Source organism: Pinus tabuliformis, chromosome J (genome assembly GCF_031772625.1).
Source record: "Pinus tabuliformis cultivar Carrire ecotype Pingquan chromosome J, CPIR1, whole genome shotgun sequence".
NCBI lineage: Eukaryota > Viridiplantae > Streptophyta > Pinopsida > Pinales > Pinaceae > Pinus > Pinus tabuliformis.
In genome coordinates, this window is record NC_142295.1 from 1340221582 (window position 1) to 1340365760 (window position 144179).

The 144179-nt window shown below is 35.3% G+C and overlaps 3 protein-coding genes and 3 pseudogenes across 4 annotated transcripts; 4 read left to right on the forward strand and 2 right to left on the reverse strand.

Annotated features, from left to right (window-relative positions):
* Positions 1–33291: 33291 nt before the first annotated feature.
* Positions 33292–35726, reverse strand: LOC149232320 (uncharacterized). Its single transcript, XM_089381880.1, has 4 exons — positions 34346–35726; positions 33953–34135; positions 33476–33799; positions 33292–33332 (listed from the first exon to the last, which is right to left on the reverse strand). The coding sequence occupies exons 1-4, from the start codon at positions 35724–35726 to the stop codon at positions 33292–33294; spliced, it is 1929 nt and encodes a 642-aa protein (XP_089238006.1).
* Positions 35727–35995: 269 nt separating this feature from the next.
* Positions 35996–36675, forward strand: LOC149232321 (uncharacterized). 2 transcript variants are annotated; one of them, XM_089376463.1, is made up of 4 exons: positions 35996–36196; positions 36275–36326; positions 36401–36446; positions 36540–36675. In XM_089376463.1, the coding sequence occupies exons 1-4, from the start codon at positions 36026–36028 to the stop codon at positions 36652–36654; spliced, it is 384 nt and encodes a 127-aa protein (XP_089232589.1). In that variant the 5' UTR covers positions 35996–36025; the 3' UTR covers positions 36655–36675. The 2 variants fall into 2 exon arrangements, with proteins under 2 accessions (XP_089232589.1, XP_089232588.1); XM_089376462.1 differs by having other exon boundaries at positions 36275–36446.
* Positions 36676–60226: 23551 nt separating this feature from the next.
* Positions 60227–61139, forward strand: LOC149232322 (receptor protein kinase TMK1 pseudogene; annotated as a pseudogene).
* Positions 61140–61384: 245 nt separating this feature from the next.
* LOC149232323 (DEAD-box ATP-dependent RNA helicase 15 pseudogene) lies at positions 61385–63355 on the forward strand (annotated as a pseudogene).
* A 31129-nt stretch (positions 63356–94484) lies between these two features.
* LOC149232324 (uncharacterized) lies at positions 94485–98873 on the forward strand. Its single transcript, XM_089381881.1, has 4 exons — positions 94485–94567; positions 95293–95367; positions 98176–98445; positions 98540–98873. Exons 1-4 carry the CDS (start codon positions 94485–94487, stop codon positions 98871–98873), a joined length of 762 nt encoding a protein of 253 aa, XP_089238007.1.
* Positions 98874–108330: 9457 nt separating this feature from the next.
* On the reverse strand, positions 108331–108999 carry LOC149232325 (uncharacterized; annotated as a pseudogene).
* Positions 109000–144179: the final 35180 nt, after the last annotated feature.

Sequence of the window (144179 nt, forward strand, 5' to 3'; positions counted from 1 at the left end):
GATCTAAATCAAATTGGTGGTTATTGGATGTAAACCCATGGAAAATTTTAGATCATAAGTGTAATACATTTCATTTTTTTAATATGTGTTTTTAGTTTGAGTGTAATACATTTCAATTTTTTTAATGTGTTTTTAGTTTGTGTTTGTTGATTAAACATGAACTCACATTCGTTAGGTTAAATTTCTTAACTAATAAATAAATTTAAAAATTTACATTCAAAAAGAATAATTCATTAATTAGTGAACTTAATAAATTGTTTATAAAAAAATTATAATGAATTCTGTTACATGTTAAATTGTACCTTTCTGGATAGCCTACAAGCATCACTGTTGATAATCTTTACATTAATTAGTAAACTAAAAGGAGCGCTATTGTCCTTACTCGCCGATGTTGGACACACACCACATCACATTTTCTGAACCCCACACAAACACCGCTCCTTACTCGCCGATGTTGGACACACACCACATCACATTTTCTGAACCCCACACAAACACCTGCACAAAAATAATTTAATTTGCAATATAAAACAAAATAAATCTACAACGGTTTCGACCAGAAAAGACTTTTATTTCCACATATTCCACTCGAAATCTGAAGCCCTACTTGAGCTTGGCAATGCGTTTTAGAAGTGGTGTTGTATAAGAGCTGCGTGAGACCAAACTCTACCAAAAGTGTTCCCAACTGTTGTATTGGGCTTCTTCTCCCATTGCTATCCTAGACATCTTCTCCTACCTACTTGGAAGATTTCATGAGGAGGGGACATTTAGGAGTGGCCAGAATGAAAATTTGGAGAAGGCACGAAGGCAATTCGAGAATGAAAATTTGGAGAAGGCACGAAAGCAATTCGAGAATGAAAATTGCTTTCCTGGACATCTATTAACTTGGCCTGAAAATAGATGTTTAACATTTCACTAACGGTTCTGTAATATTTTTAAATAATCAGTTGGCAAACCAAAATTTCATTTAAAAATTAAAATATTTTTTCCTATATTAATTAAACAAATTAAAATTGAATTAAAATGTTTATTTAATCCTAGTTTTTTCCAAAAACAAAATTTTAGATATATCACGTTCAATTCATCTCTATGCACAATAAAAATTAAATATAATCTAAATTGAAATGGCAGCTTTATAATTACAATTTAAAATTTACTTTTCATTTAGTTGTAACTAAATCATAAGTAGTTTTACATCTGGAGCTTTAGATAAAAAATATTTTTTATTATAAAAACTTTTCCATCCAAACATTTGAGAAATCAAGTTTATTTTAATATAATAACATTGTATTATGTTTCTCAAAATTAGGGATAACATTATATAATCTCATCCGAATGTGTAGGAAGTTTGACATCCCAAATTGTGTAGATAGGCTGTAAAAGAAAAAGAAAGCATAGCATACCAATACTTTATGCGTTATTGATGATGATGATGATGGTTAACGTCTGCTGAGACCAAATAATGGTGTATCGGACCTATATAAACAAATTATTTAGCAAGACACAATAAGATTTAACTGTTATCCAAAGAATGAATCATTGTCAAAAAAAATTGAACTCCGTGTTGGAATTGGATATACAGTTATTTATCGGTGAGTCTCTCAAATAGATAACCGTTGACTTGAAGTACCGTCCATCCTCATTTCATTTCAAATAGTAACCGTTGAGCCGAAGAATTGTGCATCCTCTATTTATTATAATTGCTTTCTCTTTTTTTTGCCCCATTTTTAAGCATATTTTGCGACGTGTTTCAAAGTTGTGAAGAATTGGGCGGTTATTGGATCGAAATCCATGGTCATTTTTATCCCCCGGCGGCATTAGATTAATATTTTTTAGTTGGTCATTTTTATCCTCCGGCGGCATTAGATTAATATTTTTTTAGTTTGTATTTTTAATTTGTATTTGTTCATTAAATTAAACCGAGTGAGGCTTTCGTATAAATATTGAAATTATTTTCTGATGTATTTTTTCTCAAAAAATGTGATCCATTCTCAATGTGAACCCTAATCCTAAATGGGGTATCTATTTGTCAATAGATCCATTTAGTAGTGCTCAAATAGAATGAATCTTAAAAATAGATTAATATATATTTCTAAAGATCAAATCATTATATCATTTAATTCTAATTTTTCTATATATTTATAATTTACAAATGGTAAATATTTATTAATTTTTAATAATAATTAATATTATAATATTAAAAATTAATATTATAATTTTTTTATAATATTTATTAATTTTTAATAATAATTAATATTATAAATTTTTTATAATTTAATCTTTTTATAATTTATTGCTCAATTTTTGAAATTGAATCTAATAAAATACAAATTGTTTATGAGAACTTTAATATTTATATGTTTTTTTTATAATATCTATCTGGTAAATGTTGGAATTTCTTATAATTCTAAACAAAACTGAAAAAACAGAACAATACTCTGTTTTAACACAGCAGAAATGAAAATTGTTTGCGGAATACGGTGTAACAACAACGCGGTTTTGTCAGTTGTTGTTTGCAGTGTATCAGCAACGCTGAAACTCGTGTATCAGCAACACTCTGTTTTGACGTCAAGACTATTTTCTGGTTACGGTGTAACAACAACGCGCAAATATTCTGGTTACAGTGTAACAACAACGTGCAAATAAAACTTATATTTATAAACAGTAAACCAACTGATACAAAAACATCTTCCTCTTAACAGAGGGATTCACCAATGACTATGCTGAAAAACATCTTCCTCTTGACAGAGGGATTCACCAGTCTATGTTGAAAAGCATCTTCCTCTTGACAGAGGGATTCACCAGTCTATGCTGAAAAGCATCTTCCTCTTGACAAAGGGATTCACCAGTCTATGCTGAAAAGCATCTTCCTCTTGACAGAGGGATTACATCAGGAACGCTTCAGTTCCACAAACCAATTTCTGCTATCTCAGAAAATTACAGTTTCAGCACTGCTGTGCGTTACAAGAAGACTCTCTATCATTCTTCTCTGACCTGAAATAGAACTGTTGTTCATTACATTTATATGTTAAAACATATCCGACTTTAAACAATAAAATAATACAAATATCTTCTAAAGCTTATCTGCGTATTGAATGTAGCAAGCGGTGATGCCTTTTGAAGAAATGAAGTCGGCTGTTGTAGGGGAATTTAATGCTGAAAATTTAATTCACATTAATGTGTAAAATATCAAACACGACTTTGAGGCATCCAACAGTCTGGAATATCTACAGCAAATCAGATTTCTGTCCAGCTGTTTATGTTGCAGTTGGAATTAAATTCCAACACTCCCCCTTAATTTCAACTGCAGGGTTTTTCTGCATACCCAGGGATTTCCTGAAATGATCAAAACTTTTCTTTCCCAATGGTTTTGTTAATATGTCAACGAACTGATCCTCTGTTCTGCAGTGCTGCAAAACAATCACACCATTGTTAACCAATTCACGTATGAAGTGAAATTTGGTGTCTATGTGCTTTGTCTTTTTATGAAAAACAGAGTTTTTAGACAATGTTATTACAAAACATCTTCCTCTTAATAGAGGGATTCACCAAGGAACGCTTCAGTTCCACACAAATAGCATCCTCCTTCTAACAGAGGGATTCTCCAACATGCCTTCTTCAGAGGCACTTCAATCTGTGTCTTACATTCATTTAGCACATACGCGCTGCAGCGTATTGCCTTTTGTTTTCTCAACAGAACAACTGCAAATATTTCATGCTGTTGTGTTTTCTACCCTCTCTCACAGCAAACAATCACAAAACAAATTACATTCAAATCTGCACTGCTGTGCGGTTCACTATTCTGGAAGCATTTTTCTTCACGCTGCTGCGTGCTCTCCTCTGCTCTCTATCTCTATTTTCTACACTGCTGTATCTACACATATATAGTGCAATAGGGGTCATAACGGTCCATCAACTGCTTCAACTCTCTGACAGAGTTTCTGCTGCTCATAATGAACGAAATCTGATCTTTCTGACATTCTGTTGTGCTTCTTGAATCGGTTGTGTGGAAACCCATAGCTGATAAATGCTGCGGCCGACTCGAGGCTGGTTCTTTTCACTTTTGGCCATTCTGCTCATTAATGCGGTTGTTTAGAAGTAATGGCATAGCGGTGGATTTGATCTTCCTCCTTCAGTAACACAAAAACAATTAAAGGGTGAAAAGACGGTAATGGCAGTGGCTTTTTTTTTTAAGTAAATTAGCTGCTGTTGTTCAACTGTTCACTGCAGTTGAAATTATAATTTCAACACTCCCATTTAATTTCAACTGCTGGATTATCAGTCATACCCAGACACTTCATTAAAAATTCGAAACTTTTCGTATCCAATGGTTTGGTCAGAATATCTGCTACCTGCTGTTGACAAAGACACAACTAGTTGCTTCTTGGAAGCCCATGAGATGGCTCCCGAACCCATATGAAACACATATCCCGATGTGCTTTTCCTATCATCAACACTTCCAGCCCAATCACTGTCAGTGTAACCTGTCAACATGAAACTTTCAGAAGAGGAGTATAAAATACCAAACCCCTTCGTTCCATTTACATACCTTAGAATCCTCTTGGCTTCTTGCCAATGAGTCTCTTTTGTTTTTTCCATAAATCTGGAGATTAAACTCACAGCATGCATAATGTCCAGCCTAGTTGCAGTCAAGTACATAAGGCTGCCAACTATGCTCTTGTACAATTTTGGATCAAAATCCTTGCTGCTGTCTTCTTTGGTCAATTTCAACCCCATTACAGTTGGAGTCACAGCTGCCTTGTTGTTCTGCATGTTAAATCTCTTCAACACTGCTTCTACATATTTAACTTGAGAAATGAAAACACCATTTTCACTTTGGTCTACTTCAATTCCAAGAAAATATCTTAAGAAGCCCAAGTCAGTCATTTCAAATTCACTTTTCATGACTGCTTTAAAATCAGCAATGAGAGAAGCATCATTGCTAGTAAAAATCAAATCATCTACATATAAAACAACAATAAGAATCTTACCGTCATTCTCTTTTATGTAGACTGTGGGTTCACCATCACACTTATCAAACCCATTCTCAATCAGATAAGCATCTATTCTGTTGTACCATGCTCTTGGAGCTTGCTTCAGCCCATAAAGAGCTTTCTTCAGTTTGCAGACTTTATGCTCTTGGCCTTCAACTTCATAGCCTGGAGGTTGTTCAACATAAACCTCTTCTTTTAACACTCCATTCAGGAATGCATATTTAACATCCATCTAATAAATCTTCCATTTGTGTTGTCCTGCAATATACAACACTGTTCTGATTGTTTCCATCCTTGCTATTGGTGTAAAGGTTTCATCATAGTCTTTGCCTTGTTGCTGCTTGTAGCCTTTCACAACAAGTCTTGCTTTGTCCCTATCAATCTTGCCTTCATCATTGCTTTTGGTCTTATAGACCCACTTAACTCTAATGGCATCTTTGCCTTCAGGGAGGTCCACTAACTCCCATGTTTTACTCTTCTCAATTGCACCAATTTCTTCATTCATTGCTTCAATCCATTTATCTTCATTTACAGCATCTTCAAAATGAACTGAGTCATCAACATGACAATACAAAGCGAATGATGAATTCAGACCCATATTGTTACTTACCTCTCCTTGTTCATAAATCTCATTCAGATTTCTGAATCTTGGTCTTCTTGGTGTGCTTGGAGTTCCATCTGAACTTGAGGGTATTTCTGATCCCTGTGGTGTCCTTGGAGAAGCACTTCCTTGACTTCTCAAGGCTGTTCGAATTCCAGCTTGTGGTGTGGTTTATTGTACTTGCTGTGGTGGAGGAGGAGCCACCAAGGAAGGATTATTTGCTGCTGTCCCTTCCTCTTCTTCTTCATGAGACACAATTGTCTTCACATTCTCCATGCCTTGATAGGTTGTCTTGAGAGTTTTCCATGCTTCTCTGGATGTCTTGGCTGCTGCTATCCTTGGAAACACACTCTCATCCACTGCTCGATACAAGAAGTAGAGGGCCTTAGCATCCTCCTTCTTATAGTTCTTCAACAACTCTTTCTCTGCCTGAGTTAAGCCATTAAACTCATTTTCATTCGCTGGTTCTTCAAATCCATATTCAACAAGTTCCCATAAATCTTCTGAGAAAAGCAAAGCTCTCATAACTATTGCCCAATAGTCATAATTTTTCCCATTAAGTAGTGGGAGCTGAGTATTAAAAATACCCATGCTAGTGCTGGTGCTGGCCATTCTTGCACTCTTCAAAAATACTTGACTGTGTATTAAAATAACTGACTGTCTTCAATAGTAACACAGAAAACTAGCTTGAGAAATACCTGGATCCTTTTGACTGAGTCTTCACTCTGCTGGAGAAGCTGCTGCAGCAAGAAACCTTCCTTCAGCTTCTTTGATGTCTTCAAAGAGCCTGGACTAGCTCTGATACCATGTTGGAATTTCTGATAATTCTAAACAAAACTGAAAAAACAGAACAATACTCTGTTTTAACACAGTGGAAATAAAAATCGTTTGCGGAATACGGTGTAACAACAACGCGGTTTCGTCAGTTACTGTTTGCAGTGTATCAGCAACACTTTGTTTTGACGTCAAGACTATTTTTTGGTTACGGTGTAACAACAACGCGCAAATATTCTGGTTACGGTGTAACAACAACGTGCAAATAAAACTTATATTTATAAACAGTAAACCAACTGATACAAAAACATCTTCCTCTTGACAGAGGGATTCACCAGTCTATGCTGAAAAGCATCTTCCTCTTGACAGAGGGATTCACCAATCTATGCTGAAAAGCATCTTCCTCTTAACAGAAGGATTCACCAGACTATGCTGAAAAACATCTTCCTCTTGACAAAGGGATTACATCAGGAACGCTTCAGTTCCACAAACCAATTTCTGCTATCTCATAAAATTATAGTTTCAGCACTGTTGTGCGTTATAAGAAGACTCTCTATCATTCTTCTCTGACCTAAAACAGAACTGTTGTTCATTACATTTATATGTTAAAACATATCTGACTTTAAACAATAAAATAATACAAATATCTTCTAAAGCTTATCTGCGTATTGAATGTAGCAAGCGGTGATGCCTTTTGAAGAAATGAAGTCGGCTATTCCAGGGGAATTTAATGCTGAAAATTTAATGCACATTAATGTGCAAAATATCAAGCACGACTTTGAGGCATCCAACAGTCTGGAATATCTACAGCAAATCAGATTTCTGTCCAGCTGTTTATGTTGCAGTTGGAATTAAATTCCAACACTCCCCCTTAATTTCAACTGCTGGGTTTTTCTGCATACCCAGGCATTTCCTGAAATGATCAAAACTTTTCTTTCCCAATGGTTCTGTCAAGATGTCAACGAACTGATCCTTGGTTCTGCAGTGCTGCAAAACAATCTCACCATTGTTAACCAATTCACGTATGAAGTGAAATTTGGTGTCTATGTGCTTTGTCCTTTTATGAAAAACAGAGTTTTTAGACAATTTTATTGCAAAACATCTTCCTCTTAATAGAGGGATTCACCAAAGAATGCTTCAGTTCCACACAAATAGCATCCTCCTTCTAACAGAGGGATTCTCCAACATGCCTTCTTCAGAGGCACTTCAATCTGTGTCTTACATTCATTTAGCACATACGCGCTGCAGCGTATTGCCTTTTGTTTTCTCAACAGAACAACTGCAAATATTTCATGCTGCTGCATTTTCTACCCTCTCTCACAGCAAACAATCACAAAACAAATTACATTCAAATCTGCACTGCTGTGCGGTTCACTATTCTGGAAGCATTTTTCTTCACGCTGCTGCGTGCTTCGTCTGCTCTCTATCTCTATTTTCTACACTGCTGTATCTACACATATATAGTGCAATAGGGGTCATAACAGTCCATCAACTACTTCAACTCTCTAACAGAGTCTCTACTGCAATCTGCTGCTCATAATGAACGAAATCTGATCTTTCTGACATTCTGTTGTGCTTCTTGAATCAGTAGTGTGGAAACCCATAGCTGATAAATGTTGCGGCCGGCTCGAGGCTGGTTCTTTTCACTTTCGGACATTCTGCTCTTTAATGCGGTTGTTTAGAAGTAATGGCATAGCGGTGGATCTGATCTTCCTCCTTCGGGAACACAAAAACAATTAAAGGGTGAAAAGACGGTAATGGCAGTGGCTTTTTTTTTTTTTTTTTAAGTAAAGTAGCTGTTGCTGTTCAACTGTTCACTGCAGTTGAAATTATAATTTCAACAGTAAAATTTTTTTTATCTTCATAGAATGACTATTTACAAAATTAGTTGTTAACTAATCCTTTTGGATATTGTACATTATTAGTTTAGATATTTTTCCTTGTAGTTAGCAAAACCATTAGACGGTTGTGATATTTGTATAAATTCTAAAAGATTTCACTTAATGAAACAATTATTTTGTTGAGGAGTTTAATGGTCCTGTACAATGGTATCAGAGCAGCGAGGTTTGGAAAGCACCGAAGTACTCATCCATTATGTCTGGTTTGAACTTCATTGATGTCGATGTGTTCCTAATGTGGTCAAGGTGGACGATGTATGGTGCTTTGCGAAGTTGGCGCATGGTGACCTAGCGTTGTTGACAGTGCCCAGGACAAGTGTTTTGGAAACCATTTGGACACGAGACGCCGTGGTATTTAAAACCAGCATGGGTGGCCCCGTAATTAATCAGAGCTGTTAATTTACATGGCCACAAAAAAAGAGTAGGAGAAATAATAATGGTGCATGGAAGAATAATCAATCACATCCTTGATAAAGGAAGTATAATTACACAACTACGAATGTTTCGAAAGGAATTGATCTATGGGTGATCCTCTCAAAGTGAAGAAGTTAGCATAGTATTCACGGAGTACATTGCAGTCATAATATTGGTAGTAATATTATGTTGGAATATCACTCTTTGTTGAAATTTCAAACGGGGGAATGAAGCCAACAAGTAAGAACACATCTTTTGCATTGATTTAAAAGAGGGAGGGAGAGAATACATTGCATATTCAGAGTTATAGGAGAGTAAAGAACTTGATAGGGAAATTTTAGTCCACAGATTCCATCAATGAAAAAGGATGTGTGAAAGTTTTGTCGTGAATGAGAAAGGAGGAGATTGTTTGTAATTTTTTATTGCCATTATTTTCAAGTAGTCATAGATGTCAAGAATGTCAAAATTAGGAGAAGCCTATTGGGGATATATTCTTGTGTTTTCATGATGATAATAATTTCATTGTTGCTCAAGGTATATAATATCATGGATTTTTTTTGGGTTGTACATTTATTGAGTTGAACTCATAAAAGTAGACCAACTAGATAGTCTAGTTAGCAAGGACTTACCATACATGTGACTTTATCAAAATGACAAATACTTTTTCTAGTTAAATCACCCTCTTGATAATATTTCCAATGATATATGGAAATTGACGAATCCCCCAAGGAATGGAAAGGAAACTAAGTTTCGAATTCTACAATTCAAGGAACGTTCCATCTGATCATTGTTTTAGCATGGATTCCCCTTTAAATTGACGACAAAGTTAGAAGAAGATCAGTAGGAAGTGTGAAGTCCAACAAGTGGTGGAATAGTAAGCTATTAATTGTATCCTCCGATCATAGGGAGTTGGGAAAATTTTCTTAGGAGCCTATCATACCACCCAATCCATTTGATGCACAAATAATAGCAACACACCTTTAGCGATACACAATGAGGCAACATGGTCCTTAGTCACAACCCTTGGTTGCAAGGTTCTTGACTTGGGCACCAATTTACTTACCAAACTACTAGAAACTAATGATGTTCAAACAAAAACTACATCAATGAGGTGGTAGAAGATGAGCCTTGGCACATTTTTCAAGGTGCAATGTGACAGGGACACTTAGCATGCTAATAACATGTACTAGTGATATAATGAAATGTGATGATGACATGTATGGTGATGACATCACATCCTAAGGTTACAACACGTGGCAAGTGGATTTGGCCTTTTTTGGTGGCCATGTGGCGCCATTCTGACTAATATGTGGTAGTGATGTGGCATGATAGGTGGTAGCCATGATGATGTGGCAGCATGTGAGAGTGACACATGAAAGTGATGTGGCACGATAGATGGTAGAGAGATTATGTGGCAACATGTGAGAGAGATATGTGGTGGGTGGATTTGGTTTTTTTGCATGGCCAAATGAATTATTGGTAAGTGAGATGTGGTAGTACACATTTGCAAAGGTAAATTATGATGTGGGTTACACATGATAAGTGGCATAGATGACATGTGGAAAATGGTTGTTGGGACACATAGACTCAATATGATGGTTTGGGATGCCTTAGGATCTATGCTAGGGTTTGGTTTTTACAAGGTTTTATAAGTGTTATATGATTTTGGGGAATTTCATGTTTTTAAAAAGGTGGGGCCATTGACCACCATGCACCACTGGTTGGAAAGGGAACAAGCTTTGTGTATGTTTCTCCAGTGACATAACATAGGTAAATGAGGAACCAGATAGAGTTTGGTCCATTATATGTAGTATTATCTTGTGATGGTTTCCTCTATTAGACCATCAGTAGAGGGAAGGCAAGACTCAATGTCTATGAATAAAGTGGTTAGGAATAAGGCAATGGTCTCATGCCTCAGTCATGCAAGCTGACATATAAGCAACCATAGGTGCATCAACATATCAACCATCAGATGTTATAGCGACAAATTTTGTAGATAAACACTCACGAGCAACAAGTGGTGGGGCCCATAGAGGACTACCCCTTGGTCACTTTGGGCAAAGGAATGAACACCAAGGGATCTATCGACCTATCGACTATTAGGTTGGAGTGTTGTGGTAATACCAAGGATTACACGAAGATATCGAGATCTAATATCTTGTATTCAAAGTCACGAGTATTTCTCACATGGAGATATGAGGTATGTACATGCTGAAGAAGCGTTGTGAAGAGGTTTGGGAATAAACACTTACTTCCAACCCCATGGTAACATATAGTTTGGTTGAGTTAAGCCTCCTAGTTCAGGGCCCACAAAATTAGGGGTTTAAATGTAGGATGTGCACACTATTAGAGTTGTGAACCCTATGAGGTGTTAAGAAAATGTGTGAACAATGTTTTGTTGTTGAAAAGGCACCCATCCATAGTATTTATTGAGAAACAAATGACAAGAGAATTTGAATCATTTTGTATGTCCATGGTTCTGACTGATTAATACAACTAAGTGAGGATTTTCATATGTTAATACCATGGATTTATATCCATGGATATTGAAGGGCCGAATCTATAAAAATAAGAGAATAAAAACAATGTTAGCCATCCAAAATATAAAGTAACACATTACTAATAAAGTGTTTGGGATGTAAGACTAGAGGAATGTGGCATATGAATAATAGATTTGAAGCCAGTATGTGAAATGCTACAGATAGAGAACCAATGTTTGGGAGTTGCGTGAGCATAGTAATGTAGGTCAATCCATATGAGAGAAGAATTTGGTGAATAACATGGACAGGATGAATATAATCAAAGGCAAACCTGAGTTGTGGTCTAATCGTGCTCGTATTAGATGTGAACATTTAACTTAGTGAGATTTAAAGGAATGAGAATAGTGGAAGTTTACAATTTAAAATGAATAGATTGTTCATGTGGGTCTCATTTTGAAAATGTATGGAAGAGGGATTTTCTAGGTAAAGCAAGTTGGTTCCTACATACAAGGGAGTGGGTGGTTCCCTTAGGTTGGTGCCTATAAACATTATGGAGTTGAGTTCCACCTCCAACTTTGTATTGTAAAACATTAGGGAGATGGTGTTTCCTTAATGTTGGAGCATTTAAGGATCAAGGAGTTGGTGCCTCATTCAAATTTGTGCTTCTAAACATAGGGGATGTGTGTCTTCTATTGGTTGGAGCTAGAAAAACTAATATGACTATAAGTTGCAACCTAAACAATGTTGAGACATAAATTTTGAGATTTTATCTCATTATGGGATTCCATGTACATCTAGTGTTTATATGTGCTATTAAGATGATTGATTTATTGTTAAATAACTTGATATATTATTAATAATTGTTAATATTAACCATTATACTAATTCCACTACCCTTTAGTATAATTATATTTCCAACTATATATATAGAGCACAATAACATAAGGTTAGAATAATTTACATATCTAAAGATTTATTTTTTTAATAATTCTTAATTTCAAGATTAAAATAAAATAATTAATATATAATTTAAATTTAAAATTTTTATATACTGTAATTCACTTTTAAATCAATCAATATAATAATGTCTTATTATTTCTTCCAATCCATTTAAAATTTACCGTTAATTCAAACAAACGACCGCAAATTTGTAAATTGATTCTGATTGAACAAAAATTGTTTCCTTGAACTTTAATTTTCGTATATTCGTTTCATAAGAGTGTATTCTCATATGATTTTGAAGGAAGAAAGTGAATGAAGAAATACAAAAGAAGAAGTCGGTAAACTACCATTGCTAAATTTAATAAGTAAATCTCAAACATAGTGGGATATCCAACTCTGGTTGAGAAACTCTGGTTGAGCATCTGTATTTATATAAAATTTGAGTCAGTTACATATATTACTTTATTCTTTTCGAGAATTGATGAGGCTAGAAGGTGTTGGCACTTTGAACTTTGGTTCATTGAGGCGGTGACTATAGAGGTGGTGGACGCACTGGAGGTGAACGCACTGGAGGTGAGGCGGTGATGAAGTCAATGAGATAATTACATATATAACATTCTCCCTCTTAATTATCTCACAAAAAAAAATGGTTGAGGATTTTCTAAATATGTCTGCAAACTAATATTGTAATATTGTAGAATTCCAAAAACATTGCCTTTAGTTGTTATTATCTTCTTTTTGGGATTTATACAGAGCAGGCATTCTTCTTTTCTCTGGGATTTATACAGAGCAGGCATTCTTCTTTTCTCTGATTATTTATGTCCGGATCAAAATAAATCTATATATCAAGGTAAATGGGCACCATCCATTGTATTGGCGATTTCTTTAGGAATCCTTTTCAGCTATACAGTTCATCAATCATGTTAAACTCTTCCTAACTTGATCCCTTAAATTATGATTCTATCTCAGATTTTAACTTTCTTGATTACACATGAAGCTTAGATACGAGTACACCTACCACCCTCTTATCTACCTAGTTAATTCCACAACTTAATATCACATCCTCTCTACTGAAGAGGTATAAACAATACATTCCTTACTCAACAAATACTCATCAAGCTTAAACATAAGTACACCCTCATATCTACCTAGTGTTTAATTGCATTACTTGATATCACACTCTCTCTCTACCTAAGAGGGATAACCATTGCATGTTTGACTCAACAAGACTTACAACATACTGGGGCAAATCAAGTTTGTGGTGTCAAGTAGAACCGATCATGCATCCCTTACAACATAAAATGCATAATTAGAACAATCTCAAGGCATGTACAATAAACACAAAAGTTAATAATATTCCCATCAAAAGATTATTTTCCCAAACATATAAGCCTATTTAAACTTCATCACACCACTGAAAGTTTACGTCCTCCTATATAATTTTTGCACATTGTCGGTGCCTTCTTGAATCCTCTTTGTCTTCATTATCCTCACACCACAAGGAAATTTCTCACTGTTGTTCAACACTGACTATTCCACAAAGAATCTGTTCTACTGAAGGTTACATACATCTCCACGCCTCAACTCTCACACTATCAAAACCTTGACGTTGAATCATTCTCACACTTTCTTGGTTGTTCCAGCTTCACACAAACTTTCACATTATAAGGGCTTCGTGCTGCTTGTGAAGCTGAGACGAATACGAGCTGCTACAAAAGTTCAGCCCGCTCGCAATTTCCTTTTGCTGCCAGTAGAAATTTCCCTTGCCAGCACACTATTATGACCTTCACGGTCGTCTTTAACCTAGATGGGTCAATACTAAAACAAACATATTTCTTTAGCATTCATCTTGTAGATTCATCGAACACGAGTCTTCTTCCTCTTTAAATAAGAGGACATAATTTAATGTTTCAGAGGTATTGTCCCATTCAGTTACAGAATGAGGCACTTCAACTTAGAACGAATAGTGGAATTCAACGATTTTCACAACTGGAAAAGCCTTGGTAATAGACCAACGCACATTATCATCGGCTTTAGCAATAACACGGCTTTAGCAATAACATATTTAATTCTCACCCAATTTCTTTTTAAGAATGATCGAACTATAAAAAAATCCCCTCTCGCTAATTCTATAACATTAATGCGTCTGTTTGCCATCCTCCATATGGAGATGAACTGCAACTTCTGTTGTTTATATGATGTATTTTCAAACACCTTGATCTAAAACAATTCGTCCAGAAACCACTGCATCAACGCCTTCCTCGGACTGCGGCTCCAACTCCTTACAGAGACCAACACCCACGGTTCTTCACTGATAGTAACACTTCTCTTCTATAGCTGATTTTAAACAATTAATTAATGGGGAAGTAGCTTCTAGGACACACAGCTTAATGACCCACACAATAATCAGCCCCACTTATAGCATATCACTCTTGCTGAAAACGTTCGGCACTTGCGCTACAGTGCTTGCGCAACCACGCTCTTCATAAAATGAAGCTACAACTCTAATCGATCGACGAACAAGGAAACCACTCAAATTATCAACTTTATTCGTAGGCCCTCCCGTGAAGGAGTAGGCCCAGGGTGGGCTCTAATACCACTTGAAAGAAACAATACAAAACAAGCAGTCGGTAAACTGTCATTGCTAAATTAAATAAAAAATTCTCAAATAGACAGTGGGATATCCAACTCTGGTTGAGCATCTATATTTATAGAACATGTGAGTCCGGTTACATATATATCTTTTTTCCTTTTTGAGTATTAATGAGGCCATATGGCATTGGCCCTTCTAACTTTGGTGCGTTGACGCGGTGGATGCACTGGAGTTCGTGTGGTGGTGATGAAGTCAGTGAGATAACTATGTATTTAATCAAAGTGACTCTGTATATAAAAATTAAGCTAAAATATGATGATTTAAATTATTCGTCATTGGATCTCCGCCTTTTATGAGAATTATTGTTTATTTAATTCATTTGAAAAATAGATTTACAACATAAAATTACATAAAATAAATATGAATTCAGGTTCACAATGATAAATTTCTTAACTAATAAATTAGGAATTTACTTCATTATGAATAAGTGAATTTAATAAACCATTTATAAAAAAATTATAATTTTTTTAACTATATCTTAGACCTATTATGGGTTGCACTGTGCCATAAGAACATCATCGTTGACAATCTCTACATGTCAACTCTACATTATGTTTCTATGGGTGATATTTGCCAAAAATAAAAAGAAGCACTTACCTCACTATCATTGATATTTAGTACACAACACATCACATTTTCTCAACCATAACCCAACACCTGCAAAAAACTGTTTCACTTTGGAATGAAAAATACAAAATATCGAGAATCATTTTTACAAGATTACACCTTTATTTCCACAGATTCCACTCGAAATCTGAAGTCCGATTTAATCTCGGCAATGCGTTTTAGTCGCAGATTTTCTCAATCTGAGTATATAAAATTCACTCATTATTAATCAATCAAATTTTTGATCATTACAATAAATTTGGTGAAAGGTATTTAACTTTTTCCAACTAATTATTTGCCTGCAACAAAACACTATAATAAATTAGACTATGAATAGTCTCTAACTTTACCAACCTCTTCCTGCAAAAATAATTAAGTTGAAGTAATTCAAAAGGTAAAGCGCCAAACCAAATTCTACGAAAGGAAAAAAACAAAACGTTGACAATTGTTTTCTTGAGAAGGGAAATTTGAGGATGAACATTTCCTGCGTTCAGGGCATCTATTCACTCAGCTTGAAAATGAGTTGTTAAAATTTTACTCCTCTGTTCTGTTATATTATTAAATAATCAATTTACAAACAAGAAGTTCATTTGAAAATTATAATAATAAATTATAGTGTATTAATTTAATTAATCAAATTAACTAATTAATGGAATTAAAAAATATGTTTAATTTTAATTTAAAAATCAAAACAAAATTTTAACTATATTAAATTTTTATTATATCATTGTACATAATGTTAGCAAATATCTATTTTTACTTTAGAACTACCAAGCACAGAGAGGGATCAAATCTCAAATCTTTTTTCACTCTATGCTAGTTTTCAGATGAGGATCTTTGATCCCTCTCGTGGCTTAGTAGATCTAGAGTAAAGATGGATCTATGTGGGTTTAATTCCCCCTTTAAATAAGCTATATTCTACATGAATACCATTGGTTCTCAATACCATGGATCAATACCATGTGCCATCTTTATTTTTATTAATATGGGGTTAATAATGTTTTTTGCGTGATTTTAATAATAATTTGCTCCATCGTATTTGGCCCATATGCTTCATCCAAATAAAACCTCTTTTTTGAGTGTTCATAAATATAAAGTGAATTATGGAATAAATATAATTATTTATTTATTTATTTACCATGCCTCTCATTTATTTATATTTTTATTAATTTATCATACATCTTTTAAAAACATGGTATTTGGCCCATAGACTTTACCTAAATAATTTATTTATTTTTGTGTCTCCTTAAATATAAAGTGGTTTATGGACTAAACATAAAAAGAGCTTTTATTTATTAACTATACCTTTAGTTTACTTATATTTGTATTTATTTACCATACATTTGGAGTAAATATAAAAAAAGATTTATTTATTTACCATACTTCCAGTGTATTTATAACTCTAAATTCAAATTGAAATTCTATAATAAATATAAAATTTACTTTTTTCGCAATTAATTGAAATGTAATTTTCCATTACCATTTAAAATATATATATATATATATATATATTATCATAAAATCTTTTCCATCCAAACATATCAGAATTAGGAGAATTCGAGTTTTTTTTAATATAATATCATTGTATTTATTAAAGACTATAAACACCCATAATGCCTCTTGAAATTTTGTAATCGCAAGTTGTGTAGATAACCGTCATTGTCCTCCACTAAATGAAATGTAATTTTTCATCACCATTTTAAATAAAAAATATAATTTATCATAAAATCTTATTCATCTAAACATACGAGAATTAGGAGAGTTAAAGTTTTTTTCAATATAATATCATTGTATTTATTAAAGGCTATAAACACCCATAATGCTTCTTGAAATAGCGTTAACATTCTATAGCCTTACTACACAGTTCATTTGACAAATTTTGTAATCGCAAGTTGTGTAGATCAACCGTCATTGTCCTCGTTAAATAAAGCACTAGCCATCATTTATACGTTATAATTTAACGGTACATAAAACGGTTCTCCAAAGAATTCAAAAAATGAATTGTTAGGGAAAACGGGAAAAATTTGAAATCCTTGTTGGAATTAGATATACCGATATTTATCCGTGAGTTGGTGAAATAGATAACCGTTGAGATGAGGAGTGTAATAAATGAGAAGTGGAGGCGACCTGTTTCAAAGGTGCAGAAGAATGGGGCGGTTATTTTTATCCGACAGTGATCGTAGGAGTAATAATTTTTATTCTTCTCTTTGATATGTGTTTTTGTTTGCCTTTGTTAATTAGACTACGCAAGAAAGTGAGATTTTGGTATAGATCTTGAAATTATTTTTAGTTATATTTTTTCTTGAAATCCTAATTTGAAATAGTAACATAAGATTGGAATAATTTACACTTCTAAAGATATTTTTTTTTATATTTCTTAAATTTAAATTTAAGATTAAAATAAACTAATTAATATATAATTTAAATTCAAATTTTTATATATTTATAATTTTCAAAAGGCAGATATTTATTTACTTTTAAAGAATCTCTATTGCTGGAAATAAGCATAACCACCAAACTAAATGTCTGACAACTCAATCATACTTGAAGAGTACAAACAAATCACATTTCAGATTTTGGTTTCAAGTAAAGGACGTGAATGTAAATGAAATTCAGAACTGGCGTACAAGTCTTCCCATGCCTGCAATACTTCAAGTCAATGAAATTGCCGTAAATATCTATGTGGAGAAAATGAAGCAGTAAATGACTGAGTGTACTCGGAAACTAGAATATGTACCGTGCAATTTCTGAGGACTAGGAAATTAAATTTTTGTGTCTATGCCCCCATCCTCTATCTTACTCTTAGTCTAGTTCTAGGTTTAACACATCAATGTATGGTTGAGAAACATATCATAAAGTTTTCTCTTAGTTTTTGTTTTTGTTGATACGTTGAATGTCTTGGAGCAAGAATTGAAGAGCAAACACAGTTGGGCTCATCAGAATTTGTATTCACTGTGTAAAACAAGTGTTAAGAGGGCCTCTGTAAATCTTGTAGTTTGTTGCGTTAAATTGGAGCTGCAGCTTCGAATTTCATACACATGTAGTTTGTCCTATGAAGTTCAAATTAAAGGTCTATATTTCTCTGTAAATATGGTAGTTTGTTGCGTTTAATTGGAGCTGCAGCTTCGATTTTCATACCTATGTAGTTTGTCCTATTAAGTCCAAATCAAAGATTTATATTTTTCTTGGCGTTCACCTCAGAAATCTTCATTTTAGTTTTACGTCGCAAGATCAGTTTTATCCTATTTTGTTACTGTGCATGATTTCACGAATGTAAATTTAGACTCTATTTTTCACTGTCACGGAAAATATATCCTCATTTGCAGTGCATGGTAGTGTCATAAGCTGGGTCCTCTTCGTTTATTGGTAGTTTGCTCTGCATGGTAGTGTCATAAGCTGGGTCCCCTTCCTTTACTGGTTCTTGCATCAGAACAGGTTTTCACTGCAACGATTTATGACAGCACGTGCACAGGTTTATCAGATTTACTACCAAGAGTCATGTTTTTAACCAGTGAGAAATGGCAACTTGAAGCACCCCCTTAACAAATCATTCCTTAATCATTCCTTAATTTACTGGCAATATTTACAATTATTGGGAAATTGTAGTGAAGGCTTTATTTTCTTCTCAAGATATATGGGATTTGGTAGAAAATGGTTCTATGAAACAACTGATGCAGTGGCATATAATGCATTGACACAAGCATAAAGGCACTTGTTGACAAGCAACACGAAAAAGGACTGCAAAGCCCTCTTTTACGTTTTTAGTGCATGAAGAATATTTCTAAGGATTTCTGCAACAACAAGGTCTAAGAAAGCATGTGATATTCTCTAAACAATATATCAAGGTATGGCAGATGTGAAAATAGAAAAACTAAAAAATGTCTAGAAGAGGTTTTCAAACAATAGGAACGAAGAAGTTTGATATAGTAGACTCATTTTTCACTCAATTTATTGGATAGGTTACTCAAATAACATACCATGGTGAGATGCCGGAAGAAAGGAGAATAGTTGAAAATATTTCAGAAAGTTTAGTAATAAAGTTTGATCCTATTGTTGTGGCCATAGAAGAGACAAACGATCTCTCACAATTTTCGGTGGATGAGCTTCATCCATCACCAATTTCTTATGAACATAGATTGAATAGAACAACAAACTCTTCAGTGGAGCATGCCTTCAAGAGACAAGTCTCAACCAATCAAGTTAGAGGCAAAGGAAGATCAAATGGTAGAGGAAGAGGAAGAAGCCCACACAGAGGTGGAAGAAGCATTCCCTCAAGCTCAAGTGGAAGAATGAACACTCAAAATCTGAGACAAAACTCAAGCCAAAATCATTGACAAGGTCAGAGGTATGATAAACCTCAAGTTCAATGTCATTATTGCAAGAAATATGGGAATTGTTCAAGTGAATGTAGAAAGAACAAACATGATCTAAGTAATAAACCAAATGCAAAATTTACAAAAGAGAACCACAATGAAGACAATATGGTTTTAGCATTCCATGTAGCACAAAAAAATCGAAAAGATGTTTGGTTTTTAGATTTGGGTTGTAGCAATCTCATGATAGAAAACATAGAAATGTTTTTCAATTTGGATGAAAGTGTAAAATCTCAAGTGATATTAGGAACTCATATGAAAGTGCAAGTCATGGGAAAAGGAAGAGTGAGTTTTCTAACAAAGAAGGGGGAGAAGAGGTATATTTCATATGTTTATTTTGTTCCTTGATTAAAGCACAATTAAATAAGTATTGGACAACTGATGGAAAATGGCTACACTAAATTTTTCAAAAATGGAGAGTGCACAATATTGGATACATTTACACGAAAATATGTGATTGCAAAAGTCCAAATGACAAGCAAAAAAATGTTTCCCCTTAAGATAAAACGATATTCACATGAAGATCGCGCACAAGCACAATTGTTAATGAATTTAGAAGAAGATGAAAGAAAAGTTGCATCTGTCATACAAACAAACTTTCAAGTAGATGTCAAAGATGAAAATTCACTATGACATCTAAGGTTTGGTCATATTAACTTCACTCGTTTAATTTTGCTGCATAGGAAATGCATGATAAATGGACTTCCACTTATAGAAAAACCAGATAGATTGTGTGAAATATGCACGTTGGGGAAACAACATAGAGAATAATTTTTTTAAGAATAGTCAATAAGGGGAAGAGAACATTTCTGGACTGTTTATTCATATTTATCTGGATGAATGCAAACACCATCTATTGGTGGAAACCATTATTTCTTGACGCTGATAGATGACTACACAAGGAAGACATCGTTATACTTCCTAAAATAGAAAAGTCAAGTTTTTGAGTGATTCTGTCAATATAACGATATTGTCGAGATGCAAAGTGGAGGTTTGAGAACTTATAGAGGTGGTGAATACATCTCAAATGATCTCTTGGGTTTCTACATGGAGCATCGAATTAACAAACAATTTACAAGGTATACACCATAGTAAAATGGTGTTAGAGAAAGGAAAAATAACACCATCATGGAAATGGCAAGGAGTATGTTGAAGGAAAATAATTTTCCAAATAACTATGCTAATGTTGTCACTTATGTAGGATACATCATAAATAGGTGTTCAACCAAAATTGTGAAGAATATGGTTCCTAAATAAGCATGGAGTTGAAGAAAACATAGTTTCACTCACAAGAGAGTGTTTTGATGTGATTCATATGCACATTTCTCGAATGGATTAAGAAATAAGTTCGATAGCAAGGGGGAGAAACGCATACAATCTCTACATTCTGTTAATCAAGAAGGTCATAATTAGCAAATATGTGCATTTCATAGAGGAAGAAGCATGGGATGGAAGTTTGGAGAAGACAATTAATGTGGTAGCAAGTATACCACAACAAGAAGTAATTTATCAATGTTGACTCCCTCTATACCTATTAAAGCTCAACAAAGTAGTCATTAAGTGACACCATTAGCAATAAATATGGAATTTTCATGCAATCAAGAAAAATACTCCTCTAAGTGTGAGCATAGATCAACAAGTCCATCTTCTCCAAGTTCAACATCAAGTGACATGTCAAATCCATCTTTGGAAAGCATGAGAAGACAAAAATTCGTAAATTTAAGTGAGATTTATGAGAAAAATGAAGTTTATAACAATGCAGGTATAGATTTTTTATTTGCTCTATTTTTTCATGTAGATGATCTATTTCATTTTCAATATGAAATTAAAGAGGAAAAATGGGTAGCAGCAATGGATGAAGAGATGGAGGTAATAGAAAAGAATGACACATTGCAGTTAGTGGATCTTCTAGAAGGAGAATAAGTCATAGGTGTCAAGTGTGTCTATAAGGCCAAAAGCAATGTTGAAGGTAGGATTTAAAGGAATAAAGAAAGGTTGGTTGTCAAAGGATACAATAGTAGCACTAAAGAGATTATGCAAAGACATTCACTCCTATCACAGGCATGGAGGCAATGCAAACAATGCTCATGATAATAGCGCAACATAAATTCAAGGTATATCAAATGGACATGAAGTCAAACATTTTTAAATAAAGTGGTAAAAGAGGGATTATACGTGGCGAAACCACTTAGTTATGAAGTTTAAGGGCAAGAAGGCAATGTGTATAGATAGAACAAAGCTCCTTATTGGCTAAATCAAGCATCACACACATGGTATAGCAGAATAAACACTTACTTGATGGACAATGGCCTTAGAAAATGTGATAATGAGCATAATCTCTCAATCAAAGAGAATGAAAATAAGCTATTAATTGTGTTTTTATATGTAGATGTTTTTTATTTTATAGGGAGTGATGATCACCTCATTGCTGATTTCAAAGAAATCATAAAAAGTGAGTTTGAAATGACATATTTCTGGTTGTTAAGATAATTTCTAGGAATAGAAGTGAAGCAAACATAAAATGACATTTTTATTTCTCAAATAAATTATGCTTCATATCTCTTTAAGAGGTTTAATATGGAAAATAGGAAGCATATTCCAACTCCAAATTCCATATGTTTGAATCTAAGCAAAGAAGATTGTAGCAACAATGTCAATCTGACACTATACACAAGTATGGTTAAAAGTTTGATGTATTTGATAGCAACTATATTAGATTTAATGTATGCAGTAGGATTCATCTCGAGATTCATGGACACACCGAAGGAAACACATTGGCAAGAAGACAAAAGGATTTTAAGGTATGTTAATTGAACTAAAGGATATGATATTTTATAGACTGCAACAAGTGATTTTAATTTGGTTAGCTACAGTGACAGTGACTCGGAAGGAATCTTCAACAATATAAAAAATTAGGCTATCTTTTTCACATCAATTCAGGAGCCATTTCTTAGGCTTCCAAGAAACAACCAATAATTTCACTATCAATATCTAAAGCTCAGTATGTTGCGGTAATTTGGATAGCATGTCAAGCCATTTGGATGAGAAAAATGTTGAGATATTTATGGCATGAACAAGCAGTGAAAAGAATATATTGAGACAACAATTCTGTAATTACGTTTTCTAATAATTTTGTCTTTCAAAAAAGGAGAAAACAGATTGACTCTAAGTATTTTTTTTTGTTAAGCTTGGTTGCACCTCCTTTTTCTATTAGTTTAACAGCAAGTTACAACCAATTTTAAACATAGTTAGGTGGCCTTAACTTTCCCTATGGGAAACCAAGTCTGTTGGCCACCTAACGACATGGTATGCCATCCAAAAAGGGTATGTCTTAAGTCCTTCTAGTGACAAAATATATGATTGTATGTCTATGCTTATCCTACTAGCTACTTGCATACTCGGATAACTGTCTATACATTGAAAACTAAAAGCTATCTATATCAAAAAACTACAGAAAGAGACATCATACTTACTAATCTACTTCCTCAGATGAAGTAGATTCCACTAGTGTCAATTTTTTTGCATTGGACCCCGGGAGTTCTATCGAAGAGAGGATGCACGGTAGGTGGTTTCTATGCACTGGAGGCGCCCATCCTGCTTCTGCATTTAGAACTGGAGCTTCTCAAATTATTTCTTATAGTTTGAGAAATCCTGCACTATGGTGGCCATGTTCAAATCTATTTGTTGCAGGGCCTTGCCTAGAATCTCTTTCATAGACTAATAAAGAAATAGGGTGTGTTTAAACTAGGTTATTCGGCCTCTTATATGCCCAGGATTTGGCACCAATATCAGCCAATCCTTAGCATTGACTTCCATTGATCCAACCTCACGTTTCAGATCTCCGTCTGATTCCTCAATCAATTGCCAAATTTCTTTTGCTTTTCTTTCGTGGTAAGCTTTTGGAACTTCATTGATGATGCTCACAGAAGGGTTTTGGCCTCTCGTCTTCCCTATAGGTGCACTGGATTGGTCATCTTCTTGTTTATCTTTGTTCTTCCTGTCACGACCACAAGGGGTAGGGCTTTAGGTTTGAGGTGTTTCACAAGCCATGGTTACCGTTTTGCAGCTTGAAGAAATGTGACGCCGAGTATTCATAGGTGATATTAGCCCACGACAACCCATCTTGCCGTTTTTGTTAGAAACATGTTCACCTCTCCAGAGACCTACAAACACCCGTAAAACCAAAACATGGGTCTTACCGGCCTTCCTTTTTTCACAAAAAAAATTAACAGTGCTCCTCGAAATAAGCAGGGGTTCCACCCGCTTACACCAAGACTCATCGGATTTAAGGGTCACACTCAACACAAACCAACTCGCATGGATATGGCGAAAGGTTTTTCTCCCACAAGACTACCAGGGAGTCTCGATGACACCATAGCCCCCCTGCATCAGATTACCAAGCACCCACACGTCCTGACTCAATCTATATTCTAATAGTCATAGGCCTGAGACTTCACTAAACTACCCCAGAACCTAGCCAGGTCAACCCTGTACAGATACAAATCCATGGGTTCCATTACCACGAGGAGACAAAACATGACAGACAAAGGAGCATGCCCAATCCAATTACGATAATTTAACCCTCAAACCGACGAATACATTATCAAGACAGGATGCAGATCTAATAATCCCCACAACTTCAGACCCAACGAACCCAAGCCTTTTATGGAGAAGACACTATTCATGGAGAAAAAGGAGAGGGAGAAAACTACAATTAATCCCCTTCGAGACATCCAGATGCTGAACCCCTGAACCGATTTAGACATTATCAAGATAGGACACAGACCCTCTAATCCCCATGACTTTAGACCAAGCTGACCCAATTTTTTTTATCCAGAAGATGCTCTTCATGGAGAAAAAGGAGAGGAAACAGACTACATACCAAATAACTAGCGCTAAGGATGGATGATGACACACCAGTGCCGGTCTTTCTCCGCTGCAGTTAACTTTGTCTGCCACCTTCCTTTGAGCTAGGCCCAGCCACTCGCATCCAAACCACTGCATGCAATCAACCAGATGTCTATGCCTTGAATGGCTCCCCCTACCACCACCAGTGTTGATATTACGTCCCCTTTTGCATGAGGCAACCCTGCCAGCCTTGGCACGAGTGTGGAAGGTGGTGGGTTAGTCCTTTGATGTATGTGTCATTTAATTGAGGTGATTGCACCCAAGATCCAGTACACACCCCAATCGAGTAACATTGAATCTAGATATCAATTCAATAGACATCTTCATAACATTGGAGAAATTGTTTTGCAACATTATAGTTCGTAAGAATAGTTTGCAGATATCTTCACCAAACCATTGTTAAGAGAAATTTTTTTCCATCTAATATATATTTTGGGAATTTTCAATATCAATGATTGTGATTAAAGCAGAATGTTGGAAATAATCACAACCCCTCAATAATGCCTCACCGTGTGAACATACTCGAAAAGTACCCAAAAAAAATAAAAAATAAATAAATAATCACAATCTCATATTTTGGTTTGAGGTGAAAGACATGAATGTAAACGAAATTCACAACCAGCATACTAGTCTCCCCATGCTTACAATACTTCAATCAATAAAATTCATGTAAATATCTTCATGGACTAAATGATGTAGTAAATGTTTGAGTGTATTGCGTAGATGGAATATGTACCGCGTAATGTATGAAAGACTTGGAAATTAAATTTTTGTTTCTGTGCACCCGTCCTCTCTCCTAATGTTCATCTTACCCTAAATTTAATACATCAATGCATTCTTTTAGTTCTATTTTTGTTGACAGGTTGAATGTTTTGGAGCGGAGCAAAAAAAGGTGGGCACGTAAAAATTTGTTTTCACCATGTAAAACAATGTTAAAAGGCTCTATATAAATCTAGTAGTTTAAAACGTTTAATCGAAGTTGCGTCCTCCAATTTCAAACACATGTATTTTGTCCTATGAAGTTCAAATGAAATTTTTTATAATTTGCTTGGCGTTAGTCTCAGAAATCTCCATTTTGATTTAGTTTCCATGCATGATTTCTGGAATTTATATTTTGCGTTTTACTGTCAAGTGAAAAATATTGTCATTTTCTATTCCCGTTAATGTGATAAGCTGGGTCCTCTACGTTTATGGGAATCAATATAATAACGTATTTATAGCCTAAATTATAATTAATCGCTTTAGAATTTACTGTCAATTAAAACAAACGAGCCGAAATTTTGAAATTGATTCAGATAGAATACAAATTGTTTCCCTAAACTCTAATAATTTCTATATATTCTTCTCATGTCTTTCTCATATGATTTTGAAAGGAAGAGAGTTTCTCAATGTTCGGGAGGAAGAACCGGTAATAGGCATAAGACCATCCATTTTGGTTCTATATTTGTTCGGAGAAAATGTTTAGCCAATTTCATGCGTCCAACCAGAAAATCCTTTCTTCTTCTAATTTTTTCATCCTCCCATCTATCCACAGTAGATTCTTGGTTCTCTTCCAATCTATTCCATTTCAATTCCACCAAGTTCTTCCATTCCATATGTGAACGATCTATAATCATTTGCAGATCCAGACCCATTAGTTGTTTCCCGATAGCATCTCCCCCAGTAGCTATTTCTCTCTCTTTAAATGTTCCAGAACCCCGAGGAAAGAGGTAATAAGGACGAGCAGAGAGGTAATGAGGAATAATCTCTCTCCAGGATTGAATCTCATAATCGAATGTACCCCGTGATCTCAATAAAGTTGGTTTGTTAGCTATGGGCCTAGCAAGAAAAAGATTTGGATAGGTTATTCTAAGATTTGCCCCCCTTCAGGATCGGATGTGAAAGTTTCCTCTCATCCGGCTCAAGTAACTAAAAAAAATGCAAAAACTCTTTTTCGCTCTGAAGAGAGATCGCTACTCTCTGCTCAAAGTTCCAAGTGAAATTGAGTATTCCTTTATGTTATGATTCTACAACATAGATATGGAATTATTGAGCAGTCTCCTCCCATATGGAAATTCAGTTAAAACATCACGATTTCAAGAATTAATGATCATATCTCTGGTCTTTATGACAATGATTATTTATAGGTTTACAACGTTGAAATCAAATTATATAAACATGAACTCACGTTCATGATGTTAAATTTACTAGTATAAAGATGAACTCACGTTTATGTTGTTAAATTTCTTAACTAGTAAATTTAGAAATTTACATTCAATATGAATAATTAATTAATTAGTAAACTTATTAAACTATTTATAGAAGTATTATAATTTATTCTAGCTATATCTAACATATTTTCCAGTTGGAAAGCTATTTCTTTTATGCTTGGACATAACACAAATGTCACAATTACAGTTTGTTTTATTCATAGTAAGGAGAACAATGAAGATTGGTTGTTTCCAAAGTTGACTGAGAGCCTTGAATGGGATATGGCCATATCAAAAATACGATGGCTAAAATTCATCTATTCGTGACATATTGTGAACTAAAGACTGTGAGAAATTTCGACTTCTAAGAGTCAAAAGAAACATCCTATTCTTGGTTTTTTCAACCTTTTCTATCAGTGTTTTATTGGGAGGTTTGTTATATGTTTGTTATAGATATAACATATGTTCCCTTGAAATCTTTCACAATAACCATGTTCCATCCGTTGTCCTACACTAATGAGCTTATGCTTCAGATTTGGAACATAATAAACACGAGGAATGTATTTCTGTTCATTTTGTTTACTAAGAATAGGGACAATACCTTTTCCTTTAGATTTAATGCAAGAACTATCTCCAAGATTAATTTATGATGTTATGAAGCATCGAGATAAGAAAACATATTTTTGTTACATGACATATGATTGTTGTAGCCACTGTCGAACAACCAAATATCCTTGTTGTGAGTGTCTAGATGGCAGGAAAGAAACATTCCTTCAGAGGGTTCTCCTTCATTTTTGGAGGGATGAACATTGTTCCTTTGTTGATATGATTGTTTCTTTTTACATTCATTTTCATAATGCCCAAATTTCTTTCAGTAATAACATTAGACATTAGATTTACTCCATGGTCTGCATCTCTGAGTTTGGTTTTGTGGATCTCTCCACTTCTTTGCTGGATGATGATATTCTAATTTGCCTCTGCTTCAACCTCCGCCTCCCTTGTTTCCGCCTCTATATCCTCTGCCTCTACCACTACTAAAAGAGAGTTGTGATTTGAAAGCTTATTCCATGGAATCTTCTGCCAAGATGAGTCTTGTTTTGTGTGCCATAAGCGATCCAGTCAACTGTTCTACTGACAAAGTAGAAAAATCTTTGGATTCCAGAATGGTTGTTACAATCATATCATATTTCTTGGGAAAACTTCGAAGGACTTTTTTAACAATTTTCTGATCCAAAATGGTTTCACCAATGAACTTGATCCGATTGACTATACCGATGAACTTGATCTAACTGACCATTCTCGCGACTCTAGTCATGAACTGATCCACATTTTTTGTGTGAGTCATATGAAGGGTTTCATACTGTGATGTCAACGTCTCTAATTTCACTCATCTTAAAGGTTTCTGTGATCTCAATGTCTCTAATTTCACTTTCTTCACTCTATCATTACCTTGATAGGAAACTTTCAAGATTTTGCAAGCTTCATTTGTTGTGGATGTGCCAGTTATCTTGTCAAAAATAGAGTCATCAACTGAGTTTTGTATCCAACATTTGGCTCTGTGTTCTTTCTTTCTAAATTCAATAGTTGCATTCCTTTGATTATTGGACATGGACGTCAATGATTCTTGGATCAGCTCTACATAAGCAGTTTGAAGTGTATCCCAACACTCTTGAGCTTACAGGTATGTCTTCATTCTCAAAGACTAAAACTCTTAATTTTTTCCACGCAGAGTTATTGTGGCAAAGCATTCAAGAAAGCCGTTTATTCAAATACAAATTTAGGCACCCTTTTGTCTTTTAAAAAAAAATCAACTTAAAAATACGTAGTGCCCTCTTTTTCTATAACTAACATCACCTTCTTAAAAGTAATTCTTTTTCTTTCCAATGTTTTTTTATTTAAAAAAAAATTGAAAAACCTTTTCTTAATACACCTTTTTAAAACCTAACAAAAGAACCTCCCTTTTTAATACTCTTTTTAAATCATAACAAAGATCGTAAGTTTAAAATCATTTTAAACATGCACTTTTATAAAAGGAATGCGATGTTTCTTCAGAGACTCAACAAAAGAAATTGAGAATTCATTCAAATAAATGAAGCTTTTAGTCCGAAAGTTTTTGTTGACCGCTCCTTTCAATTGTAACGTTGACACATTTTTTGGCACGAGCCTTCGAATTCAGCGAGCGGAACGTTGAGATTTTAATTTTTGCCTTGTGCGCAGCTCCGACGCCAGTTATGGGCCGTTCTTTAAACGCAGGGGTGCAAAAATATTAACAATTCAATAAATTTGTATGTTTACGACTTTGTGCGTAGTTTCTTGGGCAGTTCTTTAAACGCATGGGGTGATAAAATATTAAGAATTCAATCAATTTTAATGTATACGACTTTGCGCGTAGTTTCTTGCACAGTTTTTTAAACGCAGGGGTGCAAAAACATTAAGAATTCAATAAATTTTCATGTTTACGACTTTGTGCGTAGCTTCTTCTTGGTTGAGCTGCGAATACTACATAATTGCATTTTTGATGGCCCAGCCCTTCGGTGACGTGGACACACAGTCACGTGGTCTCAGCTCAGGCCCCGGTGGTCACTTTGCGTGCGGACAAAACTCCCGCGGTTTTACCTGGCCCCCAATCCGAGGCTCATTAAATCACGCATCTGCCGGTTGAAAGGTTTAGCCACCGGCTTGTTCCGTTACCTCCCGCCTATGTTAAACCCTAAGGACTTACCTTTGGCTCATTTTCTCTTATCACTCTGCCGCTGCTCTCTCTGCGTTCCTGTGGCGTTGCTCCCGGTTTCGAACCCTGGTCACTGTTCTGTCCAACAGACGAACCCTGTACTCGGTCAATGGTTACAATGGTTACAGTTTCTGTTGAGGAGCTATTCCTCTGTCTTCGATGCTGTCTATCGAGGTGTGTGGACCTGTATGGCTCAGTGGTTCTGTTCTGAGGTTATGGTAAGCTGCTTTATATTTTCGTGGGTTCACTGTAAGAGTCTCTGCATTCTCTGTTACTGAGCTATAATTTTTGTACAGGTAACTGCGACCTTGAAGCTGCCGCTCTTCCAATCTCTTTCCGCCCTCGAAGGTAAGCTAGCGTGCTATGATTCACCTTGCACGGTTATCTTTTATCGACACTTACAGGTTCTGTGCCTTTTTTCAGTTTGTGGAATGGGGTTCTGTCTCAACAGCTCTCCGTCGACCTGTGGGTGAGTTTACATCTCCTTCATGCTCGCATTTGTTTGCTCCTTCGTTCTCTTATACTGATGATGATTCTAACCTCTCGCTGTTTCTATGTGCAGGTTTGAACAGAAGGCTCGCTCACGAGGGTTTCGAGTTGCGCAATCTTCGAATCTTTTCGACCCTGGTACCCTTTGCAAACGGGTAGGGTTTACTCCTGCTCCAGTATGTCTGTAGATTGTTCAATATGGCTGTAGATGTAGATATCAGCTTGTTTAGGTTGTCTAGGGTTCGGCCGTGCCCTTTGCCGGCGTTTGCAGTCTCTGTGCTTTGTTCTTTTGCATCAAACTACAATCTTATTGTAACAAGGGTTTGGTAATTTGTGCTTTACGGCGATGTCGGGGTTTATCACATGATACTGTAAGGTTTATCGATCTTTCTGTGTGCAATGACTATGAAATACTTTAATTAAGTTAATGGAAACAGAGTGGTTTGGTTTGATACCTCTTTCTTGTAAGCTTGTATATTGATTTTATGTGGCCGCGTTACTCCTCGTGCTTGGCATACTGGTTCTGCGCAATATGGACTCGTGGTCTTGATTTGATGCCCGTAACGTTCTTGAAATTCTAGTTACAGTTAAACTCTTTCCATTTCAATTCACTTTTAAAAATACAGTAGATACACAGTAAACACTTGTGTGCACAATATGGGAAAATGTCAGCAATAGATTATCTCAAACAAATTTACACTAGTTCTGTTACAGAGGGTTTCTTGATCAAGTTTCTATTTCTCTCTTGTTCACGAAGGGAAGAAGTCCCTCTACATTTGCCTATTTTGCTTTTTAACCTACATGGAAACATAACTAATTGACAAACTGCCCTACCTGAATCCTAACTGTCATTTAGTTATTCTTTAACAAAACTTAACTAAACAGTTTTCCCTTCCTGGGCTTAAACAACTTTGTAATTTAAAATGCTATGAGATAAAAGGAAATAAAACAATAATTAAGAAAACAATAACCAACTTGGTGGTCTGTCCACCCAATCCTGTAGCCTCTGACTTGTTTTTGTTCTCCCGTGAGTCCGTCAATAGTCATTCGTCTCCTCGGAGCTGGATGCTCCTGCATCAGGCTCCCGGGGTGGCAAAAAGTCATGGCTCCGTTCCATGAGGTCGTCAACAGAATAGCCCGCCTTTTGTATCTGCGTTGAGTTGAGCCACGAACTGTCCTCTATTGGACGGTTCTTCCACTTGACTAAATACCGCAGATACTCTTTCCTGCGTGTGCGTCTAGCTACCTGTGTATCCAGAATTCTTTCGATCTCAAGGGGTGGTGCCGTTGGCAACTGTCTCGTCCAAGTATCTTCTCCATGGTTGGTGTCCTGTGGCATTGTTGCTGCTGCATCATTCTCCGAACCAGCGACATAGGGAAACAGATCTGCCACGTTAAAAATGGGAGAAATCCCAATCCCAGGTGGCAACTGTATCTCGTAAGCGTTCGCAGAAAATTTTCGGACAATCTTGCAGGGACCGATCTTCTTGAATTTCAATTTATGGTACTCCCGTTTTGGAAACCTCTCCTTACGTAAGTACGCAAGTACTTCATCCCCAACATTAAATTGAACTTCCCGACGCTTTGTGTCAGCTCGTTGTTTATATTTTTGGCTGCTGTCCTGCAATTTCAGCTTTACTTGTTCATGCAAGTTGCTCATAGCTTGAGCGAATTCTTCCCCATCAGCGCTCCGTTTCTCAAGTTTCCCCAAATCTCGTAATTCATGCACTCCTCGCGGATGCATGCCGTACAAAATTTGGAATGGACTGTACCCGGTGCTGCGGTTCGGTGAATCGTTGTACGCGAACTCTGCTTGTGCAAGTACACGGTCCCACGTCTGGGAATTTTCTCCTGTTAAACTTCGAAGTAAGTTTCCTAGGCTTCTGTTTACTACCTCCGTTTGACCATCAGTCTGCGGGTGGTAAGCGGAGCTGAACTGCAATTGAGTATCTAACTTTTTCCACAGAGTTCTCCAAAAGTGACCAGTAAACTTTACATCCCTGTCAGAGACAATGGATTTCGGGAGTCCATGCAACTGAATGATTTCATTAAAGAAAAGATGTGCTATATAAGTAGCATCGCTGGTTTTCTTACAAGGTACAAAATGTGCCATTTTTGAAAATCGGTCAACTACAACCATTACTGAATCGAAACCTCGTTGTGTCTTCGGCAAACCCAGAACGAAGTCCATACTCACTGAATCCCATGGTCGGCTTGGAATCGGCAATGGCAAATAAAGACCAGTATTTTGACTGTGACCCTTTGCTAGTTGACACACTTTACATCTGCTCACGTACCTCTGCACATCCCGCTGCAATTTCGGCCAGAAATAGAAATGTCGTACCTGAGCAATCGTTTTGTCTATACCAAAGTGTCCAGCCAGTCCTCCACTGTGCTTTTCCTGTACAATATTTTCCCGCATAGAACAGTTGGGTATACACAACTGCCCTCCTTTAAACAGCAATCCTTCCTATAGATTATAGTCTAGCCACTTGCTGTCATTTCGTAACAGCGGGTTTTGGCAAGCCTCATAGGCTTCCATAAACTCAGTGTCGATTGGATACAACTCTTTTAGGTGTTCAAATCCCAAAATCAGCATCGTGCTTTCCTGGAGAAGCAACGTTCTCCTACTAAGTGCATCTGCCACCTTATTTGATTGTCCGCTAATGTGTTTCAGTACAAACGTGAAACTTTGCAAGTACTCAACCCAAGCTGCATGTTTATGATTTAATTTATGCTGCTGCATAATGTACTGTAACGCAGAATTGTCAGAGTATAAGACAAACTCGTTACCTAACAGGTAATGTCTCCAATGTTTCAAAGCCTGCACAATGGCGTAAAACTCCTTGTCGTAGGTTGAGTATTTCTGTCTGCTCTCATTTAGCTTTTCACTAAAATAGGCGACCGGTCTGTCCTCCTGGCTAAGGACTGCCCCAATGGCTGTCCCACTGGCATCACAACGAACTTGGAAAAGTTTGTTGAAATCAGGTAGCCTCAATATCGGTCTCTCCGTAATCTTCTTTTTCAGAGTTTGAAAACTACTTTCTGCTGCTTCAGTCCAGTGAAAAGGCTGATTTACCTTCTTAATTATGTCCAACATAGGTGCGCAAATCTCGCTGAAATTTCTGATAAACTTTCTGTAAAAGCTGGCTAGTCCATGGAAACTTCGGACTTCAAATAAACTTTTTGGAGAAGGCCAGCTAACTATAGCTGCCACCTTTTCTGGATCCATTTTTAATTCATTTTCTGCAATGACAAATCCCAGATATACTAATTCTCGCTGAAAAAAAGTACACTTTTTCAGGTTAATCAGCAGCTTGTTTCGCTGTAACTTCCTCAACACACTCTGCAAATGTCTGAAATGTTCCTCCTTAGTCTTACTAAAAATCAGAATATCATCCAAGTAAACTATTACAAACTTACCATTAAATTCCTTCAGCACTTCATTCATTAGACGGATGAACGTGCTGGGAGCGTTGCTTAAACCGAAAGGCATCACCAGCCACTCATATAAGCCTTTGTTCATCTTGAAAGCGGTCTTCCATTCATCTCCTTCCTGAATCCGGATCTGGTGATATCCACTCTTCAAGTCAATCTTCGAAAAATAAGCCGCCCCACTCAAGCAATCCATCATATCGTCCATCCTAGGTAAGGGAAACCTGTACCTAACAGTAATTTTGTTAATAGCCCTGGAATCTGTACACATTCTCCACTCTCCTCCTTTCTTTGGAGCCAAAACAGTTGGTACTGCACATGGGCTCATGCTTTCCCGAATCAAACCTTTCTCCAACAACTCCTAGACCTGTTTCCTAATTTCTTCATGATCTTTAGGACTCATGCGGTAAGCTGCTTTGTTTGGCAGGCTTGCTAATGGTATAAAGTCAATGCAGTGACTAATACCTCTCCTTGGTCGCAATTCATCTGGAAGATCATCTACCACAATGTCTCCAAAATCCTGCAGTAATTTCTGAACTTCTTCAGGCAAATCCGAAACCTGTGTATGAAGTACCACTGCCTTTGGTCTCCTTATGACAGCAAAATTTATCTCGCTGTCCTCAATCTGTCTTATAAACTCTTTTCCGCCTAACAGCAGTGCTTTCACTTCACTAGCTTTTGCTGTGTTTTCCTCCTTGATGGGTACAAGCGTATGCTTGATCCCATCTTTCACAAACTTATAGCAGTTGGTTTTCCCATCATGAACTGCACTTCTATCAAACTGCCAAGGTCGTCCCAACAGTAGGTGACAGACATCCATTGGCATGACATCACAAAGGATTTTATCCTTGTACTTACCAATCTGAAACTCCACCTCACACTGTTCGTCAACTAACAGTTGATGCCCTTTTTGCAGCCATGACACTTTGTAGGGAGTGGGATGTTTTAACTTCTTTAATCCCAGTTTTTCTACCATCTCCACAGCCACAAGATTGTCCGTACTCCCACTATCAATGATCAGTTTGCAGCACTTGCCCCGCGACTTGCAGACAGTGCGGAACAAAGCTTTTCGTTGATCTGGTTCTGCAACCTCCTTTGCTGGTTTCAACAGCACTTTATTCAACACCAAAGCTTCACCTGTCTCAGGTGCATTTTCCGCTTCTTGAGGTGTTGCCTCAGCATCCTCTGGCTGAGCAACATAAGCTCCTCTCCCACCTGCTGGTTCACCTTCAGGACATTCATACGACTTGTGTCCCCATTTGTGACAGCGATAGCACTGGACAGCTCCCCTGCCCCGACCATATCCTCGCCCCCGCTGAGGTGGTCGTCCTCCTCTAGTGCTATTGTCTTTTTCTGCTGCTCCAGCAGATTTAGAGCTGCTGCTTTCTTCACCTGAACCTGCACCTCGGCCTCTTCCAAACATCTTACCTTTCCCCCTGCCAGTTCCACCTCCTCTTCTGGCATTTTGCTTCCGGTTAATTTTCTCCTCTGCCTTCAACGCAAACTGATAGGCTTCATCCAATGTCCGGGGTGAAAGGATACCAATTTCATCCAAGATTTCCCCCCTTAAGCCATTCACAAATCTGGCTGTTTTCTCCGGGGTGTCTTCTACATATCCTGCCCGTAAATTTAACTTGTAGAACTCCTCTGTAAATTCTCTTACAGTCATTCCCCTCTGCTTCAGGTTCTGTACCTGCCTGTACAGCATAATCTGGTAATCCTTCGGCAGGAATTTCTCTTTCAGCTTGGCCTCCATCCTAGACCATTTCTTTATAGGCTGTTTGTTAAGCCTCCTCCGCTCCGCCTGAATGCTGTCCCACCACAAGGACGCATGTCCCTTTAGTTTGGTGGCGGCGAACTTCACCTGTTTATCCTCACTGGTTTCCTCGAATTCGAAATATTTGTTGACTTCACTCAGCCAATCCAACAACACGTCTGCGGACAGACTTCCGTCATAAGTAGGTAACTCATGCCTTGGCTTATGACTGGACAGCAAAACTGACTTCAACAATTTGAGTTCCGGTGTTACCCCTTCGAACTCATCCTCCGGTTCAACTTCTTCTTCATCACTGTCATCTGCTGGGTTTCTTCTTCCCCCAGCCTCCACCACTGCCAATCTTTCACGCAAAACTCGAATCTCCTCTCGAAGTCCATCATCTACTACCCTACGGACTACTCTTCCTCTTCCTCTTCCTCTTCCTCTTCCTCTTCCTTCACCTTCACCTTCTACCTGTTCCATTGGTTCTAACTCAAGAAACTAGCTCTGATACCACTTTTGATGGCCCAGCCCTTCGGTGACGTGGACACACAGTCACGTGGTCTCACCTCAGGCCCCGGTGGTCACTTTGCGTGCGGACAAAACTCCCGCGGTTTTACCTGGCCCCCAATCCGAGGCTCATTAAATCACGCATCTGCCGGTTGAAAGGTTTAGCCACCGGCTTGTTCCGTTACCTCCCGCCTATGTTAAACCCTAAGGACTTACCTTTGGCTCATTTTCACTTATCACTCTGCCGCTGCTCTCTCTGCGTTCCTGTGGCGATGCTCCCGGTTTCGAACCCTGGTCACTGTTCTGTCCAACAGACGAACCCTGTACTCGGTCAATGGTTACAATGGTTACAGTTTCTGTTGAGGAGCTATTCCTCTGTCTTCGATGCTGTCTATCGAGGTGCGTGGACCTGTATGGCTCAGTGGTTCTGTTCTGAGGTTATGGTAAGCTGCTTTATATTTTCGTGGGTTCACTGTAAGAGTCTTTGCATTCTCTGTTACTGAGCTATAATTTTTGTACAGGTAACTGCGACCTTGAAGCTGCCGCTCTTCCAATCTCTTTCCGCCCTCGAAGGTAAGCTAGCGTGCTATGATTCACCCTGCACGGTTATCTTTTATCGACACTTACAGGTTCTGTGCCTTTTTCAGTTTGTGGAATGGGGTTCTGTCTCAACAGCTCTCCGTCGACCTGTGGGTGAGTTTACATCTCCTTCATGCTCGCATTTGTTTGCTCCTTCGTTCTCTTATACTGATGATGATTCTAACCTCTCGCTGTTTCTATGTGCAGGCTTGAACAGAAGGCTCGCTCACGAGGGTTTCGAGTTGCGCAATCTTCGAATCCTTTCGACCCTGGTACCCTTTGCAAACGGGTAGGGTTTACTCCTGCTCCAATATGTCTGTAGATTGTTCAATATGGCTGTAGATGTAGATATCAGCTTGTTTAGGTTGTCTAGGGTTCAGTCGTGCCCTTTGCCGGCGTTTGCAGTCTCTGTGCTTTGTTCTTTTGCATCAAACTACAATCTTATTGTAACAAGGGTTTGGTAATTTGTGTTTTGCGGCGATGCCGGGGTTTATCACATGATACTGTAAGGTTTATCGATCTTTCTGTGTGCAATGACTATGAAATACTTTAATTAAGTTAATGGAAACAGAGTGGTTTGGTTTGATACCTCTTTCTTGTAAGCTTGTATATTGATTTTATGTGGCCGCGTTACTCCTCGTGCTTGGCATACTGGTTCTGCGCAATATGGACTCGTGGTCTTGATTTGATGCCCGTAACGTTCTTGAAATTCTAGTTACAGTTAAACTCTTTCCATTTCAATTCACTTTCAAAAATACAGTAGATACACAGTAAACACTTGTGTGCACAATATGGGAAAATGTCAGCAATAGATTATCTCAAACAAATTTACACTAGTTCTGTTACAGAGGGTTTCTTGATCAAGTTTCTATTTCTCTCTTGTTCACGAAGAGAAGAAGTCCCTCTACATTTGCCTATTTTGCTTTTTAACCTACCTGGAAACATAACTAATTGACAAACTGCCCTACCTGAATCCTAACTGTCATTTAGTTATTCTTTAACAAAACTTAACTAAACAGTTTTCCCTTCCTGGGCTTAAACAACTTTGTAATTTAAAATGCTATGAGATAAAAGGAAATAAAACAATAATTAAGAAAACAATAACCAACTTGGTGGTCTGTCCACCCAATCCTGTAGCCTCTGACTTGTTTCTGTTCTCCCGTGAGTTCGTCAATAGTCATTCGTCTCCTCGGCGCTGGATGCTCGTGCATCAATTTTTCTCTTCGATTTTTCACGTTTTTTCTTTTCGAGCCTAAAAAATTTGAAACATTGTTCTTTGCGCGGAGTCTTATGCGACCTAAGACCTGGTGGTTTGATACTATAAGAAAGAGTGAGAAAAAACGTGGAGCAGAGATTTCTTTTTTCTTAGTTAAATAGATTGCATAGTGAACATCAATAATAAAGGATTAAAATAAAACTCGACATTTATGTAGTGTAACTGAAATAAAACTGAATTGTCTATAACACTTAACAGACAGCAAAATAAAATAAAATAACACCTAACCAACAACAAAATTAATTTCTCAACAGTACCATATTACATTGTACCTGTACAAATTTATCAACAGTTCCATATTGCACTGTCCCTGTACGGATGTCATACAACCATAACATTAAGAATTTTTACATTTCAGCGTTATAAAAGATATATATAAAACAAACATAATTCACATTTATTCACGTGATAGCTATAAAACATTCATTATTCATCTTTACTGGCCATCTTCGATATTTTGGTACACAACACATCACATATTTTCAACCCTAAACAAACATCTATGAAAAACTAATTCAATTTCTAATACAAAATTCAAGATATCTGGAACTATTTAGGTGATTCAAGATATCTGGAACTATTTAGGTGTGGTGTTGGAATAACCCACAGTTTTTTAGTCTTCATCAATGTGAGTCCACTAAACCTTTTAGTCATATCCATATCTTCAGTTTATCCATTTATGCAATACAAGAGAAGCCTCTAGTTAGAAGCAATATGTCAAGAGCTAAATTGTCCCCCATTGTTGTCTTGGATTCTTCTCCAATTGTCAGACCGGTCATCTTGTCCTCCTTTCTCAAATGTTTTCACGTGGAGCGAACATGGCCATGAATGGAAATGTGGAGGCTGAAAGGCAATTTGAGAATGAAAATTTCTGCTACGCAATTATTCAGTTGGCCTACAAATGGATGGTTAATATTTCAGTCAATTGTGACATTTTTAAACAATCAATATAAAAATCACCATTTTATTTAGATACTAAAATAACTTATATTATATTAATTCAATTAATTAAATGAATTAAAAAATAAATTTATTTTTAAATTTTATTTATAAAAAAATTAGACATATAGAGTTCACATTATGTCATTAATTATTATGCAAAATATAAATTAAATATATCCTAAATTCAAATTATAGTTCTATAATTAGAACTTAAAGTTTACTTTTCACAGCTAAATGAAAAATAATTTTTCATTTTTAATTAAAAAAATTATTATAAAATTTTGTTCATCCAAACATGAGAATTCTATGTTTTTTTAATATAATATAATTATCGTTATTAAAAGGAATAAAAACAAACTATGTTTCTTGAAAATAAGCTATTTTTTAATGATAAAATCATGTCCATCCAAAAATGCAATAAATACCCAGTTTCTTGAAAATAGGTTTAAAATTATATAACCTTCATTATAATAATCGGCAAGTGAGAAATTTTTACATTGTGTAGATATACCGTTATTGTTTTGGTCAAAGAAAGCACTAGTGTCACATAGTCATCCTTTAGGTGTTGTTATTTAGCGAAAAAAATTAACAATTATCCAAGGAAATAAAAAATGAATCGTTGTGAAATAAATTTGAAATCCGTATTGGAATTGGGTATGCACATCCTTGAAATAAATAACCATTGACTTGAAGGAATGTCCATCCTCCATTAATTTGAAATAGTAACTATTAGAGTTGCGAGATTTCCCATCCTCATTCATTATAATTAGATTTTTTACCTTTAATTTGAAAGACACAGTAGCTAAAACTACTAAAAAACACTCTTAGAAATAAGTTTACAAAACATCATAATTCGAAAGCCAAGGACAATTATAATGGTCTTCTACTACTCCAACAAACTACACAACTACTACTGCAATAGAATATGCAGTTACAATTGCTTTACAACACTTTCTTTGCATACATCTTGTATCCATTATCATTTTAAATCATACAAAATATATTTTCGCAATTGTCCTTTAAGGTTGAAGGTGTTATGGTAGTGGCACCCCTGTGACGAAAGTAATTTCATCCGATGCTTTCCTTTAATTACGGAGGACAATATAACCAAATCAATGTAACTTAAACATGTATGCTGGTTTAAGTTTCATCTAGGGTAACAATGACTCAAATTCTTTGATATTAACTCTTGCACTATTTTTTTTTTTTGGTTCTTCTAGGTCTTGTATCATCTAATTGCTTCATATTTGTCCTTTTGTTGTAGGCTCTAACTTCCAATCTCTTCATTTGTCTTTCCATCTCTTTCATTGCTATATATTTGATTATCATGAAAACATAGAAAATCATTTTAGGTTGTTGATTTATGTCCTTTGCTTCTTAAAAAAATAGTTTTTGTGTGGATTGTTGCCACATGTCATCTTTTATAGTTTGCTTTTTATCATCAATTTTTTGATTATCAATTTTCTACAACATAAGTCCGTAATAGAATTTTATCTCTTCTTAAATCCATTACTAAAAAATTTCATTGACATTTTCATTTTTACGTTATCCTTATTGGCTTCATCATTATCCTTATTGTCTTCATCATTATCCTTGCAACTTTGATTTCAAACTTCATAGACAGATGCTATTTCAAACCACGCTTCAAAAAAACATAATTATTTTTCAAATTTTGTTGTTTTTTCTTGATTTTTGCCAACATATTCAGACCCAAAGATGTCCGATATACATAAGAATGACTATTCATGGGATTAATTAGAAAAATAAATTTGCACATTAATATTAAATTATATAAAACATATTAAATTTCTTAAATAATAAGCTTAAAATTTGCGTTCAATGTGTTAATTAATGACCTTAATAAACTATTCATTAAAAAAAAAATTATAATTCGTTCCAACTATGAGGAACAATGGTTACATGTTACACCGTAACTGTTTGGATGCCATAAAAGCATCATCATTGACAATATTTACATTTCGATACTCTGGATGATATTTACAATAAAGTAAAATAAAAGGACTTTGCCTTTACTAGCCATCCTCGATATGAAGTACAGAATACATGACATTTTTTCAAACTCTAAACAAACACCTTACCAGAAATAACTCTATTTCCAATACAAAATACAAGATATCTAATACGCTTTCTACATGAAAATACATCTTATTTCCACATATTCCACTTGAAATATGAAGTCTGACTTATGCTAGCTAATGCATGCGTTTTAGTTGTCGTGTTCGCGTAGCCCACAGTTCTCAAGCCTTGCCTATGTTACTCCATTAAAACTTTAAGTCATATCCAAACCTTAGTTTTCCCATTTATGTTGTCGAAGGGAAGCCTCGAGTTAAAAGTACTACAAGAGCTGGGCTAGACCAAAAACTATAAGACGTGTTCCCAATCGGTGTCTTGGGCGTTTTCTCTGATTTCTATCCTCGACATCATCTCCTCCTTGCTGGGAAGATTTCAGAGGGAGTGAATATGCAGGAATGAACGGAAATTTGCTAAAGGCAGAAAATCAATTTGAAGATGAAAATTCCCTACCTAGGCATCTAATCACTTAGTGTGAAAATAGATAATTAATATTTCATTGGATTGTCTTATTATATTTTTAAATAATCGATTTATAAACTACAATATCATTTAAAAACTAAAAGAACATGGAGCATATATTAAGAATGGAAGGTTTTGTACTTAAGTCTTTGGGGAGCATTCCTCAAAGTGTGAAAATAGATAATTAATATTTCATTGGATTGTCTTATTATATTTTTAAATAATCGATTTATAAACTACAATATCATTTAAAAACTAAAAGAACATGGAGCATATATTAAGAATGGAAGGTTTTGTACTTAAGTCTTTGGGGAGCATTCCTCAAAAACAAAGCACCAGATTTGTTTGGAGAGCGCCTCAATTACCACAAGAGGAACAATAACAAAGACGGAAGATTAGGGGAAGATTAGGGAGGCTCTTGAAATTATAAAACATTCACTGAATTTCAACAATAGGACAATGGTATGAAGATGAGTGGAAGTTGACTTCCTTTAATCAGAGGAATTAGGACCACCAGTACATCTCAGAGTAATTGTGCTCCTCTCCTATCATTACAACTATCTAATCTTATATTTAAAAACTAAAATAATCTTATATTAAAAATAGAATTAAAGATTTGTTATTATAGTTAATAATAATAATTAATATTTGACTAAAAATTATTTATAATAATAATAATAATAATTTATTTATAATAATAATAATAATTATTATTATTGTTATTATGATTAGTGATTAATTAATTATAATAACAATTAATTTTTAACAATAATTAGTTTTTAATAATTATTATTATAATATCTATTAATCAATTAGTTTATTAACCCATCATTTTAGAATTAACATATAATAATAATTAGTGTTAATTATTATATTATTAATTAATTATTTTAATTAGATAAAATAGTATTAATTTATATATATATATATATATATAATTAGAAATAATTAGTCATCATTATTAATTACTAAGTATTTACAATAATAATTAGTATTAATTATTATTATAATATCTATTAATCAATTAATTAATTAACTATCTTTTTAGAATTAAGATATAATAATAATTAAAAAGAATTAATAAAATCTATTCAACTAATTAACTAATTAATCATTCATGTATTACAAAATCAGTTAATCAATTAATTAATTAACTAATTTTTTTAGAATTAAGATATAATAATAATTAAAAAATTAATAAAATCTATTCAACTAATTAATTATTTAATCATTCAGGTATTACATTATAATAATATAAAATCTACTAATAATAATAAAATTAAAACAATTTATTGAAAGATCTATTAATAATAATAAAAATTAAAAAATAATTGATTATAAATATTATAGTAAAACTTTAAATATGGTTAATAATTATTATAAAATAGAAAATAAAAATAAGATAATTTTTTTTTAAATAGTCTAGTCTCTCACTAAGCTCTTTGTCGATAATCATTCAATAATTATCCTATGATGAATCCCTATTGAGAATTGGGATGTGAAACATTGACAAATATGGTTATTCTCCGAGACTTAACTCAAAATAAAATAACTTATATTATATTAATTAAATAAATTAAAAAATATATTTAATTTTAATTTTTTGATACCATGAAAAAGAGGGAGAAAAAAGTGGAGCAGAGATTTCTCTTCTCAATACTTAAAATGGTTAAATAGATTACATAGTAAACATCAACAATAAATGACTAAAGTAAAACTAGACACCTATATAGTATAACTGAAATAAAACGAAATTGTATATAACACTTAGCAAACAACAAAATAAAATAAAATGACACCTAACTGACAAAAAAATTAATGTCTCAGTTTCGATATTGCAGTGTACCTATACGAATTTCTCAACAATTCCATATTGCACTGTACTTGTACAGATGTCATACAAGCATAACATTGCCAGTTTTTACATTTCAGTGTTATGGATGATATATGTAAAACAAACCTAATTCATCTTTATTCACATGATATTTATAAAATATTCGTTATTCATCTTTACGGGCCATCTTTGATATTTGGTACACAACACATCACATATTTTCAACCCTAAACAAACACCTATGAAAAACTAATTCAATTTGTAATACAAAATACAAGATATCTAGAACTATTTCTACGAGAAAAAACTTTGATTTCCACACATTCCACTTTGAAATATGAAATTCAACTTAAGTTGAGCAATGCTTTTTATGTGTGGTGTTGAAATAACCCAAAGTTCTTCAGCCTTGACCAATGTGAGTCCACTAAACCTTTCAGTCATATCCCGATCTTCAGTTTATGCATTTATGCAATCCAAGAGAAGCCTATAGGTAGAAGCAAATATGTCAAGAGCTAAATTGTTCCCCATTATTGTCTTGGATTCTTCTCCAATTGCTATCCCGGGCATCTTGTCCTCCTTGCTCAAATGATTTCACGTGGAGCGAACATGGCCATGAATGGAAATTTGGAGGCAGAAGGGTAATTTGAGAATGAAAATTTCTACTTGGCAATTATTCAGTCCGCCTACAAATGGATAGTTAATATTTCACGAAATTGTTTTGCGACATTTTTAAATAATTAATTATAAAAACTACCATTTTATTTAAAAACTAAAATATCTTATATTATATTAATTCAATTCATTAAATGAATTAAAGAATAAGTTTATTCTTAATTTTTATGTATAAAAAATTAGACATATCAAGTTCACGTTATATTATTAATCATTATACAAAATATAAATTAAATATATTCTAAATTTAAATGATAATTCTATAATTACACCTTAAGCTTTACTTTTCATAGCTAAATGAAAAATAATTTTTATTTATTTTTAATACAATATAATTATCTTTATTAAAGAGAATAAAAACAAACATGTTGGTTGAAAATAAGTTATTTTTTATGATAAAATCATGTCTATCCAAACCTGCAATAAATACCATTATGTTTCTTGGAAATAGGTTTAAAATTATATAACCTTCATTATAATAATCAGAAAGTGAGAAATTTTATAAATTTGAAATCCTTATTGGAATTGGGTATGCACATCTTTATCGGTGAGTCCATGAAATAAATAACCATTGACTTGAAGGAACGTCCATCCTCCATTAATTTGTAATAGTAACTATTAGAGTTGCAGGATTTCCCATCCTCCATTCGTTATAATTAGATTTTTTTACCTTTAATTTGAAAGACACAAAACAACACGTAGCTAAAACTACTAAAAAACACTCTGAGACATAAGTTTACACAACTACCACCGCAACAGAATATGCAGCGACAATTGCTTTACAAAATCAACTATGCAAACATTTTGTATCCATTATCATTTCAAATTATACAAAATCTATTTCCGTAATCCATTATCATTTCAAATTATACAAAATCTATTTCCATAAGTTCCCTTTTAAGGAAACTACACAACTACTACTGTAACAGAATATGCAGCTACAATTTCTTTACAAGACTGACTATGCATACATCTTGTGTAGATTATCATTTCAAATTATACAAAATCTATTTTCATAATTGCCCTTTAAGGTTGAAGGTGTTATGGTAGTGGCCCCCTTTGAAGAGAGTAATTTTATCCAACACTACCCTTTAATTATGGAGGACAATATAACTATGAATCAACATAACTTAAACATGCATGCTGGTCTTAAGTTTCATCTAGGCTAACAATGACTCAAATACTTTGACATCAACTCTTGCACTAGATTTTTTTTTGTTCTTCTAGATCTTGTATCATCTAATTGCTTCATCTTTGTCCTTTTGTTGTAGGCTCCAACTTGAGGAGTCTCTTCATTTGTCTTTCCGACTCTTCCATTGTTATATATTCGATTATCATGAAAACATAGAAAATCATTTTAGATTGTCAATTCATGTCTTTTGCTTCTAAAAAAAGAGTTTTTGTGTGTATTGCTGCCACATGTTGTCTTCTATAGTTTGCTCTTTATCATCAATCTTTTGATTATCAATTTTCCACAACATAAGTCCATAACATAATTTTATCTCTTCTTAGATCCATTACTAAAAATTTTCATTTATCTTATTTTTTCTCACTAAACTCTCTTTCTATAATCATTTAATAATTATCTTATGATGAATCCCTATTGAGAGTTTGAGATTTGAAACGTTGACAAATATGGTTATTCTCAGAGACCTAACTCAAAATAAAATAACTTATATAATACTAATTTAATTAATTAAATAAATTGAAAAATATATTTAATTTTATTATTTACAAAAACCAAACTTTTTACGTATATCACATTTACATAATATCATTTATTACTATGCGAAATATAAATAAATTAAATATATTTCGATTTAAAATGTAATTTTATAATGACAACTTAAAATTCACTTTTCACAACTAAATAAAAGAGTGTTTTTCCATGTGAAATTTTAAATAAAAAATATTTGAGAATTCAATTTTTTTTTATAATAAATATCATTATATTTATTATAAGCCATAAACGCTCATTATATTTCCTGAAAATAGGGTACCTTAAGTAATCTTCGTTATAATCATACAAAAGTGTAGGAATTTTGCGATGGCAAGTTGTGTAGAGAGAGAATCTTTTGGATAGCCATCCTTTAGGGGTTATTATTTAACGTTGCACAAAAAAAATTCAACTTTTATCTAAGGAATTCAAAAAATGAATCCTTGTGAAAAAATTTGAAATCCGTATTGGAATTGGATATGGGCACAATGCATATGAATGCCTATGATTCTGGGCTTTTGCCATTGATTCCTCTGCTCCAAGACCGCCACCTCCTTCCCCTGTGGATTGGGATTTATAGCAATTTGTCATAGTGGATGCCAATGTGAAACCGAAGGAAAAAGGAAAATCCACACGCAGTACAAAGTCAAGCTCAGTCAACATGGAGATGGAACAGGGAAAGAGAGAGGAAAATACGTGATCACCACAGAGTCGTGGTTAGTGAATGTGCAGAGAGAAAAATTGAGGGCAGTGGGCTCCCATGGTCTGCAAATATAATAATTGTTCAACTTTGATTGATTTCGATATGGAATGCTTAGATTTATTATATATATCTGCGAAAATATCGCTGGCCTAAAAGGGGTGAAGTTGGAATATTTTTTAATCTATTTTGTGTTTGAACTGGTTGAAAATGAACGAGCAATTGTCCTTATAATCCTATGGGAACTTCGGAATTTTCTCTTTATCCAGCTGCTATTGATGCCCATGTTTCCAAGCTCAATCTTTTTCCATTGACTAAAAGGTGATGACAATTAAAACCCCATGGTCTCACTGCATAGACGATAAAATTATTGAAAAGTGTCCTATGTGTTTTATTGTCTATTCATATAGAGTCGAAGGCGAAATGTTTCAAAAGTGCGGAAGAATCGGTGGTTTATTGGATCTAAATCAAATTGGGGGCTATTGGACGTAAATCCATGGAAAAGTTTAGATCATGAGTGTAATACATTTCATTTTTATAATAGGTGTTTTTAGTTTGTGTTTGTTGATTAAACATAGCTCACATTTGTTAGGTTAAATTTCTTAACTAATAAATAAATTTAGGAATCTACATTCAAAATGAATAATTCATTAATCACTGAACTTAATAAATTACAATTTAAAATTTACTTTTCATTTAGTTGTAACTAAATGATAAGTAGTTTTACATAGGAGCTTTAAATAAAAAATATTTTTGATTATAAAATCTTCTCCACCAAAACATTTGAGAAATCAAGTTTATTTTAATAACATTGTATTATGTTTCTCGAAAGTAGGGATAACATGATATAACCTCATCCGAATCTTCTCCATCAAAACATTTGAGAAATCAAGTTTATTTTAATAACATTGTATTATGTTTCTCGAAAGTAAGGATAACATTATATAACCTCATCCGCAAGTGTAGGAAGTTTGACATCCCAAATTGTGTAGATAGGCCGTAAAAGAAAAAGAAAGCAGAGGATAGCAATACTTTATGCGTTATTATCTAGGCAGACACAAAAAGATTTAACTGTTATCCAAGGAATGAATCGTTGTCAAAAAAAATTGAAATCCGTGTTGGAATTGGATATACAGTTATTTATCGGTGAGTCTCTGAAATAGATAACCGTTGACTTGAAGTACCGTCCATCCTCATTTCATTTCCAAAGATAACCGTTGAGCCGAAGAATCGTGCATCCTCTATTTATTATAATTTTTATTTTATTTTTTTTATAAGCATAATTTGCGACGTGTTTCAAAGTTGTAGAAGAATTGGGCGGTTATTGGATCGAAATCCATGGTCATTTTTATCCTCAGCTGGGATTAGAGTATTATTTTTTTAGTTTGTATTTGCTCATTAAATTAAACCAAGTGAGACTTTCGTATAAATATTGAAATTATTTTATGTTGTATTTTTTTCAAAAAATGTGATCCATTCTCAATGTGAACCCTAATCTTAAATGGGGTATCTATTTGTTAATAGATCCATTTAGTAGTGCTCAAATAGAATGAATCTTTGTCCTAATGAGAGAAAAATAGATTAATATATATTTCTAAAGATCAAATTATTATATCATTTAATTTTAATTTTTTTATATATTTATAATTTACAAATGGTAAATATTTATCAATTTTTTATAATAATTAATATTATAATTTTTTTTATAACATTAAAAATTAATATGATATTTTTTTAGTTTAATTTTTTTATAATTTATCGTTTAATTTTTGAAATTGATTCTAATAGAATACAAATTGTTTATGAAAATTTTAATATTTATATGACTTTTTATAGTATTTCTTATGAAAATTTAGTCAAAATATCATGATTTCAACAATTAACAATTAAATCTTTATAGAATGGCTATTTACAAAATTCGTTGTTAACTAATTTTTTGGGATATTGTACATTATTAGTTTAGATATGTTTTCTTATGGTTACCAAAACTACCAGATGGTTGTGATCTGGTAAACATCCTGTGTTTTTATAAATGCTAAATGACTTCACTTATTGAAATAATTATTTTACTGTGGAGTTTAATGAGCCTGTACAATGGTATCAGAGCGCGAGGTTTGGAAAGCACCGAAGTACTCATCCATTATGTCTGGTTTGAACTCCATTGATATCGACGTGTTCCTCATGTGGTCGAGGTGGAGGATGTATGGTGGTTTGAGAAGTTGGCGCATGGTGACCTGGCGTTGTTGACAGTGCGGAGGACTAGTGTTTTGGAGTATTTAAAACCAGCTTGGGTGGTCCCATAATTAATTAGAGCTGTTAATTTACGTGCTGAACGGTTTTGTCAAAATCATCCCCGGGACCACTTACTTCGTTAAGATTCGGCAAGCCTTGTGCCGTCGTATATCGTTGGATCCGTTGGAGCCAATCTAGACGATTGATTCAATTTGGTCGTTAAGTGCACACGCAGTTGCGAGGATTGTTAATTAATTTTGGGTTAATTAAGTTTTTGATACGATTCTTTTTTGGTTCAACACCGACATATATTACCGTTGGTGGGGCCACTATACATATATCTAGAACAAGTTTTGATAGGCTAATTTAGGATCATTGCTTTACTTTTTTCTTATACAAGTTACGTACACAACCTCATGATATATTTTTTTAATAGTTGGCCGGTTAAACAATGACCTAAATTTAAAAAAATTGAAGGTTTTTTTAGTATCTTTTTTTATAAAAATGAAATCCATAATTTCTCTAGTTGGAGTTATCCTTTTTGGAAAGGAAATTAACCAAAATGGATAAGAACTCTAAAGAATGCATTGGTTTTTAATGATTGGTGGCAAGATGTTCTTCCAGGGGAGAAAGACAAAAAAAAAAAATTGCAGTAGAAGATCGAGAAGATTAAAAACAACGTGCCATTCGGGAAGTTAAGAATAAGAAAGTAAATGTTATGATTGAAGCATCAGTGTTAGAAGAAGTAAGGAAATATATTCATTCACGTAAGACAACATTTGAAGCATTGGAGATATTAAAGGAATTAAATGATTCACATTCAGAATTAGAGATTATTCAATTTTTGTTAAAGTGATTTAATTTAGAGATGAAGGACTACGATCCAATGAGATTGGTTTTTGGAATTAACGTGATTTTCTCTTATAGAAGCCACAAGTGTTAAAGTAGACTTATAGTTAACTTCTTTCATTAAAGCCTTGCACCCTGTGTATTCCCACTACTTAGAATCTCACCAAGCTAGTGGGTAATTAAAGGACATTAGTTTTCATAAACAAGTGAATAGAATTAGAGAAAAAGAAAAGGCTTTTGGGAAGAAAGAGTTTGTTTCTAATTTAAATATGGAAACCTTGTGCCATGCACAAAAGGAACATAAATCACAATGTGAATCTCTCAAAGGTGGCAAGAATCCCAGAGGCTGAGGTAGAAGAAATTTTAGAGGCATGAATAACAACAACCAAGGTGATAAACAACAAAATAACCAAACATAGAAGAATTTCCAATCTAGTAAACCAAATATCATATGCTATAGATGTGCCAAAACTGGTCATATTTCAATTAATTGCAAGGTTCCATGGGAGAGGGTTAATAATGAAAAAAAAAAAAACCAAATTAATCAAAAGAAATAGAAGCCACATTCTCACAAAAGAAAAAAGAAAAAATGTATCTTCTAATTATATAGCTGGTCATTGAAATTTCAACATTGATCATGCTTTTAATACTGCATTTTCTTCATGGGAGGATAATTGGATATTAGATTTAGCTGCTACATATCATATGACATTTCAGAAAGTTCTTTTTGAAAGTTTTGGTGATAATGTTGATGGTGTTGTATATTTTTCTGATAAATTTGAAGTTCAACCATTAGGAATTGGATCAATTAGATTAAATATTCGATATTTAGTAGATTATGTTTTAAATATGTTCTTTATATAACACAATTTGAGAGGAACTTAATTTCCACGGGAGAGAACCAGAGAGATGCCAAAAGACTGAGCTCAGGAAGAGAATCTGAGTCAGGTCAAACCTTCATTACTTAAGGTTCAAGGCCCCTAAATCTCATGCGAAATTATTTGATACAATCCAGTCTGTCCCTTAGTCAATCCTTTAATCGAGACTCTATAGCTCAACGCTTAAACCTTTATAACATTGTGGTTAACTCTATACCCGCGCATATTGACCAAACTCTATTTTATGTGCCAACTCACCCTTTATCGCAATCCCGGAGTTCAAAGGACTCAATAGAGTGTGTATTTAGAACTCCCGACTTGCGACATGCAATCGCCCTTTTCCACCATTGATTTCATCCACCAGATCAATGGCTTTCGCAATTTCGCATCGTACCAACGTGTGACTTCATCGCCTCTCACATGCAATATGTGATAACACAATCGGACTTCAAATGGAATGAAATCACGCCTATAACCTTTTCGGGTCCGCTCCTCTCCAATTCGTCAATTGAACAGCTATTGAACAACATTCGGGATTGAACAACAATCCGTAATTGAACAACACTCAGGATTGAACAACAATCTGTAATTGAACAACACTTCGCCGATTGAACAACAATTCACCAATTGAACAACACTTCGTCGATTGAACAACAATTCGCCAATTGAACATCACTTCATCAATTGAACAACAAGTCACCAATTGGACAGCAGTTTCGACCCACGTTGACTTTCACTCTCCGCCATTCATCTTCTCTCTCCAGATCTAACAACCATCACTTGTCCTGATCACCAAAACAATCTGATCACCATCCTACACCGATTGATCAAGGCGCGCTTGATTTAATCATTTGATCTGACGGTCTGCGTGTCTTCAACAAGCACGCGGATTATCAAGGTCTCAACCCCTGTAGTTGTTTATGACGTAAGCATTTGGATTTGGGATCGAGGGCTAATAACAATTGCAGGCCTTGTGTTATCACTCAGGTTGTTCCCAAAAGTTGTAAGAAAGGGAATACGGCCGAGGTAACCACAGACCAATCTTTTAGATACATATTCTAGCCAATCTGCATCTCCCTTTATGATTTAGCTTTGTTTTTAAAGGTATTAGGTTAGTTGTGAAGTACAAGGGTTTTGTTTTGAGTTTGGGTGGTGAGATTCAATAGAACAGTGAGGCAAAACTGAAGAGTTCATTCCATTGGGCATGATGGAGTAAAAAAGGAGGATGGTTTCTTGGATTTGGTTTCTAACAGAAGATGGCATCACAGAGCAAGGTAGTCAAACATGGAACAATTAAAGGCTGGAATCAGATGGAATGGACTCAAATGGGTGAAGGGCAGTTAAGAATCCTTCATCATATTGACAGAGGGGAAATGGATGATTAGTGTTAAGGAGCAATTAAGAATTCCTTAGCAAATACTCAACATGAAAGAATCAGGGGAAACAGGAGCAATTAAGAATTCATTGTTTATACTAATTCTTAAGAAAACACAGAGAATAATAAAGACTGAAAATAGAGTGCAGCTAAGCAAATTCTGAATTATCCTTTTTCTTTACTATTCAGATCATGAAACACAGATGATATAGTAAACAAGAAAACTGTAAAACACAAGTTATAAGGGACTTATTGATCCAGAGGTTGATTCAAGAATTCTGTGACAGGTCCTCTGCTTCAATTCCTCATCCAGTAGGCCAGACAATAGTTTGATTCCAACAACTTTTTATTCCAAAGTTCAGTATTACAGCAAAGTCTAGAAAATCTACACATACCCAACCTCTTCAAAACTCTGATGAAGGGGTTGTTTATACAACAAAAATATATACAACAGGATGTCTCATAAAAGCTCTTAGATAATATCTAGATTTTAAACTAACGTAATTTACAAGTAACATAGAAGTGGCTCAAGGAAGATAACATGATGTTGCGCTGGAGGCTGGCTCTTTAGGGTTCGGCTTGCAGGTGTCCAGTAGTAGCTCTGTGCCGACTGTTTGCATTAACTATTCTTTAACTTCTGATCTGCCTCGCTTAGTCAGCTCTTGAAACTCTTTAATTCCGATCTGACTTGCCTTTAATTCTGCACTGATACTCTTTATGACTCCTCTGATACTCTTTGACTTGTTTTGTACCCTATTAAATGTTGAACTGACCCCGCTCACCCTGTTCAGCAAAATGGAACTGCTAATGTGTCTTCACACTGCCTTTCTCTGCTGGTTTTCAAGTCTCTGACGGTACACTGGCTGGGGCAGCAAGTATCCTTGTTTCTCGCTTTTGTAAGCTCAGAAGTCTCTCAGCGCTGTTTTGACATGTATAAAGAGGAAGAAAACTGTAAAATGGAGGGTCAGCAGTCAGGGAGCGCGTTGCTGGAGTTTTCATGGTTGGGAGATAGTCGAGAACCAGGTATAGAGTCGGTCGATTGCATGCTTGGAGCACTGTTCTGCAGCGAAAACTATCAAAAATGACTTTCTTTACCCTTTATTGAACAAAAATATTTTTGGCGGGAAAATTTGATTTTTTGGACGGGTGACATCAGCATGACGTTAGCGGGGGTATGGGATGGATGACGTGGCAGGTGACATGGAAGTACAGATGGTGACATGGCAAGTGATGTTGGCAAAGGACAGCTGGCGTCAACAGATGACGTCAGCAAGGAGAGGGCAGTACGCGGTTTTCCCCACACCGCTTTTGGGCTTGGGCAGTTTCGGGCGGAGGGGCAGTGAACACGGTGGGTGGTCGACACGTGTCCCTGGTATGGGACGAAAACCACCGTTTCCTCCCGGCTTAACTTTCGGCGATCGGGGGGCTAGAAAAATCGTTATCAGCCATTGGATGTGGAGCGGCTGATCGAACGGTGGGCGCTTAGCGGAGATGGCAGAATGTTAACTTGTGGGGGTTAAGGGGGTGCAAAATGGATATCCGCCGTCGGATGCGAGGGCGATGATTGGACGACGGGCGATGATTGGAGATGGAGGACGGTTAATCACTACGGGCCCGACAAAATAAAATATGTTTTTTTAATGCATCAGGGTAGGTTTTGATTGGTCGGCGGGGTGAGTACGGTTATTAATTAACCAAAGGTTAATAAATCCCAATGTTGTGTGCGGTGGGTTATTAATAAGCTCCAGATGAACCATTAATTCCCATTTTTAAACAGTGATATGGTTAATAATTAAACCGGGGCAGGATATGTAGTAATGCGGGGTTTTATTTTATATACATATTACGGGATTTGGGAACAATTACAAAAGGGAATTATATAATAAAGTTAATAGTTAATATGAAAAAATGAATCGAGTGCCAAGTTTATAGTGTTGGAAACTTAGGAAAAAGGGGAAATGCAAGGGTTTATACAAGAAATGTGTCCACTTCCCTAAGTGAAAAATGGGGTTTTACTTAGGCTTTTGATAAAAAAAGATGACATGAGTGATTTTAAGGATATTAAGCAGATCTTAATACCTTTGGGTAGATTAGTAAGTGATTTAGGGAAGGATATGAATGGGAGTTAGACATGCCACGCTTGAGCTGCTCCAAAAATGTCTGCCATAGCACTTGTGGATTTTGGCTATTGAGACATGTAAGAAATGACATATGCCCATATCAGTCATGAATATCTCTCCTTCTCTCAGGAGCATCTCTCTGGTCATGTAAGAAATGACATATGCCCATATCAGTCATGAATCTGGTATGACACATATCTCGAGTCATGACTGGAAGAAATGAAATATATCGACCATAATGACATATATAATATATGCTCGGAATCTCTCTCCATCTCCCTCCATAATGACATTGAGAATATCTGCTCGGAATCTCTCTCATTCAGAAACCGAAATGACATATATAATACCAACATGCATAGAAGTGTAAGTTAACACACATTTTGAGAAACAGAATCCATCACAAATCTCATTCTGCAACAACAATCTACTTACCCTGCCTACTTTGCCTAACATTTTTTCTTCTTTTACTTTGGGCGCACTTAGACTAGCAAACCCTTATAAATATTCTTTTTCTTTTCATGGGAATCCTACCTAAGTCTGCACTTATTACATCCAAGGGCTCAGATTAAACTGTTGAGCTCCTTTGTTTCTCTACCAATCTACTTATCTGCCAAGATTAAATAGTTTGGACAGATTTTTATTCTCTATCTCTAAAACATAAAATTAAAACATGAACTGGCCAAGATTAAGCTGTTTAGCCATTCATCAATTGTGGAAAAAGTTCAACAAGCTATACATGATGCTTTATTTGCAGAAAATGAAATAGTAGTGGCATTTGGACTTGCACACTTTCCTGGTCTTTTTGTTTGGGGTTCATTTCTTTTCATTTTTTCTTTTGACCATTTTTTTTTTTAACCTTTGATTTTTCTTTCAGGGTACACCCTCTTTACATTTTTTTATTTTTTTTATTTTTTTGATAATATGGAAACCTTTACAACGAGGAAAGGTATGAACATATTACAGAGCTCAATCAGTCAATCATGAAATATGACACCTATAACTATAGGAGTATAACACCTTCAACTGCGATCAAGGCGTCCTGTACTTTCTACCCCTGCTGTCGTTACTAATCACCTCTTTACTTTGCTTTTATGTTGTTCTTTAGTGTTCTTTTGTGGTTTTGGCTTTCTCTAGGGTTTTGGTCTTTATCTCTTCTGCATCACAACTTCCTCCTTAACTTATCTCCACTCGCACCTTTATGCTTCCTCCTGTGTTGTCGGTGGGTGTAAAGACGTAACACCTCTTAGTCACTCTTCTTTGTATTCCACCTATGATTATGCACCTGCAACCTAAGTTATGCAGAATAACTCAAAATCATACACAATCAACATGTCAATTACTCAACACACACACATGAACTCAGAATTGAGTCGTTTGTATTAATAAACATGTATTTACACAGTGAAGTTCCTTCTCGGCCTGATCTTCTATATCAGTGGCCTTTCTTCTCCTACCCGTAGGCTTACAATCTGACTGAATGACTCCCTCACTCACTAACTATTTCTCTAACTACTGACTCTCTATGCCTTTTAGAATTACATTTATATAAAAGGTTATGTTGAACTAATTCTGGTTCAGATCTTTAATTTGTTGAACTAACTCTTGAAAATCTTCTAAATCCACTTTTAACTCCTACTTATCCCTAATAATCCTCTCTAGTTCCTTAAATCATGAGACCTATAAGAGTTACAATTGATTTCCAACCCTCTCATCATCATTAATCACTCATGTTCTCCTACACTTGAGACCATTTACAAATATCCTCACACTTATCTAATTAATTCCTACTTTAACCACTCAAAACTTTAATAATTAGATACATAGGAGTCCAACTTCCTTGAAAATACAAGACCCCCTATGTCCACCAAAATACAATGATAGTTTCAAGTCAATGGTCTTGCATTAGACTACCAAAATAGAAAACATTCATGATCTCCTGATCATGTGTCTTCATGTATTGATAGGAGACCTCCAGCGTCCCAAACTTTAGTTTGTAGTTGTTTAAATGCTCTGCACCTTTGCTGTTGTTGTATGTCAATTGTCTTCTATTTCACCTTCCTCTCCTTGTGGATCAGGTTCAAGTTATGATTGATCATTCTTCCTATTGCTATCAATCTCCTCCATATAGACTATTTTATCCTCAACTACCGTAATTCTTCAATCTCTATTTCCAGCACATCCTTATGTTGTTCCATACTCTGCCACTTACCGCTATCTTTTTCTCTTTGCTTCAGTTTGTTGCTGCTGTCTACTAACTATTCAAACTTTTGTTCTTGACTTTGAAGCTGTCAGATTCTATCACTTACCATTTATCCTACGCTTACTTCTTCTTCGCTTATTTTTACTTGTTCTCTCGTTCTGACTTGTTCTACCATTCTTACTGGTTCTGTCTCCCTTTCATCCTTACCCTCTTTCATGGCTATTTCTTTTTTGTATTAAATCCTGGCTTTCCAACATTCTCTCCAGCAATTTAACATCTCTGTTCCATGCATTAAATACTTCCACATAATCTTCCTCTTTCATTTTTATTTGGCTGCTTATCTGTGCCAAATTTTCTCTAGCATATGAAACTAAACCTGCACTTACCAAACAATTATAAAAATAAAAATCATAAGGTTTCTGTGCCTTTTCTTCCTTTGGCAACACATCAGCATGCTTCTCTAATTCTTCCTCCTTTGTCAACACATCAGTATGCTCATTTGAATTCTCAATAGAATTCGCAAGACCATCAGCTAGTTTCTCCTCCATACCATCTATTTTAATAATGTATTCATGTCCTTTTTTGTTGCAGTGAACTTCTTCATTCTCATTCAGTTCTGATTTTACATCCTGAACACTTACTTTTTGGTTTTCTAGCCTTTCCTCCAAAAGACTTACCTCATGCCCTAAATTTGCCATCTCACTTGAAATTTCTTCTAAAAGCTTTGTACAATCCTCACTATCTCCTTCTCTGTCACAAGTATAACTTCTTTTTGACACTACTTCTTCATTCTTGATTAGAATAAAATTTTGATCCTCCATCTCTATGATTGTTCCAGATGTCTGTCCACCACTCTCCCTTTGGCCATTTAATAAAATCAATTCCTCTTTGTCCTCATCAATAGCAAATTCCTTATCATAAGACATAACTGTGTCACCTCTACTGAAGATATTTTTTCCACTAAGCAAGGAATTTATGAACTCCTTCTACTGTAATAACTTAACTTGATCTACATTTGAAAGACAATCATCATCATACTTTACTTGGAAAATTTTAGTTTCATTTAAGATAGTGCCATAAGATGGCTTGTCTTCTCCAATACCTGCATTCACACACAACTTGTCAGTGGTAAAACCACAAGAGCTCATGATCTCATTTGATGATTCAATCACCAAGTCCTCCTGTCGTTTCAATTCCTCTACATGACTCAGAAATATTTCAATGGACTTCTCTTCAATCTCATCAAGTCCTTCACATTATTTCTTCATATGCTTCTCTACTTCCTGTTTCAGAACATAATTTAGATTATGCCTGTCTTCTTCCTCCTTTACAACAATATCAACAAATTTTCCTTCTTCGCATGTTTCATCTACAAACATACCCAAATTATTAGATTTAAAATCATGTGACTCTTTGGTCTATCTTGAAGTTTCAGTCTTCAAGTCTTCATCTTCATCTTCACCCAGAACTTCATCTTGCTCTGGTTCACAAATGGACACTTCCATTTCCAACTCACCTTCTCTGAGTTTTTCCATCAGCCACTTTATTTGCTTATGTTGTAGCCTTCTCTGTAAATTATGCCACTTCACTGGCTTCTTCCTTAACACCCAACCAAATTTTTGGTTTTCCTCAAGTATCATCCTTAATATATCATATCTGGCCCATTTATGTCATAAAAAAGAAGCTTTTGATGGAAAGGCAGAGAAGTTTAAATATAAAATTCACTCTAAATACATGGGTTTTTGTTATTTTATTGATCATACACAATTTTGATGATTACAATGAATCCCGTGAAAGGCATTTAACATTTTCTAACTAGCCACTTGCCTAAAGAAATTTCACATGCAACCACACACTATAAGTTCGACTATGAATAGTCTCTAACTTTACCCAACTCCTCATACAAGAATAATTAGCTTGAAGTAGTTCAAGGGCTAAAGCACCAGACCAAGTTCTAGAAGAAAGTTGTCTTGGGCCTCTTTTCCAAATTTTATCACGTGCATCTTCTCCTTCCCACTCAGATTTAGGTGGAGTGCCCAGAATGAAAACTTGGAGAAGACAGGAAGGGAAATTTGAAGATGAAAATTACTTGCCTCCAAGGCATCTATTCACTCACTTGAAAATGAGTTGTTAAAATTTTACTTGTGTGTTCTATTATATTATTAAATAATCAATTTACAAACAACAAGTTCATTCAAAAATTAAAATAATTTATAGTGTATTAATTTAATTAATGAAATCAACTAATTAATTGAATTAAAATATGTTTAATTTTAATTTTTTCAAAAAACAAAATTTGAGCCATATTAAGTTCATATTGTATCATTATACATAATACCAGCATAGATCTATTTTTACTCTGGATCTATCGCTCAGAGGGATCAAATCTCATATCCTTTTTCACTCTATGCTAGTTTTGATATTCAAATCTCAAATCTTTTTTCACTCTATGCTAGTTTTCATATGAGGATCTACAGTAAAGATGGATCTATGCTAGTTTAATCCCCCTTTAAATAAGCTACATTCTACATGAATACCATGGATCAATACCATTGGTTCTCAATACCATGGGTCAATACCATGTGCCATTTTTATTTTTATTAATATGATTATTAGGGTTGATAATGTGTTTTTTTGCATGGTATTAATAATAATTTGGCCCATATGCTTCATCCAATTAAGACCTGCTTTTTGAGTGTTCTTAAATATAAAAGGAATTATGGAAAAAATAGAATTATTTATTTAGCATGCCTCTAGTTTAATTAATTTATCATACCTCTTTTATAAATATGGTATTTGGCCCATAGACTTCAGCTAAATAAAATCTCTTTTTTGAGTCTCTTTAAATGTAAAGAGCGTTACGGACTAAATATAAAAACAACTTTGATTTATTAACCACACTAGTTTATTTATATTTTTATTTATTTACTATACATTTGGAGTAAGTATAAAAAGAGGTTTTATTTATTTGCTATACCTCCAGCGTATTTATATTTTTATTTATTTACCATACTTATTCTCTTTATATTTTAGATATATATTGTACTTATACATAATAATAATTAGATTGATTTAGTGCTCACATTAAGCTAAAAATGTTAAATGTTAAGCATTACATGTTAAATGTTTGAATTTAAGTTTACATATTTACCTTAAATCTACCCTCATAACTATAAAACCTTCAGCGCAATAAATTAAATAAACTCTAAATTAAAATTGAAATTTTATAATAAACATAAAATTTACTTTTCTCACAACTAAATGAAATGTAATTTTCCATTACCATTTTAAATAAAAATATGTATTTTATCATAAAATCTTTTTCATCCAAACATATGAGAATTAGGAGAATTGAATTTTTTTTTAATATAATATCAGTGTTTTTATTAAAGGCTACAAACACCCATAATGCTTCTTGAAAATAGCGTTAACATTAAATATCCTTACTACACAATTCATTTGCGAAATTTTGTAATCGCAAGTTGTGTAGATCAACCGTCATTGTCCTCGTTAAATAAAGCACTAGCTATCATTTATACGTTATTATTTAACGGTACATAAAACGGTTCTCCAAAGAATTCAAAAAATGAATTCTTAGGGAAAATGGGAAAATTTTGAAATCCTTATTGGAATTCGATATACCGATATTTATCCGTGAGTCGGTGAAATAGATAACCGTTGAGATGAGGAGCCTAATAATTGAGAGGTGGAAGCGACCTGTTTCAAAGGTGCAGAAGAATGGGGCGGTTATTTTTATACGACAGTGATCATAAGAGTAATAATTTTTATTCCTCTTTAATATGTGTTTTTTTTTGTTTACCTTTGTTAATTAAACGACGCAAGAAAGTGAGATTTTGGTATAAATCTTGAAATTATTTTTAGTTATATTTTTTCTTAAAGACTAGCGCTAACCTTATATGGTACATGGATTTGTTATGGTACAATTAATGGTTAGATCTATAGCCTTTATGAGTGGCTATTTACTAAATTATTTTTGAATAATAACTTTGCACCATTGAAATCAAATTATATAAACCTCAGGTTTAGGATGTTGAATTTATTAACAAATAAACCTCACGTTCAGAATGTTGAATTTATTAACTAATAAACTTTGATACTTGTTAGAATTTGTTTTCAATATGAATAAGTTGATAAACTTTGGAATTTGTTAGAATTTGTTTTCAATATGAATGATTTCTTAATTAGTGAACTTAATAAACTATTTATAAAAAAATTATAATTTGTTCTCACTATATCTGACATATGTTACATGTTCTCAAGATTGCATACACGAATCATCCTTGAATCTTTACATTTTGGTGTTATGGATGATATTTACCAAACTCATACAACCATTATTAGCCTTACTCGATGTTATCGATGATATTTAACAGAAAGTAAAACAACCTCGATTATCCTTACTCGCCATCAATGATATTGGGTACACAACACATCACATTTTCTCAACAATATCCAGAGGGTTTCTACAAGAAAATACTTCTATTTCTAAAGATTCCACTACCAATATGAAATTCGACTTAAGATGGGTAATGCTTGTTAATTCTGGTGTTGGAATAGCCCAAATTTCTTCATCCTTTCTCAATGGGACTCCATTAAAACTTTCCGTCATATTTAGATCTTTAATTTTCCCATTTAGGGTGTGATTCTAGGGAAGCCTCCTATATGAAGCAGTACCAGAGTTGAGCCAAACCAAACTCTACCAGAAGTGTTCCCAATTACTCACTTAGGATTTTTTTCCAATTTCTATCGTTGGCATATTCTCCTACCTACTCGGAAGATTTCGCGCAAGGAGTTCCAATAATCAAAAATTGGGAAAGGTAGGAAGGTAAATTAAGGATGAAAATGGCTTGCCTCAACATCTATTCACTTGGCCGAAAAATACATAGCTAATATATCAGGAGGTTTATATATTTTTATAAAACCCATTTACAAAACACCATTTCAGGAATTAAAAAATATTTTTAATCTTAATTTTTTGGAAAACAAAATTTTTACGCCGTAAGGCGTTCCCCTCTGAAATCAACTTTGCTCTTTCCCTACGTGTCATTACTTTGCACCATTAGATGATATGTTAGACGATTGAGCCATCTTGAGTCGTTGGATTATGTTGAGGTAGCTGCAACTCCTTAACTGCCTGAGCAGCGCATCGGCTTCGTCTCCTTAGGTACTGTATCGACGGCGGGGAGAAGATGCTGGTGTACGAGTATATGCCCCAGGGGCCGCTGAGTCTGCATCTGTTTGAATGGGCGGCGGCCGGGCTGAGGCCGCTAGAATGGAAACAGAGGCTTAGCATTGCCCTCGATGTCGCCCGCGGAGTTGAGCACCTGCACAGCCTTGCACAGACGAGCTTCATTCACAGAGATCTGAATCCCTCTAATATCCTTCTGGGCGACGACATGAGGGCCAAGGTCTCGGATTTCGAGTTCGGTTCTTGAGATGCACTGACCCACCTTGTAGTGTAAGGGTTGCCCTTTTGCATTTTACATATTTGCACTAAACGTGAATAGTTTGAATGTATCTGTCTATTTTTCTACTTTGAGTATCCAATCAGATAATGATATCAATACTTGAAAATTGTGGAAGACTTTCTTCTGCGTTTGGTTTGTTTATTGTGTGTCCTTTGACTGTATCCAAGCTACTGGTGGGGTGCAGCTTTCCTTGTACCTGCATTCATTCTGGAATGCAGCAGGATGAAAGACTGATGAGATACAAAAGTTTCAAGGAGGGGAATAAGAGGCTTCTGGTTGCAACTGATCTGGTAGGCAGGGGAATTGACATTGAAAGAGTTAATATTGTTATCCACTATGACATGCCTAAGTCTGCAGATACTTATTTGCACAGGGTTGGAAGGGCTGGACGGTTTGGCACAAAGGGTCTTGCAATTACCTTTGTTTCTTCTGCTTCTTCATCAGAGGAGGATGTGCTGAAGCAGGTTCAAGAACGTTTTGCAGTTGATATCAAGGCACTCCTAGCACATATAGAAGCATCAACATACATGCCATCACAGCCATTGAAATCTGCTCTGGTGTCTACAATAATTATCCTTCTCATTCATCTCAGTTTTGGCATGGTCTGGTTTTGTTTTCTATTCATATGCCTTAACTTCATATGCCGGTTCTTCTACCAAATTTATTGCACTTCTAAATTTAGAAGAACCTTTCCTCCTCTAACTTCAATTAACAATTTTCTCTTCTACTTCTACTTGGGATATTTCTGCTTATTTTCAGGCCTTTACAAAGGCAAAGTCCTTAAATTAATGCCACCATTTCTGTTGCATTGTTGGATTTCCTATTGAAGCCAGAGCTCCTTCGAGCAATTGTGGACTCTGGATTTGAACATCCCTCAGAAGTTCAGCACGAGTGCATTCCTCAGGCGATTCTGGGCATGGATGTACTCTGTCAGGCCAAATCTGGAATGGGGGAAAACAATAGTTTTCGTGCTTTCAACTCTGCAGCAGATCGAACCCACAGAAGGCCAAGTCTCTGCCCTAGTTTTGTGCCATACTAGAGAATTGGCATACCAGATATGCCATGAATTTGAGAGGTTTATGACTCATCTGAAAGAATTGAAGGTTGTTGTATTCTATGGAGGCCTGCCTATCAAAACTCACAAGGCAATATTAAAAAATGAATCCCCCCAAATAGTTGTTGGGACCCCTGGAAGGATTCTGGCATTGGCAAAAGACAAGGATCTCAGTCTGAGAAATATTAGGCATTTTATTCTGGATGAATGTGACAAAATGCTGGAATCTTTGGACATGAGGAGAGATGTATAGGCCATTTTCAAGATGACCCCTCATGACAAGCAGGTCATGATGTTTTCAGCCACACTGAGCAAGGAAATCACGCTTGTCTGCAAGAAATTCATGCAGGATCCTATGGAGATATATGTTGATGATGAGGCCAAGCTCACACTTCATGGTCTAGTTCAACACTATATAAAACTGGCTGAGGTAGAAAAGAACAGGAAGCTGACTGATTTGTTGGATGTCCTGGATTTCAACCAGGTGGTTATATTTGTGAAGAGTGTGAAAAGGGCTTCTGAGCTATCCAAGCTGCTGGTGGGGTGCAGCTTTCCTTGTACCTGCATTCATTCTAGAATGCAGCAGGATGAAAGACTGATGAGATACAAAAGTTTCAAGGAGGGGAATAAGAGGCTTCTGGTTGCAACTGATCTAGTAGGCAGGGGAATTGACATTGAAAGAGTTAATATTGTTATCAACTATGACATGCCTGAGTCTGCAGATACTTATTTGCACAGGGTTGGAAGGGCTGGACGGTTTAGCACAAAGGGTCTTGCAATTACCTTTGTTTCTTCTGCTTCTTCATCAGAGGAGGATGTGCTGAAGCAGGTTCAAGAACGTTTTGCAGTTGATATCAAGGCACTCCCAGCACATATAGAAGCATCAACATACATGCCATCATGGCCATTGAAATCTGCTCTGGTGTCTGCAATAATTATCCTTCTCATTCATCTCAGTTTTGGCATGGTCTGGTTTTGTTTTCTGTTCATAAAAACACAGCAGATTCATAAAATTGAAAGGAACAATGGCCATCAAGGCATTTGTAGACAGACCATCACAATTTCAGTCTTATCCACGACTAAGACATATTTGGTTTTTCTATGAGAGCCATGCGTGTTTTCTTCTATTTGTCCTAATTATACAAAAACCCATGTTTTGAGCTACAAATTTTACAACAAATTTGGATTTAGTGCGATTAAAAAGCAATCGATGGGAAAAATGATCATATTATGGAGTCATCAATGTCTATAATGGTCAAAATTGAAGATATATGCTTGGAATATCCCCAAAATTTACAATAAAATCTTTGAAATATGCACGTCAAGGAGCTTCCTTCTCACTAGTTATTTTGAGTGGAGCTTCAACCAATCTTGCACCCTTGCAAGGAATGTTCAGTTAGATTTTGGATGAAAGTAGTCATGTTATTCCACAGAAGCATGCTGTGGATATTGCTAAAGCAAACATTACAATGGTTGGATTACAAGAGGTTTCAAAACCTTGAATTTTACCTTTGCGATGTCTTTAGTTTTGTAATGTCATCTAAAAGTATAATGAAGGAAAGTATCCCTCATTATTCTTATATTGGGCACTCCACAGATCAACATGGATTAGAAGCCACCTCTTAAACCATGGTCTACTGAATTAATATTGAATGTGCAGGAAAGAGCAATTGATGCTTCTAGACATGCTATGCTGATAGCGAAAATGAGCATGGAAACAAACATTGGAGATATTGACAAAACTGGTCGATTGGTAGAGGAACCTGTAACGCTTGAAAAATCGGCTCAGCTTACTCCGGAGGCCACCTATTATCGAAATCTTAATGACTTAGCATTTGTTATGTAAAAAATTATCGAAATCTTAATGACTTAGCATTTGTTATGTAAAAATATAAACTATATTTTTTAGATACATTGCAAGTTGCAGCAACATTAACGGCTTTCGATTTCAAATTCTCTATCTACTATTGCTGGGCAGCAATCTAGAGAAAACTCTGTACCCCAACATCCAGTATGTTCGAAACCTGTTCGGATCAGACACTGATGTATCCAGGGTAATGTTAGTGTTTTCTCTTTATTTTCTATTTTTGAAAGGCATTTTGCTTATTCATTTTTTTCTTCAATGATTCTTTATATGTCACAATTCTTCTCGATTATTAGTTTTTGACTTGAGGTAAGATATTATGCCTGAAAGTCACTGTTGCACAAGTCACTTTTCATCTTTTAAAAAAAACCTTCTGATTGTGATTATGTTCTTTTAGGTTTTAGTCTCTAAAGTTCTTCCATTGGATCCTTTATTCAACCTTCAAGTTGGCTCTCTGATCTGCAGTACATATTTTTTATTTATTTCATGAGTGCGCTGTAAATCCGTGGTTAACATTGTGTTTCAAACGAATGGGCAGAAATAAGATGTAAGATGGTGTCATTTACAATAATCTTGTATGCATAAACAATTTGACAGAAAACAGGCTTCATACAAATCCATCCTACAACAGCTCTGATAATATTTTGGACATTTTGTTGACTGTTGGATTTTAAGCCAGAATATTACTGGAGTTTGACTATTTTGACCCATTCAGCCTCTAATAAATTCTCCCATCACTGAAGAAAGGAAACCCTTCGGAAGGATGGTTTCCCACATTCATGGATGGTATATTTAACCTTTAGACATGCTAGACCCATTGGCATTGGCATAGGCAATAGACTAGTGCACCTTACCTCACCTCTAAGGGGATTCAGATTTCTCAAGTGAGATTCAGACTTAGATTCAAACTTGACACCTAGTGGTATGGAGCTCATGAACCGTAACCCCAACTCTCATGGTTGCAATAGAACCGACAACCTGATTAAGAGACGTGTTTCTTATACCATCCTTATATGAATCTGCATTATTGAAGTGAAGTTAAACAACCTTATGAATCTGCATTATTGAAGTAAAGTACATAGCTTGAATAAATAGGAACAATTTTTTGTACCATACTTGTCCTCATTCCTGCCCTTTGTATAGCTCTGTGAGAGAAAAAGAATCCCAACTTCGCATGATCACAGTAAAGCCCACAACCTGAATAAAAGACCTGTTTCTTGTACCGTTCTTTCATAAATCTGCATTATTGCAGTAAAGCCCACAACTTGAAAAAAGTGCATATTTCTTGTACCATCCGTGCCCTCATTCCTTTTTATTTTATTGTTGGATCTGTAAGTAAAAAGGAACCCCAACTCCACATTACTGCAGTAAAGCCCACAACTTGAATAAAAGACTTGCTTCTTGTACCATTCTTCCTTAATTCTCTCTTGTTTTTTGATGCATGGTGAGTTGTAAACCTCAACTCTGCATTATTGCAGTAAAGCCCACAGCCTGAATAACTTAATAAGACACCTGTTTCTTGTACCATTTATGTCTTCATTTCTCTCATTTTTAGATTTATGAAACCCAACTCCACATGATCTCTGTAGGGTTCACAAACTGAATAAGAGACTGTTTCTTACACCACCATTGTCACTTAACATGTGGTCATGGTCATCAAACTCAACTAAATAATACACAAGATCAAGGCTTTATGCCTCCAGGGTTTGAATGTGGGTCATTATTGTGGCTACGAGGTTGCTTCTTATTGGTTCAGTTCTTGAGATGCACTGACCCACCTTGTAGTGTAAGGGTTGCCCTTCTGCATTTTACATATTTGCACTAAACGTGAATAGTTTGAATTTATCTGTCTATTTTTCTACTTTGAGTATCCAATCAGATAATGATATCAATACTTGAAAATTGTGGAAGACTATCTTCTGCGTTTGCTTTGTTTATTGTGTGTCCTTTGACTGTATTTGGAATTTGTGAAGAAATATATTGTGCATTGGCTCCAACGAGTAGAGCTTTGACGAAATAATGTCACTGATGTTTATTAATTTCAGTTTGTATATTCAAATTTCAGACAACTTACATGCCACATAGTTTCAAGTTCAAGATTTTCCTTCTTTCGAATCTCGTTTCATTGAAGATGTTTGTTTGTTATTTTATATTATATTGAACAAAAATAAATGCTAATTTTTTTTAATGGTTAAAAAATCAAGGCCAGTATGTATTTATATTAATTTATTTTCACGACTTTTTTTGGTGTTTTTTCTGAATAGCAAGTGGTTTTTTTTTCCTTTGTCAATCTATGCACAGATTTGCAGTTTAATGCACATGCTACATAGGAGATAGGTGCTGCCACGGTGTTCATCCATGGGATGTTCAGCGCACAACTTACTTTCTCTACCAACGGGCCATGGTGCTTTGTAATGGTACATTGATGCTTGAAGGCCTCATTCAATCAAATATGCAGAGAAATATGGAAGGAGGAGTGGCAGCAATCTGACTATCTGAGTTCGAGTACTAAAATTGAAAAAATCTCGAAATTAGTCTTTCTTCGAAGAATTTTCAACTTCAAAAGAAGTCAAAATGGCACAAGTATTTTTTGTTTTACGAATTCTCCAACATTTGTACCTCACTCTGCTGCAGTGGGATTATATTAGAATATCTGAAAACAAATATCTAAACATTTTAATACTCACAATAAATTCCATTGTAGACCTTGATGTTCTCCCTGTGTTTTAGACATTATCCTATGTTAAAATGTCTATTAAGTATCTAATAGAGATGCGAGGAAAGAATTACCGAGAGAAGTTGCAAGTGGGTTAATGTAATGGTTAGAAATTCACAAATTGCCTGTGGAGCTCCCAAGTCACCATGACATCATGGTTGCTGAAGGAGCACATAGTTACATTTGAGCATTTTTCTTTACTGACTCAGACTCAAAATCAGACATATTAGAGCACGGTTCTTACAATTCCTCTACTAATTACAGCAACCATCACTTTGGCAGTGGACTGCCTGCCCCTCCTCCTGCTTATCAGTCTTCTTTTATACATTAGGTAGGTACGGTGCTTATCTTACCGTGGTCAAGCAAGTTGTGAAATGTATATGATTTATAACATATCATCCATGAACAAAAGATTTATCGGGCCAGAAACTGGTTTTGGGTTTTGGTGTGCAAGTCCCTGGCTAATGTCATAGTCTCAATAGTCACTGTTAGACATGTCAGCATTCACACTGGCTTTGACACCTTCAAACCTTACTATACTTCAATTCGTTCTATTATTATAATAAATTATTATTGTTTGTACTATTCAATTTTTTCTGGTAAAAATAGTACTGGACTACATTCCATACATTGCAATTTCATACTGACCTCCCATCGTGGCAACTGTCCTTTCAACCTAAATATGGAGGAGATTAAGCCCTTTCATTGCTTCCACCGACAGTGTATGAAACCATCTAATTTCAACCTAACTCAACATAAATCTCAGGGCCATATCTGCACTTCAAGTGTACTACTTGTACTACCAGATTTTGGTTCCTTTCTCCTTCTCTATCAATCTCATTTCAGTAAATTATAAATTACAGACATTCATTGACGCAGTTTCAGAAAGGGTTTCCCCTGCATATTGGGTCACATGAATAAATGAGACAGAGCAGGCTTGACTGGGGTGACCTTGCAACACATTCACAGGACTAATGGAGAGATCAAGAGTTTAGAGTAATGTGGACGTGTTCCCAGGTCGCCCCAGTCGAAACCTCCTCTGCTACTGCGGCTTTAATGGTTTCCTCCGCTTCTCTTCACTTCTTGTCTCACAGCCAATATACTCAAAGGTAAGGACAGATACTATAACTGCAAGCAAGAAAGAAACAGAATCTGCAACAAGCAACAATGTTTAACAGTCTCTTTCGTTTGTTTGTGATTCGTGCAGTCTCCCCTCTCTTTGATAGCAGTGCTTTGTTTTCAGGTGAGCAAATGTTGTTTATAGGGGCAACCATGGGCATTTTTATATATATCGGGAATCTGGTAGATAACAGCAAGGTTAATGGTTTGAACTTGCTCTTATTTTTAGGATTGCAAGATATTTTTAGATTCTAATAGTTTTTAAATGTGATTTTTTGGAATGTTTTCTTATTAAATTTGTCTAAAATCTACTGGGGATTCATTGAAATCACAAGCTCTCGAGGTGAACTCTTCACAAAGAAAGTGCCCCAGAGATCTTTGAGGGTGCTGAATCTATATATGCAATTAAAAAACCAGTTTAAACAACACAAATCAAGATTTGGCCACAATTTTTTTCACTAGGAAACTCCAAAAAATCTCATTTAAAGACATTGGCTCTACCTATCTGTTATGTAGAATCTGCATTTAATAGTGACCTTGGCCCTCATTTCTAAAAATATTCTTGTTTCTTTGATTGAGAAAATTGTATGTCACAACTGGCATAATTCAAGTGCAATAAGTTGTTTGTTACTGAATCCTTCTATGCTATCAAAATCTACAAATACAATTACAGCCAAATTATTTGTTTACTTTCATGATCTTGCAGAAATCAGGATGCAGTATATGTTTATTGTTGAATCCAGCTATACCATCACAATCTATAGTTTTAATCAAATTGTTTGTTTGTTCCATGAAATTGTATATGAAACCCATAGTGCATAATCAGGGTGAAGTAGATATTTGTTACTGAGTCCATCAGTGCCAATCAGGCTCTACAATTTCAATCCATTTAATCATAAATTTCAACAAAAATTGGTCCACCATGTATGTGGATCAATCATTAGTCAGTAACCTTACTCCTCAGGAGCCAACGTGCTTTCAAGGGTTGCAGTTTAATGCACATGCTACATAGGAGATAGGTGTTGCCACGGTGTTCAGCCATGGGATGTTCAGCTCACAACTTACTTTCTCTGCCAACGGGCCATGGTGCCTTGTAATGGTACATTGATGCTTGAAGGCCTCATTCAATCAAATCTGCAGGGAAATATGGAAGGAGGAGTGGCAGCAATCTGACTATCTGAGTTCGAGTCCTAAAATTGAAAAAATCTCGATTGTTTTAGGAATTCTCCAACATTTGTACCTCACTCTGCTACAGTGGGATCATATTAGAATATGTGAAAACAAATATCTAAACATTTTAATTCCTTTGAATAGTGAAAGTATCTAGCTTATCAATCTTCTTTGGCCCTGTTATGGCATAAAAAATATAAAATCTATTTTGGTTCATGGACCATCTTCAGCTTTTGATTGTGACCTATGTCATGTTATAGGGTATGTTTCCAAAATGGCATGTCCCTTTGTTGAAATTCCATTCCATATTAGTATTCTTCTGTCTTATCTTTAGCTTTAATCTTGTGACATCTAATTTATTGCTTTTTGACAGTCATGGTTACTCTTCAGTTTTCTTTGAACCCAAGAAAGAACAGAGTAAAGTTTCTTATTCCTTTGAATAGTGATAGTAACTTTCTTGGAACTTTCTCAATAGTCACTGTAAGGGAGGAGGAATATAATTGCTTTTCACGCAAGTTCCTGGGTTGATGTGATAGCCTCCTTGCACAAAATTCCTTTGTGCAGTCCCATCATTGCTTTGAGTGGTCTCAAACATTTCCAAAAATCATTTTGTACAATTGGTTTATAAAGGCTTTGCCTTTACAAAAATCTAGCAAACCTTCTTAGGCCTTTCGTCCCTCCACCATAGTCTGATATGAGGTTTAGGTCTCTTTTAGGGCTTGACACTTTTCAGACTGCAAGTTGGCCTTTTCAATTTTGCTTTAATCCCATCCACCTGGCTAAGCATTAAACTTCCTTTGTGCAGTGCCATCATTGCTCTGAGTGGTCTCAAACATTTCCAAAAACCATTTTATGCAAAAACTGTTTTATGACCCAGATGCGGGTGTTTTCAAAGAGCATTAATGGGCTCACATAGAAAGGCCGGCGCAAGGACCAGCCAGGTGATGAATTGGGCCCGGATCCAGGCTCACTGCAGTCGAAATCTGACCAGCATGCAGATGGAAATAAATGGTCCATCAGGCCGAGATATGGATACAGTAGATATCAGAATGGCGCCTCCTGTTCCCATTGTTCGTCCCCCGATTCGTAGCTATTGTCCGCTGCAGGCAAAGCTTGCAGGTAGCAGAACAACTACATGAAAACGTTGTTGGCACCTTAGTTGCATCGATTTTGGAAATGGCCACCATTTATCCCACTCCATGCTTTGCCCTGTAAATCCTGCTCAGAGGCCCTGTTTCTGTAATCAATCACCCTCCCCAACTGAATATCCCGTTGATCTGCTCTCAGTCCTCACCAGGATGGTAAGGCATCGAATGAGGAGTCGATTTGGAGGTTCTCGGGGAGGCAGGGCGAGACCTCATACTGCGCAGAGCTCGACTCCCCCTTCCCCTCCTCAGGACTAGGAAGATGAGCCTCAACCTAGACCTCAGCTCAGACACTATTCCTACGCGCACAGTAGGCGAGGGCGTGGGATGGAGTCAAGGGATCCACTCAGAGATTTTGGGCTCCATTCTATTATTTCCCAGCAGAGTCCTAGCTCTGCCTCTCACACTACCCATTTCAGGCTCCATAGCCGTCTAAATAAACCTACTATCACTGCCAAGGTGACTGTTGTCTTCACTGAAGAAGAAATGCTGGACAGTGATCAAGTGACAAGCTCTAAGGAGCATTCTCAGGGGATGAGAGCCCAGGATATGAGAGGAGTCAGGAGAAAAATTCAAAGGATGATAGCCAGGGAATCAGGCATAGCAGAATGCATGGTGACAATGAGCATGTAGATGAATTTCAACGGGCGGGTGGCTGCTCTGCAGTCGTGGCTTTAATGGTGGGGTGTGCTGGCAGATCAAGAGGCACCCAGCGGATGGAGGGGCCTACAAGCGATGCTGAGAAGAGTGATGTGGAGAAAAAGGAAGACGATTGGGAACAGTATGTGTGTCCCGTGGTCGAGGAAACTCCGGAGGAGTAGCAAAACAACTGATGCCCTCTGGCAAATGCAGCCACCCATGAACCAAATCGGCCTCAGGCAGATCACGGTTTGGTCCAGTCGCTTGATATTTTTGCGTATGTTTAGCAGTTCAGTAGTTTTGTTGGTTTGTTGTCATGTCCAGTGTTGCTGAGTTGCACCTTTTCTATGTGTCACAAGGTCGTATTATGGTGTCTGTTGATGTCAGTTCAGGGTTATATGGTAACTGTTTTGCAATTTCATGCTGGTTTCCCCAATCTGGGACAGTATCAACTGTTTCGATGAAAGCTAGAAACAGAGTTTGAGGCGGGGCCTCGGTGTAATTATATTTTTGCCTTTTTTAATTGAATTAGTCTTACTTAGAAAAAAAAACTGTTTTATGCATCCTATTTACTTTTCCAGCTATTGTATGATTGTTGCTATGGTCCGAAATTAATTTCTACATTAATTAAATTCAATAATTGATTTGTTTGATTGAGATCATAAGGGAAAGAATCACTTAGGGCTAGAATTTTCTACAATTGGAACAATGCACAATGGGTTCATTATTGAACAATTAGAAGCTAAAATGCGAAAAATTTCACAATGGATTCATGATTGAAACCATTAACTTAAAACAAACATGTTATTTTTTAATCACCTTGTCAATTTCGAATAGTCACAACTATGGAGCAATTTTAAGGTAACCTTTCATGAGGTGAATGCTCAATTTGAAAGAAGTTTCAACTTAGAATAGGGTTGGTTATGTCGATATTAGTCAACAGTGTCAATTTTATAAATTGAGAAAGAGCCAAAGCGGACATGCTATTGCCAAATCTCCTTGCTCATGTAGAAAGGGAGTGGCATTACATGTGACAACTCCTTAGTTACCTCAAATATCATTTCTCAACTTTTACCTACATTGTATTTTTAATTAGTAGCATGTCGGATAACCTTTGAAGGAAAAAATCAATTATAATTGAATTGTGGAATGGTAATATTCAAACCTTCAAGTGAGCAGCTGCTTTCTTTTTGTCGATGAAGACACCTGTGGGTTCAACCACATACTCATTTGTTGACACAAATATAAGTTCCAGGCCTGTACAACATACTAAGTACCAGGCGGGTAAGCTGTTCAGAGCTTTTAGATGTTCCAGAATGGTGCCAAAGGTGAAGTTATTTGGCTTAAAAACACTCTCCTCATTTCACCAAAAACATTTAGGGCCTCATGGCATTACCCAACGCAGGCCTTGACAATGGTGCCAAAGATGAAGTTGTTTGGCTTAGAAACACTCTCCTCATTTGACCAAAAACATTTAGGACCTCATGGCATTACCCATTCTATGCATATCATCAAATTACGGAACCTGAAACAATTGCACAACATCTCTCCACCATTATGTACAACATCGTTTTCTCTGGAAACAACAATACTCATGCAAAACCCAAATTCCACAATACGAATTTTCCCAATACAAAACCCACAACATAGCTCTGGTGTTGCTACTGCCCAATGCCCTAAAAAATGTATACATTATTTGGCATTAACTGCATTTTGCAATTTAGTATTTAAACATTAGCCAATGATGATAGTAATTGTTGCTAAGCTTGAATAAATCTCTGTTTATAGTTATGACAAACTTTATCGGTCAGCTGGTTTAACCTTGTATGTCTAGCTAAGCCAACTTCAACTCAGTTTGGTGATTCTACAACTAGACCTTAGTTGATATCAACTCCACTACACATTTTTACATCAACTCAACCAAAGCTAACATGAACTTGGCTTATTCAATGGACTCAATCAACAAAGACTTTAAGTAACGGGAAACTCAATCATCATGGCTTATCTGATTGTTTCTAACATGTGTAGGTTTCTGAAATTGTTAATTTACGGTTTTAACTATGTTTCAAAAAGAATAATCGTATAGAAGTTGTTGTAATAAATATCTTTTTTATTATGTTTACGAGCTTAGATAACCACTCATTTAGAAACAAATTGAACATGCTTCTTGCCCTTTCTCCACACCCATTTAATCTAACAATGGACATAGAGCATGTATATTTATACCTGTGCATTGGAAATACCATTTTATACTTTAATGTTTATTATTTTTGTTTTATTATTATTACTTGAATTTCTTCTTAACAAGTGGTTGTGTTTCTTTTCCTTTTAGTGAAAGTATGGGCTCCAATGTTGGCTCTCTTATTATGGAGTATAATTCATCTTTGAGAATTTTTCAATTATTAAATTAGGTTAGTCAATTGCTTAAACTATTAAATTTATTTCAAAAAGTTTTTGTTACTTTATAGGTTAGACACTGGCTTGAAATATTAAACTTATTTCAAAATGTTTTTGTTACTTTATAGATAAGGTGTAGATTTCTTGGCTCTGTGATGAAAATAATGAAGGGAAAATACATGTTAATCTGTTACTTGTGCTCTTTGATGGAAGTTTTGTAATGCATGATTGAAAAATACATGGTGAGAGAAAAATGCATATTATGCTAATTGAGGAATTTTTTTCGCTTGTCAAACTTACAGTATTGAATTTAACACAATAACACTTTACAACAATGAACTAACAATATTCATGATGAAAATAGCAATATGGAAGATTTATCTGCATAATTAAAAAGACAATATGGGGGATTCCAATCACGTTCCAAGGCATTTTTTAAAATGTGGATGTGACAAAAGGTTGTTGTGGAAGGTGCTGTTTGTATATGGGAAATTTCTTGATCATTGTGTATAATCCTAATGTTGATAGATATGTCTACTAACTGGTTTCAGTTAATGGGGCATTGATTTGAGCGTTCAATGTATTTTTATTCTTTATCAAAGTATTCTTTTGTTGTATTTGTGTTCTTCAATTTATGCCTTACGGCGTTTCCTTTGCAACATCTGATACAAATGCTAGTAGATATATCACGTTCTCATTGTATCATTCATATCTATACAAAACAGAAACTAAATATAATCTAAATACAAATTTTACAATTTAAAATTACTTTTCATTTATTTTATTTTTCCCAACTAATGGAAAGGAAATTGTCCATTCGAATTTTTAAATATATATTTTATTATTATAAAATCTCCAGAATTCAAGCTTTTTGAATATAATATTATTTTGTTTATTAAAGGCAGTAAACACACATTATGTTTCTTGAAAATAGGGTTAATATTATATGACCTTCATTATACTAATGTTAAAGTGGAGAAATGTTGTCGCGTGTAGAAATCGTCATTTCCTTGGTCAAAGAAAGCACTGGCATTAAATAGTGATATTTATTATTTAGAAGTACACAAAAAATTTAAGGGTTATCTATCTGGAAGATAATTCTTCCATGCTTATTTTAGAATTGGTTTCTGATTTGTAGGTGGGCGTTGAGAAAATATCTCTTCCTCCTTATTCATATTTGGAATTGAATGGATCTCACAAGCACCATAAATATGTAATGTATTCTAGTGATTTGTAAGATGTAATAGAATTGTTCTTTTGTGTGTGCATCTCTCAGTTTTTTTACTTGGTATAAGAGATCGTAAGTGCTGGTCCTTTGGCCCCTCTTGGGCCGAAGGCAATAGAGGAGTGTGAGACAACGTACATTGGAGGTGCGATGATGAATCCTCCTCAATAAGCTTTCTGTCGAGTTTTGCAGTGGACCGGTATGGGAGGGATCAATTAAATAACTTGTTCCTCATGTCGTAAGGCGACCTTCATCCAAACGTGAGTGTAGACTCCTTCCTTGTTGACGTCAACATGTTCTCTTATTTTTGCCCGTGGATGATTTACAATGTAAAAGTTGTTGCGTAAAAATCAACATAGTGGAGACCAATGTGAGACCTGTGCGTGGAGGCATCATGTTTAGTTGCGTGAGGAGGAAATGTGTGCAGTGTGGAAAGCTAGCAACACGAACCAATGTAATATGATCTTCACACATAGACCTACGCCTGGAGAAGATCAACTCGCCTGCGACCTGATTTTGATAAAGTGATCACAGATTATAGCCAATTGTTTTGGAAATGATATTGTTGCTTTAGATCTAAGAAGTATGGAAAAATCCCATTAGATCTAAGGAGTATGGGAAAAATCCATGCATGGACCAATGACGAGTAGATTGGACACTATTGAATTTTTTTTCTTTCTGTCCTAGAAAACTGCAGAAATACATGTGATTACCGAGGATGCTATAATAAAATCAAGTGTGAATAAAATTGTGGAGATCCTTCTGAGAAATTGTACGACGTCTCTCGATCATTATTGAAGTCTACTGGAAACCTGTGATCATTATTGAAGCCTATGGAAAACCTGCGAGTGTTGTTTGAGGATATAGGATCTCACCCCTCAAAAATATCTTTCGTGAGAACAGTTCTTAAGAGCATTTGTGCATCTGTCTCTGAATTCGTTTTCCATCTCCTCATTTATGGAAACAACTAGGAACAATCCCAGTAAATTGAAAGTCGAGGGTTCAACATGAATGCCCTAAGGGTACGATTCCTCTTCACCGGGCCGCATTCCATGCATGCAGATTCTTTTGTGATGGGATCCATAATGGCTTATGTTTGTATGTTGCAATTTGGGCAATATTTACATCATTTCTTGAGCATTCGCCCTATCCTTGATCTAAAATAATAGTTATTAATTTTATTTTATTGTGCAAAATTTATAACTAAGAACCAATTAATGAACATTATTGCATAATTTGAATTAGTTGTTTTTTGTGGTCAGAAACCCTTAAACACATTACTAGTTTGATTGTTTTCATACTGTTATGGTTTGTTGTTCTTAGCGCTCAGAAACCCGTGAACAATGGCTACAAGTCACAATATGAGATCCCTGTGTGTGAAGCAAGTCAAGTAGTTTGATCAATTTTTGAAGGCATTTAGTATCCAGATTGTATTCTAACAACAGGTGGATAGACGAAAGCAAAATATCCAACAGATGGTGATTTGTCCATAGGATGGTTCATTACTTGACACCGCTTATTGCAGAAGCCCCGACAAGCCGAGTTGTAAATATTGTTAATCTTGAAAACTTAACATTAGGGAATTTTGAGGTCTAAAATGGGCCTGCTAAGGAAATTATAAAATGATAGTGGAAATAATAAAGTAAGATTATATTACATCATCAAATTTTAGAGGGAAGAAGAAAAAAACTAATTTTTCAACTCGTATTTTCCACTTATCTATCTATGATTTTACTCAAATTTCGAGAAACAACACTTGTTGGATGCAAAATTTGATTCCTCATCCAAGGAGTACCCATGTTGCATACTTTTGATGGACCCTAGTACACAAAAAAGGAGAAATACATGAAAAACATGATTGCAGTCACGTGTTTTCATATATTTCTAATTTTTTGTGTAGTACGGTCCATCAAAAGTATGCACAATGGGTACTACTTGGATGAGGAATTAAATTTTTCATCCAGCGAGCACTCATGCTCGAAATTTGACTAAAACCTTAGAGAGATGAGTTGAAAATACAAGTTGAAAAAGTAGTTTTATTATGTTATTATTTTTAATCTTTTTACTTTTTTACTCAAAAAATGGTGAATCATCCCCCATGGTTGACATCATCATCTTGAATCCTATCGGTTATTATAAAGTTTATTTTGGTTGTAGATTTTTTTTAGGAGGCCCATTTTAGACCTCAAAATTCCCCTAATGTCAAAGATGTTCAAAAGTGGGTGTACTTTAAATGACTGGAAAGGTAAGATCAAAGATGTGGAGAAATAAATAGTGGAGTCTAGAAGATTGTAGAGTGGGTAGAGTTGCTGATGAAGACTAGTGAGACAAAGATCAATTTTCTTATTATAATATGTATTGTAATTGTGCATGTAAGAATTAAGGGAGAGACTTGGAAGACAATTCTTCCATGCTCAGTTTAGAATTGGTTGCATATTTGTAGGTGGATGTTGAGAGGATATATCAACCTTGCTATTCATATTTGGAATTGGTTGGATCTCACAAGCACCATAAATATGTGATGTATCCATGTAGTTTGTAGTATGTAATAAAATTGTTCCTTTGTGTGTGTATCTCTCAGTTTTTCTACTTATCCAAATAATTGAAGAAAATGATTGATTGTAAAAAAAATTGAAATCCATAATGAAATTTTGCATACACATATTTATGAGTCAGTGTAGTAGATAAACATTGAGAAAAAGAAACATTCATGCTCGAATCCTTGAAATAGTAACCATTGAGTTGAATGATGGTACATCATCAATTTATTATAATTGGATTTTTTCCCTTTTGAATCATATATTATATATTTTTTGCCTGATTTGAAAAGCCTTATGTTATTTTCTATGTTTTATGATTGTGAGGTGAATTGTTTTAAAGGTGCGGAAGAATTGGGTTGTTATTGGATCTAAATCCATGGACTTTTTTTATATTCCAATCATAAGAGTAATAATTTTTCTTTTTATTTTAATTTGTGTTATTTAGTTGGTGTTGATTGATTAAAAGACTCAAGAAAGTGAGGTTTCTATATAAATTATCAGATTATTTTATGTTATATTTATCCTTAAAAACAAGATCAGTTCTCAAAGTTAGCCCTAACATTAAATGGTATATTTATTTGTTAATAAATCTATATAAGAATCCTCAAATAGACTTATAATACAAAAATAATATTTTACAAAGTAATTTAATAATTATTAAATTTAAGATTAAAGGAAAGTAATTAGTATACAATTTAATTTTAATTTTTCTATATATTTATAATTTGAATGGTAAATATTTGTTTACTTTTAAAAATAATTAATATAACAGTGTCCTTATAACTTAATTTACAATTTAATCCTTTAAAATTTACTAACCCAAAATTTGAAATTGATTTTCATAGGCTAAAAATTGTTTTTAGTAACTCTAATTTCTATATGTTCTTCTCATGTGATTTTAAAGAAGTTAAACTTGTTTCTTAGAGAAATTTTTAAATATCATAATTTCAACAAGTAAGGATCATATCACTAGTTTTCATGAGAAACGTCGACAGAATAAACACGAAACTGTGATAATTCAGATCAAGCCACTACAATAATAAAATTAAAAACAATTTATTGAAAAATCTATTAAAAAAAAAAAAAAAAACAAACAAACAAGTTATTATAAAGATTATAATAAAACTTTAAATATGGTTAATAATTATTATAAAATACAAAATAAAATAAGATAATATTTTTTTAAATAGCCTAGCTCCTTGAATTAAATTATCTTATTACTATTTATCCTCTCATTAAAACCTTTTTCTATAATCATTTAATAATTATCCTATGATGAAACCCTATTGAGAATTGGGATTTGAAACGATGAAAAATATGATTATTCTCAAAGAATTCATTCAAAATTAAATAACTTATATTATATTAATTTAATTAATTAAATAAATTAAATATATATATATATATATATATATTGAGAAACCAAATTTTAGATATATCACATTTACATAATAGCATTCATTACTATGCAAAATATAAATAAATTAAATATATTTCAATTTAACTTATAATTTTATAATTACAATTTAAAATTCACATTTCACAACTAGATAAAAAGTATTTTTCCATCTACAATTTTAAATAAAATATATTTGAGAATCCAATTTTTTTATAATATAATATCATTATATTTATTAAAAGCAATAAACGCCCATTATATTTCCTGAAAATAGGGTACCCTATATAGTCTTCATTATAATAATCCAAAAGTGTAGAAATTTTGCCATCGCAAGTTGTGTGGATAGAGCATCTTTTGGATAGCAATCCTTTATGGGTTATTATTTAACGGTCCACAACAAAATTCAACTTTTATCTAAGGAATTCAAAAAATGAATCCTTGTGAAAAAATTTAAAATCCGTATTGGAATTGGATAGATCTTTTTGCGCGAGTCTGTGAAATAGATAACCGTTGCGGACATCCTCCAATTATTTGAAATAGTAATCGTTGAGTTAAACATCGATATGATTTTTTTCCTTTCCAATCATATTTTTATTTTTGGTTTCCACAAAGCCGAAGCCCTATGTGTTTTTATTGTTTATTAATATAGAGTGGTAGGCGAAATGTTTCAAAGGCGCTGAAGGATTGGTGGTTATTGGATCTAAATCAAAATGGCGGTTATTGGATGTAAATCCATGGAAAATTTTAGATCATGAGTGTAATACATTTCATTTTTTTAATATGTGTTTTTAGCTTGAGTGTAATACATTTCATTTTTTTAGTATGTGTTTTTAGTTTGTGTTTATTGATTAAACATGAACTCACATTCTTTAGGATAAATTTCTTAACTCATAAATAAATTTAAAAATTTACATTTAAAAAGAATAATTCATTAATTAGTGAACTTAATAAATTGTTTATTAAAAGAATTATAATGAATTCTATTACATGTTAAATTGTACCTTTCTGGATAGCCTACAAGCATCACTGTTGATAATCTTTACATTTAGATGTTATAGATGATATCTATAGTAAACTAAAAGGAGCGCTATTGTTCTTACTTGCCAATGTTGGACACACACCACATCACATTTTCTGAACCCCACACAAACACCTGCACAAAAATAATTTAATTTGCAATATAAAACAAAATAAATCTACAATGGTTTCGACTAGAAAAGACTTCTTTTATTTCCACATATTCCACTCGAAATCTGAAACCCTACTTGAGCTTGGCAATGCGTTTTAGAAGTGGTGTTGTATAAGAGCTGCGTGAGACCAAACTCTACCAAAAGTGTTCCCAACTGTTGTATTGGGCTTCTTCTCCCATTGCTATCCGAGACATCTTCTCCTACCTACATGGAAGATTTCATGAGGAGGGGACATTTAGGAGTGGCCAGAATGAAAATTTGGAGAAGGCACGAAGGCAATTCAAGAATGAAAATTTGGAGAAGGCACGAAAGCAATTCGAGAATGAAAATTGCTTTCCTGGACATCTATTAACTTGGCCTGAAAATAGATGTTTAACATTTCACTAACGGTTCTGTAATATTTTTAAACAAGGAGCCACTGTCGTGGCGGTAGTCCCTACCGGGGTCTACTGGGAATTACAAAACTTGGAACAGTGGATGCAAATATTAGATGGTATGACAAGAACGATTGTGAACTTAACAGAAATGCACAAAATCATTTAGGAACAGGGTTTGGAGATACAAAGTGATTGAATTCAGCCTTAATAAACATTATGTTCAATATTGACTGAAAAATTAGTAATTCATATAAGTCAATATTACATAGTAACAAAATAGCTATGGGGCCAGTTTCTTGAACTATGTCAGAAGCACTTCTTTCTGCATCAGTTGCATGAGCAACAACAATTCCTATCAGTCATTCCACATTTGTGCTTTCTAGCACGGTCATAATTTTGATGCACGGTTAGAAGCAAACAGTTGAAATCTTCAGCTCATTCGTTCTCCAACATATCATTTTGTGCAGTCATTCCACATTTGTGCTTTCTAGCACGGTCATAATTTTGATGCACGGTTAGAAGCAAACAGTTGAAATCTTCAGCTCATTCGTTCTCCAACATATCATTTTGTGCGGCTCATACAAACTCCGTTTACCTACTTATGCTCTGCAATGATTAGTCAAAATCAGGAGGGATATGGAATCAAACACTAATTAAAGATATACATAATCAAGAAGAAGAACTTACTGGGAAGGTTCAGGCCATGGATAAAGCAAAAGAAGTCATATTATTAACCTGATATGCAACTGCAAGAGAGCATCAAACTTGTCAATAACTGTATTAACAAGCATAGGTGTTGTGATTACCATGGAAACTCCATCAAAGATTATAGGCATGAAGTACGGTTTAAACCTCTCAGTCACCAAGAGAATTAACAAGAACCCTCATTAAATTTACCATGGTTCACTTACCACGCTGATAACATACAGAAAATTTAAAGTAATGATCGAAAATGAATAGGGGGAGAAATACCAGAAGTTGACTATGAAAATCACTATGAAAATGAATTAAATGCCTTGAATGAGAGCATGAAAAGACCTTGTAACATAGAAACCCTCAAAGTGATTCTCCTCCATCACCAGTTGACAAAATGAAACTCAACACAATGGAAGTTAAAAGTGGCATAAGACTAGGGTTTCCAATTTGAAATCCTTACCTATAACTGCATGTTTTGAAGGCAAAGTCACCATATCGCTTTCAAAACATAGAAGTTGACATGCCTGTGACTTAAATTAAAAATAATCGTGTAAAAATATGTATTCAAAAAATTTGTTTATATATATGTGGATAAATTAATCCATTAACAAGCATAGGTGTTGTGATTACCATGGAAACTCCATCAGAGATTATAGGCTGGTTCTCCAGTAGAACGGTCAATTACAGGCAGATGAAGTCAGCGTTGATCCTTCTCTGATGCAATAGATTGTAGACACTTTGCCTTAAGCGAAGACTTAAAAGCAAATTCCTGTTAATGCAAAATCAAAGTCAGAGTATGCTGGAGCTCTCCAAGATGGTAAGTCCCAACTACCATGTTGGAACATAGCACTGGGGCTTTTGTAATCTGTGCAAGTGAACCGATTTGGAAAATTTTCAAATCAGTGATCATGACCACTGCTTGATAGTTCATCCAGAAACCATCAGTCCTAACTAATATTATGGTAGAACCAAATTTGCAAAAAACTGTCATGCCCATTGAATCTTTGAATAGTTACAGGGATTTGGACTCTTGGATTACATAATCATACATTTTGTCAATATATTTAGTTTACCACCATGTTTTCAATAAATCAGGGTCACTGTGCCTAACTAGTATGTTATAATCAAATTACTCAATTAAGTCAGCTTATGTCATTGTTAGATGATCTGATTAAGGCTTTGTCAGCTTCATTAGAGGCATACGTTGGTGTATACACAAAACAGAGCTTAATTCTGAGGAAATAGTAAAACATTGGAAACACCATCTTATTAACATTTGTGGAGAACATTCATATCAAACCACAACTGCAAATGTGGGCCTTCATCGAGACTGGACCACCCCCAATTCTTGTCATTTTCCAATGGGCAGATCAAGAAGAAAATATTTTATTGATCTTAGTGCAAATTTTCGCAACATTCTGTCATAGATTTTTCGTTCTTCTTTGAGAGACCTGATGATGTTTGTAAAGTACTTGCAGGCTGATACTATTATTTAATTTGCCAAAAAATTATTGATGAACTTGCCATTCGCATGAAAAAACCTGTAAGGATGACGAGAAAATCCAGTGCGCACATATTGAACAACTACATGGTAATTAACCTACTGATCAGTGTTTGAAAACTGCTAATTCGACAATTAGACCGAACAAACTTCCAGCCTTGCTGGCATATGCTGCAATGCCTACACCTTCCTAAGCTGATGTGAAAACACTCAAACGCTTATACTAAAAACAGATATTCAACAAAACAACGAATTGAACTATAGTCTACTTTAAAAATATAGATAAGGTGGCAAAGTATAACGACTGAGCCAACCTTGGGATTATGCCTGTCACTGGATAGTCCACGCTTCTTCTTGTCTGTTTTCTCTTTTTTCCTCGAGGACGTTCCAGACTGACGGGCTCTATGGGCCTTGTGAGATTGCTCCATTGTTCTTGTATAATCTGCAGTGATAAAAATAGCATAAACTCAAATCAAATGTCCAAATTCCCTCACACAAAAATAAGTAAATAAATTGAAAAAAAAACACATATTTCTTCGTAAGTCTACTTTTGTTACTGCGACAAAAGGTTAAATGAACGAAAACCCCATTGTAATTTTGTTATTGCTGACAAAAGGTTAATGAACGAAACCCCAGTGCCCTTGGAACGTTTAAGAGGGCATCATGAAAAAAAAAAAAAAACTAGCAACCATTAAGTAATAAATAAATGGATGCTGCATATTTCAACCCAAACCCTAAACCCTGCAAATCCCGGTGATGCAAGCTTGATATGTACATAACATAAATAAGCAGAGAGATAGACGCCAAGAACAACTGCATCAATCAACACAGAAACATTTAAAGCAAGTCTCAGGCTTTACCTTTGAATTTTTCCGCGAAAATAAATTTAAAATCCTCGTTAATAGCAAGCTTCTTCCAACATTGAGATGGCTTGGTATGAAACTTCTACAGTAAGTATAGAATCTAAAGCTGCTGTGCAAACTGCCTTCGGCCTCCGCTGATCATGTGGATTTCAGAAAATTAGATTTGACCAAAAGAGTAAACAATTCAAACACAGAGTGTAGAAATTCCAATATTCTTTTAATCTTTAAAAAATATATATGTGAGCTTAATAATGGTGGAAACACAAAATATGAATTCTGTACATATTTTATTTTCCAAGGTTTTCGGTTGAGAATACCTTACAATGTAACCTGCTTTAGACAATGACCTAGTTTGCAAACAGAGAACATAACTAAGGGAATAAGAATGTTTATGGCGGATGATAATGCCAGTAAAAAAACTGTAAACCTGAAGCTCCCCCTTCACAGATCCTGCTGCTGCTGCTCGACACTCCTCGAACTTACTCAGAGAAACCATTTCCAGACCACCGTGGACGCCCCTGCATACTTCAACGATATCCATATCCAAACATCTGGCCCAGTTGAACCATATGCAAACATCTGTCCTGCATGCAGGACACTCAGAACACGTACCAAAAACTTAGGACAAACTAACTTATGTTCAGCTCGGAATGTCTTGAAACCTGCGAAGCCGGCAATAAGACCCTCAACTTTGTTGCCCAATCAGAAATTAGATAATAACATTTATATTATTTTTTTATATAAAAAATTTGGTTAAAATCGTGATGCACATCAATATTCTTGGTCAAACACAGAATTAATACCCGGTCAACGCCGAATCGATCGCTATTAGTCCCAGGCAGGGACTAATAACCAATTCGCAAACCAAAATTTCATTTAACAATTAAAATAGTTTTTCCTATATTAATTAAATAAATTAAAATGTTTGTTTAATCTTAGCTTTTTCTAAAAACAAAATTTTAGATATATCACGTTCAATTCATCTCTATGCACAATAAAAAAATAAATATAATCTAAATTGAAATGGCAGCTTTATAATTACAATTTAAAATTTACTTTTCATTTACTTGTAACTAAATCATAAGTAGTTTTACACTAAATGATAAGTAGTTTTAGATCTGGAGCTTTAAATAAAAAATATTTTTAATTATAAAATCTTTTCCATCCAAACATTTGAGAAATCAAGTTTATTTTAATATACTAACATTGTATTATGTTTCTCGAAAGTAGGTATAACATTATATAACCTCATCCGAAAGTGTAGGAAGTTTGACATCCCAAATTGTGTAGATAGGCCGTAAAAGAAAAAGAAAGGATAGGATAGCAATACTTTATGCGTTATTATTTAGCAAGACACAAAAAGATTTAACTGTTATCCAAGGAATGAATCGTTGTCAAAAAAAAAAAATTGAACTCCGTGTTGGAATTGGATATACAGTTATTTATCGGTGAGTCTCTGAAATAGATAACCGTTGACTTGAAGTACCGTCCATCCTCATTTCATTTCAAATAGTAACCGTTGAGCCGAAGAATTGTGCATCCTCTATTTATTATAATTGCTTTCTCTTTTTTTTGGCCCATTTTTAAGCATATTTTGCGACGTGTTTCAAAGTTGTGAAGAATTGGGCGGTTATTGGATCGAATCCATGGTCATTTTTATCCTCCGGCGGCATTAGATTAATATTTTTTTAGTTTGTATTTTTAATTTGTATTTCTTCATTAAATTAAACCAAGTGAGGCTTTCGTATAAATATTGAAATTATTTTCTGTTGTATTTTTTCTCAAAAAATGTGATCCAATCTCAATGTGAACCCTAATCTTAAATGGGGTATCTATTTGTCAAATTTAGTAGTGCTCAAATAGAATGAATCTTAAAAATAGATTAATATATATTTCTAAAGATCAAATTATTATATCATTTAATTTTAATTTTTTTATATATTTATAATTTACAAATGGTAAATATTTATCAATTTTTAATAATAATTAATATTATAATATTAAAAATTAATATTATGATTTTTTTTATAATTTAATTTTTTATAATTTATTGCTCAATTTTTGAAATTGAATTTAATTAAATACAAACTGTCTATGAGAACTTTAATATCTATATGTTCTTTTTATAATATTTATCTGGTAAAAATGTTTCTTATCTTCATAGAATGACTATTTACAAAATTAGTTGTTATATAATCCTTCTGGATATTGTACATTATTAGTTTAGAGTTTAATAGTTTAGATATTTTTCCTTGTAGTTAGCAAAACCACCAGACGGTTGTGATATGGTAAACATCATGTGTTTGTATAAATGCTAAATGATTTCACTTAATGAAATAATTATTTTACTGAGGGGTTTAATGGTCCTGTACAATGGTATCAGAGCAGCGATGTTTCGAAAGCACCGAAGTACTCATCCATTATGTCTGGTTTGAACTTCATTGATGTCGATGTGTTCCTAATGTGGTCGAGGTGGCCGATGTATGGTGGTTTGCGAAGTTGGCGCATGGTGACCTGGCGTTGTTGACAGTGCCCAGGACTAGTGTTTTGGAAACCATTTGGACACGAGACGCCGTGGTATTTAAAACCAGCTTGGGTGGCCCCATAATTAATCAGAGCTGTTAATTTACGTGGCCACAAAAAAAGAGTAGGAGAAATAATAATGGTGCATGGAAGAATAATCAATCACATCCTCGATAAAGGAAGTATAATTAGACAACTACGAATGTTTCGAAAGGAATTGATCTATGGGTGATCCTGTCAAAGTGAAGAAGATAGCATAGTATTAGCGAAGTCCATTGCAGTAATAATATTGGTAGTAATATTATGTTGGAATATCACTCTTCGTTGAAATTTCAAACGGGGGAATGAAGCCAACAAGTAACAACACATCTTTTGCATTGATTTAAAAGAGGGAGGGAGAGAAGACATTGCATATTCAGAGTTATAGGAGAGTAAAGAACATTATAGGAGAGTAGAGAACTTGATAGGGAAATTTTAGTCCACGGATTCCATCAATGAAAAAGCATGTGTGAAAGTTAGAAAGGAGGAGATTGTTTGTAATTTTTTATTTCCATTATTATCAAGTAGTCATTGATGTCAAGAAATGTCAAAATTAGGAGAAGCCTATTAGGGATATCTTGTTGTGTTTTCATGATGATAATAATTCCATTGTTGCTCAAGGTATATAATATCATGCACCCAGCGTGCATGATATGACGGCTGGGGCGGATGGCTTTCGCTCCCCCCAGCCGAGTTCGAACCCTGCGGAGGTCCCCCTTTCGGCGATTTGTGACGGCTTTGCCGTATCTGCCGGCTTCGGCCGTATTCTGACTGGCTTCGGCCATATTGTAATCATGAGGGCTTCGGCCATATATGGATTTTCACTCTGAGAAAAATATAATATCATGGATTTTTGTGTGGTTGTACATTTATTGAGTTGAACTCATAAATGTAGACCAGCTAGATAGTCTAGTTTGCAAGGACTTATCATACTTGTGACTTTATCAAAATGACACGTAGATTTTTTAGTTAAATCACCCTCTTGATAATATTTCAAATGATATATGGAAATTGACCAATCCCCCAAGGAATGGAAAGGAAACTAAGTTTTGAATTCTACAATTCAAGGAATGTTCCATCTGATCATTGTTTTAGAATGGATTCCCCTTTAAATTGACGACAAAGTTGGAAGAATATTAGGAGGAAGTGTGAAGACCAACAAGTGGTGGAATAATAAGCTATTAATTGTATCGTCTGATCATAGGGAGTTGGGAAAATTTTCTTAGGAGCCGGTCGTACCACCCAATCCATTTGATGCACAAATAATAGCAACACACCTTTAGCGATACACGATGAGGCAACATGGTCCTTAGTCACAACCCTTGGTCGCAAGGTTCTTGACTTGGGCACCAATTTACTTACCAAACTACTAGAAACTAATGATGTTCAAACAAAAACTACATCAATGAGGTGGTAGAAGATGAACCTTGGCACATTTTTCAAGGTGTAATGTGACAGGGACACTTGGCATGCTAATAACATGTACTAGTGATATAATGAAATGTGATGATGACATGTATGGTGACGACATCACATCCCAAGGTTACAACACGTGGCAAGTGGATTTGGGCTTTTTTGGTGGCCATGTGGTGCCATTCTGACTGATACGTGGTAGCGATGTGGCATGACAGGTGGTAGCCATGATGATGTGGTAGCATGTGAGAGTGACACATGAAAGTGATGTGGCACGATAGATGGTAGAGAGATTATGTGGCAACATGTGAGAGAGATATGTGGTGGGTAGATTTGGTTTTTTTACATGGCCAAATGAATTATTGGTAAGTGAGATCTGGTATACACATTTGCAAAGCTAAATTATGATGTGGGTTACACATGATAAGGGGCATAGATGACATTTGGAAAATGGTTTTTGGGGCACATAGACTCAATATGATGGTTTTGGATGCCTTGGGATCTATGCTAGGGTTTGGTTTTTACAAGGTTTTATAAGTGTTATATGATTTTGGGGAATTTCATGTTTTTAAAAAGGTGGGGCCATTGACCACCATGCACCACCCATTAGAAAGGGAACAAGCTTTGTGTATGTTTCTCCAGTGATATAACATAGGTAAATAAGGAACCAAATAGAGTTTGGTCCATTATATGTAGTATTATCTTGTGATGGTTTCCTCTATTAGACCATTAGTAGAGGGAAGGCAAGACTCAATGTCTATGAATAAAGTGGTTAGGAATAAGGCAATGGTCTCATGCCTCAGTCATGCGAGCTGACATATGAGCAACCATAGGTGCATCAACATATCAACCATCAGATGTTATAGCGACAAATTTTGTAGATAAACACTCACGAGCGACAAGTGGTGGGGCCTATAGAGGACTACCCCTTGGTCACTTTGGGCCAAGAAATGAACACCAAGGGATCTATCGACCTATCGACTATTAGGTTGGAGTGTTGTGGTTATGGTACATGCTGAAGAAGCATTGTGAAGAGGTTTGGGAATAACCACTTACTTCCAAGCCCATGGTCACATATAGTTTGGTTGAGTTAAGCCTCCTAGTTCAGGGCCCACAAAATTAGGGGTTCAAATGTAGGATGTGCACACTATTAGAGTTGTGAATCCTATGAGGTGTTAAGAAATTGTGTGAACAATGTTTTGTTGTTGAAAAGGCACCCATCCATAGTCTTTATTGAGAAACAAATGACAAGAGAATTTGAATCATTTTGTATCTCCATGGTTCTGACTGATTAATACAACTAAGTGAGGATTTTCATATGTTAATACCATGGATTTATATCCATTGATATTGAAGGGCCAAATCTATAAAAATAAGAGAACAAAAACAATGTTAGCCATCCAAAATATAAATTAACACATTACTAATAGTGTGTTTGGGATGTAAGACTAGAGGAATGTGGCATATGAATAATAGATTTGAAGCCAGTATGTGAAATGCTACAGATAGAGAACCAATGTTTGTGAGTTGCGTGAGCATAGTAATGTAGGTCAATCCATATGAGAGAAGAATTTGGTGAATAACATGGACAAGATGAATATAATCAAAGGCAAACCTGAGTTGTGGACTAATCATGCTCGTATTAGATGTGAACATTTAACTTAGTGAGATTTAAAGGAATGAGAATAGTGGAAGTTTACAATTTAAAATGAATAGATTCTTCATGTGGGTCTCATTTTGAAAATGTATGGAAGAGGGATTTGCTAGGTAAAGCAGGTTGGTTCCTACATACAAGGGAGTGGGTGCTTCCCTTAGGTTGGTGCCTATAAACATCATGGAGTTGAGTTCCTCCTCCAACTTTGTATTGTAAAACATTAGGGAGATGGTGTTTCCTTAATGTTGTAGCATTTAAGGATCAAGGAGTTGGTGCCTCATTCAAATTTGTGCTTCTAAACATAGGGGATGGGTGTCTTCTATTGGTTGGAGCTAGAAAAACTAATATGACTGTAAGTTGCAACCTAAACAATGTTGAGACATAAATTTTGAGATTTTATCTCATTATGGGATTCCATGTACATCTAATGTTCATATGTGCTATTAACATGATTGATTTATTGTTAAATAACTTGATATATTATTAATAATTGTTAAGATTAACCATTATACTAATTCCACTACCCTTTAGTATAATTACGCCGTAAGGCGTTCCCTTTGAAATCAACTCACCAAACTGCCACGGTGTACAGTTTTGCAGCGTTTGATGAGATGTTAGACGATTAAACAAATTCTCACCGTTGGATGTCGGATATCATAGGTGGTTATAGTAATTTTGGATATTATAAACGGTTATAGTAAGTTTGTTACGAGTCGTTACAATAACTACGGTTTGCAACAACTCAAAATACATGTATATAAATAATTGGTTGCATGCGCTTTAGGCTCTTCCTCCATGGCTACATTGAGCACTGTGTGGATGGCCTTTTTAGCCTCCTTCTTGGCGCTCTTCTGGGCCTCCACGTGAATCGAAGCGAATGAAATTTTAGCTGCGGTTAAGACCACTTTGGCCGAGATGTCTTCCGAGGAGTTGGTACAGGCCCTCTATCTTGAGGTAATGGAGGCAACGCTTCTCTTTCTCGAAGCTACTGCTCTTGACTCGGCCTTCTCCTTCTCCTCCCCAACTTCTCTCCACACTTACATCTCTTCCATCATGTTCTTGGGTTCTCTGTCTCTACTGTTTCAGTTTTTCATCTTGATAATCCCAAGCTCTTGTAAGAAACAATTATTAAATGTTTGTCAGAGAATAACATAAAGCGGACGAAGAAAATAACATATTGCTACTGTTGAGCGAAACCGTACCTATGATTCCAACGACCAACCGAATCGTATCACCGATCACCATTCTTTCGTCGAAGGAAAATCGCAGGAGAAGGGGCAATTCGAATCCTGATTGTAGCAGTCAATGTTACAGGAGGACGGAAAGTTGTCTCCGCTATTTTTGGCGACAGAAAGTACATGTAGAGAAAGAAACAGTGGGTGTATATAAAGGTTTAAATCTCGCATATGCTCTCAAAATAAGCACCACTACAACTCCGCCAACCTATACCAATAAGATTAGGGTTGGCATCGCCTAATTCCACACCTGCCTTATCTGTTTCTTCGTAATTAGCGCCTAATTCCACTATGGAGGGAGGCAATACCACTCGCCCAGCGTAACAATCCGGCTTACTGCTGCCTTTAGCCCATCTCGGAAACACGCTTATAAGGAAGATTTTTTAAATTTAACTTTTCTTGAAACACGCTTATAACAGAGATTTTCCATGAAAGTTTGACCCATATCAATATTTACTTGAAACTGTATCTTCCAAAAGAAAAATAAAAACAAAAGATTTGCGTCTCACAAATTAATTTTGACCATAATTCCATTTATGATTGTGAAGACATTGCCCATGATATTGGACCATTTCCAAGAGGCCAAAAGTTGCTTGAAAACTCCATGATATTCGAGCGAAAACTAGATTGTTTTGCATGGAACTCAAACCGTTTTGGGAACACGGTATGCACCTTTACGATGCAACTTGACATATACCATATACTGTCCGTATATTAAATTGTTGATATCTGAGTTTCGGTGTTAAAAAAAAAAATCTCTGCAATTACCATTGAGCATTGAGGATGTATATGTGAGTTTTTGACCTTCATTTTGCTTTTGAAATAATTTAAAAAGGTTAAGTTTATGGGATTTTTAAAAATAAAAATATAATATATGTATTTTAAGTTATTTTTAAAAAAATCTAAACACTCAGAATCTAGCATTGGGATCTAAACTGATCAAGCAGCGACTCCGATGTCTAGAGCAGCCCAAAGACAATCTCAGATCCCCTCTCATCATTCTAATTTTTAAAGTTGGGCCTTTTATAAGAGATTATGCATATTGGATTCCCGGGAATGGCAAACATATCAGAATTTGGGAGGATAGCATTATGAATAGACCTTCGATTGCAAACTCGAGTCTAAGGAGAGAACTGAAGGCGTGGATGGAAGAAGCGAACTTAAAATCGCTATGGGACATATCGTCTTGGCATGGAGATAGTTGGTCAGGTTGGAAAACACCCAACGTTCCAGCTACGTGGTTGCCAGATTATGCCATGCTCCTTCAGATGCTTCATGGAGCTGCACCTATTCACGCGAGAAGAAAATATTCGAGAGGTTGGGAAGCAAATCAGACAGGATATTCAGTGGCTCAGGGCTATGCCAAAATCACGGAGAGACCCCACGTCCCCCCAATCCGGCGCCTTGGAAAGGTATCTGGAATTTTCCCACTATTCCAAAGATTGATTTTTTCTGTTGGCTGCTATGCCATCAAAAAATCCTAACAGAGGATAGGCTGCAGAAAAGGGGATTTCTTGGTCCTTCAAGATGCGTTCTATGTAAAGAAAATTCCGAATCTGCTGTTCATATTTCTCTGGAATGCAAATTTACAGTCCTAATCTGGCAGGAGCTTCTTGGAACGCTGAAATCGATGCCCAACCTCCCCCACGTAGTTCCGGATTTGTTTGCTGGGTGGTTGGCTAGATATCCAGGACCAGGCCCAAAAAACAAGATTGTAAAATTTGCTTGGACTGCCCTAACCAAATTTAATAGCTGCCAAACCTAGTTGGAGAGGAATAGAAGGATTTTCAGGGACAAGGAATAGAACTATAAGGTAGTTGCACACACAATTAAAGGACATCTAAATGAGTGGCTGAGTGATAAAGATGACGACTCAAACCTAAGCCAGCATGACATGGAGTTCGGAGCATCTCTCAATATAAAATTCCAGAAGTCGATAATATCACCTATATGCCTTAAAGACTAGAAAATAAGGAAAAACGGAGAAGAATTTCAAGCTTGGATTAACAATCAAATTCTTCCCTCCATGTTCTTTGATGGAGAGCCAAGGGAAATCGAGGAAGGGCTAGAGCAGGAGGCATAATTATAAATCCAAAAGAGTCTTCCATCCACAGGTTTGCTTGGGGTCTAGGCCTCACCACAAGCATTCAAGCGGAAGTCATGGCGTTGTTCCAAGGGATCAAAACACTGAGGGAAATGGGACTCACAAAAGCAACTGTTTTGGGAGATTCCCAAATCATTATCAATGCAATGGTGAACAATGCAAATCTGGCAAATCAGCGACTGGCAAAGACAATTACAAGAATCAAAAGCATGAACAAACACCTAAATCTGACATTTTTCCATATTATGAGAACCAATAACAAGGAAGCAGATGTAGAAGCAAATAAGGCAGCCCAGCTAGATGCTGGATCTATCCTTAGAGATAATGAACTCTCCTGGGACCCAATCCCCTAAAAAATCTCTATGTTCTTCCAACTTTTGCTAAAGTAGTTTGTTTGTATCGATAAACTAGGGAAGTCATCTAAAAAAGGTCATGCGAAAAATTGTAAAAAAATAAGATTCAAAAGTGATTGTGGCATGCTCAGCTGGTTGGAGAGATCCCAGGAAACCAGTCTCAGCTCTTGTAACCGAACTCATGGTATTTTGCCAGACAGTTAATGAAAGTCCCATAACCGTTTCTGTAAAAAAAAAAACATTAATTTAAATTAAATTTGTTAATTTAATATTAAAAAATATTGTTGGTTTGTTTTTTGTTTGTATTTTAAAAATTTCAAAAAAAACATTTTATGATCACCATATTTTAGATGAGTAAAAATATCAGAAAGTTTAGTGTTGTAAGAAATATTTTGAAATTGTGATTTAATATGTATATATACAATTAATTTAAAGAAAAATGAACTTTATTTTAACTGTCTTAACATTTATAATCACAATAACTTTTTTGAAACCATGACTCTTTAACAATGCTCCATGTTGAGGATTTGTTCTTATATTATTAATATTGATTATTTTCTTCATCTCGGTACTCCTTTTGGTTCACCATCTCCATGTTTCTTAACTCTTTTTGGTTGGCAGTCTCCATTTGGTTCACCATCTCCATGTATCTTAACTTTTTTTGGTTAGCAGTCTCCATGTGTCTTAATTTTCTTTCATCATCCAATTCTCTATCGCACTCTAATTTCTCTAAGATCTTAGATATATAATTTTTTATTGACCAATAAAACAGTAGAATAACCTTATCCTTCAACCAATGGTTTAACCAAGACCTAGCATTATTAAACCACTTTTACATAGGCTTAACATAGTTTATTTACCAATAATATTATAAATTAACCTTATCCTTTATATAACAAATTAACCTCATTCTTTAATATCCTATGATTGCACCGAGAGGGCCAACCTTATTAGGGAGAATGATTATCTAACTTTTGACTTTTTCATGCCAATTTTAACCAACAAAGGAATTTAAAATACAGAATAGTCCATCAATTTTTTAAAGTACAGCTTGCCACAACTTGAACTGGTAATGGAGAGATTGCAGGTTTAATTGATGACACAGTTTACACGTAATTATGACAAAATTGATTAGGAGGAAGTTAGTCAACGAGAAATCTGAGTTCATGCATCATCATATATAATCGATTTTTAAGTCAAATTACTTGACCTATGTACTCTATTTTGGTTGAAATTTTACCATATATTTTAAAATATTTTGGTTGAAATTTTACCATATATTTTAAAATGAAATTATGATGGCCTCTATTGGACATGTTTGTTTTATTAGTGTGTTTGCTAGGAAGATAAAACTCTACCCATTTGTTATAAGATCCTATCCCCACTGCTCCGTCATTGAAGATAAAACTCTACCCATTTGTTATAAGATACTATCCCCATTGCTCCGTCATTGACACGATGCTCCATGATACTCAGTACAGCCATGCAATAAATTGAAATTTAATTAGAATGTGTGCTCATATAGGTCTGTGTGTATTGGTACGCATGGTTGCATCTTTTGTCAAGTACTTTCTGGTGATTGAAATAAAATTGAGTGTTTAAAATTTGAAATTTCATTAAAAAAAAACTATTTAGATTAATAAATTTAAGATATTAAATATAATAAATATTAGATAATATAATTGTGAAAAAGTGATTGTTTATTTTGTTTTTGAAGATTTTTAAATTGCATTTTATATTTTTACGTCGTAAGGCGTTTCCCTCTGAAATCCACTTTCCTCTTACCTTACATGTCAAAATATGATCCATTTGATATAATGTTAGACGATTAAAATGTTTGATGTTGTTGATAAAAAATTTAGTTATAACTAAAACCATAACAGCCTAGACTTCATCTTTTTCAAGAACCAGTGAACCCTGAAGATAGACGGCCATGGCTTGGGTTGTAGAGTGAAAGTAGACTTCCATGGTTTGCAACAGGCTTGAGTTGAAGAATGGAGATAGACGACCATGGTTGCAACGGGGTTGCAGAATGGAGATAGATGGCCATGGTTGCAACGGGCTTGCATTGCATTGCAGAATGGAGGTAGACGACCATGGTTACAACGGGCTTGCTTTTTAGAATGGAGGTAGATGACCATGGTTACAACAGGCTTGCTTTTCAGAATGAAGGTAGACGGTAGGCCAGCCTGTACATAACTCCATAGAAACCCTTCGCCTTCTTATTTAAGGATAGTGAATTCGTTACAGTAAGGTGAAGCCGAAAAGCTGGAGCAAAAGAAGCACCTCTTATCTTGCTCATATCCTCGGAAATGAATGATATGAAGAACTTCCATTCCTTCTTATTCTGCTCGCTCTATCCCACAATATCTATTTGGTGGTTGGTGATGTTCTTGGATTTCTAATCTTCACAGCTAGAGCCCCTGCTCTTGTTCGTTGTTGTCGGGACCTGTATCCAGATAGGATGTTAGAGAGGCAGAGGCTGGGCATCGGGGATTTGATTTGAAATTGGAAGAACAAAGAGAAGTTCCCATTTGATGACTGGTTGAACAGACAAACTACTTGGCACATAGTATAGCTCCTGTAACAAGGTAGCTTAACTAAATGAAGTTAGACAGTTCTCCTTGTGTGAAATAGTGTTGTGGAGAGAAAGAGAATATGTAGAGGCAAAAGGAAAAATTTTTGTTTCAGTGGGAAGATAGGTTCAAAGGAGAGAAAATCGAGGGTGGGTTTGAAGCTACCAATCCCAGCTTAGGAAGACGCATTTTCTAAGCCAATTCCATTGCCGCTTCCACTGCTGAAGCCCTCTAACATGAATCGTGCCTACAAGTTGCCCCGTGTTCCTCTTGAAGAAGTTAGACTGGAAGATCTCTAGAAGATTTCAACTTTGGGGTGTGGGAGTAGTGGTAAGTTCTACAAGGTTAAGCATGCCAAGACTGAGAAAATTTATGCCCTCAAAATCATTCACGGAAAGCACTAGCTTGCTCTCTGAAAGCAAATAATGAGGGAAGTGGAGATTCTCTGAAGGGCGAATTCTCCACACATTGTGCACTGTTATGGCATATGCTCTACAAATATATGGAGTTTGGGTTTATATTTGGTGGGATGTGCGCTTGGAAGCTTCCCTTGCTTGTCTTCAGGACAGAGGCCTGATTGGCCTACTTTAGTGGTTTTCATTTGTTTCCGCGACCCTCCATTGCCGCCACCTGATGTATCACCATAGTTTCAGAGTTTTATCAGATGTTGCTTCAAAAGGATGCATTACTTCGCCATAATGCACATCGGTTGCTTTCGCATCCCTTTTTGAAGAAGTATGAACAACAAACTTGTGACCTGTCTCCCCTCCTGAGGTATTTACACCTATAGAATTTTGAATTCCTTTCTGTATTTTGATCACTGCAGAAGCTCTTACATAATTTGTTTGTGTTTTTGTGATCAAAAAAAAAAAAAACATGATTAACTAACTATTCTGGACAGACATATCTATAATGGCTTAAAATACCAATTACTTGTTTTGCAGCGCTTTCCGTTGTCTGAAAAATCTTCTTGAATGATGATGATAAGTTTACTTGGACAATGTGCAGTTATATGAATCAAAATCCTTTTTGAATGAGAGATAGGCTACTTGGACTATGTGGATTTTGGTCCCATCAAATCACAAAGGCTGGTCTTATGTTCATGGATCTTTTCTCAACGATCATCATCTTTACAACATTGGATCAGTAAATTTTGCCCAATTTAGATTCTAGAGCGTGAATAATTGGGTTTGAGAGGCAAACACACCTCTGAGCTCACCAAGTTTCGTTGAAACGATATTGCCAGTTTTACAGCCTTGTTAGGCCATTGAACTCAGGGAGTTGGCGTTTTGACTCTTTTGGAAAATGAAACTTTTATTAAAGCCGCCAAGCCTTGAACTACAAGCCTCTGAACTCAAATAGTTGGCACCTTGGCTCCTGTCATGAAGAAAAACTTTATAGCTCTTCTTGTTTGCTAAAATTTCATAAATGTGTAGTGTTTCTAATTTGTCTGGTTTGCTTCTGCATCTTGGATATCACTGCAGAATCTCTTACATGGTTTGTTTGTGTTTGTGTGATCAGAATTAAAAACAAAAAACATGATTACTGTTTGTACCTTGTGTCTGCTGTCCTCGAAGGGGTCTGATATAGGATTAAATCACCCACCATGCCCTGGGTGCATAATAGACAAGTGGAAACCCTCCCCTCAAAGATGGAAGTTCAAAAAGTTTCCTGCTGGGCTTTGTTTCTAATTTTGGAGTGTAGATACTATGATTTTTTGGTGGCTATGAGTGAATAGCATTTGTAAATCATATACTATTACTCTCATACTGAATGGATTTGCTATTGATTATCTGAATGATACTGGCAAGCAACCTAGTTTGAATTGTTACCCTAGTGATTTGGTCAAACCCATACCCTGGGATCTGTTATGTTCATTAATAATTCCCATGATTCTTGTATGATGCCTATATCAAGTCCATCTTGCAGGAGCATGCACACTAAACTAGAGGAAAGCCATGAAAGGCATAGGGTAAGATCATATTTTGAAAAGTATGCTTCAGACAGTAGGATATATTTAAAACATCATATTGGATAGAAGAATCTATTTAAGAGTTCGTATTGCTTGTAGAGTGAAGAAATTATTGGTGTTGGGCTAAGAGTTTTCTTCCATCTCTAATACATAGAATTTGGTTTTTCCTCCTCCCCTCTTTCTCCCTTTGTATCTTCATCTATACATCTATTGCAGTGGCCACTGCATAAATTCCGTCACAGTTTCTATGTTTCTTGTTTTATCTTGTCTGCCAGCATAATATAAGACCATAATATAAGGTCTTAGGTCTTGTTAAGAAAGTGTGCTATATCTTTCAGTTTTTGTGTTTGCTCAATTGTTGCATAATATAAGACCATAATATAAAGTCTTAGGTCTTGTTAAGTAAGTGTGCTATATCTTTAAGTTTTTGTGACTCATTAAAGCATCTTTGCTATTGAGAGGTTATGGGTTCGATTTTCTCGACACTCTTGGAGTTGGGCTCTGTGATTGAGCTGACAGGTAGTGATCTCTTTTGGTGGATCTGAATGATACAAATATTCTATGGACATAGTAGTCACCAATCTTTGAGGTCTATGAACCATAGAAACAAAGTGTGCCATATCTTCAACCTAGGCCAGCACTACTTCAATTCCATGCCATCGATGAACAATTTCATTTTCCATTTTTCCATGAGGATACAACTATATTGTAGTGACCCTTGAGCCATCTTGAAATCGATGAACAATTCGATTTTCCATTTTACCATGAGGATACAACTATATTGTAGTGACCCCTCAACCATCTTGAAATTGCCAGAGTAGACTTTTAAGGTTTTAGTTTTTATGGTTAGTAATTGATACTACAAAAGGATTATTGTGTTTGATAAGTTTATTAAGCTGTCTGGTAATGGCACCTCTTGTAGCTCAATGTTTTTTACCAATTGGTTGGCACATTAAAAATTTAGTTGAATTAGTTTATTGCATTAAGGTGGTTTGTTTCCAAAGTGGATTTTTAGTGGTTGAGTTCTGTCTGTTAACTGATTGCTCCATTGAACTTGTTGCCATTCCATGTTTGCTATTTCAATTCAGTTCAGATTGGGATGTTTTCCTTTTATATGAACTATGTATTGTTTTTGAAGCATGTTAAATAAATCAACAATAAAAATTTGGACTCTACCATATATCTCCCTTTTCAGATTATCCACACCTTCCACTAAGAGATGAAGTTTATATTTATGTCTGTAGCTCCTCTTGTCAGTGGACAAAGGCTACAGAAATATGTTTACGATAAGATCTCAAATGAAATACATGAAGGGCCTTACTGTCTTGTTTACATTCATACCTCTGTTCAAAGGAGTGAAAACTGCCCCAGCATGTCTACTTTGTGGTTGATCTATGAGGAACTCCCTTCGACTTTTAAGGAAAGGCTTCAGGTGGTGTATTTCCTACATCCAGGGCTTCAGTCAAGACTGTTTTTTGCAACCCTTGGCCGTTTCTTCTTGAGCGCAGGGTGAGTATTAAGCTGAGTTTGCATTTTGATTCAAATAATTCATTAGAACTAATTGTTGTAGATTTGCTCATGCAGTTTTTGATGTGTTATCTAGTTTATATTTGAAACCGAAGTATGTAAATCGTCTAGAATTTATCTGGGATTACATTAGGAAGGGACAAATTGAGATTCCTAATTTTGTGTATGACCATGATGATCAACTGGAAGACAGACCTTTGATGGACTATGGTGTTGAAACAGATCCCTTTCAAGTTTATGACATGCCTGCCATTGGATCATCTGATTCTCGATACTCCTCGAGATGGCCTCCTAGGCATTGTGCAAACTTTATCCATCAATTATGGCCATTTGTTGTACAACATTGTATTTTCTTGCTTTTCCTTCTGTATGCAAATGTGAGTGATCCCTTTCCAAGTGACTTCCCTTGACAGGAGACTGTGTTCTTGAGAGAAGGCACTTTCTTGTTTTTCTATTGCAGTTTAGTTAGCAAAAATCCTGGTGCTATAAAATTATGCCATTCCACATTGGCTGTACATATATGCAAATAGTCAAACCTAAAAACATGGCAGCATGTAGTTACTATGCTTTAGTAGTTCATCTTGCCGAAGGTGTTGATGGAAAAAAGGGTGTGTAGTGCAGAAGCATGGTCCAGATTATTGTCATTGAAAAGAAAATCTACTTTTTGTGTTAAAACTTGGCTTTCAAAAGCATGACTAGCACACATTGTCTGAAGGGTTTTTGCCTCAAAGCTAGCCAATTTCCACTACTTGACTGAAGAACTACTCTTAGAGTCAAATTTGTACTTTGACTGCTGAATTAAATTTTGATGTACCTTCTATGTATAGAATAATATATCCTGTCATGAAGAAAAACTTCATAACTCTTCCTGTTTGCTAAAATTTAAAAAATGTGCAGTGTTTATAATATGTCTGGTCTTCTTCTGCATCTTGGATATCACTACAGAAGCTCTTACATGGTTTGTTTGTGTTTGTGTGATCAGAATTAAAAAAAAAACATGATTAACCATCTGTTTTGGACAAACATATTTATAATGGCTTGGAAATGAATTACTTGTTTTGCAGTGCTTTCCCTTCTCTGACAAAATCTTCTTGAATGATAATGATAAGTTTACCTGGACAATGTTCAGTTATCTGAATAAAAATCCTTTTTGAATGAGAGATAGGTTACTTGGACTATGTGTATTTTGGTCCCATCAAATCATGAAGTTTGTTCTTATGTTCATGGATCTTTTCTCAACGATCATCAACTTTACAACATCAGATCAATAAATTTTGCCCAATTCAAATTCTAGAGCATGAATAATTGGGCTTGAGAGGCAAACACACCTCTGAGCTCACCAAATTTAGCTGAAATGATATTGCCAGTTTGTTCTTACTGTATCACACTTGGGCTATATCATTATGCCTATATGGTCGATCTTCTTGTCCATGTAGGGCAACTGGATGATGCACATGCTGTTATTAAAAAGATTCCCTTAAAAATTGATTTTGGGGTGTGGGGACCCTTGCTCAGTGCCTGCAAGATTCAGAGATGGTAGCAAGGAGGATTGTACAGGAAAATTTATATGTTCCATCACCAGAATATGGTTGAGCTTAAATGGTGGGTTGTGGGGAGCCTTGCTCAGTGCCTGCAGGATTCAGAGATGGTAGCAGGGAGGATTGTACAGTAAAATTTATATGTTCCATCACCAGAATATGGCTGAGCTTAAATGGTGCAATTTGCAAATGAAAAGAATTAAAGAGGCAGTAGCAGTTGCATGAGTTGTAAAGAAATTTTATCAAAGACTATGGTCCAATACACTGTGAACAATGATCAGGTGTAGCATTTTGGAGTCACTCCAAAATAAGGCAAATCATCAGAATTCTAATAAATGTTAATATTATTGGATGTTTTAGTAAAGTCTCAATGATGTGTAATTCAATCAAACATAACACAGTCATTTCTCAATCAGAAATGTCTTTATTCCTAAAATAACCTACAATCTACAATTCATGAAAACTTCCCTTGCCTCATTATTCAAAGCTAGAAAACCCAATTCTACATAGAGAGTTGACAAGGAAAAATAACCTAATCATGCATCAATCTCATCTCCATACAAGCTTTTCAAGGAAGTAGAAGTACAATGTCTAAATTCACCTCTTGATTTGGTGTCATAAGTTAACTAGGGAACCTCCCCTCATCGGCTATTATATTAACCTTGTCAATTACATATCTTTCGTACTCTTACATGATGTGACCTCGGCATTGAATTCAAGCTTCAAGCTTCCTGCAAATCTTTTCTCCGCATTGTAAATCCATTTTGATAATTCTCTGGATCCCATATACCATAATGAACTAGTCCCCTGTCCCACTTGTGACTTGTAAGACATTCAAAATAATCTTTTAGCCTACTATTAAAAGGTCTCTTGCCAAAGTTCAAAATCAGATGAGGACTGAAGGTTGGAAAAATTCATAGCCGCGTCAATTTTGTTCATTATGCTTTGGGGTTTGCTTTGGTAAACTTGAAATGTGGCTTAGAGTTCACAATCAGAGGAGGACTGAAGGTTGGAAAAATTCATAGCCGCATCAATTTTGTTCATTATGCTTTGGGGTTTGCTTTGATAAACTTGAAATGTGGCTTAGAGAATGAGCAGAAAATTGTATGATAATATTCCTATATTCAATCAGAAGGTTTGCAGTTAAAATCTCCATAGTATTCATGGGATGCATAGCTATAACAATCATCCGATAAGAATGTTTGCAAGAGATCAGGAGAGCCATATCTAAAATTAAGTTTTTGTATCAAACCATACTAAAGTAACAATATCAAATAAGGAGGAGACATTACATAAGAGAGACTCCAAGACTTGCTAATATTGCTTGTCATAGTATGAAAAATCTGGTTTACCTCTGTATCAGATCTGTAAAGATCTTAGAATGAGATCCAGGCATATTTGTGAAGATTTTTGTGCATATTAGATATAAAATATTTGAGTTTTCGGTTACCAAAGCTATAGATTAAGAACTACATGGATTTCCTTATAGGATGGCTGGTTCGATTTGTATATCAGGATTGCTAGCTTCTTTGTGGTGGTAGTGTGAGATCAATTGGGAATTGCTACTCGTTTCATACTTCAAGGGGGAAATTAATTTCCCAAATATGGTGGTGATGAAGGAACCCAACAAAATCACAGAGAATAGCATAGCTGATTGAATAAAAAAATCAATTGTGTAAATACAAATAACACACCCTACAATGTGATGTCTTCTTGAATATTGATCAATATGAATGATTTTCCTTTCACAGTTCTTGTGTTTTGATTCTTTATGAATAGGAATTGATTCATTCAACTAAAATTGGTATTGTTGATTTTGATGGTACTTCTGTTCTCCAACTTGATGATTGGGTGTTGTGTTGAATTTACAAAGAAATGGTCATTCTCAGAGAGTACAAGGGGTAGAACAAGATGAATCACCAAGTGCAAATGAAGTGATGGCTTCTTTGCCTGATATTGATCAGAAAAACAAACTGGAACTGCCCAAAATTGCCTCTTTCAATGGGTTGTTGGAGAGTGACGATCCTTTCATAGATGGTTTTTTAAACGATGAAGCCATGGATGGCAATGGAAACAACAACAGACTACCTCAAGTCTAGTCCTCCAACCTCTCTCACAACAATTTTAGCAATAACAATGACAACAATAGTGATTGCCGATATGAAGTTGTCCCAAAACAAGAAGAATTAGCAGTGGAGAATGACAAAAAATTCAATTCTCTCAAGAGGACCCTCTCCTTAGCATATGGGGACGATGAAACCAACCCTACAAAGAGATTCAACAACATGCAGAACAACTACAGCTACAACGTCAACAATAATGTTTCAGCCTTGCTTAATTCAATGGAGCCCAGTGACACTTTCAAAAAGCAGAACTTCCTAAGTGCATTGAATGACAATCAACAGAATTTCAGACTTCCCTACATTCAGAACATGCATTGGACCACCTAAGCAACTGCTCATCACAGAGATTTTGAATTCTTTTCAACAGGACTAAGATTGGTATACGTCAAAATTTTCTGGATACTAACTCAAAATAGATTGTTCTTTCTACAACTGATCTGTATAATAGTTTCTATGGTATACATGAAAATTTTCATAATTTGTGCATGGAACGAACAATAGCAACTTTCTATATTCTGTGTATAGCAATAGGTATATACAATCAGTGTATCAGGTGCAAAGAAACTATCTATGGCTTCAGGCCTTTATTCATCAGACCATTGTAGCATTTCACTGTGGTATATTATTGTTTATAGAGGAGTAGACAAGTTGTTCATACAAAATCCTTCCTAAAGATGAGAAGGCTTATACTTCCAATTTCTACATAAAGCAGAAACTTGTATGATAATATTCCTATATTCAATCAGAAGGTTTGCAGTTAAAATCTCCATAGTATTCATGGGATGCATAGCTATAACAATCATTAGATCAGAATGTTTGCAAGAGATCAGGAGACCCATATCTACAATTAAGTTTCTGTATCGAACCATACTAAAGAAACAATATCAAATAAGGAGGAGACATTACATAAGAAAGACTCCAAGACTTGCTAATATTGCTTGTCATAGTATGAAAAATCTGGTTTACCTCTGTAGCAGATCTATAAAGATCTTAGAATGAGATCCCGACATATTAATGTGAAAATTTCTGTGCATATTAGATATAAAAGATTTGAGTTTTGGGTTATCAAAGCTATAGATTGAGAACTACATGGATTGCTTGATAGGATGGCTGGTTCGATTTGTATATCAGGATTGCTAGCTTATTTGTGGTGGTAGTGTGAGATCATTTGGGAATTGCCACTCGTTTCATACTTCAAGAGGGAAATGAATTTCCCAATGATGGTGGAGATGAAGGAACCCAGCAAAAGCACGGAGAATAGCATAGGCGATTGAATAAAAAAATCAATTGTGTAAATACAAATAACACGCCATACAAAGTGATGTCTTCTTTTTCTGTAAGGTTATCATTTTATCAGTATTTATAGAACATAAACAGTTAGCTACAAATATGAAATGTTAATTGGTCTCTGTTAGTCAATTCCAGTTTGTGCCCATATGGAATACTGTCCAGCGTGTTTCTTTGCAAAATAAACACATTGCTAAATAGTTATTTTTCAATAGCGAGTTACTGCTGCAAGTCCACGTTGTAAATGCTAGAGCCTGTGGAAGGAGACCTCCTTATCAGTATATTCTGTGTTACAGAATTCTTGGATTATATAGTTTATTAGATATTCATTGCGGTATACGGCACGTTGGTCGGGGTTAGATACAGTGCATTAGATTCCACCCACAAAGGTAGCATAGTATTTGGTTCTCATTGGTTGGCCACAAGAATTCACAATATGGTACAACAAGTTCTATTGGACGTATACTAATATAAACAATGTACCCTTCTATGTTTTTGGCGACGATAATCGACTATTCATGGTTCCAATTGGATTTATAGTTTAGCCAAGGTTACACCATTTTGGGTTTCGTAATATACTTGCTAATCCTGGATTGTTCATGGTTCCACTTGGATTATGGTTTAGCCAAGTTCTCACCACAATCCAAGAGGTTTTGGCTTTTGTAATATAGTCAACATCAAAGAAAATGCAAACGACCCAGATCCATTAAAACCTTGAAAGTTTGTTCATGAACTCTCTGAATCTGGTATAAAATGTGTACTGTATTTGAAATTTCAATTTTCCATTAAATTAATGGGACATGAATTCCCACAAAGGAGTTCTGAAAGGTGCAATTAAGTTGAGCTTTCAACTTGTCATTCAATTGATGGAAACTGAATATTAAATATAAAATAAATATATAAGAGTAGCATGTGAGTGTCAGTTTTATAAAGAAGATTCTTTTTATTATTAATAAAGATATAGATAGTTAGTTGCATTTTAAAGAGTTATAAATACCAGACTTAAAGGTTGTAAATATGAGTTATTAATTGTTTTTACTCAAAACCTAATAAATAGAAATTTAGCAATTCCTTTTTAATTGAGTGACTCAAATTCATGTTTTTTTAGGTTGAAGGTAAAGACACTAAAGTGGAAAAAATTGTGATGCCAATAATCACAGGGATTGTCATCATGGGGTGATAAGAAATTCAATAGTCCAAGAAGAGGAGGTAGTAGTAGATTCTAAATAAATTAGCAATGCAACAACATAAATGTTTGCAACAAATTTAGAGAGATCCACCTTCTTGAATATGCACACACTACATGGATAATGGATTTCTACACTTTATGCCTTACGGCGTTTCCTTTGCAACATCTGTTGCAAATGCTAGTTATATTTCCAACTATATATATAAAGCACAATAACATAAAGTTAGAATAATTTACATATCCAAATATATATATATTTTTTTAATAATTCTTAATTTTAAGATTAAAATAAACTAATTAATATATAATTTAAATTTAAATTTTTTATATACTGTAATGCATAAATGTATTCACTTTTAAAACAATCAATATAATAATGTCTTTATAACCTTAGTTATTATTTCTTCCAATCCATTTAAAATTTACTGTTAATTCAAACGAACGACCGCAAAATTGTAAATTGATTCTGATTGAACAAAAATTGTTTCCTTGAACTTTAATTTTCGTATATTCGTTTCATAAGAGTGTATTCTCATATGATTTTGAAGGAAGAAAGTGAAAGAAGCAATACAAAACAAGAAGTCGGTAAACTACCATTGCTAAATTTAATAAAGAAATCTCAAACATAGTGGGATATCCAACTTTGGCTGTATTTATATAAAATTTGAGTCAGTTACATATATTACTTTATTCTTTTTCGAGAATTGAAGAGGTTAGAAGGTGTTAACGCTTCGAACATTGGTTCATTGAGGCGGTGACTACAGAGGTGGTGGACGCACTGGAGGTGGTGTGGCGGTGATGAAGTTAATGAGATAATTACATATCTAACATTCTTCCCTTTAATTATCTCACCAAAAAAATTTGTTGAGGATTTTCTAAATATGTCTACAAACTGATATTGTAATATTGTACAACTCCAAAAATATTGTCTTTAGTTGTTATTACTTTTCTTTGGGATTTATATAAAGTGGGCATTTTTCTTTTCTCTAATTATTTATGTCCAGATAAAAATAAATCCATATATCAAGGTAAATGGGCACCATCCATTGTATTCGCGAGTTCTCTAGGAATCATTTTCACCTATACAATTCATTAATCATGTTAAACTCTTCCTAACTTGATCCTTTAAATTATGATTCCATCTCACATTTTAACTTGCTCGATTACACATGAAGCTTAGATAGAGTACACCTACCACCCTCTTATCTACCTAGTGGTTAATTCCACAACTTAATATCACATAGTCATCCTTTTGGAGTTGTTATTTAGACAAAAAAAAATTAACAATTATTTAAGGAAATAAAATAATGAATCGTTGTGAAATAAATTTGAAATCCGTATTGGAATTGGGTATGCACATCTTTATCGGTGAGTCCCTGAAATAAATAACCATTGACTTAAACGAACGTCCATCCTCCATTAATTTTAAATAGTAACTATTAGAGTTGCAGGATTTCCCATCCTCCATTCATTATAATTAGATTTTTTTACCTTTAATTTGAAAGACACAAAACAACATGTAGCTAAAACTACTAAAAAACAAAACATCATAATTCCAAAGCCAAGGATAGTTATAATGGTCTTCTACTACAACAAACCACACAACTACTACTGCAACAGAATATGCAGCTACAATTGCTTTACAAGACTGACTATGCATACATTTTGTATCCATTATCATTTCAAATTATACAAAATCTATTTTCGTAATTGCCCTTTTAAGGAAACTACACAACCACTACTGCAACAAAATATGTAGCTACAATTGCTTTACAAGAGAGACTATGCATACATCTTGTGTACATTATCATTTCAAATTATACAAAATCTTTTTTCGTAATTGCCCTTTAAGGTTGAAGGTGTTATGGTAGTGGCCCCCCTTTGAAGAGAGTAATTTTATCCAACACTACCCTTTAATTATGGAGGACAATATAACTATGAATCAATGTAACCTAAACATGCATGCTGGTCTTAAGTTTCGTCTAGGCTAACAATGACTCAAATACTTTGACATCAACTCTTGCACTAGATTTTTTTCTATTCTTCTAGATCTTGTATCATCTAATTGCTTCATCTTTGTCCTTTCGTTGTAGGCTCTAACTTGAGGAGTCTCTTCATTTGTCTTTCCAACTCTTCCATTGTTATATATTTGATTATCATGAAAACATAGAAAATCATTTTAGATTGTCAATTCATGTCTTTTGCTTCTAAAAAAAGGAGTTTTTGTGTGGATTGATGCTACATGTCATCTTCTATAGTTTGCTTTTTATCATCAATCCTTTGATTATCAGTTTTCTACAACATAAGTCCATAACATAATTTTATCTCTTCTTAGATTCATTACTAAAAAATTTCATTTATCCTATTTTTTCTCACTAAGCTCTCTTTCTATAATCATTCCATAATTATCCTATGATGAATCCCTATTAAGAATTGAGATTTCAAATATTGACAAATATAGTTATCTTAGAGACCTAACTCAAAATAAAATAACTTATATTATACTAATTCAATTAATTCAATAAATTGAAAAATATATTTAATTTTAATTTTTTGAGAAACCAATTTTTTTACATATATCACATTTACATAGTATCATTTATTACTATGCGAAATATAAATAAATTAAATATATTTCAACTTAAATTGTAATTTTATAATTACAACTCAAAATTCACTTTTCACAACTAAATAAAGGAGTGTTTTTCCATCTAAAATTTTAAATAAAAAATATTTGAGGATTCAATTTTTTTTATAATAAATATCTTATTATAAGCAATAAACGCGCATTATATTCCCTGAAAATAGGGTACCTTATGTAATCTTCATTATAATAATACAAAAGTGTAGAAATTTTGCGATGGCAAGTTGTGCAGATAGAGAATCTTTTGGATAGCCGTCCTTTATGGGTTATTATTTAACGTTCCACAAAAAATGAATCCTTGCGAAAAAATTTGAAATCTGTATTGGAATTTGATATATCTTTTTGGGCGAGTCTGTGCAATACATAACATTCTCCAATTATTTGAAATAGTAATAGTTGAGTTAAACATCCATTTGATTTGTTTTTTTTTTCTTTTCAATAAATTTATCCTCTATCCAGTGAGACCATGGGATTTTAATTGTTGTAACCTTTTAGTCCATGGAAAAAGATTGAGATTGGAAACATGGGCATCAATAGCAGCTGGATAAAAAGAAAATTCCGAAGTTCCCATAGGATTATAAGGACAATTGCTCGTTCATTTTCAACCAGTTAAAACACAAAATAGATTAAAAAATATTCCAACTTCACCCCTTTAGGCCAGCGATATTTTCGCAGATATACATAATAAATCTAAGCATTCCATATTCAAATCAATCAAAGTTGAGCAATTATTATATTTGCAGACCATGGGAGCCCACTGCCCTCAATTTTTCTCTGTGCACATTGACTAACCACGACTCTGTGGTGATCATGTATTTTCCTCTCTCTTTCCCTGTTCCATCTCCATGTTGACTGAGCTTGACTTTGTACTACGTATGGATTTTCCTTTTTCCTTCGGTTTCACATTGGCATCCACTATGACAAATTCCTATAAATCCCAATCCATAGGGGAAGGAGGTGGCGCTCTTGGAGCAGAGGAACCAATGGCAAAAGCCCAGAATTCTGAAGAGAAAACAAAATGCCACTAGATTTCTGCACGTAATCCAGGCATAGGCATTCATATGCTTGTGTCCTGAAAATCTATGTTCAGCTATTCTGAAAATGTATTTGGTTACGGAATTGAGCAATGAAATCATCGCATCTCTGCCTCAATTCATCACTGCTCTCATCCACTGTCACCATTAGTTCAGATTCCACAAAAGCCTGATCCCGGGCCATCGAATTTTTCATGTCAGAATCGTCTTGGAGTTTGCCCTATGTCATACCATTAATGCGGCTGCGGGTGCGCTTAGCAGGTGGTTGTTTCTGCTCAGGTTGTGTAACAGTAAGACTCATGGAAATGGAATTAACGCATTCGTTTTTTCCAGGAGCTTCTCTGCTTTCCGTACCAGTCCCCTCCAAAGCGTTCTGCTGCTTTGGCCAGGTTTCAATTTCCTGCACATATGAACTTGAATCTCCATATTGATCAGTACTGGAAATCACACAGAACAATCCCGATTGGATGGAGAGAAGAACGATGATGATATTACACAAAATCAACCAGAAGACTGAATCAAGACGCCGAAGCTCAACTTGGGTGAAACAGCATATGGGAATGGAACTTAGCAGAACCTCCCTTACAGCTTCCCACTCCCTGATGATGAGAGCCAGTGAGACCAACATCATGGGCACAAGCATATGAATGTCTATGCCTGGATTACGTGCAGAAATCCAGTGGCACTTTTTTTTCTCTTCAGAATTCTGGGCTTTTGCCATTGATTCCTCTGCTCCAAGAGGGCCACCTCCTTCCCCTATGGATTCTGATTTATAGCAATTTGTCATAGCGGATGCCAATGTGAAACCGAAGGAAAAAGGAAAATCCATACGCAGTACAAAGTCAAGCTCAGTCAACATGGAGATGGAACAGGGAAAGACAGAGGAAAATACATGATCACCACAGAGTCGTGGTTAGTCAATGTACAGAGAGAAAAATTGAGGGCAGTGGGCTCCCATGGCCTGCAAATATAATAATTGCTCAACTTTGATTGATTTGGATATGGAATGCTTAGATTTATTATGTGCTTGGGGGCAGTGGGCTCCCATGGTCTGAAAATATCGCTGGCCTAAAAGGGGTGAAGTTGGAATATTTTTTAATCTATTTTGTGTTTGAACTGGTTGAAAATGAACGAGCAATTGTCCTTATAATCCTATGGGAACTTCGGAATTTTCATTTTATCCAGCGGCTATTGATGCCCATGTTTCCAAGCTCAATCTTTTTCCATTGACTAGAAGGTTATGACAATTAAAACCCCGTGATCTCATTGTATAGAGGATATGTTTGTTTGTTTGTTTGTTTTTTTTTTCTACTCCTATATTGATACAAAAGTTATAATTATGGAGAGGCAGTGGCTTCGAAACGTCTAGTCCATAGAGGCGGCATGCTTACAATACCTCGCTTGATCACTGACCAAAAGGACTGGTTAAACACTGACTAGTAGATCTTCCATGAAACAGAAAATGCCCAGACTGAAGCTGAATAATGATCAGAGGAATATTTAGACTAGGACAAGTTAACTGAGCCCGAACAAGTAAATAGTTATGTGTTGTCCTCTCAGAACTGGAGACTGACCAAAAGAACAACTTAAACCGAAACTGAGACCCAATGACACAATCAAGAGAATGCCGCCCTCGCAGGGGAAACTGACCACTTGACATTGGAATAAGAATCTGAGCCTAAGAACTGTAAATCATGTGATGACTATTAACCATAAGGGAATTGAGCAGCTTTCAACAGCAAAGAAACAAAAACCAAGAAGCGTAGCCCCGATTAGGCTTCATGAGAGGTGGTAGGCCCCTCTTGAACAATGCGACACCCATATTTGTAGGGGTCTTCTTCCTCAGATGGATGGCCTTCTTTACCTGAAGAACCTTCGCCAATGGGGATGCTTGGACCGGCTGAGCCACTAGGATCCTTAGTCTGCACCTTATCAATTTGAGAAGTCCCATGATTTTCCTCCACCCCCATCTCCTGAGACACCCCTGGTGTGGCAGCAACCAAACCAAAAGAATCCTCCCGAAGATCAATGGTGACAAAGGCTATGAAGGAGGAATTACAGAGAGTGCAGGGGAACCAAAAACAAGAAGTGTGAGAATGGGAATGCTGAGAGTGCTCTGCTATATTTTTCTTCCCTCGACCTCGACCATGTCCACGCATGGTAACTGGACAGCTATCAGTGCAGAAGTCCGAGGCTTGAGTCGAGGAGTACGAGGTAATGGAGGAGGGCTGGCGGGTTACGCAGCCTCAAGAGCTTCCTCTTCTGCAGCTCATTCTCGAGCACAATCTAGGCATGTTGAAATGAGCTAAAAGAGCTAAACTGGTAGCAGCAGGAAAAACAGAGGAGGAGCGACCACTGTAGTTGCAAACAGGGCTATGAGAAGTGTGGAAGCCCAGCGATACCTCAGCACAACAATCCAGAGTAAAACGATACCCTGGACTGGCTCGAGATCGAAGCGTTGCGCGAGTATTAGAACGACAAGAGCTCAGGGGAGGAGCAAGAGTGTAATTTAAGAGGGGCACCATACTTAAAGAAATTGCAGACTGGAGAGGGGCAGCGAATGGCATTAATGCTGCATTGACGTTTTTCGTTGAAGACATTAAATCTGGCTTCACGCGAGGCTGGATGGCGGTGGTAGTAATCCACGCGCCAGCCCACCAAGCCACCCTCATGCAACTTGTCACGTTACACACCTGCATCCGGGAGAGATATATCTTGTTGCACCAGAAGAGTGTAGTCTTGTTTGAGTTGTGCATCATTGGAATCGCTTATTGGACCGGAGAAGAACGGGAGCTGCTGATTGACACCTTGGTTAGCCAGTCTATCTGCTACCTTATTAGCTGTATGCCGAATGTGCTTGTAGGATATGCTTCAGGCTGCCCTGAGCCATTCTTCAACTTGTTCCAATCTGCTTAGAAGCCGCCAGCTCGAGGCAATCTTTACTGCTGGGGTGCCTGAGTGAATCTGAGTAGCTAATTCTATTAAAATGTGAGAATCCCCTTCTACCTCTAGAGGGAAAAAAATTTCCATTTCTGCTATACAAATGCCTTTCCATAAGCCTTCAAGTTCGGCAACATTGTTGGTATCTTTTCCAAGCGATCCATGATATATGTGCAGTGCTGAGCCAGAATCGTTTATGAAAATACCCCCATATCCAGTTGGCCCAGGATTGCCCTTAGCAGCCCCAACAAAGTTCAGTTTGTAGGAAAGGGAGGCAGGGGGAGACCAGGAGTGGGGAGAGTCAGCATGAATGGAGGAGTTGGGCTTGACTTGAGCTAAAGAAGTGAGGTCCAAGTTCCAATTTTTCAAAATTAGGCATTCCTGGGGTGAGGCTGGCAAACCCGAGTCTTGCCAGTGTCTTAGAGCTAGAGTATCTTGAAGGTTTTGTTTGAGAAGTAGACATAGGGTATCAAGGGGCTTACTGATATTGTTGAAGATCCTGTTATTTCTCTCCTTCCAGATAATCCAGTAGACAAAGCCCGGTAAGAGGATCCAGATGGAATTGAGAAGAAGGCTTTGGAAAGGATGTCGAGGCCAGTTTCTGATAGTGTTTATAATATCTCCCGCATGTCTGCCCGTTCTTCTATTGCATTGTTCTGTTCTTTCCCAAAGTTGTGATGCTAATGGGCAGGTATCCAAGAGATGCAGGATGGTCTCTGTGTTAAGATTGCAATTAGGACATCTGGAAGGCCCAGTAAATCCTCGCTTTTGTAGATTATCCCAAGTGAGGATTCGTTGTTTGCTTAGAAGCCAAAGGAAGGTAGAGATCTTAGGCCAGATACATGGTTGCCAAACCTGATCCCAAAGCTGATCCTTTCTTATCTGCGTGGACTGATAGAGAAGTTGGTATGCTTCCTTGGTAGTAAACATACCTTTGGGCACGTATCCCCATCGCACTTTGTCCTTTTGATCAAAGTATTTTATTTTCCTCAGTTTGAGCTCTTGATCAATCTCTTCATATGTTTCCTCCTGCCAATTAGCCTGCCAGGTTGTGTTTCATTGCGTATGTATATAGAGTCGAAGGCGAAATGTTTCAAAGGTCCGGAAGAATTTGTGGTTATTGGATCTAAATCAAATTGGTGGTTATTGGACGTAAATCCATGGAAAATTTTAGATCATGAGTGTAATACATTTCATTTTTATAATAGGTGTTTTTAGTATGTGTTTGTTCATTAAACATAGCTCACATTCTTTAGGTTAAATTTCTTAACTAACAAATAAATTTAGGAATCTACATTCAAAAAGAATAATTCATTAATCATTGAACTTAATAAATTGTTTATAAAAAAATTATAATGAAATCTGTTACATGTTAAGCTTTACCTTTCTGGATAGCCTACAAGCTTCACCGTTGATAATCTTTACATTTAGATGCTATAGATGATATTTACACTAAACTAAAACAAGTGCTATTGTCCTTAGTGGCCAATGTTGGGACACACACCACATCACATTTTCTGAACCCCACACAAGCACCTGCACAAAACTAATTTAATTTGCAATGCGTTTTAGAAGTGGTGTTGTAATAGTCAAAGTTCTCCAACCTTGCCGAATGTGACTCCATTACACTTTTCAGTTTGCCCATTTATACTCCAGATGTTGAGTTTTCCCATTTATGCCATCGAATGGAAGCTTCCGATTAGAAGCAGTATAAGAGCTGCGTGAGACCAAACTCTACTAAAAGTGTTCCCAACTGTTGTATTGGGCTTCTTCTCCCATTGCTATCCTAGACAATTTCTCCTACCTATTTGGAAGATTTCACGAGGGGACATTTAGGAATGGCCAGAATGAAAATTTGGAGAAAGCACAAAGGCAATTCGAGAATGAAAATTGCTTTCTTCAACATCTATTAACTTGGCCTGAAAATAGATGTTTAACATTTCACTAAGCGTTTTGTTATATTTTTAAATAATCAGTTCGCAAACCAAAATTCATTTAAAAATTAAAATAATTTTTTCTATATTAATTAGATAAATTTAAATTTATTTAAAATGTTTGTTTAATCTTATTTTAAAAAAAATTATTTAAAATGTTTACCTAATCTTATTTTTTTCCAACAAAACAAAATTTTAGATATATCACATTCCATTAATCTCTATGCGCAATAAAAATTAAATATAATCTCAAATTAAATGGCAGCTTTATAATTACAATTTAAAATTTACTTTTCATTTAGTTGTAACTAAATGATAAGTAGTTTTACATCTGGAGCTTTAAATAAAAAATATTTTTAATTATAAAATCTTCTCCATCCAAACATTTGAGAAATCAAGTTTATTTTAATATAATAACATTATATTATGTTTTTCGAAAGTAGGGATAACATTATATAACCTCATCCGAAAGTGTAGGGAGTTTGACATCCCATATTGTGTAGATATGCCGTAAAAGAAAAAGAAAGCAGAGGATAGCAATACTTTAAGCGTTATTATTTAGCAAGACACAAAAAGATTTAACTGTTATCCCAGGAATGAATCGTTGTAAAAAAAAATTGAAATCCGTGTTGGAATTGGATATACAGTTATTTATCGGTGAGTCTCTGAAACAGATAACCGTTGACTTGAAGTACCGTCCATCCTCATTTCATTTCAAATAGTAACCGTTGAGCCGAAGAATTGTGCATCCTCTATTTATTGTAATTTTTTTTTTTTAATAAGCATAATTTTGCGACGTGTTTCAAAGTTGTAGAAGAATTGGGCGGTTATTGGATCGAAATGGATGGCCATTTTTATCCTCAGGTGGGATTAGATTATTACTTTTTAGTTTGTATTTGTTTGGGATTAGATTATTAAATTAAACCAAGTGAGACTTTCGTATAAATATTGAAATTATTTTCTGTTGTATTTTTTTTCAAAAAATGTGATCCATTCTCAATGTGAACCCTAATCTTAAATGGGGTCTCTATTTGTTAATAGATCCATTTAGTAGTGCTCAAATACAATGAATCTTTGTCCTAATAAGAGAAAAATAGATTAATATATATTTCTAAAGATCAAATTATTATATCATTTAATTTTAATTTTTTTATATATTTATAATTTACAAATGGTAAATACTTATCCATTTTTAATAATAATTAATATTATAATTTTTTTATAATATTAAAAATTAATATGATAATTTTATTTTTTTATAATTTATGGTTTAATTTTTGAAATTGATTCTAATAAAATACAAAATGTTTATGAAAATTTTAATATTTATATGGCTTTTTATAATATTTGTTATGAAAATTTAGTTAAAATATCATGATTTCAACAATTAACAATTAAATCTTTATAGAATTACTATTTACAAAATTCGTTGTTAACCAATTCTTCGGGATATTGTACATTATTACTTTAGAGTTTATTAGTTTAGATATTTTTTCTTTATCATTAGCAAAACCACCAGATAGTTGTGATCTGGTAAACATTCTGTGTTTATATAAATGCTAAATGATTTCACTTAATGAAACAATGATTTTACTGTGGAGTTTAATGGGCCTGTACAATGGTATCAGAGCAGCGAGGTTTGGAAAGCACCGAAGTACTCATCCATTATGTCTGGTTTGAACTCCATTGATATCGACGTGTTCCTCATGTGGTCGAGGTGGAGGATGTATGGCGGTTTGAGAAGTTGGCACATGGTGACCTGGCGTTGTTGACAGTGCGGAGGACTAGTGACTAGTGTTTTGGAAACCATTTGGACACGAGACGCCGTGGTATTTAAAACCAACTTGGGTGGCCCCGTAATTAATTAGAGCTGTTAATATACGTGCTGAACGGTTTTGTGAAAATCGTCCCCGGGACCACTTACTTCGTTAAAAGTCGGCCAGCCTTGTGCCGTCGTATATCGTTGGAGCCGATCTAGACGATTGATTCAATTTGGTCGTTAAGCGCACATGCAGTTGCGAGGATTGTTAATTAATTTTGGGTTAATTAAGTTTTTGATACGATTCTTTTTTGGTTCAACACCGACATATATTACCGTTGGTGGGGCCAGTGTACATATATCTAGAACAAGTTTTGATAGGCTAGGATCACTGCTTTACTTTTTTTCCATACAAGTTACGTACACAACCTCATCATATATTTTTTTAGTACTTGGCCGGTTAAAGATTGACCAAAAAAAAAAAATTGAAGCTTTTTTAATATTCTTTTTTATAAAAATGAAATCCATAATTTCTGTAGTTGGAGTTATCCCTTTTGGGAAAGGAAATTACCCAAAATGGATAAGAAATCTAAAGAATGCATTGGTTTTTAATGATTGGTGCCAAGATGTTCAGAAGATCCAAAAGATTAAAAACAACGTCTCATCCGGGAAGTTAAGAATAAAAAAGCAGAGGTTATGATTGAAGCATCAGTGTTAGAAGAGGTAAGGAAATATATTCATTCATGTAAGACAACATTTGAAGCGTTGGAGATATTAAAAGAATTAAATGATTCACAATTAGAGATTATTCAATTTTTGTTAAAGTGATTTAATTTAGAGATGAAGCACTACGATACAATGAGATTGGTTTTTGGAATCAACGTGATTTTCTCTGATTGAAGCCACAAGTGTTAAAGTAGACTTATGGTTAGCTTCCTTCATTAAAGCCTTACACCTTGTGTATTCCCACTACCTAGAATCTCTCCAAGCTAGTGGGTAATTAAAGGACATTAGTTTTCATAAACAAGTGAATAGAATTAGAGAAAAAGAAAAGGCTTTTGGGAAGAAAGAGTTTGTTTCTAATTCAAATATGGAAACCTTGTGCCATGCACAAAACGAACATAAATCACAATGTGAATCTCACAAAGGTGGCAAGAATCCCAGAGGTTGAGGTAGAAGAAATTTTAGAGGCATGAATATCAACAACCAGGGTGATAAACAACAAAATAACCAAACATAGAAGAATTTCCAATCTAGTAAACCAAATATCATATGTTATAGATGTGCCAAAACTGGTCATGCAATCACCCTTTTCCACCATTGATTTCATCAACCAGATCAATGGCTTTCGCAATCTCGCATTGTACCAACGTGTGACTTCATCGCCTCTCGCATGCAAAATGCGATAACACAATCGGACTTCAAATGGAATGAAATTGCGCCTATAACCTTTTCGGGTCCGCTCCTCTCCAATTCATCAATTGAATAGCTGTTGAACGACATTCGGGATTGAAAAACAATCCGTAATTGAACAGCACTCAGTATTGAACAACAATCCGTAATTGAACAACACTTCGCCTATTGAATAACAATTCACCAATTGAACAACACTTCGCCGATTGAACAACAATTCGCCAATTGAACATCACTTCGTCGACTGAACAACAATTCACCAATTGGACAGCAGTTTCGTCCCACGTTGACATTCACTCTCTGCCATTCATCTTCTCTCTCCAGATCTAACGGTCATCACTTGTCGTGATCACCAAGACATTCTGATCGCCATCCTCCACCGATTGATCAAGGCACACTTGATTTAATCATTTGATCTGACGGTCTACGTGTCTTCAACAAGCACGCGGATTATCAAGGTCTCAACCCCTATAGTTCATTATGACGTAAGCATTTGGATTTGCAATCGACGGCTAATAACAATTGCGGGCCTTCAACTGCGATCAAGGCGTCTTGTACTTTCTACCCCTGCTGCGGTTACTAATCACCTCTTTACATTGCTTTTATGTCGTTCTTCAGTGTTCTTTTGTGGTTTCAACTTTCTCTAGGGTTTTGGTCTTTAGCTCTTCTGCATCACAACTTCCTCCCTAACTTATCTCCACTCGCGCCTTTATGCTTCCTCCTGTATTATCAGTGGGTGTAAAGTCGTAACACCTCTCAGTCACTCTTCTCTGTATTCCACCTCTGATTATGCGCCTGCAACCTAAGTTATGTAGAATAACTCCAAATCATACACAATCAACATCTCAATTACTCAACACACACACATGATCTCAGAATTGAGTCGTTTGTATTAATAAACAGGTATTTACACAGTGAATTCCTTCTTGGTATGATCTTCTATATCAGTGGCATTTCTTCTCCTACCTGTAGGCTTACAATCTGACTGAATGACTACCTGACTCACTAACTATTTCTCTAACCACTAACTCTCTATGCCTTTTAGGCTTACATTTATGCAAAAGGTTTTGTTGAACTAATTTTGGTTCAGATATTTAATTCGCTGAACTAACTCTTGAAAATATTCTAAATCCACTTTTAACTCCTGCTTATCCCTAATAACCCTCTCTAGTTCCTCAAATCATGAGACCTATAAGAGTTACAACTGATTTCCAACCCTCTCATCATCATTAATCGCTCACGTTCTCCTCACACTTATCTAATTAATTCCTACTTTAACCACTCAAAACATTAATAATTAGATACATAGGAGTCCAACTTCCTTGACAATACAAGACCCCTTATGTCTACCAAAATACAATGATAGTTTCAGGTCAATGGTCTTGCATCAGACTACCAAAATAGAAAACATTCATGATCTCATGATCATGTGTCTTCATGTATTGATAGGAAACCTACAGGGTCCTAAACTTTAGTTTGTAGTTGTCTAAATGCTCTGCACCTTTGCTGTTGTTGTATGTCAATTGTCTTCTGTTTCATCTTCCTCTCCTTGTCAATCAGGTTCAAGTTATGATTGATTATTCTTCCTATTGCTATCAATCTCCTCCATATAGACTATTTTATCCTCAACTGCCATAATTCTTCAATCTCTATTTCCAGCACATCCTTGGGCTGGTCCATACTCTGCCACTTACCGCTATCTTTTTCTCTTTGGTTCAATTTGTTGTTGTTGTCTACTAACTATTTAAACTTCTCTTCTTCACCTTGACGCTGTTAGATTCTGTCACTTACCATTTATCCTACGCTTACTTCTTCTTCGCTTATTTTTACTTGTTCTCTCGTTCTTACTTGTTCTACATTCTTACTGATTCTGTCTCCCTTTCATCCTTACCCTCTTTCATGGCTATTTCTTTCTGTATTGAATCCCGGCTTTCCAACATTCTCTCCAGCAATTTAACATCTCTGTTCCATGCATTAAATACTTCCACATTATCTTCCTCTTTCATTTTTATTTGGTTGCTCATCAATATGCCGCTCTAATTCTTCCTCGTCTGTCAACACATCAGTAGGCTCATTTGAATTCACAATAGAATTCACGAGACTGTCAGCTAGTTTCTCCTCCATACCATCTGTTTTAATAATGTATTTGAATGTCCTTGTTTGTTACAGTCAACTTCTTCATTCTCATTCAGTTCTGATTTTACATCCTGAACACTTACTTTTTGGTTTTCTAGCCTTCCTCCAAAAGACTTACCTCATGCCATAAATTTGTCATCTCACTTGAAACCTCACTATCTTCTTCTATGTCACAAGTATAACTTCTTGTTGACACTACTTCTTCGTTCTTGGCTAGAATAAAATTTTGATCCTCCATCTCTATGATTGTTCCAGATGTCTGTCCACCACTCTCCCTTTGGCCATTTAAGAAAATCAATTCCTCTTTGTCCTCATCAATAGCAAATTCATTATCATAAGACATAACTGTCTCACCTCGAGTGAAGATATTTTTCCACTAAGCAAAGAATTTATGAACTCCTTCTGCTGTAATAACTTAACTTGATCTACATTTGAAAGACAATCATCATCATACTTTACTTGGAAAATTTTAGCTTCATTTAAGACAGTTCCATATGATGGCTTGTCCTCTGCAACACCTGCATTCACACACAACTTGTCAGTTGTAAAACCACAAGACCTCATGATCTCATTTGATGATTCAATCACCAAGTCCTCCTCTCGTTCCAAGACCTCTACATGACTCAGAAATATTTCAATGGTCTTCTCTTCAATGTCATCAAGTCCTTCACTTTATTTCTTCATATGCTTCTCTACTTCTTGTTTCAGAACATAATTTAGATTATGCTTGTCTTCTTCCTCCTTTACGACAATATCAGCAAATTTTCCTTCTTCGCATGTTTCATCTGCAAACATACACAAATTATCAGATTTAAAATCATGTGACCCTTTGGTCTAACTTGAAGTTTCAGTCTTCAAGTCTTCATCTTCATCTTCACCCAGAACTTCAGCCTGTTGTGGTTCACAAATGGACACTTCCATTTCCAACTCAACTTCTCTGAGTTTTTCCATCTGCCACTTTACTTGCTTCTGTTGTAGCCTTCTCTGTAACTTATGCCACTTCACTGGCTTCTTCCTTAACACCCAACCTAGTTTTTCGTTTTCCTCAAGTATCATCCTTAATATATCAGATCTGACCCATTTATGTCATAAAAAAGAAGTTTTTTTTGGAAAGGCAGAGAAGTTTAAATATAAAATTCACTCAAAAACACATGAGTTGTTGTTATTTTATTGATCATACAAAATTTTGATGATTATAATGAATCCCGGAAAAAGTATTTAACATTTTCCAACTAGCCACTTGCCTAAAGAAATTTCTCATGCAACCACACATTATAAGTTCGACTATGAATAGTCTCTAACTTTACCCAACTCCTTATACAAGAATAATTAGCTTGAAGTAGTTCAAGAGGTGAAGCACCAGACCAAGTCCTACAAAAAAAAGGTTTTCTTGGGCCTCTTTTCCAAATTTTATCACGTGCATCTTATCCTTCCCGCTCAGATTTTGGTGGAGTGCCCAGAATGAAGACTCGGAGAAGGAAGGAAGAGAAAGTTTTCTTGGGCCTCTTTTCCAAATTTTATCAAGTGCATCTTCTCCTTCCCGCTCAGATTCTAGTGGAGTGCCTAGAATGAAGACTCGGAGAAGGCAGGAAGGGAAATTTGAGGATGAAAATTACTTGCCTTCAGGGCATCTATTCACTCAACTTGAAAAGGAGTTGTTAAAATTTTACTCGTGCGTTCTGTTATATTATTAAATAATCAATTTACAAACAAGAAGTTCATTTAAAAATTAAAATAATTTATAGTGTATTAATTAACTAATGAAATTAACTAATTAATTGAATTAAAAAATATGTTTAATTTTAATTTTTTCAAAAAAAAAAATTGAACCATATTAAGTTCATATTGTATCATTATACATAATACCAGCATGGATCTATTTTTACTCTGGATCTATCAAGCGATGAGAGGGATCACTTTATGCTAGTTTGCATATGAGGATTTACAGTAAAGATGGATCTATGCTAGTTTAATCCCCCTTTAAATAATCTACATTCTACATGAATACCATGGATCAATACCATTGGTTCTCAATACCATGGGTCAATACCATGTGCCATTTTTATTTTTATTAATATGAATATTAGGGTTGATAATGCTTTTTTGCATGGTATTAATAATAATTTGTCCCATATGCTTCATCCAATTAAGACCTCTTTTTTGAGTGTTCTTAAATGTAAAGGAATTATGGAATAAATAGAATTATTTATTTACCATGCCTCTAGTTTACTTATATTTTTATTAATTTATCATACCTCTTTTATAAATATGGTATCTGGCCCATAGACTTCACCTAAATAAAATCTCTTTTTTGAGTCTCTTTGAATGTAAAGAGCTTTACGAACTAAATATAAAAACAACTTTTATCTATTAACCGCACTAGTTTATTTATATTTTTATTTATTTACCATACATTTGGAGTAAGTATAAAAAGAGGTTTTATTTATTTACTATACCTCCCGTTTATCTATATTTTTATTTATTTACCATATTTATTCTCTTTATATTTTAGATTTATATTGTACTTATACATAATAATAATTAGATTGATTTAGTGCCCACATTAAGTTAAAAATATTAAAGATTAAGCATTACATGTTAAATATTTGCATTTAAGTTTACATGTTTACATTAAATCTACCCTCATAAATCTATGCTCATAATGAACAATAAAACCCTCGAGCGCAATAGATTAAATAAACTCTAAATTCAAATTGAAATTTTATAATAGACATAAAATAATTTACTTTTCACAAAACTAAATGAAATGTAATTTTCCATTACCATTTTAAATAAAAAATATATTTTATCATAAAATCTTTTTCATCCAAACATATGAGAATTAGGAGAATTGATGTTTTTTAATATAATATCAGTGTATTTATTAAAGGCTATAAACACCCATAATGCTTCTTGAAAATAGCGTTAACATTAAATATCCTTAATACACAATTCATTTGAGAAATTTTGTAATCGCAAGTTGTGTAGATCAACCGTCATTGTCCTCGTTAAATAAAGCACTAGCCATCATTTATACGTTATTATTTAACGGTACATATAACGGTTCACAAAAGAATTCAAAAAATGAATTGTTAGGGAAAATCGGAAAATTTTGAAATCCTTATTGGAATTGGATATACCGATATTTATCCGTGAGTCGGTGAAATAGAAAACCGTTGAGATGAGGAGCATAGCGTAATAATTGAGAGGTGGAAGCGACCTGTTTCAAAGGTGCAGAAGAATGGGGCGGTTATTTTTATCCGACAGTGATCATAAGAGTAATAATTTTTATTCCTCTTTAATATGTGTTTTTTTGTTTACCTTTCTTTGTTAATTAAACGACGCAAGAAAGTGAGATTTTGGTATAAATCTTGAAATTATTTTTAGTTATATTTTTTCTTCAAAGACTATCAATATGCTAGCGCTAACCTTATATGGTACATGGATTTGTTAATAGATTCATCCAAGGCTGCTCAAATATATTTATAAGGAATATTTGAAATAGTAATATAAGATGGAATAATTTACACTTCTAAACTATCAATATGTGAGCGCTGACCTTAATGGTACATCGATTTGTTAATAAATTTATCCAAGCCTGCTCGAATATACCTATAGGGAATATTTGAAATAGTAAATATAAGATTGGAATAATTTACACTTCTCAAGAATTATTTTTTTTATATTTCTTAAATTTAAATTTAAGATTAAAATAAACTATTTAATATATAATTTAAATTCAAAAATTTTATATATTTATAATTTTCAAAAGGTAAATATTTATTTACTTTTAAAGAATATATCAATGGCTGGAAATAAGCATAACCACCAAACTAAATGTCTGACAACTCAACCATACTTGGAGAGTACAAACAAATCACATTTCAGATTTTGATTTCAAGTGAAGGACGTGAATGTAAATGAAATTCAGAACTGGCGTACAAGTCTCCCCATGCCTGCAATACTTCAAGTCAGCGAAATTCTTGTAAATATCTATGTGGAGAAAATGAAGCAGTAAACGTTTGAGTGTACTGGGAAACTAGAATACCGTGCTATTTCTGAAGAATAGGAAATTAAATTTCTGTGTCTATGCCCCCATCCTGTATCTTACTCTTAGTCTTGTTCTAGGTTTAACACATCAATGTATGGTTGAGATACATATCATAAAGTTTTCTCTTAGTTTCTTTTTGTTGATACGTTGAATGTCTTGGAGCAAGAATTGAAGAGCAAAAACGGTTGGGCTCATCAGAATTTGTATTCACTGTGTAAAACAAAGTGTTAAGAGGGTCTCTGTAAATCTTGTAGTTTGTTGCGTTAAATTGGAGCTGCAGCTTCGAATTTCATACACATGTAGTTTGTCCTATGAGGTTCAAATCAAAGGTTTATATTTCTCTGTAAATCTGGTAGTTTGTTGCGTTTAATTGAAGCTGCAGCTTCGAATTTCATACACATGTAGTTTGTCCTACTAAGTCCAAATCAAAGATTTATATTTTGCTTGGCGTTCATCTCAGAAATCTTCATTTTAGTTTTATGTCGCAAGATCAGTTTTATCCTATTTTGTTACTGCACATGATTTCACGAATGTAAATTTAGATTCTATATTTCACTGTCAAGGAAAATATATCCTCATTTGCACTGCATGGTAGTGTCATTAGCTGGGTCCTCTTCGTTTATTGGTAGTTTGCTCTGCATGGTAGCGTCATAAGCTGGGTTAAGTCCAAATAAAAGATTTATATTTTGCTTGGCGTTCATCTCAGAAATCTTCATTTTAGTTTTACGTCGCAAGATCAGTTTTATCCTATTTTGTTACTGCACATGATTTCACGAATGTAAGTTTAGATTCTATATTTCACTGTCAAGGAAAATATATCCTCATTTGCACTGCATGGTAGTGTCATTAGCTGGGTCCTCTTCGTTTATTGGTAGTTTCCTCTGCATGGTAGTGTCATAAGCTGGGTCCTTATCCTCATTTGCACCGCATGGTAGTGTCATAAGCTGGGTCCTCTTCGTTTATTGGTAGTTTGCTCTGCATGGTAGTATCCTAAGCTGGGTCCTCTTCGTTTATTGGTAGTTTGCTCTGCATGGTAGTATCCTAAGCTGGGTCCTCTTTACTCGCTCTTGCATCAGAACAGGTTTTACTGCAAGGGTTTACAACAGCACGTGCACAGGTTTATCAGATTTACTAGCAAGAATCATGTTTTTAACCAGTGAGAAATGGCAACTTCAAGCACCCCCTTAACCAATCAATTCCTTAATTTAATGGCAATATTTATGGTTATTGGGAGATTGCAGTGAAGGCTTTATTTTTTTCTCAACATATATGGGATTTGGTAGAAAATGGTTCTATGAAACAACTGATCCAGGCAACTGATAAAGCCGCATATAATGCATTGACACAAGCATAAAGATACTTGTTTACAAGCAACACGAAAAACGACTCCAAAGCACTCTTTTACAATTTTAGGGCATGAGGAATATTTCCCAGGATTGTTGCAACAGCAAAGTCTAAGAAAGCATGTGATATTTTCTAGACAATATATCAAAATAGAAAAATTAAAAATTTCTAGAAGAGGTTTTGAAACAATAGAAATGAAGTTTGAAACAATAGGAATGCAGAAGTTCGATATAGTAGACTCATTTTTCACTCAAGTTATTGGATAGGTTACTCAAAAAACATACCATGGTGAGACCCTAGAATAAAGGAGAATAGTTGTAAATATTTCAAGAAGTTTAGTAATAAGGTTTGATCTTATTGTTGTGGCCATAGAAGAGACAAATGATCTCTCATAATTTTCGGTGGATGAGCTTCATCCATCACCAATTTCTCATGAACATAGATTGAATGAATAGAACAACAAACTCTTCAATGGAGCATGCCTTCAAGAGACAGGTCTCAACCAGTCAAGGTAGAGGCAGAGGAAAATCAAACGGTAGAGGAAGAGGAAGAAGCCCACATGGAGGTGGAAGAATCATTCTCTCAAGCTCAAGTGGAAGAGTCAACACTCAAAGTCTGAGACAAAACTCAAGCCAAAATCATTCACAAGGTCGCAGGTATGATAAACTTCAAGTTCAATGTCATTATTGCAAGAAATATGGGAATTATTCAAGTGAATGTAAAAAGAACAAACATGATCTTAGTACTTAAGGAAATGAAAAATTTACAAAAACGAACCACAACAAAGACAATATGGTTTTAGCATGCGGTGTAGCACAAGAAAATAAAAAAGATGTTTGGTTTTTAGATTCAGGTTGTAGCAATTGCATGATAGGAAACATAGAAATGTTTTCCAATTTGGATGAAAGTGTAAAAACTCAAGTGATATTAGGAACTCATATTAAAGTGCAAGTCATGGGCAAAGGGAAAAGTAAGAGTGAGTTTTCTAACAAAGAAGGGGGAGAAGAGGTATATTTCATGTGTATTGTATTCCTTATTAAAGCACAATTAAATAAGTATTGGACAACTGATGGAAAATGGCTACACTGACTTTTAAAAAAAAGGAGAGTGCATAATATTGGATAAATTTACAGGAAAATGGTTGATTGCAAAAGTCCAAATGACAAGAAAAAAAATGTTTCCCCTAAAGATAAAATGAGATTCACATGAAGATTGTGCGCAAGCACCACTGTTAATGAATTTACAAGAAGATGAAAGAAAAGTTGCATCTGTCACACAAAAAAACTTTCAAGTAGATTTCAAAGATGAAAATTCATTATGACATCTAAGGTTTGGGCATCTTAACTTCACTAGTTTAAATTTGCTGAATAGGAAATGCATGATAAATGGACTGCCACTTATCGAAAAACCAGATAGATTGTGTGAAGGATGCACCTTGGGGAAACAACATAGAGAATAAAATTTTTGATGGATAGTCAATAAGGGGAAGAGAACCTTTCTGGATTGTTCATTCACTATTATGTGGATGAATGCAAATAATATCAATTGGTGGAAACGTTATTTCTTGACACTCATAGATGACTACACAAGGAAGACATGTTTATACTTCCTAAAATAGAAAAGTGAAGTTTTTGAGCGATTCTATCAATATAATGATCTTGTTGAGATGAAAACTGGAGTTTTGAGAACTTATAGAGGTGTCAAACATATCTCAAATGATTTCTTAGGTTTCTACATGGAGCATGGAATTAACAAACAATTTACAAGGTATACACCTCAGCGAAATGGTGTCAGCGAAAGGAAAAATAACACTATTATGGAAATGGCAAGGAGTATGTTAAAGGAAAATATTTTTCTAAATAACTATGCTAATGTTGTCACTTACGTAGGATACATCATAAATAGGTGTCCAACCAAAACTGTGAAGAATATGGTTTCTGAATAAACATGGAGTTGAAGAAAACATAGTGTCACTCACAAGAGTGTTTTGATGTGCTTCATATGCACATGTCTTGAATGGATTAAGAAATAGGTTCTATAGCAAGGGGGATAAATGCATACAATCTCTACATTATATTAACCAAGAAGGTCATAATTAGAAAATATGTGCATTTCATAGAGGAAGAAGCACGGGATGGATGTTTGTAGAAGACAATTAATGTGGCAACAAGTATACCACAATAAGACGAAGACGAATTGACAATGTTAACAAGTAATTTATCAATGTTGACTCCGGCTATACCTATTCAAGCTCAACAAAATAGTCATTAAGTGACACCATTAGCAATAAATAGGGAATTTTCATGCAATCAAGAAACTACTCTTGTAAGTGTGAGCATAGATCAACAAGTCCATCTTCTCCAAGTTCAACATCAAGTGGCATGTCAAATCCATCTTTGGAAAGCATGAGAAGACAAAAATTCATAAATTTAAGTGAGATTTATGAGAAAAATGAAGTTTACAACAATGCACGTCTGGATTTTTTATTTTCTCTATTTTTTCATGTAGATGATCTAATCCATTTTGAAGATGCAATTAAAGAGGAAAAATGGGTAGAAACAATTGATGAAGAGATGGAAGCAATAAAAAAGAACGACACATTGCAGTTAGTCGATCTTATAGAAGGAAAATAAGTCATAGGTGTCAAGTGTGTCTATAAGACCAAAACCAATGTTGAAGGTACGATTTAAAGGCATAAAGCAAGGTTGGTTGTCAAAGGACACAAGCAATAACACTAAAGAGATTAGGCAAAGACATTCACTCCTATCATAGGCATGGAGGCAATGCAAACAATGCTCGCGATAGTAGCGCAACATAAATTGAAGGTCTATCAAATGGGCGTGAAGTATATCATTTTTAAATAAAGTGATTAAAGAGGGATTATAGGTGGTGAAACCACTTGGTTATGAAGTTTAAGTGCAAGAAGGCAAGGTGTATAGACTGAAGAAAGCTCCTTATGGGCTAAATCAAGCACCACACACATGGTATAGTAGAATAAACACTTACTTGATGGACAATAGCTTTAGGAAATGTGACAATGAGCATACTCTCTCAATCAAAGAGAATGAAAATAAGCTTGAATTGTCGTTTTATATGTGGATGATTTTTATTTTACAGGGAGTGATGATCACCTCATTGTTGATTTCAAAGAAATCATAAAAAGTGAGTTTGAAATGACATATTTTGGGTTGTTCAGATAATTTTTAGGAATAGAAGTGAAGCAAACAGAAAATGACATTTTTATTTCTCACACAAAATATGCTTCATATCTCTTTAAGAGGTTTAATATGGAAAATTGAAAGCATGCGCCAACTCCAAATGCCATAGGTTTGAAGCTAAGCAAAGAATATTGTAGCAACAATGTCAATCTGACACTATACAAAATTATGGTTAACAGTTTGATGTATTTGATAACAACTAGATTAGATTTAATGTATGCAGTGAGATTTGTCTCAAGATTTGTGGAGACACATTAGAAAGAAGCCAAAATGATTTTAAGGTATGTTAATCGAACTAAAGGATATGGTATTTTATACACTGCACCAAGTGATTTTAGTTTGGTTAGCTATAGTGGCAGTGACTCGGAAGGAAGTTTCAACGATAGAGAAAATTAGGCTATTCTATTTCACATGGATTCAGAAGCTATTTCTTAGGATTCCAAGGAACAACCAATAATTTCACTGTCAATATCTAAATCTCAGTATGTTGCGGTAATTTGGATAGCATGTCAAGCCATTTGGATGAGAAAAATGTTGAGATATTTATGGCATGAATGAGCAGCGAAAAAAATTTATGGCGATCACAATTCTGTAATTATGCTGTCTAATAATTTTGTCTTTCACAAAATGAGCAAACACATCGACTCCAAGTAATTTTTTTTTCTTAAGCCTGGTAGTAGCTCCTTTTTCTATTAATTTAACAACAAGTTACAACCAGTTTTAAAAATAGTTAGGTGGCCTTAACTTGCCCTATGGAAAACCAAGTCTGTTGGCCACCTAACAACATGGTATGATATCCAAAAACGATAAGTATTAAGTCCTTCTAGCCATGAAATATATGAATCTATGTCTATGCTTATCCTGCTAGCTACTTGCCTACTGGGATAATTGTCAATACATTGAAAACTAAAAGCTATCCACATCAAAAAACTACATAAAGAGACATCATACTACATAATATAATTCCTGAGATGAAGTAGATTCCACTGGTGTCAAGTCTTTTGCATTGGACCCTGGGAGTTCTATCGAAGGGAGGATGTAGGGTAGGTGGTTTCTATGCACTGGAGGTGCCCATCCTGCTTCTACATTTGGAATTGGAGCTTCTCAAAGTATTTCTTATAGTTCAGGAAAGCCTGCACTATGGTGGCCATGTTCAAAGCTATTTGTTCCAAGGCCTTGCCCAGAATCCCTTTCATAGAGTAATAAAGAAATAGGGTGTGCTTAAACTAGGTTATTCGTCCTCTTATATGCCTAGGATTCGGCACCAAGATCAGTCAATCCTCAGCATTAATTTCCATTGATCCAGCCTCGCATTTCAGATCTATGTCTCATTCCTCAATCAGTTGCCAAATTTCTTCTACTTTTCTTTCGTGGTAAGCTTTTGGAACTTCATTGACGATTCTCACAAAAGGGTTTCACCCTCTCGTCTTGCCTCTAGGTGCATTGGATTGGCCATCTTCTTGTTTACCTTTTTTCTTCCTACCACGGCCACAGGGGGCAAGGCTTTAGGTTTGAAGCACTGCACAAGGCATGGTTACCATTTTGTAGCTTGAAGAAATGTGACGGTGAGTACTCACAGGTGATATTAACCCACAACAACCCATCTTTCTATTTAAGTTCCCAACCTGTTCACCTCTCCAGAGACCAACAGATGCTCGTAAAACCATAACATGGGTCTTACCGACCTTCCTTACTTTACAAAAGAAATTAACAGCGTTCCCCGAAATAGGCAAGGGTTCCACCCCCTTACACCAAGACCCATCAGATTTAAGGGGCAAACTCAACAAAGACCAACTCACATGGATATGGTGGAAGGTTTTGCTCCCACAAGACTACCAGGGAGTCTCGATGGTAGCATAGTCCCCCCCCACCAGATTACCAAGCACCCACATGTCCTTAATAAATTTGTATTCTAACAGCCATAGGCTTGAGACTTCACTGTACTACCCTAGAGCCTAGCCAAGTCAACCCTCTACAGATACAAAGCCATGGGTTCAATTATCACAAGGAGACCAAACATGACAGACACAGGAACATGCCCAGTCCAATTACGATAATTTAACCCTATAACTCACGAATACATTATCAAGACAGGACGCAGAACTACTAATCCCCACAACGTCAGACCCAACGAACCCAAGTATTTTTTCGAGAAGACACTCTTCATGGAGAAAAAGGAGAGGGAGAAAACTACAATTAATCCCCTTCAAGACATCCAAATACTAAACAAAACAGATACAGGGGCATGCCCAGTGCAATTACCAAAATTTAACCCCCGAACCGATGCATGCATTATCAAGATAGGACGCAGACCCTCTAATCCCCACGACTTCAGACCAAGCCAGCCAAATTGTTTTATCCAAAAGATGATCTTCATGGAGAAAAAGGGGAGGAAATAGACTACATACCAAATAACTAGCACTAAGGACGGATGAGCACACACCTGTTCTGATCTTTCTCTGCTACAGTTAACTCTATCTGCCACTTTCCTTTGAGTCAGGCCCACCGACTTACATGCAATCAACTAGATGTCTATGCCTTGAATGGCTCCCCCTACTGCCAACCCTATTTGATGGCCCAGCCCCTTTCCACCTGGCGACACTGTGTCCCCCGTGCGAATGTTAATGCGAATAAACGTTGGTTTGTACAGATTCGGGATATTTCGGATGGTTTAACTTGTGGTACAGGTTACCAACTCACACCTGCTGGTTTCAAGCCTTGACTTACTCCCGCCTTTTGACAGCCAACCTAGTTCACTTGCCTTTTCATTTTCGCTGTGCGAAGTTCTTTGCTCTGCTCTGCGAGGGTTTCTTGGCGCCTCTGCTCCTCACTCCGACGCTGGTTCTTCTGGTGCCTCTGACCTTCTGCTCCTCAATGCGTTGGTATTATTGTGAGGGTGTCCAACTGTTAATACTCCACACCGTAACTCGTTTGATTTACTGTTTCTTTGGTTATTCTCCGCTGTAACAAAGTTTGTTTCACACTCTGTTAACTCGCCTTGGTTATTATGACAGGGTTCTCTCGGTTCGAGCTCCAGCTAATCGTTCCGCCTCAATCCGGGTTTAAGGTAAGTTCAGGTTCGATGTTAAACCCTGCTTCTCCACCTCTTCCAGAGTCTAACAGGGCCGCTTCTTTGCTCTTCAGGTTATGGGTGTCGGTTGTTTGCCATGCCGCCCTTCCAACTCAGGTAAATATCCAATGCGGCTGCATATGTTCGTTTACAGATGTTTTCTTATCGTTTCCTTGTCTCAACGCTGACCCACATCTATTTGTTGATGTAGGTTGCTTGGGTGGCTGGCCGCCGTGGGCTCGTGCTCCCTGTGCGTTCTGGAGGCAACCCAAAACCCCTTTCAACTTGGTGTAACGGGTAGGGTCTTGTCCAGCTCGGGCCCGTTTGTTAGATTTGTAAATAATCTGTGGGTTTTTTTGTATCTATTGCTCACGCTTCTGGATTGTAAACGAACTATATTAAACTGTTTCTTTTTCCTGAGGTCTGATATATATATAATGACCGTCGTTTTGACCTGTAATCGACCTGGTCCGTCTTTGTTGCTTTGGTTCCTTGGGTCTGTTCAGTTGCCTTCCTTGTTTCTTATAATGACTTTAATGATAAGGGAACAATAGCTTAATGAGCGTTCTAGGTTCAGAGAACTTATGGTGCGTTTTGTTCATAAGGGTTTCATTAAATGAATCTCCTGTAGACTGTATCTCCAGCATTTATAAATCTTATGGAAAACATTTAAGTTGATATGCTTGTTACCTGGTTTATTGTGATATCGTGTGTCGTTAGTCCGCTCTTCTCTGTGTGGGATAGCTTCCCGTAGCAGCGCCTTCTCTTTGCTGTCTATAAATTCCAGTATGTACCCAATATTTTGTATCACATTCGTATGCTTGCTGTGTATAACATACAATGGTTGCTTAAGCAAATAACATCAATCGAATAAATTACAGTATGCCTGTTATAGCCTTCTTGCAGTGAATGTTAATACAGAAAACAGTAACAATACATTTATGTGACAGTGGTTCTTTAAACAAAACAGTTTTGCTTCTTTTCAGAGGAAATGTATCTGTCTTTTTTCATTCCAGGAGAGTTTTTTTTCATTGTCCTTTGCTCTCTGTTTTACATCTGGGTAGCGTAACTGCTCCCACTTTCAGTTAAACTGCTTACCAGAATTTATCCTAACTGTGTAACAGTTTCTTGTACTAAAGACTAATTTATGGTTAACTAATTTCTAAACTTAAAAACAAGATACAGTTTTCAATTACCATGGTCTCTAAATGACCTTCTAGGAAATAAAACAAATAATAAAGAGAATTTAAAACGAATGACAAGTTCTGTTAACCTGGTTCCCTCCATGAGACAGTCAACCACCTTCTGTCTCCTCGGAGTTGGATGCTCCTGCATCACTATTGATATTACCTCCCCTCTTGCATGAGGCGACCCTGCCAGCCTTGCCATGAATGTGGAAGGTGGTGGGTTTGTCCTTTGATGTACGCGTCATTGAATTGAGGTGAATTGAGGTGAATTGAGGTGATTGCACCCAAGGTCCAATACATACCCAGATCGAGGAACATTAAATCTAGGTATCAATTCAATAGAGATCCATAACAATGGAGAAAATTGTTTTGCAACATTACAGTTCGTAAAAATAGTTTGCAGATATCTTCACAAAACCATTGTTAAGAGAAAATTTTGTCCATCTAAAATATTTTTTTGGGAATTTTCAATATTGATAATTGTGATTAAATGAGAATTTTGGAAATAATCACAACCACTGAACTATGCCTCACCGTGTGACCATACTTGGAAAGTACAAAAAAATCACATTTCATATTTTGGTTTGAGGTGAAAGAAATGAATGTAAATGAAATTCACAACCAGCATACTAGTCTCCCCATGCCTACAATACTTCAATCATACAAAGTCATGTAAATATCTTCATGGAGTAAATGATGCACTAAATGTTTTAGTGTATTGCGTAGATGGAATATGTACCGCGTAATGTATGAAAGACTTGGAAATTAAATTTTTGTTTCTAAGCACCCATCCTCTGTCGTAATGTTCATCTTGCCCTAAATTTAATACATCACTGCATTCTTTTAGTTCTATTTTTGTTGACAGGTTGTATATTTTGGAGCAAAAATAGGTGGGCAGCTAAAAATTTGTTTTCACTATGTAAAACAATGTTAAAAGGGTCTATATAAATCTAGTAGTTTACCACGTTTAATCGAAGTTGCGTCCTCCAATTTCAGACACGTATTTAGTCTTATGAAGTTCAAATGAAATTTTTTATAATTTGCTTGGCGTTAGTATCAGAAATCTCCATTTTGTCTTAGTTCGCATGCATGATTTCTGGAATTTATAATTTGTGTTTTACTGTCAAGTGAAACATATTGTCATTTTATATTCACGTTAATGTCATAAGCTGGGTCCTGTACGTTTATGGGAATCAATATGATAACGTATTTATAACCTAAATTATAATTTAATCGCTTTAGAATTTACTGTCCATTCAAACAAACCAGCGGAAATTTTGAAATTGATTCAGATGGAATACAAATTGTTTCTCTGACCTCTAATTTCTACATCATCTTCTCATAAGTGTCTTCTCATATGATGTTGAAAGGAAGAAAGTTTCTCAATAAAGATGTTGCATATGGAAATTCAGTGAAAACATCACGATTTCAAGAATTAATGATTAGATCTGTGATGTTTATGAGAATGATTATTTATGGATTTACAACATTAATATCAAATTATATAAATATGAACTCACGTTCATGATGTTAAATTTACTAGTATGAACTAGCGTTTATGATGCTAAATTTCTTAACTAGTAAATTTAGAAATTTACATTCAATATGAGTAATTAATTAATTAGTAAACTTATTAAACTATTTATAGAAGTATTATAATTTATTCTAGCTATATCTAACATATGTTCTTGTTGGAAAGTTATCTCTTTTATGCTTGGACATAACGCAAATGTTACAATTATAGTTTTTTCATTCATAGTAAGGAAGGAGACCAATGAAGATTGGTTGTTTCCAACGTCATTGAGAGTCCTGAATCGGGTATTGTTGAGATTTTCTGTTAATTAATTTTGGAAAAAATCTCATGAATGTGACAACAATAGGATTTGTTGCTAAATTAGCTCCATTTATTCCTGATGAGGAGTTATTGCATCCTATATTTGTTGTGAGTGAATTTATGATTCAGTTTTCTACTCTCAGTTATAAAAATGTAAGCCCGTAGAGGATATGTGTGATGAGGTGTGAGGAATTCTATTGTTGTAATCTCCTGTTAAGTAATAAGATTGTTGATGCCTCTGTTTCATGGATGTAGCCCAGATTGGTTGGGTGAACCACATTAAAATATCTGTGTCTTCATGTTTGTTTATGCTATGTATGATTATTTCGTTCCCGCTGTGATTTTTGCTTTTACAATTGGTATCGAAGCTTATGTTGTTGAGCTGGTACATGCGTTGAGTCTGTTGCCTGTGACAGAGAGGCTGAGAGGCCAGCTTTGCTGCGTGTGACAAAGACACCGGCGGTGACTCTGGATCAACGCAAATACATAGTGCCATGGGCTTTATCTCTGATTGTTGTGTGGTTCACTACCTCTGAAAGCTACTTGCGCTGGGATGGTCGTAAATTCGAGAGCTGAGCTATGCTTAGACTCGTGATCGTTCTTTAAATGAAACTAGTGTCCGTGGATTGTCAGACCGTGGACCGGTTTTCTATGTTTAAGCCGTTTAAGGCAACATTGAACAGTGCGGTGGACTGCCAGCCAGGTAGCGTTGAACAGTGCGGTGGACTGCGAGCCTGGCAACGTTGAACTGTGGTGAAGTGCCATTAAAACAAAATTCGGTTTGCAACTTTTTTTTGTTATCCAGTGAATTGGGAGCGGTGAAAGGTACCGGCATGGTGTCTTCAAGTTTTTGTTTCCTTTGACATCAATTATTAAAATGTCATTGAACTGTTGAAATGCCGTTAAACTGTTGCAATGTCGTTGAACTGAATCATGAATTGTTGACATCGCTTATTAAAATGTCGTTGAAGTGTTGAAATGATTTGGAACATTTCTTTTTTAAATTGGTCTTTAAAAAAAAAAAGATTTCAAATGGGTCGCTTTTGTACATTAAATCAAAAAGTCGATTTGAAGTTTTTTATAAAGCTATCATGAAATGCCTTCTTTTTTTACAAAACAAAAGAAACGATTTGTATTATATATAATATTATATTTATATCATATTTCCTTTTTTTTTAAATGGTAACATGCCATGATATTATAAGGCAAAGGCATTTTATTGATGAATGGCAGTTTTTAAATAAAAACTTCATTTATTAAAAGCTGCAATTGAAGATTTTGTGTGATACAACATGGCAAAAACTCAAATTGCTCGATTTGAGATCAAGAAGTTCAATGGCAAAAACAACTTCAAGCTCTGGAAAGTGAAGATGTATGATCTACTTGTGAAACAAGGCGTGGCGAAGGCACTGTTGGGAAAAGCTATATAGCCTTACACTATGACAGATGATGAATGTAGTGACTTGGATGAAAGAGCATTGAGAGACATTCGACTGTGTTTGGCAGATGATGTTTTGTTTAACATCGTGTCAGAAAAAATTGCTGCTGATTTGTGGACAAAGCTTGAAAAGCTGTACATGACAAAATCCTTAACCAATAGGATTCTTCTGAAGCGAAAATTATATAGATTGCGCATGAAGGAAGGTACAACGATAATTGATCATTTGAATACCTTTAATACTCTCCTGGTGTAGTTAGAAAGTATAGAAGTAAAATTTGAATTAGAAGATAAAGTTGTAACTTTATTATGCTCGTTGACCGAGTCATGGGATCATTTTGTTACTTCTATAAGTCTTAGTTCATCAGAAACCCTTGAATTTGATGATGTTGTTGGAGCTCTGTTGTCCGAAGAAACAAGGAAGAGGTCAAATTCAGAAACCTCTACATCAAAAGCAATGATGGTCAGAGGTCATTGTAAAGGAAAATGCTTTAGTCAGCACAACAACTCGCATTCAAAATCCAAAGGGAAGAAGAGTAAGGTAAAGTGCTGGTTTTGTGGCAAATTGGGACATTTGAAGAAGGACTGTTGGAAGAGAAAACAAACATCCAAATAAGACTCTTTGACAGAGAAGAAAGAAGCAAACAGGACAGATACAGGTTCAGTATCCATTTCAGGTATGAGTGATGAAGTGTTATCAGTCAGTTTGTCAAATCATGATCAACATTGGCTGTTAGATTCTGGTGCATCAAATCACATGTGCATTCATAGAGAATGGTTTAAAACGTATAAATCAATCAATGATGGAGTAGTTTACATGGGAAATGATGTCACATGTAACATTGTGGGAATTGGTAGTATCCAGATTAAAATGCTGGATGGGACAAATAAAATTCTAACTGATGTAAGACATGTGCCTGAACTATGGAAAAACCTCATTTCACTAGGAGTACTAGACACTAACGGATATAAAAGCTTTATTCAAGGTGGAGTAATGAAATTTTATAAAGGAATTTTACTAGTAATGAAAGCAAAGAAGGTTGGAAATCTTTTTCAGTTAGAAGGAAGAATAGAGTCAAATCATGCTTCAACAGTATCTGAAAATAAAAATAATTCTATTAATTTATGGCATCAAAGGTTGGGCCATATGAGTGAAAGAGGTTTAAAGATTTTATCTTATCATAATTTACTTCCTAGATTAAAGTCTATTAAGTTAGATTTTTGCAAACATTGTATATATGGGAAACAAAGCAAGCAAAAGTTTAAAGCTGGAAAACATACTAGTAAGGGAATCCTTGATTATATCCATTCTGATGTTTGGGGTCCATCTCCTACAACATCATATGGAGGATCGTCATATTTTGTATCTTTTATTGATGATTTCTCTAGAAAAGTGTGGGTGTACATGTTATATAGGAAGTCTGATGTATTCACAGTTTTCAAACAATTTAGAGCATTAGTTGAAAACATCACTGGAAGAACCATTAAATGTTTAAGAACTGAAAATGGTGGTGAGTTTACTTCAAAGGAATTTGATAATTATTGCAAGGACGCTGGGATCAAAAGACATAAAACCACTGTATATACTCCTCAGCAAAATGGAGTTCCTGAACGCATGAAAAAGACTCTTTTAGAGAGAGCAAAAAGTACGTTTAGTAACGCCAATTTTCAAAAGGAATTGTGGACAAAAGCAGTTTCTATAGCTTGTTATTTGATAAATTGATCACCATCAACTGCAATTGGATGCAAAATTCCTCAAGAGGTATGGAAAGGTCATCCTTGTGATTATTCTAAACTGAAAGTTTTTGGTTGTGATGCATATGCTCTAGTTCTGAAACATCAACATTCTAAATTAGATCCTAAATCAAAAAGATATATCTTTGTTAGATATGGTGATGGGATTAAGGGATACAGATTGTGGGATCCTACTACTCACAAGATCATCATTAACAGAGATGTTAAATTTAATGAATCTTCACTTGAAAATCCAGATTTAGATGATAAATTGAAACAGGATAATGTATCTAAGCTTCAACATATTCAGTTTGAAACCAGTTCAAATACTGATGATAGTCAAGATGAACAAGTTTCAGATGCAGATCATGAATAAGTTTCAGATGCGGATCATGAACATGTTTCAGATGCATATCATGAAGAAGTTCCTACAGATAATAATCAGCAAATTGTGGAAGTACCATAAACATACTTAAGGAGGTCCACAAGAATCAAACGTCCTCTTAAAAGGTATGATGATTATGTTACTTCAATTTCTTTAACTGCTAATGATGATGAACCTTTATGCTATCAGGAAGTTGTAGAAGGTTCTAAAAGTGAAAAGTGGAAAGAAGCTATGAAGGATGAGATGATGGAATTACTTAAGAATGGCACATGGGATATGGTAGAACTTCCTAAAGACAAAAAGACTGTGGGATGTAAATGGGTTTACAAATTGAAAAGGGGTGTTGATGATACATAGGATAGGTACAAAGCAAGGTTGGTCGCAAAAGGTTTTTTTCAGAAAGCAGGCATTGATTTTCATGAGATATTTTCACCAGTTGTAAAAATTGTTTCAATTTCAATTGTATTAGCATTAGTTGCTTTACTTGATTTAGAATTACAGCAAGTAGATGTTAAAACTGCATTTTTACATGGAGATTTAGATGAGGAGATTTATATGGAACAACAGGAAGGGTTTGTTCAAAATCGCAACAAGAAATTTGTCTACAAACTCAAGAAATCATTGTATGGTCTGAAGCAGTCGCCTCAACAATGGTACAAGAAATGTGATTCTTCCATGACGAGTCAAAACTATATAAGAAGTGAATATGATCATTGTCTTTACTTTAAGAAATTAAGTAATGTCATGTTCATTATCTTAGTGTTGTATGTTGACGATATGCTTTTAGCAAGAAAAAGCATAACAGAGATCAACAAGTTAAAGGCTCAGATGGCTAGGACATTTGATATGAAAGATCTAGGAGCAGCAAGACATATTTTGGGCATGGAGATTTTCAGGGACAGGAGCAATGGTAAGCTGTGGCTATCACAACAAAATTATATTGAGAAAATACTCTTGAGGTTTGGTATGAACAATGTGAAGCCTGTTTCAGTCCTTTTAGCTTCCCACTTTAAGCTTTCTTCAAGTTTATGTCCTAATACAAATGAAGAAAAAGAATATATGTCTCGAATTCCATATGCCAATATAGTAGGTTGTTTGATGTATGCGATGGTTTGTAATCGACCAGATATTTCACATGCAGTTGGGGTTGTCAGCAGGTATATGGAAAATACAGGAAAAGAACACTGGTCAGCAGTGAAATGGGTGCTTCGGTATCTGAGAGGCACAAGTGATTATTGTATCACTTATAACAGCAGTAGTGAATTTGTTTGCGGATATGTTGATTCCGATTTTGCATGTGATTTGGATAAGAGAAGGTCAACATCAGGATATGTCTTTACTCTTGCAGGTGGAGCTATTAGCTGGATGTCGAAGCTACATAACATTGTCGCTTTATCCACTACTGAAGCAGAATACATAGCTGCTTGACATGCTTGCAAAGAAGCGATTTGGTTGAAAGCTTTGTTTGGTGAGTTTGGTAGGTTACAGGACAATTGTTGTGTGTGGAGCATGATTGTTCAGAGGTCTTTGTTTCAGCCAGATGTATACCCCAGGAAGTTTGTACACCCCTCCATGCGGGGGGGACTTATCCCCCCCGCGGGGGTCCGGGGGGCCGATCCCCCCCAGCGGGGGCTCGGGGGCAGCGCCCCTGAAGCTAAAAACAAATGTAAAATTGTCTTGTAAAAGTATAGTAATTTCTAGTCAATCTGGGCCGTTCATTAGGCGGATGATCTGACGGTAGAACTTATGTTTAGTTTAGGGTTTTTGGCCCTAGAAGGCAACCTCTCTCTTTGTATGAGGGTACTGTATTTGAGGCTGTGATATAGATGTGTATTCTGTGAGTGGGAAATAGAGAGGTGAGACTGTGAGAGAAAACAGAGGATATTACAGCGGATTTGCTGTAGGTTGTGTTTCTTCATTTTGCTGGATAATAGAAAGGAAGGACTGGCTGTTCGGGGTGGACGTAGCCCAAACTGGGTGAGCCACGTATATCTGTGTCTCTCTTGTTTTGTGCGTTTTCTGTGTTTATATTTTTGCAATATTTTATGTGTTCCATTGCTCTGTAATATATAATTTTCTAACAACAACATCAAGCTATTTTGTGATAGTAAAAGTGCAATTCATTTGGCTAAGAATCTGGCCTATTATAGTAAATCAAAGCATATACCTATCAAGTACCATTTTGTAAGACAGGTTATCACTGAAAGGGGAGTCTCTCTTGAAAACGTGCATACAATGGAAAATTGTGCAGACATGTTCATGAAACCAGTTTTGTTATACAAGCTATGTTGGTGTTTGGCTTCTCTTGGCTTGCAAAAAAGATAAATAATAATGGAACAGGGTATCAGGCCAATTTTTGTCAAGGTGGAGATTGTTGAGATTTTCTGTTAATTAATTTTGGAAAAAATCTCATGAATGTGACAACAATAGGATTTGTTGCTAAATTAGTTCCATTTATTCCTGATTAGGAGTTATTGCATCCTATATTTGTTGTGAGTGAATTTATGATTCATTTTTCTACTCCTAGCTATAAAAATGTAAGCCCGTAGAGGATATGTGTGATGAGAAGGTGTGAGGAATTCTATTATTGTAATCTCCTATTGAGTAATAAAATTGTCGATGCCTCTGTTTGGTGGATGTAGCCCAGATTTGTTGGGTGAACCACGTTAAAATCTCTGTGTCTTCATGTTTGTTTATGTTATGTATGATTATTTCGTTTCCGCAGTGATTTTTGCTCTTACAGGTATGGCCATATCTAGAATGTCATCGCTGAAATTCATCTATTCTTGACACATTGTGAACTAAACACTGTGAGAGATTTCGACTTCTAAGGGTCAAAGGAAACATCATATTCTTGGTTTTTTCAACCTTTGCTATCAACGTTCTATTGGGAGGTTTGTCATAGATATAACATATGTTCCCTTGAAATCTTACATCATAACCATGTTCTATCAGTTGTCCTACACTAATGAGGTTATGCTTCAGATTTGGAACCTAATAAACATGATGAATGTATTTATGTTTGTTTTGTTTAGTAAGAATAGTGACAATACCTTTTCCTTTAGATTTAATGCCATAACAATCTCCAAGAGTAATTTACGATGTTGTGGAAGCATCAAGATAAGAAAACATGTTTTTGTTACATGTCATATGATTGTTGCGGCCACTGTTGAGCAACCAAAGATCCTTGTTGTGAGTGTGTTCAGAAAGATGGCAGGGAAGAAACATTGCATTAGAGGATTCTCCTTCATTTTTGAGGGATGAACATTGTCTCTTTGCTGATATGATTGTTTCTTTCTACATTCATGTTCATAGTGCCCAAATTTATTTCAGTAATAACATTGGACATTAGATTTACTCTATGGTCTGCATCTCTAAGTTTGGTTTTGTGGATGTTTCCACTGCTCTGCTGCATGATGATATTTTAATTTGCGTCTGCATCAACTTCTGCCTCTCTTGTTGCCGCCTCTATATCCTCTGCCCCTACCTCTACTAAAAGAGAGTTGTGATTTGAAAGCTTATTCCATGGAATCTTGTGCCAAGATGAGTCTTGTTTTTTGTGCCATAATTGATCCAATTAACTGTTCTACTGAGAAAGTTGTAAATCTTTGGATTCCAGAATGGATGTTACAATCATATCATATTTCTTGGGAAAAGTTCGAAGGACTTTTTTAACAATCTTTTGATCTAAAATGGTTCCACCGATGAACTTGATCTGATTTACTATTCTCGTGACTCTAGTCATGAACTGATCCACATTTTTTGTGTGAGTCATCTGAAGGGTTTCGTACAGTGATCTCAATGTCTCCAATTTCACTCATCTTAAGTGTTTCGTACTGTGATCTTAATGCTTTTAATTTCACTCTCTTCACTATATCATTACCTTGATAGGCAAATTCATGATTTCCCAAGCTTCATTTATTGTAGATGTGCCAATTATCTTGTCAAAAATAGAGTCATCAACTGAGTTTTGTATCGAACATTTCGATGTGTATTCTTTCTTTCTAAATTCAATAGTTGCATTCCTTTGATTATTGGACATGGCCATCAATGATTCTTAGATCAGCTCTACATAAGCAATTTGAAGTGTATCCCAACACTCTTGAGCTTGCAAGTATGTCTTTATTCTCAAAGACTAAAACTCTTAATTTTTTCCAAGCAAAGTTGAGATCTGTGGCAAAGCCTTCAATGGAAGCCATTTATTCAAATACAAATTTATACACCCTTTTGTCTTTAAAAAAAATTGGCCTTCGAAAAAATGCAGTGCCCTCTTTTTCTATAACTAACATCACCATCTTAAAAAAAATTATTTTTCTTTCCAAATTTTTTTATTTAAAAAAAACAAAACAAAAAAAAAAAACAAAAACAACTTTTCTTAATAGTCCTTTTAAAAACCTAACAAAAGAACCTCCCTTTTTAATAGTCTTTTTAAATCACAACAAAGATCGTAAGTTTAAAATCATTTTAAACATGCACTTTTATAAAACGAATGCGATGTTTATTTAGAGAGTCAACAAAAAAATTGAGAATTCATTCAAATAAAAAAAGCTTTTAGTCTGAAAAATTTTGTTGACCGCTCCTTTCAATTGGAACGTTGACACATTTTTTTGGCGCGAGCCTTCGAATTCAGTGAGCGGAGCATTGAGATTTTAATTTTTGCCGTGTGCGCAGCTCCGACGCCAGTTGTGGGCAGTTCTTTAAACGCACGGGTGCAAAAATATTAAGAATTCAATAAATTTGTATGTTTACAACTTTGTGCGTAGTTTCTTGGGCAGTTCTTTAAACGCATGGGGTGAAAAAATATTAAGAATTCAATAAATTTGTATGTTTACGACTTTGTGCGTAGTTTCTTGCGCAGTTTGTTAAACGAAGGGGTGCAAAAATATTAAGAATTCAATAAATTTGTATGTCTACGACTTTGTGCGTAATGTTTTTTTGGTTGAGCTGCGAACACTGCATAATTGCATTTTTCTCTTCGATTTTTCACGTTTTTTCTTTTCGAGCCTAAAAAATTTGAAACATTGTTCTCTGCGGAGGATTATGTGACCTAAGATCTCGTGTTTTGATACTATCGTGTTTTGATACTATGAGAAAGAGTGAGAAAAAAAGTGGAGCAAAGATTTCTTTTCTTAATATTTAAAATGGTTAAATAGATTACATAGTAAATATTAACAATAAATAACTAAAATAAAATTCGACACCAATATAGTATAATCGAAATAAAATAAGATTGTCTATAACACTTAGCAAACAACAAAATAAAATAAAATGACACCTAACTGACAACAAGATTAATGTCTTAACAGTTCCATATTGCATTGTACTTATACGAATTTCTCAACAGTTCCATATTGCCCTGTACCTTTACAGATGTCATACAAGCATAACATTGCCAATTTTTACATTTCAGTTTTATGGATGATATATGTAAAACAAACATAATTCATCTTTATTCACATGATATTTATAAAATATTCGTTATGTTGGGAAATTTCTGTTTATTTCAAATACAAAAGAAATAGCACAGAGAACAACGCTCTGTTTCTAATACAGGATCCTTATTAGAAAACAACAAAAATAAAATTGTTACAAGATAGTCTTCCTCTACTGAGGGATTACATCAGGAACGCTCCAGTTCCAGAAACCAATTTCATTATCTTAGAAAACTAAAGGTTCAGCACAGTTGTGCGTGCAAAAAAAAAAAAAAAACTCTCAATCACCAATTCTACACACTTCTATCTGCTCTTGCATTTTTTTCTTATATAATGAACAACACAAAAATATCTTACAATACGTGTTGCTTGTGCCCACACTTCCGTAAAATAGAAAACAATAAAATTAAAAATTTCACCTATATTTACCAACCGTAATAAATATCATTAATTACATGGCTGAAAATATCTTATCGGAATTTAATGCATGGCTTATCATAATATCGCACCATCGCATCGGAGGAAGAGAAAAGATGTGCCACCGCTTCCATAACCGTTGAATCATGCGATTTGCGATATGCGATCAGATCGCATCGCGAAATCGCAATCGCAGACAATCAAAGGTTCGCAGTGAAGGTTGACAAGGAAATGTGCGATATGCGATGGGATCGCATCGCAGGAAAAAATCTGCAGGTTCGTTGAAGTAAAGTCGCTGCTGCTTTTCAACTATCAGCTTCCGGCAGTTTGAAATTATCATTCCAACACTCCCCTTTAATTTTAACTGCTGGGTTTTTCTGCATACCCAGGCATGTCTTGAAATGATCGAAACTTTTCTTTCCCAATGATTTTGTCAAGATGTCAGCTAACTGATCCTCTGTTCTGCAGTGCTACAAAACAATCTCACCATTGTTAACCAATTCACGTATGAAGTGAAATTTGGTGTCTATGTGCTTTGTCCTTTTATGAAAAACAGAGTTTTTAGACAATGTTATTGCTGAGCTATTGTCACAGTAAATGGTTGTGCCCTTTTCTTGTTCATGACACAAATATCTGAGAACTCTTCTCAGCCATACTGCTTGGCATGCTGCTGCAGTTGCTGCCACATACTCTACCTCTGCTGTTGACAAAGACACAACAAGTTTCTTCTTAGAAGCCCATGAGATGGCTCCCGATCCCATATGAAACACATATCCAGATGTGCCTTTCCTATCATCAACACTTCCAGCCCAATCACTGTCAGTGTAACCTGTCAACATGAAACTTTCAGAAGAGGAGTATAAAATGCCAAACCCCTTCGTTCCATTTACATACCTTAGAATCCTCTTGGTTGCGTGCCAATGAGTCTCTTTTAGTCTTTCCATAAATCTGGAGATTAAACTCACAGCGTGCATAATGTCCGGCCTAGTTGCAGTCAAGTACATAAGGCTACCAACTATTCTCTTGTACAATTTTGGATCAAAATCCTTGTTGTTGTCTTCTTTGGTCAATTTCAACCCCATTACAGTTGGAGTCACAGCTGCCTTGCTGTTCTGCATGTTAAATCTCTTTAACACTGCTTCCACATATTTATCTTGAGAAATGAAAACACCATTTTCACTTTGGTCTACTTCAATTCCAAGAAAATACCTTAAGAAGCCCAAGTCAGTCATTTCAAATTCACTTTTCATGACTGCTTTAAAATCAGCAATGAGAGAAGCATCATTGCTAGTAAAAATCAAATCATCTACATATAAAACAGCAATAAGAATCTTACCGTCATTATCCTTTATGTAGAGTGTGGGTTCACCATCACACTTATCAAATCCATTGTCAATCAGATAAGCATCTATTCTACTGTACCATGCTCTTGGAGCTTGCTTCAGCCAATAAAGAGCCTTCCTCAGTTTGCAGACTTTATGCTCTTGGCCTTCAACTTCATAGCCTGGAGGTTGTCCAACATAAACCTCTTCTTTTAACACCCCATTCAGTAATGCAGATTTAACATCCATCTGATAAATCTTCCATTTGTGTTGTGCCGCAATAGACA

What these genes read in the sequence shown, in the direction of transcription:
- LOC149232320 (XM_089381880.1), bottom strand. Translation starts at nt 35,726, where the DNA reads ATGGAACAGGTAGAAGGTGAAGGTGAAGGAAGAGGAAGAGGAAGAGGA. An exon ending in TGAATTGCGACCAAGGAGAG is followed by an intron (nt 33,800 to 33,952) that starts GTATTAGTCACT and finishes GCCCATGTGCAG; the next exon opens with TACCAACTGTTTTGGCTCCA. An exon ending in AGTGCTGAAGGAATTTAATG is followed by an intron (nt 33,333 to 33,475) that starts GTAAGTTTGTAA and finishes ACTTTTTTTCAG; the next exon opens with CGAGAATTAGTATATCTGGG.
- LOC149232321 (XM_089376462.1), top strand. Translation starts at nt 36,026, where the DNA reads ATGCTCCCGGTTTCGAACCCTGGTCACTGTTCTGTCCAACAGACGAAC. An exon ending in GGTTCTGTTCTGAGGTTATG is followed by an intron (nt 36,197 to 36,274) that starts GTAAGCTGCTTT and finishes ATTTTTGTACAG; the next exon opens with GTAACTGCGACCTTGAAGCT. An exon ending in AGCTCTCCGTCGACCTGTGG is followed by an intron (nt 36,447 to 36,539) that starts GTGAGTTTACAT and finishes TTCTATGTGCAG; the next exon opens with GCTTGAACAGAAGGCTCGCT.
- LOC149232324 (XM_089381881.1), top strand. Translation starts at nt 94,485, where the DNA reads ATGGTTACAACGGGCTTGCTTTTTAGAATGGAGGTAGATGACCATGGT. An exon ending in ATCATTCACGGAAAGCACTA is followed by an intron (nt 95,368 to 98,175) that starts GCTTGCTCTCTG and finishes TATATTTATGTC; the next exon opens with TGTAGCTCCTCTTGTCAGTG. An exon ending in CGTTTCTTCTTGAGCGCAGG is followed by an intron (nt 98,446 to 98,539) that starts GTGAGTATTAAG and finishes TGTGTTATCTAG; the next exon opens with TTTATATTTGAAACCGAAGT.